Source organism: Neofelis nebulosa, chromosome 1 (assembly GCF_028018385.1).
Source record: "Neofelis nebulosa isolate mNeoNeb1 chromosome 1, mNeoNeb1.pri, whole genome shotgun sequence".
Lineage (NCBI taxonomy): Eukaryota > Metazoa > Chordata > Mammalia > Carnivora > Felidae > Neofelis > Neofelis nebulosa.
Genome location: NC_080782.1, coordinates 150588429 through 150732607, shown reverse-complemented (window position 1 = coordinate 150732607; position 144179 = coordinate 150588429). Strand labels below are relative to the sequence as shown.

General features: G+C 41.5%; 2 protein-coding genes and 1 pseudogene across 5 annotated transcripts; 2 read left to right on the top strand and 1 right to left on the bottom strand.

The window, feature by feature from the left end:
* The first annotated feature begins 15609 nt into the window (after positions 1-15609).
* SCGB3A1 (secretoglobin family 3A member 1) lies at positions 15610-17286 on the top strand. The gene is made up of 3 exons (XM_058691279.1): positions 15610-15743; positions 16397-16686; positions 17138-17286. Exons 1-3 carry the CDS (start codon positions 15689-15691, stop codon positions 17159-17161), a joined length of 369 nt encoding a protein of 122 aa, XP_058547262.1. The 5' UTR covers positions 15610-15688; the 3' UTR covers positions 17162-17286.
* Positions 17287-28086: 10800 nt separating this feature from the next.
* CNOT6 (CCR4-NOT transcription complex subunit 6) lies at positions 28087-105328 on the bottom strand. 4 transcript variants are annotated; one of them, XM_058739796.1, is made up of 12 exons: positions 105166-105322; positions 83069-83182; positions 53013-53199; positions 50764-50849; positions 41815-41904; positions 41651-41719; positions 40124-40281; positions 39178-39332; positions 38431-38585; positions 37272-37502; positions 35016-35218; positions 28087-32122 (listed from the first exon to the last, which is right to left on the bottom strand). In XM_058739796.1, exons 2-12 carry the CDS (start codon positions 83178-83180, stop codon positions 31910-31912), a joined length of 1659 nt encoding a protein of 552 aa, XP_058595779.1. In that variant the 5' UTR covers positions 83181-83182; positions 105166-105322; the 3' UTR covers positions 28087-31909. The 4 variants fall into 4 exon arrangements, with proteins under 4 accessions (XP_058595779.1, XP_058595775.1, XP_058595793.1 ...); XM_058739792.1 differs by having other exon boundaries at positions 41800-41904; positions 105166-105315; XM_058739810.1 differs by lacking the exons at positions 50764-50849; positions 53013-53199 and having other exon boundaries at positions 105166-105328.
* On the top strand, positions 69827-70486 carry LOC131489191 (factor in the germline alpha-like; annotated as a pseudogene).
* Positions 105329-144179: the final 38851 nt, after the last annotated feature.

Below are 144179 nucleotides of genomic sequence, written 5' to 3'. Positions count from 1 at the left end.
TTCCAAAGATTTCCCTTCATGAACCTTATACAACTTTCCTTTGCCTTCAAACTTTGTCCCAAAGCCATTTCTCTCCAAATAACCAGTCTCATTTAGGACAAAATTACTTTCTTCTACCCTCAACAAAAATGTTATTTCCATACCTTATATCTTTCTTACACACCTCTTACTTTCCTACATACAGGGTTGCTTTCCTTATTTCCATCAGTCTTAAATACACTTAGCAGAATTTTAACTCTAAAGCTTAACTTTAACTCTTAGGAAACCCTAGTCTTCAATTGAGGACTTAGTAACCAACTGAGAGGTGTTTACACCAGAATTTTTTTAGATGTTAAATTCACAAACCAATTAAGTACAAAGGATGTTTTCCAATAGGTCCAAATAGCCTTAATTTCTCTGCAATAAGAAGTTAAAAACACAAAGCTATGTTCAGTAATCAAAGCTTTAGCAATTCATTCTATCTGAAAAAGACCTAGATGTCCAGGGGGGTGCAATTTACTCCTTGACCTTGAGGATGGGAGGAAGAGCCAATGGTGGTGAGGCACTGAGGAGGGTATAGGAATCAGTTATGGACACCACAACCAAGTTGGTGCAGAAACAGCAGGGGGAGGGGAAGGCAGAAGAGGCAAGGTGCCAGTAGAAGGCAGAGAAGGAAAACCTAATTCAAAACCTTATCTCAGAGGAGCAGACGCTATGTTTTTTCCACCAAAGTGGAAATATGGAGTCCACATCAGGCCAGAGGAGACCGGAAATTTCCCCAAAACAAATGGAGTTTAAGCAACTGCTTGGGAACATTCCTTAAAGTCCCCATCCTGAGGTAGACTAACCACAGTTGGCTCCAATTATAGCTGTTAACCTGGGAAATGAGGGAGAATCCCTCACATCTATTAGGCAGAGGAACAGTGTCCCCTTCAGTCTGATTCTATTTCAGCCAGACCAGTAAGGTCCCCTTCTTGAGGTTCCTCCTGATATTGGTTGGGTTTCTGGGACTTTCCCTGGTTGTGACATTTATTCTTTTAATGTCCTTTCTCCTTGCAGTAGGCTCACTGACCCACTGTTAAGGAGGTTCTGGACCTCCCCACTTTTGGCAGCTAGACCTTCCCCATACTTTTGCCGTGGCTCTCTTGTGCCTCTGGAGCAAATGGTATAAGCTTCACATAGCCTTTCAAAATAATCCCTGGGGGAATCCCCTTGCTGCTGGGCATATTCATGGGCTTCTCAGCCCCTGCTCTGATCCCCCCGGGGAGGAGAGCCTCTTGGTACTGGTGGATGTGGACCAGCATCTGGAGAGTGTCCGAACCTTGTCGAGGGCACAATCTGGCCACTGGTCCTTGTGGGGGAGGGTTTTCTGGGTCAGGAGGGGAGAAGAGATGGGCCACGGTGGTGGTGGCAGCGGTGGAGGAGGAGGAGAGACAGACGGGGGAGGAGTTTCAAGCTTAGGGGCAGGGGGTAGGGAGCCCGGTGAGTCATAAGGTGGCAGAAAGACAGGATCTTCCCCCTGGGTCTCCTGCAAACACTAGGGGAGTGGTGGGTTGCTTCTTTGAGTTTCCGGATAAGGCCACTAAAACCTTTGTCTGACTCTGCTTGTTATGGATGAATCACACCCAAGGCAGAGGATTTCAGGCAATTTCAAGCCAGGAGGATGTATGGAAATTGATCAGGGTGACCTGGGTCTCCGGAGACAACATGCCAGATGCAGCGGACCATTGAGATATCCAAGGTTCCCTCAGAGGGCCCTCCTACACCAAAAGTGGGCCATTCTAACTCGCATAAGGTCCTTAACGTGCCGGGGGTTATCTTAATCCCATAGTCTCCAAGCAACCCCTTTTTTGCTCTGTCCCAACCCCATAATGTTCCCATGAGGTGGAGTCGCAAAGACAGACAGAGGGATAGGGGGGTGCCCCCTCTAATGAGGAGACCAGTCAGATGCCCATCTGGCCATGTCCCAAAGGAACTTAGGTGACAGCCGTAGCAGTCTCAGCTTTGTGACTTATGATCGGAAACTGTTCTGATGCTGCTGTAGACTGTGTGCCATTCACCATGGACTCTCAGATGGGCCCACTCAGACTCCATGGGCTTTTGTGGACCTTAAGGGTGCTTGCCCATGGAGCCACAGAATCGAACTCTATAGGCAAGCTAGACCAAGTCGCACATCCACATTCACATACACACCAGAGGTTATTACATTCCCTCCCATAGAATTCCTACCTGTGAGACCTTTGAGGTCTCCAGGGAGTGATCAGGTCCCTCTTCCACTCTTGCGAGTGGGCCTGACTAGATTGGGCCCCAGCCTTACCGGTTCTGATGTCGGGTCCAGGTCCTCACCTGCCAATTGTCCTCCATTCTGGCGGGAACAGCAGAGCGGGGCCAGCCTAAGGCGACTGAGCAGGAGACTGCCGAAATTCAGGCAGGGCGCACCTTCTCCCTTGCGATCCCTTGTTCCATCACCACCTAGCCATTCTCCCAAACTGGTGGCAACAACAGGCCAGCACAGTTGGGTTTCCCGGTCAGGGAACCAAATATGTTATGGAACCAAGCTGGAATGCTGGAGGAAAAACCAAGCGACACTTGGAGATCTTGGTGGATCAGAGATTTATTTAACACCAGCAGGCTCAGAGGAGACGTTTCTCCAAAGATCTGAGCCCCAAATGTGAGCGGGAAGGTAATTTATAGTTTTCAGCTTCCATATCTGTGGGGGTTTTCATATGCACAGCAAACAAAGGAAGAAGAACCCGGAGGAGGGGTCTCTAAGCTAGAGACCAAAGCTTGTTTTAGTCCCATTGGCCATCTTATGGCGTAAAACTTTATTCATTTTCCCAACAGGTGGATTTAGCCACTGTTCCCTGGAGAGATGCCTCAACCTAGCTGTCAGCCATCAGGACGCCTACCTGGTTGCCCAGCCCCAAGCACACCCACATGTGCTAGAAACCACCACACGCCCAGTTCCCCACAGGATTGTGCTCATTCTCCTGGGCTCCTCTGCTCCTACCTGGGTTGGATGCTCAGGCTGCACTCAGTGTCCCAAGGTCCCAGCCCTGCCCCACTCCCCACAACAGGTCTCCAGGTGTGAATGAGAACTCAGCCACAAGGGAACAGTTGGGGGTGTCCCATCAGTGTGTTCCACCTTTGGGTCCCTCACCCCACCGCCCCCTCCGTCCCCGCCTCACACTGCTATCAGCCTCGACTCCTCTTCTTTAGGGGGCATCAGGCCAAGGGCACACTGGAGTGTCCCTTGATGATAATGATTCCATTCTGACATGGCCACTGCAGGCCAAGGGACCCACACCCAGGGTGCCACACATCATCATGGGCAACAGGACATGGCAGAGTCCCAGTCCCCACAGAATTCACAGGCCATACTCCCTGCTGTAAGGAGTGACATGTGGGCAGAGCTCTTCACGGGAGGAAGATTGGCAGTGAAGGCTCAGGTCAGAAGAAAGAAGGGTCGAGGGGATGGGAGGAGGAGAGGCCAGCAGGGCCCATCCCAGTGGGCCTGGGAGCCCAAAATTAGGAGGTGGTTTCTTATTTTAAGGCCAGAGGAAAGTTTTGATAAAGGGGTGATGTGCTCTGACTTACCCTTAGCCTCCTTTTTTTTTAAGTGTATTTATTTATTTTGAGGGGGACAGAGTGTGAGCAGAGGCAGGGCAGAGGGAGAGGAAGAGAGAGAGAATCCCAAGCAGGCTCCATGCTGGACACAGGACTCGAACACACGAACCATGAGATCATGACCTGAGCTGAAATCAAGAGTCACATGTTTAACTGGCTGAGCCACCCAGGTGCCCCTATGCTCTTAAAGGAGCAGAGTGGTGCCTTCTGGGAGCAGGGCAAGGGCTTGGTGGGGGAGGCTGGCACCAGGCTTCACCAGAGGCTAGGCTCTGAGAAGGAAGAGAAAATAGCTCTGGGAGACACAGGAGCAGAAGAGGAGCTCAGCTGTGAGCTAGGTCTTTATCCACATTGGATATGCAGGGGTAAAAAAACCATTTTCCTACATGATCTTCTACAAAAGTGGGTTCCCAGATCTGCTGCACCCCCATCACCTGAGACCCAAGGCATTCTCAGTCCTGGAGCCAAAGGGCCGGGACAGGCCTGGAGGACAAGGGCAGGATGGGACATAGACCCTGACCCACACCCCGGGGGTCTTCCTGGCTTCCTCAGGCCTCGCAAAGTGCCAAGGCCCAGAGGGAGAAGGAAAAGTTCAACAGGGCGAGGAGAGCCGGCACTAGAAGCAAGCAGACTTGCAGGTGGGGTGGGCCTTCGGTGAAAAGAACAGGCAGGGGGGGCGCCTGGGTGGCGCAGTCGGTTAAGCGTCCGACTTCAGCCAGGTCACGATCTCGCGGTCCGTGAGTTCGAGCCCCGCGTCAGGCTCTGGGCCGATGGCTCGGAGCCTGGAGCCTGTTTCCGATTCTGTGTCTCCCTCTCTCTCTGCCCCTCCCCCGTTCATGCTCTGTCTCTCTCTGTCCCAAAAATAAATAAAAAATGTTAAAAAAAAAAAAAAAAAAAAAAAAGAACAGGCAGGGGAGGTGGGAAGTCTGTTCTGAGAAGAATTGGGGTCAAAGTGACGTTAATAGGGGAAGATGTGTCTCTTGCACGAAACGGAATTGGGGAGATCTGGAAGTCAGCAGACACCACCTGTGTATCTGCTTTTCCCAAGCTCAGGAGAAACTGACCCAGCAATCAAGTCTGTCCTGTGCTGGGCTAGGCCACAGGGGAGTTCACAGTGGCCCTTATGGAGCCAACATTTGCAGGGAGAGATGGAAACCCCACGATTAGACTCTGGACTGGAGGTAGCAAAGTTTGCCATAAACCAGATGTTGGGGTGGGGGTAATCCTGAAGATGGATGGCTGCAGAGAGAGAACAGAGGGATTTGGAAAGTGGGGCAGGATCTCTGAAGGCCTCAACTGCCCTCTGTGGGTCACGGGCTCCAGTTAGCCAAGTGGCTATGGCTCCAGGGGTGACATCTCTGCACTGCTCTAGACCCTGCCACAAGTCCATCAGAGCTAGTGCAGTGGGGTGGCTGGGCATGGCCCCCTGGAAGGAGGCAGCTCCTTTTCCCAGCTGCCCTTCCCATGGGCACAGCCAGGTATCCTGGTTCCTCCACGGCCTCTGAGGAGTGGGAGTAGCAGAGGGATTGCTATTAAACCTTTGGGTCTTAAGCTTGTTGAATCAGCTTCGAGCCAGCCTTACTTTGGGATGGCAGTGAGTACCTCTCCATGTTGGTGGGGTCCTGGTCCAGAGTTTGGGCTGGGACACCCCTTGGGGTCTGATCCAACTCTCACCCCTCACCTGACAGGTGGCTGCTCCGAGGGGCACCTGCTGTGGGAAGGGGTCCAGGAGACCGTGCAGACCCACCAACTGGCCCAGGACCTCAGACAGATGGCTGATGTTCTCAGGGCTACATTTCTTCTGACTCATGAGTGTGGTACTATCTGCACCCTCACCCCATACCGTTCCATTTAGGGAGCCACCACCAGCAGCCCCTCCGGTGGATGCTTCCCTGATTGCTGAGGCTCACTCTGGCCTGGGCTGAAACAGGAAAATGGGGCCTAGGTATCCAGGGCATGGCTCATCCACAGCTGCTGTGATCAGCATAGCCGCTCAGAGCAGCAGATCCCAGGGAACCTCACGGGGCTGGTGGCTGCAGGCCTGGGGAAGACAGCTACTTAGAAACTGGAATTTCAGTCTTTGCTTAAGCCATGCAGGCCAGCTTCTCTGTCACTTTTGTTCATGCTTCAAGCCCACACAGCAAAAACCCTGTGGCCGGCTGCCGAACCTGCCCACCTTCCCTGCAGCAGGGCTCTGGGAAGAGGCAGAAGGAAGTACTTGAAGAAGCCAGATCAATATTGACCCAAGCAAAGGCCCCATGGAAGCAGGAACACTGCCCAGAGCCTCAGGGCCCCAGGGCCCCAGATGACCAAGCTGTGAAGAAGAGGAAGGAGCCCGAGGTGGGGTGATGGCATAGATTCGTGGTGTGATTCCTGGGTGGGACACTGCAGCCCTTCTCCCCCACAGGTGAGGCCAGCAGCCCTCCTGTTCTGGCCCTGCCCCCAGCCTGCTTCTGGTAAAGCCACTCTGAGGCCCCACTGGGTTGGCTGCCTCTCAGTCCCTCGAAAAGCCCTGGCCGTCCCTGCCTGTCCCCTCATGGTGATGTCTCAAGACAGGAGAGTGGGGGATCATCTGTTGTCTGGTGTGGTGGCCCCGGCCCAGGAGGACTCCCTGCAAGGAAAGAGGGAGGCCATGCCCTCTGGGGGGTCTCTGAGACCAGGCTACAGGTGGGATGGGGGGTGGTCCCAGGATCCAGGAACCTCTCAGGAACTTGCCCATTCTTCCATGGGAAAGGAGCTCATGAGGAATGAGGAAGGACACCAAGGGCAGTGTGTGCACAGGCCACAGAGATGGAAACAGAGGCAGTTCAGGCTTGAGCAGCCTCACAGTCACACCCTGAAGCCCAAACTGTCACACTGCACAGTGCTGGCCTCAGCAGCCCCCAAATGTGAGTGGCCCACAAGGGGACCACGTCACAGTGAGTTGTCATAGAGAAAGCTAAAGGTGGGCTTGGAAACCTGGTGAGCTCTGGTGATGCATGGTAATCAAGACACCAGCCAGAACGGGGGGCTCCAGCCACCCACAAGTGTAGGGGGGGGCAGGGGTGGGCCCCCTGCTCAGAGTGGCCAACCTCCCAACAGGTGGAATTGGTATCATGATCCACTCCAAGTTGCTTAATTTACTTAGCCAGGCTATCAGGCAGGACTCAGAAACCTGTTTCTGGACTTAGAGGCAGACAAGGCCAGCAAAGCAAACATGACCAGATGCTGATCTGGCAAAAAGGGGATGGGAAGAGAATATGGGGGCGCTCAGGGATGGAGGGCACAGCACTCAGTGGCCCCAGCCTGTTGTTTGCTGAAGTCAGAGCCATGGCCTAGGCAGAAGGAGCCGGCTCACTGCCCAATCCCTGGCTCTGGTGTCTGGTGGATTTCTTGGTCCTTCTGTAGCCCTGAACTCAGTAACTGACCCACACCCCCAGGGCTGCCCAAGCTCTTGTCTACCTTCAGCACTTCATTCCAGGAGGAGCAAACCAGCTGATGTTTGTTTTGGCTCAAAGGATGTCCTGCAAACATTGCCCAGGACAGCCTGACCATGTCATCCGCAAGAGGCACACCTCAGTGTCTACTCAGCCTTCTGCCAGCAGGAGGCAGGTGTGTGTGCCAGAGAGGGCTCAGGGAGGCCCAGGTGGATGCTGATGGCCGCCGCCCACCCTGCATACTCTCCTCATGCCAGCTAGGCTGTGACACCCTCTGGACGCCCTCCACTGGCCTGGCAGGGGCAGAAGGCTCCTGGCAGGGGCAGGAGGTGGACATGCACCCCAGCACTACCCAGGTCCTATCTCCTGAGCCTTTGAATGTTATGGAGAAAAAGAGTATTGGCAGATGTTACAAAGTTAGTTAGCTTGAAATGAAGATGAGGAGACTGGATTATCTGGTAAACCCTGAATGCAAGCAATGGTATGTAATCTTAAAGAGGGAGGCAGAGAGGGGCACCTGGGTGGTTCAGGCGGTTAAGTGTCGGATTCTTGGTTTCAGCTTAGGTCATGATCTCGCAGTTTCGTGAGTTTGAGCCCCACATCGGACTCTGCGCTGACAGTGCTGAGCCTGCTTGGGATTCTCTCTCTTCCTCTCTCTCTACCCCTCCCCTGCTCACACTGTCTCTGTCTCTCTCAAAATAAATAAATAAACTTTAAAGAAGAAAGAAAGAAAAAGGAAAGAAAGAAGAAAGAAAGAAAGAAAGAAAGAAAGGAAGAAAGAAAGAAAGAAAGAAAGAGGGAGGCAGAGAGGTTTCACACACACACACACACACACACACACGAGGAAGAGTCTCCATGACCACAGAGACAGAGACTGGAGTGGTGCGACTATAAACCAAGGAATCTGGGCAGCCACCAGAAGCTGGGAGAGGCCCAGAGAGCCTCTGGAGGGAGCCTGGCCCTGACAGCGCGCTCACTTTGGCTCAGTCCAGCCTCCAGACTGGGAGCAAATAAATGTGTGTTGTTTCAGCCACTAAGTATGTGGTGAATTGTTGCAGCAGGATCAGGAGCCAAATGCAAAGGCACCCCCCACGATGCAAGCCACCTAGGCTCTGGACACACCCTCAGCTGCCCCCACCACTGCCTTCTGCCAAAGGTTCCCTAGGGATTGGGGGTAGTCAGGGGGCTCTGAAAGCCTATGTGAGGTGAAGGGTTAGTCTGGCTTCAATAAAGTCCTGGCCTTGACCACTATGATTTAGGGGCCTGAGACCAGTCTCTTGGCCTCAGTGGTGAAATGGGGACACAATGACACACACATTGCTGGGTAGCTATGGGGATGTATTTTTGGAGTTGGAAATCTTTGGAGTTGGAAATCTCCTTGGAAGGAGACCTACCATCACTGTTCAGGCTCATGGGAAACCAGGAACAGGTGTACTCTGACCACTATGCAGGAAGGAGGGGTGGGTACTTTAAAGATAAAGAACTCCAGGAAGGGGATGCAGGGAGACCGCTGGAATGCCACCGAAAAGCCAGGCTGCTGGAAGCCCACAGATTTCATGCCCCCACCTCCTCCGGCCTCTGGTTTCTCTCTGGTCTTTCCCTGTAGTCAACTTTTTCTAGTCCTGTCAGCACAGGGGAAGGTGTCCACAGGTCAAGTCCCAAGGTCCCACACTGATCACCCCCAGCACTTCTGGGTTCTCCAGTGCAGAATTCTGGATGGGGTCCTGGCTTGCAGGGGTCTCAGCCCTGGGCCAGTGCCAATTCCTTCCAGTCACATGAGGCTGTGCTTGGTCAGCCACTTTGGAGAAACAGGTAGCTGCCTCTGTAATGAGGTGTACTTGGAGGCAGATGAGGCCAACAAAGCAAACACAACTAAGTGTCCATTCTAAGCTCTCCTAGCATAAAGAATAGGACCAGGGTGGCCCTCTCCATAATGCCACAAAAAGTGCCCCTCTCAAAAATGACTCAGGAGGGGTGTCCAGGTGGCTCAGTCGGTTAAGCGTCAGACTCTTGCTTTCCACTCAGGTGAGGATCTCATGGTTTGTGGGATCTTGCCCTGTGTCGAGCTCCCTGCTGACAGCATAGAGCCTGCTTGGGATTCTGTCTCTCCCTGTCTCTTTGCCCCTCCCCTGCTCACACTGTCTCTGTCTCTCTCAAAATAAATAAATAAACTTTAAACAAAATGACACAGGAGGGGCGCTTGCGTGGTTCAGTTGGTTAAGTGTCTGACTTTGGCTCAGGTCATGATCTCGTGGTTCATGAGTTTGAGCCCCACATTGGGCTCTGTTCTGACAGCTCAGAGCCTGGAGCCTGCTTCAGATTCTGTGTCTCCCTCTCTGTCTGCCCCTCCTCCACTCATTCTCTGTCTCTCTCCCTCAAAAATAAATAAACATTTTTTTTAATCTTTTAAAAGAATGACACAGGAAAATGTCCCTCATCTGGACTGGGCCTGGTGTGTGGAGGATCATCTACCCCTCTGCACCCCAACCTGGCAGTAACCATGAATTGGACTTGATAAGAACCCTGAAACCTTGATTGTCAGGAGCAGAGCTGGACCCTGAGCTGGGCCCTGGTGCCTGCCCTTACAGCGCAGTGACCATGGACCAGGCCACATGTGCTCAAGCAACACCAGGGCACACGAGCAGCATCACTGCCAGGGGCGGTGCAGAGGGGCAGGTGATCCCCCCAAGCACTCCACCTCAGTCCAGATAAGAATATTTTCCTTCATTATTTTTGGCAGTGACATTATGAAGACAGTCCACAGTTTCTGTGACAATGTGTTGTCTCCAGTTACTTCCACTAATGGCAGATGGTTTCTCCACCATGTACGTACAGGAGGCCCAAAGCCAAGTGCCAGTGATGTACTTAAGACCACAAGAAGGTTTTCATTTTAGTTTCTCTTTGAATAAAAAAATAATATAATAATAATTATATGTATAATGGATCCAGCCTGGATTCATCAATGTAGTCATGAAATATATACATGTATTTTTTTAATTTTTGGAAGAAGACACCCACACACCAAGGCAAAAGTCCTGGGGAACCCACAAAAGGCACACTGCAGGCCTGCTTCCTTTTATAAGTAATTGTCACGGACGTTGTCACAAGGCATTTTTGTTGGCATATCTGTTTATGTCTGTAGGTTAATTTCTAGAATTAGATTTGCACAGAGGGAGATTAACAAGAAAGGGGCTTGACCCCTGAGGCCTCTCAAACCCCACAAGGGATTTCTGTCATCGATAGAACTTTGTAAACACTGGTAATTTTTCCCCCAAAGGGTGAATTGTCTTTTATCAATAAATCGTTGAAAATTTCAAAACAATTTTAGTCATTATTTGTTTGAGAAAATTTGGGGCTTGCTTTCTCTGTGCTTGACTTGACAGTGGTCAGAAAAAATGAGGTTTTGCTCCCATTAGTGAGACACCAGGAGAATGAAGCAGGTAGGAAGACATCAGAGACATTTGCAAATTTAAATCTTATGATTTCCATTAAGCACATGCATTTAATTTACTCTCTCCCAAATTTCTACTAAAAATAGACTAATAATAATTGTTTCAAGTTGTAAACCCACAAAGACAAAAAAAATGGTCATAAAATGACAAACAAGCCAAGAAATTTCTGAATGATAAAAAATGGATGAATGGGATACCCACATGCAAAGAATGCAGATGAATCCCTACCTCACACCATATACAAAATGTAACTCAGGGGCACCTGGGTGGCTTAGTCAGTTAAGCGTCTGACTTCAGCTCAACTCATGATCTCACAGTTCATGGGTTCAAGCCCCACATCGGGCTCTGTGCTGACAGCTCAGAGCCTGGAGCCTGCTTCAGATTCTGTGTCTCTCTTTCTGCCCCTCCCCTGCTCATATTCTGTTTCTCTCACTCTCAAAAATAAACATTAAAAATTTTTTTTAATGTAACTCAAAATTGAATTGACCAATAACCTAAATGTAATAGCAAAAAACACAAAACTCTTAGAAGAAAATATAAAGATAAATCTTCATGACCAAATCTTGGCTTTGGCAATGAATTTTTATATATGACAACAAAAGCACAAGCAAGAAAAGAAAAAAAATAGGTAAATTTGATATCAAATTGAAAACTTCTGTGCACCAAAGAACACTATCAAGAAAGTGAAAAAAAAAAAAACACAAAAAAAGAAAGTGAAAAAACAACTTACAGAATTAGAGAAAATGTTTGCAAACTGTTTATCTGATAAGGGTCCAGTATGCAGAATATATAAAGAACTCTTATAGCTCACAACACAAAGACAAAGAACCCAGTTTAAAAACAGGCAAAGGACTTCAGTAGAACTTCTCCAAGGAAGATATGCAATGTCCATCAGTAATTAGGGAAATGCAAATAAAAACATAATTAAGGTACAATTTCACACACACTAGGATGGTTATAATAGCAAAACAAAGACCAGAAAACAAGCGTTGGTGAGAATGGAAAAATTGGAAACCTCACATAAAACAGTACAGCTCCTATAGAAAACAGTTTTGGAGGTTTCTCAATAGGTTAAACATAGAATAACCATAGGAATCAGGTTTCCATTCCTGGGTATCTACCAGAAGAAGTGAAAACAGGTACTCAAATAAATACTTGCATACACATGCTCACAGCAGCACTATTCACAATAACCAAAAAGTGGAAACAGCTCTCATCAGTGGATAAGTGGGTAAGCAAATTGTGGTATGTCCATACAATAGAATAATTGGCCATAAAAAGGAACGAAGCACCACACAAGCTACAACATGGATGAACCTAAAAATATTATGCTATGTCGTACGTTGTTTGATTACATAGATATGAGATACCCAGAATAAGCAAATTCATAGAGACAGGCCATGGACTGAGGGTTTGGCCAGAGCCAGGGAAGGAGCAGAAATGGGAAAGGGCTACTTAGTGGGTATGGGGTTTCCTTTCGAGGGGATAAAAATGTCTTGGAACTAGATAGAGGTTATGGTGGCACAACATTGTTCACTTTGAAATGGTTAATTTTATGTTGTATGAGTCTCATCTCAATAATAATTTTTTTTAATTTTTAAATATATTTATTCATTTTTGAGAGAGAGAGCGTGAGCAGGGGAGGGGCAGAGAGAGAGAGGGAGACACAGAATCTGAAGCAGGCTCTAGGCCCTGAGCCGTCAGCATAAAGCCCAACATGGGCTCGAACCCACAGACCATGAGATCATAACCTGAGCCAAAGTATACGCTTAACCGACTAAGCCACCCAGGTGCCCCTCAATAATAATTTAAACCTTATTAGACAAACAATAGAACAATCATTTCCAGGGTGAGGGGGTGGTAGGTAGAGGGATTGGCAGTGCCAAGGAAGGGGAAGCCCACGGTCTGTGCAGACACCACCGCACAAAAGGCTCAGAACACGGAGTCTGGGCAATGGATGGAAACGGATAATCCTATGAGCAGAGCAGCTGAAGCCCCATGTCCCTTACCCCCGCATAGAGCCCCCCCCCCCCACACACACAGCTGGTGACTACCCAAGCCCCATCCTGGCTGGAGCCTGAAGTTGACCTTGATCCTCTGGGGAAATTGAAGGAAACAAAGGGACACACACAACCCAGGAGGAGGTGATTCCCTGGATGGAATTCCCAGCATGGGGCAGCCACTGGGACCCCCTCACCCGAATGGAGCAGGAAGACACAGTTCTTGACATGGGTGTGTCTCTGTAAATGTCCCCATCCTGTAGAGGACCCCAGTGAAGACATCCATGGGAAGAATCAGCAAGAGTAGTAGACAAAACTTAGCAAGTAAAAATACAAGGCACTCAGGGCGCCTGGGTGGCACAGTTAAGCGTCCGACTTTGGTTCAGGTCATGATCTCACAGTTCATGGGTTTGACTGCTGTCAGCATAGAGACTACTTTAGATGCTCTGTCCCCATCTCTCTCTGCCCCTCCCCCACTAGTGTGCGTGCTCTCTCTCTCTCAAAAATAAATAAACATTACACAAAAATAAAAGGCACTTGTGTTTGATATCAGAAAAAATATATACAAAAATGTTAAACGTGACTTCATGCAATACTTTCATTGCTACCTCTTATCTCAGATGCAATGAATATTTGTGGGGGCACTTGCCCTGGGCACCAGATGCAAAGATAGAAGCCCAGCTGGGAACACAGTGACTGTGGCTTGGCTCTGGGGAGGAAGGTCACAAAAGTTCAGATCCCTGGTTCCGTAATTCTGGGTCAACTCTTACAGTCGGTCTTCTCTTGTTGGGCCCTGGTCCTCATTTAGTGCATTTAAAAAAGTCAGATAAGGCTCAATGAAGAGCCATCTGTCCCTGGTGAGGCCAATGTTGGGATTGCAGTTCCATTAGATGGATTTTGGCCAAGAACTCAGGGAATTCTGCCTTGCTCTGGCCATCCCTTTGGAACCCCCAAAGGAGCAATGGTGGAGAAGAATAAAACCCCGGAGTCCTTTTGGCCCCAAACCACAGAGGCCTGAAGCTGGGTCAGAGCCCAGAGCCTAGACTGCAGGGCGGAGGGGTCGCTTCCATGGCCCGTACCTAAGAGAGAGAAGAGCCACGGGGCAGAGAGGACCAGCACTGGCTGAAGCACAGCCACCTGGACAAAAGAGGAAGAGCAGTGGACCCACCAAATAAGCAGGACCATCAGCTGTGAGGGGCCGTGGACCAGCTAGCAGGATCTGTGGTCACTGAGGTTGTGGTGCTTGGCTCGGGGTCCCACCCCTGCAGGAAACCTGGTCCATCCTTTTCTTTCTTCTGTAAACCCACCCTGACAGCTAAAGGTGTAGGTGACCAGGAGTGGAGAGCATCGCCACCTCCCGACCCCTGCCATCAATGACAGGGTCACTTTGCGTCCTTTGCTTCATGAGGTCAGGACTGCTGTCGGGGTGTGGTCCCAGAACCGTGAAATGGGTCGGTGATTAAGTCGGCCCTGAGGACCCACTAACTCAGAATCCTGCCCTGTTCTGGTTCTTATTTGGAATTGTGTTCAGTTGTGCTGTCCAAGCTCTGTGGATAAGGGGTGCACTGTGACCACAAGCCACGGAGTCTGGGTGAAGCCAGCCATGCACCACATGCAGGGCTTGACCAACAAGAGGGCAGCCCCATCTGCATTCCCCACAACCAGATGCCACTTAGAAGTCATGGCTGAAGTTCACAAGGAACAGAGCCTGACCTTGCCCTTCTCCCTCTCTCCAATTGCCCCCACCCACCCCCAAGACCCCAGTGGGTCTGGGGTCCTTTCGCTGCCTGCATCTGACAAGTTAGGTGGCCCTGTGACTGCTAAGGCTTCCTTCCAGTCCCAAGCAGGGATGAACCGCATCTCCTGTTTCTTTCTTTCTTCGATTTTTTTAATGTTTATTTATTTTTGAGAGAGAGACAGAGTGTGAGTCGGGGAGGGGCACAGAGAGAGGAAGACACAGAATCCGAAGCAGGCTCCAGGCTCTGAGCTGTCAGCCAAGAACCGACACGGGGCTTGAACCACAACATGTGAGATCATGACCTGAGCCGAAGTCGGATGCTTAACTGACTGAGCCACCCAGGAGCCCCTACCCTTCTGGATCCTACCCCTACCCCTACCCTACCCCTACCTTGTTGGATCCAACTCTCTTGTTGGGTCTTGTCCTTGCCTCAAGAGCAGCAACCCTTTGGAAAAATCCCCTGAAGGTGAATTTTTACAAGTTGGAAATGTATATTCTATTGCAATTAGTTCCACACTGAGAATGATAATGCAAAGTGCCCCCAGACAATCAAGACAAAGTGTAAGAATTGTGTGAAGACCACACGAATGTTCACGCACTGGTCACAGCTACTTAATAAATCCTGTGCTGTCTGCAGGCGGAGGGTGCAGAGTGCCTGCCATGGGAGCTCAGGAGTGGCTGGAGACCCGCCAGGCTGCAAAGGTCAAAACCCTCTTGTAACCAAAGTGGGGGGTGGGGGGGCGGTATTCTATGACACTCCGTGAAAACTCAGATCTCCCCACCAATGAGCCTGTGTCATGGGGCTAAATATGTTCTGCTAATCCTCCATTATCATATTCTGTAGTGACAGATGTGTAAGGACTTTTAAAGAAACTCTTACTATGGAGACTGATGGCAGAGTTGGAAAACTGTCCCGGGTCCTTGTGTTCTCACTGGTAGCTGGCTGTGGCCTCACCAGGAAGGTGGCCAGAAATGATGTTTGACCTGGGTGGGCTTGGAGTTTCCTCTCTGCCTCTCCAGGACCAGAAGAGCTAGGAGGACCCCCACTGCATGCTATTTCCATGGTCTGGAAGCAGGAGGAAGGACTTGCCCCTTCCTCAACAGGGCCCACAGCAGTGCTGGAAGACCAGATGGGGTCAGAACAGAGAGCTCTCTGCAAAGGCAACATCCTGGGTGGGCCTTGTGTGCACAAAGCATAGCCTACATTCCTGCTCTCAATGAAGAGCCCAGCCCTCTGGTCCAGGGGCCCTGCCAACAGGAAGTCCTTGGGCCCTGGGTGTGTAGCAGGGCATGGGTCTCCCAGGGCCCACCAGGCTGAGGAGGAAGTTGGCTGGGGCTCTACTAGCTGAGCAAACAACACATTTCTCAGGAGGATGAGGTGGGTGAGGCCCCAGCCTGGGAGAGGGGTGAGGACAGGGTATATGAATCACAGCGAGGCCTGTCTCTCTTCCCAGGAGCAGCCACTGAGCTCAGTCCACCATGGAGCTCACGGCCACCTTCCTGGTGCTCTGTGTGGCTCTGTTCAGTCATCCTGGTGAGTGCCTGCAGGACTTAGTTCCCAGCTCTTCTCTATGGGGCCTTGGCAGAGGCTCTGGTCGGGTCCCCTGTTGCCCCTGCCTTGGGCACCAGGCCACTCCTCTGCTTACCACCTCCTGGGCTCTTCGTCCCTCTGGGCAGGATGTCCTACTCCTTCCTGGGACTTCAAGGTCCTCTGGGGTCTGCCCTGCCTCAGCCCTCAGACTTCCTTTCCTATTCCCATCATTCCTGTTTTCTTCTCTTCACCCAATACCAGGCTGTCCAAGCCTTGGCCAATGCCAGTGCTGGCCCTGGTCGAGGACTACCCATCTGCTCTCTGCTTCTTCCTTCAAGGCACAGCCCAGGTGTCCCCTCATCTGGGAAGCCTGTCTTGGATCCTACTCAGAGCTTTCTTCACCTCCCTCCACCCTCGAGCCATCTTGTATGTCCCTCTGTCCAGCTGCTTGCTTGCTGGGCCACAGCGATCTGCTTACATGACTGCCTCTCCCAACCAGCAGAGGACTCCTCAGGGCTGGGCCTCCCCCAACTCAGACAGGGTAGCTGTCAGTGGGTGGTTAGGGGAGCATGCACAACCTGGAGGAGAGAGGCCCTTAGCAGGTCTCCATAGAGGCCCAGTCCAGACAGAGGGCTCTTCTCTACTTGTGTTTGCAGCTGCCACTTTCTTCATGGACACAATGGTCAAGCCTGTGGCCTCAGCTCTGACCGACCTCAACCCTGCTGTGGAGGCTGGGGCAGAGGCCCTGGCTGGGGCAGAAGACATGACTGAGACAGCAGCTCTGGCTGGGGCAGGGGTCATGGCCAACCCCCTTCTCAAAGGCTTCAGCCCCCTGAAGTTCATCCTGACCATCCTGGGGATCCCAGTGGAACATCTCATTGAGGGTTCCAGGAAGTGTGTGGCTGAGCTGGGCCCTGAGGCCGTGGGAGCTGTGAAGTCTCTGCTGGTAATGTGGACACCCTGTGCACCCTCCCTGTGAAGGCAGTCCTCCCCAGCCATCCTCCCAGAGTGGAACGATCTGCTCCTCAAAATGGCACAAAGGCATCCCAGTCCCATGTCAGGGAATCCTCGTTGCTGGCCCCCAGAAACAGGATGTCCTTGGTTGGGAACCAAGTTGATCACATACGAATGGCAAGGGGGCTGCTGAGGGCACTTGGGGGTAATCCCCCAGTGGGATTGGACTGATCCCCAGTGTTGTGGGAAGGTGCCCAGAGCCTGAATATTGATGTCTGTCTTGAGGGAAACTTCCCAGAAAACTCCTTTTTGATTGATAAATTATAACTCCAGGAAAAATATAACCCTGTTGGGGACTCTGTCCAGAGTCAATCTGTGCCCTCAAGTGCCCAGTGGCAGTAGGATGGAGGGGAGCACACTCAAACTTGGCTTCTCCTTTCCAGGGGTCCCTGATGTACCTTGGCTGAGCGGAGGCTGGAGTATCTCTGCCTGGGGACAACGATGCTGCCATCTGTAGGCTGGGGACCTGCTGCCCAGCCCTGAACATCCAGCCTTCCTTCCCCTACTCTCTCAATAAACATGGATAAGAGCAGCTTTGAGGCTGATTTCTTCTTGCCTTGATACCAATGCCTGTTCCTCCCCCTGCTGTAAGTGATGGTGCTAAAGGGGCCTGCAGGTGGGATGGTCCCTACGCCTCAGGAGGTACACCATGCCCCAGATTATGTGAGGGTGCGTGCCTGTGTGTGAAAGACACTACTGACATTTGGCAGGTGACTCAGAGCCACCAATTAAAGGTGATGGGGATTGGACAAGTATTAGAGTTAGTTAAAATGGATTTTTCCCCCACCTGTTACACTCCACAATTGTTAATGAAGCATGGGAATTACCTAATCCTTGGAAATCAGTGAGAACCCTCCAAAGCTAGCCATTTGTTGCTAATATTTGAAAGTTTTGTTATCTTCCCTCTGACAGCTTTCTTTCCTGGAATGGAGCAGGACTAAGGGAAGACTATGTCATGTTTGGTTTTTCTCTAGGTTTCTGGTAATTTATTACTGAAATAATTTAGTGACTTTGGGTCCTTCCATTCTACCAGAAGACCCACCATTCCTGGACTGATCCCCAGTGTTGTGGGAAGGTGCCCAGAGCCTGAATATTGATGTCTGTCTTGAGGGAAACTTCCCAGAAAACTCCTTTTTGATTGATAAATTATAACTCCAGGAAAAATATAACTCTGCTTCATGCTTTCTGGGAAGGGTTCTCCCTGGTTTGACTATCAACTCACCGTGGACAATCGAATCCACTTGTACGTATTTTATATGAAAACATGGATCTGGCTTTTTTTCTGTTCCTATTTTGACAAGGACATTCAGGGCTTTAAATGGGGGGGGGGGAGCGGCTGTATTTTGACAAGTTTACACATCAACCTAGAAGAGGGGAGGCAGCCACTGGGATCCAGATTAAATTTAAATCTCTAATCAACACCATTGCCCCCAAGATTCTCAAGGATTCTGAGTCTTTGTGTAAGGCTCTGGTCTGGACAAAAATGAACCGATAATTAGATGAATCATTGTGAATCTCTGGTGAAGAAAGCAGTGGGGACATGACCTGACCTGAAATGACCACAAGCCAATTTCTGGGGACATTACATATGTTCCTCAATTAATGCACTAGATTAAATTATTCAAGGGGATTACTGGAAAAACACCATTCTACTACAGGAGCTTTTTGGAACTGACAGGGGGCTTGGGGGTTCAGGAAAGGACCCCATCCTGAGATGACCCTGCTACCTTCCATCTCTGGAGCCTTCCCAGGCAAACGCTGGAGGGGAAATTACAAAACTCCCTGGAAGAGGGAGTTCATGAATTACACTTGAAACCCCAAGCCTAACAGCAATAGCTAGCTTCCTCCACCCTGCAGATTCCTGGGAAGATACCAACCATAATCCCAGGGAAAGAAGGAATATGGCAGAAGGCTAGATTTCCTTAAATATCCTATTTTGTGGGGCACCTGGGTGGCTCAGTCGGTTAAGTGTCTGACTTTGGCTCAGGTCATGATCTCAATGTTCATGAGTTTGAGCCCCGCATCAGGCTTGGTGCTGACAGCTCAGAGCCTAGAGCCTGCTTTGGATTCTGTGTCTCCCTCTCTCTCTGCCCTTCCCCCGCTGGCATTCTGTGTGTGTCTCTCTCTCTCAAAAATAAATTAACACTAAAAAATTTCAAAAAAAATCTTTTGCCCATTTGACTTGGTAATATTTTACATGATTCTAAAAGACCAAATAAAAAATTTTAAAGCACTCTAAAAGTTGAAATTATAAAAAAAGAGGAACAAACCTAACTTTATTTCTCATGGTGGTATAAGCCCCAAAGAGTACTCCAGGGCACCTGGGTGTCTCAGTCTGTAGAGCATATGACTCTTGATCTCAGGTTCATGAGTTTGAGCCTCACGTTGGGCATATAGATTAGTAAAAAAATAAACTATTCCAAGTAACATGAAAATACAGTAATTTAACTTTACATTCAGGGTGGGGGGGGGGGAGTAACACCCCAAGAATGAGAACGGTAAAAACAATCAAGTTTTTCTTGGTGGTGGTGTTGCTATATTGAGGCTATATCTGCATATTCTGTGATATGACGAATGATTAATTACCTGAGTGTTATTGAAGAAACTTGAGATTTCTGGCAAAGTGGAAAGAAGGTGCTGATATAAGATTATTAAGGTTCAGTAAAAACTTTAGGGCTCAACATTTGAACAGAAAGTACAATTATAATTACCTGGTGTGTTTTATCTTCAGAGGAAAAAAAATCTCTTATCTCTGTCCCCTGAAAATTTCTAGAAACTCACAAATCCAGTAGCAATGAGAATCCTCACACCTGGATTGTGGCCTGTAGACACCATTTCTTACTGAAGGAGCCAGGAGTCTTTGGAGAAATGGCTTGTTCCAGAACCTAGAACATCTTTTCATACCAGAATAGAAGCTACTGAAGACGACCAGGATGGTGCCAAAAAGACACAGGGAACAGTCTGAATAAATCTCTCACTGGCCAAAAATGGGGTAATCTGAACGTCAGTAATGGTAATAAGTGCAATGGATGGCATTAATCAAATATGTTTAAACTGTGTGTTTTTGAAACAGAGAGAAAAAAAGTAGCCTGTTTGGTAACATTTTGAGGACACAAGAAAATCAGTTCATCATTCTGAAAACCAAAAAATATTTCAAAATACAAAGTTAAGAAAAATTTAAAAGACAACTGAGAAATTATGCAAGACACATTAACCAATGAAGGGTAAGCATCCTGTGTACATAAAGAACTGTGAATTAACCAGAAAAGGACAAAGTCCTCAATAGGCATAAAATCATAAGAGGAACCTGAAATAGCAAAAATATGTCTGTTATTAATAAAGGAAAGATAAACAGAAACACAATGACATACCATTATACCCACCAGAGTGCCAAAAACGAAGTCGGAGAAAAACAAGCATTGGTAAAGTTGTGGAACAATGGGAAAAATCTCATAAACTTCTGATTGTAGAGTAAGCAGAAACACTTTGGACAGGAATGAGCATATCTAGTAAAAATCACATGTGTGCCCCCAACACCTAGCAATTCCAACCTTCTAGAGAAGCTAGCACACAGTGGCACCTACCAGAATGTTCAGACCAGAATGTTTTTAAGGGTTGGGGGAAGGAGAAAGAAAACTAGAAACAACGCAAAGATACTTGCAGAGAAGGGTAGAATTTGGAATATTCATACAATGGCAATATCACACTGCAGCTATTACAACTACATGCATTAACATGAGTGAATCTCAAATAATTCAAATCCCATAAAACTCACCCTTTTGAAGTATATATAATTCAAAGGCTTTTTAGACTATTCACAGTATTGTGAAACCATCACTACTATCTAATTTCAGAATATTTTTATCACTCCAAAAAGAAACTCAGTCTTCCTGGAGAATGTCTATTCAAATCCTTTACTCATTTAAAAAAAAAAAAACTTTTTTAATGTTTTTATTTTATTTATGAGAGAGACAGAAAGCACGTGTGATTGGGGGAGGTGCAGAGAGAGAGGGAGACACAGAATCCAAAGCAGGCTCCAGGCTCCGAGCTGTCATTACAGAGCCCGACATGGGGCTTGAACCCACAAACTGTGAGATCATGACCTGAGCTGAAGCCAGATGCTTAACCGACTGAGCCACCCAGGCACCCCTCCTTTACCCATTTTTAAATTGGGTTGTTTTTCCATCGTTGAGTTGTAAGAGTTCTTTATATATTCTGGAGACCAGACTCATCAGATACATGGTTTATAAATATTTTCTCCCATTCTGTGGGCTGTTGTTCCACATTCTTTTCCTTTGATGCACAGAAGTTTTTCATTCTGATGAAGTCTAATTATCTGTTTTCCTCCCTTTGGTTGCTTGCACTTTAAGATGTCTTACCTAAGAAACTATTGCTCAACCCAAGGTCATGAAGATTTATACCATGTTTTTTCCTAAGGGATTTTATAGTTTTAGCTCTTACATTTAGATTTTTTTTTATTCCTTTTACTTTTTGTACATGGTGTGAGAATGAGGTCCAGCTTCATTCTTCTGCTTATGGACACTAATCCTTTCCCTACTTAGGTGTCTTGGCACTTTTGTCACAGATCAATTGACCATAGATGTAAGAGTTTATTTCTGGCCTCTCAATTCAATTCCATTGATCTATATGCTATCCTTAGGCCAATACCACACTTCTTGATTATTGTAGCTTTGTAATACATTTGAACTCAGGAAGTTTGAGTCTTCCAACTTTGTTCTTTTTCAATATTGTTTGGCTATTTGGAGTTCCTTGGATTTCCATGAATTTTAAGATCAGCTTGACAATTTCTGCAACAAACAAAAAGCCAGCTGTAATTTTGATAGGGACTACACTGAATCTGTAGATCAGTTTGGGGAGCATCACCATTTCAATAGTAGTAAGTGTTTCAGTCCATGAACATGAAAAGTCTTAACACTTAATTAGGTCTTCTTTCAATGTTTTATAATTTCCAATGTACCAGTCTTCCACTTCTTTCACTAAATTTCTTCTCAAGCATTTAATTGTTTATTATTATTGTAATGCAATTGCTTTCTTAATTTTATTTTTGGTTTGTTCATTGCTAGTGAATTGAAATACAATGATTTTTGTATATTGATCTTGTTTCCATTAACCTTGCTGAATTCATTTATTAGTTCTAATAGGTTTTTGGTATGTGGATTACCTGGAGTTTTCTATATACAAGAACATATCATCTACAGATATAGTTTTACTTCTTCCTCTCAGATTTTATTATTCTTTTTTTTGCCTAATTTCCCTGGCTAGAGCATCTGGCATAATGTTGAATAGAAGTGGCAAGAGTAAACATCTTGTCTTTTTTCTGATCTTAGGGGGAGAGCCTTCACTCTCTCACCATTAAGTAGGTTGTCCATTTTGAGTTCTTTGTAAAAGCACTTTATCCAGCTGAGGAAGTTCTCTTCCATTCCTCTTTGATATTCTGTTATTGTTTTTAAATTAAAGGTTATAGAATTTTTCTGTGCCTAATGAAATGATCTGTCATATTGCCCTTTATACTACTTGATGAAGTATATTACATTAAGTGTGGCTATTAAGCCAACCTTACATTTTTTAGATGAATCCCATTTGGTCATCAATTTTGCTGATCTTTCCAATCAACTTTTGTGTTTGTTGATCTATTTTCTATTCTCTATTTCATTATTTTCTGTTCCAGTCCTTATTATGACCTTTCTTCTGATTTTTTCCTTTGGCCCATTGGTATTTAGGAGTGTACTTTAAACTTCCACATATTTCCAACTTTCCCAACTTTCTTTCTAGTTTCACTTCATTATGATCAGGGGACATACTTTGTACAATTTCAATTAAGCTTATTGACTTGTTTTATGGCATCACCTATGGTCTACTGGAGAATGTTCCATGTGTGGACTTGAGGAGAATGTGCATTCTGATACAGTTAGGTAGAGTGTTCTATACATGTCTGTTAGGTCTACTTGTTTTATAGTGTTGTTCATGTATGCTATTTCCTTGTTGATCTTCTGCCTAGTTGTTCTTGAAAAGCAACCCTAAACTTACCAAGATACCAACAAATTGTTCCAAATTTTTCTTGTAGTTTTAGTGGCCAACTTACAAAATGTGATTACGATTAAAATTTGTTAGAAAATGTACAAAAATCAGCATTCTTGGCTTGTATCATGATACAACATAAATTTTTTTGTATCCATCTGTGAAGGTCACAAATACTTTCCTTGGAGTTTCAATTTTTGTTCACTCATATGCAGCTTGATACTGGTGAGAAAATGTGTATCATACTGATATGGTTTGCTTTTGATTACTGAATATTTGGCAAGCATTCCTTTTGTTGCAAGATAACCTTAAATTGGTATTAAAAGAACTGTAAGCCATTGTTAAAATTTCTTCATAATTCAACCAATGAGCTACTATTAGTAAAAGAAGACAAGATCATTAAATGGTCTTCTATCTCTCTGAATAGTCTTAACTGGTGATGGTTCTTTGATTTGAAATTATATACACTTATCAGCTATGACACTTTTCAGTCTGTTTCGGAAATTTCAATAAGCATAAGGTGAAACACAATAAAGGAAATCAAGGCTTATAAAAAAAATTCCGATAAACCCAGATTTTTAACCTAACATAGCTAGAGTACCATCTGTAGTGACAGAAACAATTTTTCTTCGTATCTAGAAGAAAATTTTTGGCAGATGTAAAAGATGCAAAAATATCTAGGCTGTAAGTTTGATTTTAGGCCGAGAATTCCCATTTCTTGGTAAATTTGGAAGTCCGTTAAGAAATAGCATACAGTAAGTATTAACTGGTTACTGCCTTTTATATCACAAAACTCCTCTAAAGCTAGTAAGTACTTTCAACTTTTCAAATATTGAACCAATTGATCTTTAATAGTATTAGGAAGATCTTGTATTCTATAGGTAACTGTTGGCATAACTGAACGTATTTCATGTTTGTAAAATATTGTCTTCATTTTATAACAAAATTTCCAAACAAATATATTTTTATACCATATCTCCATTAAAAAATTCTTTTCCTGTGGAAGAATACAAGCCCTTTTATAGCTGGCCAAATCTACAAGCGCATATCCTATTATAGTTAGAAAAAAACGAAAAACACCTTTCTGTGGGACTTTCATTTCAGGTGATTAATTTCATCTATTATTCTTTTTTGACTGTTAACAGAACACTGAATTCAGTAAGTATTTGAAGAAAATGTATCTTAATGTTCACTTTATTACCTCTCTAACAGAGGTTTTTCCTTTTCCTCTGGTGCAGTAAATTCCAATTGTCATTCATTATGAAATTCAGTGACACACTCACTTTCTAGTCTTTATTGGGACTCGCTCACTTCTATCTATATCACTACTGACTTTAAACTTAGTAATTTGACCATAGTTTTTTAAACCAGAAAAATAATTTATATTAAAATGAACAAAGGGATCTCAATTACTAATGATTTACACAGGCACAGTAACTCCTGTTGCCAGCATAAAGAACTCAAACACATCTTAGTGTTACTTTGGTTAGTAAAATAGGGCAGAAATAGTTCTTTGACATCAACTGGTGAAGTGTTTATGTCTAACACAATACAGTGGTTTCATATCTTACACAATGTGTCAGATACAGGGAAATTTGGTCCTATCACAATAGGGTTTCATTTAACAGAAAAACATTTTAGTTCCAGTCACACGAGCCATGTTTCAAGTACTCAAAAGTCACGTGTGGCCAGAAGCTACCAGACTGAACACAGGTCTAATCCTCGGTGTGAGGGGATACTTACTTGGGTTTGGAATTTTTGGATTCCTTCCATTTGTTATGTGTTGCTGTATTAAAGTATCTTAAAAAAATTTTTTTTTAATGTTTATTTTTGAGAGAGAGAGAGAGAGAGAGAGAGAGAGAGAGAGAGAGAATGAGCAGGGGAGGGCAGAGAGAGAAACAGACACAGAATCTGAAGCAGGATCCAGGCTCTGAGCTGTCAGCAGTCAGCCCAACCGACGCAGGACCCGTGAACCCATGAACCCATGAGCCGTGAGATCATGGCCCGAGCTGAAGTAGGACGCTCAATGGACTGAGCCACCCAGGTGGTCCTTAAAGTATCTTTTAATGCCTACTAATTACTTAATTGTTCAGTAGAGAGACACACTGGATCTATTTTGCAGACTAAAATCTGCATGAAAAATAATGTGAAATGTAGTAAAGCGTAGCTTGAGAAACAAAATTGTTTGCCTAAATGTTTCGGTGAGGTCAGTAAAGGAAAAAAAACAGGTTGCTTTTGAGGCAAACATGTCTCTTACATGGAGTCAGGGTTTGTCTAATGAAAGTAAGGGGTGACTGAACAAAACTTGCTTTTCACCCACAAATGAGGAGGGATAAATCACGGTTCTTCCTAATTCTATTTCCTGAACATTTCAAATTCTCCTTTCTTTCTTCTCTTCTCTTACTGCCCCGCAAGCCATCCTCAGCTTACAGACCACAGCAGAAGCCAGTTAACTAGTTTTACTGTTTTTTTAATTTTTTAAATGTTTTTATTTATTTTTGAAGGAGAGAGAGACAGAGGATGAGCAGGGGAGGAGCAGAGAGGGAGGGAGACATAGAATTTGAAGCAGGCTCCAGGCTGTCAGCACAGAGCCCAATGCGGCGCTCGAACTCACGAACTGTGAGATCATGACCTGAGCCGAAGTCGGACGCTTAACCGACTGAGCCACCCAGGTGCCCCTAGTTTTACTGTTTTAATCCACCCTCCATAGCACTACTACAGCAGCCTTTCTAAAACATAAGCCTGGTAATGCTGCTCCTATTTAAAACCCTTCTAGAGGCACCTGGATGGCTCAGTCAGTTAAGTGTCCCAACTTCGGCTCAGGTCATGATCCCAAGGTTTTTGAGTTTGAGTCCTGTGCCTGCTTCAGGTTCTGTGTCTCTCTGCCCCTCCTCTGCTCACGCTCTCTCAAAAATAAACATTAACAAAGGTGTTAAAAATCCTTCTGTGGCTCTTTATCACCACCTACAGAGTTAAGTTCACCACCTATGGCTCAAGGTTCCAAAGGCATCTACTGTGTCCCAGCCACTCACTAGTGCGCTTCCCACTGAAAGACCCACATGTTCTAAATCCATTCTATTCATAACTATGCACCTTTCACAAAGGGTTTTATTGTAGCTATTATTCACCTGGGAAGTAAGTTCTTAGTCCTTCAAAACTAGCTCTAAGGTCCCCTCAAGAAAACTTTATAGGCTCATGTACACAGAGATTTGCTCCCTCCATGCCTGGTGTACCTTTAGCACATGTTACGTTGGATTATAATGACCAAAGAGCAACTTGAAGTCAGAGACCAGGGATGATAAATCTGTATTTCCAATCTTAGCATAATGTCTGACAAGAAGAAATTTCAAATGAGTATTGATGAGTATGGTGACCAAGAAAAGTACATTAAGAACAACTCTGATTCACCAAAATGGACATAGGGCTCCCACTATCAGGCCTGTTCAAAGTTACCACTAACAAGCATCGTATCAACGAGGAGAGAAGGTTCTGCTAACTCACAAAGCTCACAGTGTTAAGCATATACCCCTCACACCTATGTCACTGCCCTGAGAACCAGCCACCTGCATCAGCAGGAGTATTAAAAGGAAAGCTTTGGTCATGCCATCATTCCTTTTCAGTCTTTAACAGACCAGGTTTTCAAGAATTACATAAAATTGCAAAATAGATACTACAAGTGGGTTTGCCATGCAGGGTAGACACGGAACTCACAGGGCTGAAGGACTGGTGGATATGACATTAAGACAGGGCTGTGCTGATGGGCTCCTTGGGGCCTGCAGCTTACTCAAAGTGAGTGCTAGGATGGCCTGAGAACTTTTGAGCCTGCTTGCATCTGCAGAGTCACACTAGTGTAGTGAGCAAAATTTCTTATGACAGGCCCAAAATAATTGAACAGCTTTTGAGTATTAGAGTGATCTGAGGGTTGCAGTTCAAGAAAATTTTTAAAAACTGACATCTCCTTACTTGATTAAAAATGTTAATGTTGCTAAAGAAACCACAGAAAACTGGTTCACAATCCACCTTGTAATCCACTAGTTTTCCCAGTTCCTACAGACTGGTCAGTTAGAGTCATTTGGAGAGCAATCCACTTTGAACATTTTATGTTTTTTATTTGGAAGAAATTAACTTAGAGAAATGTTTCTCAACCTCTCGTAAAATTCTAGTAAAAACTATTTTCTGTATGATTCTTCTAACACATAATGTTTACTAAAGTTGTCTTTACAGTACTTGTGAAAGCTTATTTTTTTATGTTTATTTATATTTTGAGAGATATGGGGGGGGGGCAGAGAGAGAGGGAGAGAGAATTCCCCAAGTAGGTTCCGCACTGTCAGTCTATAGCCCCCACGTGCAGCTGGAACTCACCGAAACCTAGAGAGGGACACTTAACCAACTGAGCCACCCAGGTGCCCGTGAAAGCTTATTCTAAAATCAATTAAAATGTGAATACCTAAATAACACCCCAAATTGGGAATTCTCCGTATATACATGTTACCTAGAACCCACAAAGCTTTATTCTAAATATGTTTCACTTCATGTTCCCTTAGGTACTTGGTTCCTCTAAAGAACATAAACTAGAATTTATAAAGAAACACGGGCATAATACTTCATTTAGTTTTTTACACACTTACTTCTTGACAGTTACGAGGAACAAGACTTTTCTGTTATAGACACAAAATTACATATTAAGGATTAAGTAGAAAATGCCTACTTTAAAAACTGGACAGTCTTGGCAAATGCTCATTGTCATCTGATTTTAAAGGACTTTTTCTAGCATACATAAAAACTCACATGTGTTATCGAAGTAGTTTCCAAAAAGCAAATGGGCTTTTTCTGAAGAGCTGGGAAATCCCATCTTTAAAGCTTATATATACAATAAAATAACACACATGAAAAGCAAAATATCTAATGAATTAGTATAACCCCACCAACACAATGTTTGTTACCGTGTTTAAAAGCATTTATTTAAAATACGTCAAACTCCTTCCAAAAAAGACGGAAGACACATGAGCCTAATTCTTATATTGAACGAGGTATATTGGTAACAACAACAACAAAATTCCTAAATGCAAATGGACCATCAGTTGCCCAAATATCAAACTGAACTTTGGCAAAGATAGGAGTGTTATACAGAAAACACAGTCAGTACATGGTCTCCCATATCACGGCCCATTCACTCACCCTTTCAGAGGATGACTTACAACCCTGTCCCAGACGACTCAGAATTTTAATCATATGGTCTGCTAACACTTATTCTTCTCAAACCTCAGTACTACTACAAATTACACTTTTAAGATATTTGAAACAGATATTGAATTTATTGGTTGGCTATGAGTAGGAAAATACATCAGTAAAGAAAAGAGACCCTGTATATAAATATAATACTAGCTAGTTACAATTTGACCAAGAAGGTTCCACTGAAAAGAACAGTAAAAGCCCTTGTTACCACCAGTCCATAGGTACATATTCAGTTTCCCATGACCCTTATCAAAGAGCTGCCTAGGCAAATGCGACATTCTTCAAGCTTAGTGCAGATAATGTGCTGGGTTCTGTTACATGAACGGTAAACACAAATTAGCCCAGTGCATATTACACAAGATAATGTACTGTGAATAAAGACTAGATCTTCTATTTTAGACGCTACTTCAACATACCGGTTATTAAACTTTATGTAACCAAAAAGAAGAGCCAAGTGAACATCTTAAAATACTGTTTCTGAGTAGGGGAGAGACACTTGCTAAAGGTGTTATTTGAATTATCTGCAGCATTTGTATGGAATACTCTGATAGATTCATTAAAAGAACAAACTACTGTAATTGCTTTGCCTAGGTTGGCTTTTGTCTTACAGATGACATGACCCCAAGACCTTAGAAGTCACTATGGAAACGAATTCCATGAATTGAAATAGTAAAAACTGGAATACTACAACTGGAATTTGTCACTGAAAGCTTGAATCTTAGAAAAGCTTTGAAATTTTAATTTCAACATTTAGAAGTGCATTCCACCCAATTTAATAATGTCCTTAGGTTTCAAAGTGCTAACTCAAAATAAGTTTTCCTGGCAGTCACCAAATCAAGAATGAAAACACATTCCTTGGAGATGTTCCTTGCCTGTCTTCTAGAACTATTGAAGTTTCAATCAACAATTTCTACAACTTTAGTTTAAATTATGCCATAAGTTAATTTTGATGAACATTATTTAAATTCTCAAAGCATAAATAATTACCAGTAATACGGTAAAATGTACTTCAAGAGATTTACAACAAGGAATTGAGTGCCTCCAAATTTCTGATCAGTAAAAACAGAAAACATACCCCAAAATTCTCTGTAAAACATTCATAAAATGGATTTATCCAGCAAGAACACTGAAATTACATTATGGCAACACCACGTTAAATATATGTGTTACAGAATTTTGAAAAAAGTCTATACTGTGAAAACATACTAAGTTTTATTGCATTTTAAGGAGTATGGATTATTGGAAATTACTCAGGACACAGAAAAGATTTAAAACACAAAACCTTGCTTAACAAAAGTTATCAGTCTATTTTGGTGTGACTGTTCAGTCCCGGCGGACCCAAAATATTTCTTTCTCTTTTGAAGGTGACACTTGTAAATCTACACCCTTGGTTCAATTTATCACTAGATGGAGAAGCTGTTCAAACTGGCCCACAGAATGCAGTGTGCCCAGAAGAGGCAAGAACAAATAGTTGAGACACAACAGGCCCTCATATCTTACTATGCTGCCCCCAAATTCGAATATATTATAGACAATAACAAATACAGATGAAAACATTTTGTGTAAAGCTCAAACCTTTAGCATCTAACAAGTGCACTCTAGTTCCAGCATCTACAAAAAGAATACATCCTCTGTTAACAAATACAAATGAGTAAGTGCTTCTCCCCTCCCCTGTCCATAAAGCTCTCTGGACCTGTTCTCACGTAATGCAGATCATAGGAAAAGCAGTTCCCTTGCCTCATCAGTCCAACCAGCTCCAGCTCGCCCTCGCTGGAAATTGTCATGATGCACGTTACCAACACAGTGTTTAGGAAAAATGAGTAAACACACCTTTTATTCACACTTTACAAAAAAATAAAACAAAACAAAACAAAAACCCCATAAAAAGTTATGCATTGGTTCTACATCAGTAATACCAGCTTTCCAATGTACTGATTATAAACTGGATGTGTTTGGTGTCAGCACAACTTAAAACAAAAAGCAAAAAATAAAAAGTCATCACAACAAAATCTTTAAAACCCTCAAAGGAAAAACCAGGTCCCAGACAAAGATTCAAGATCAACACCTTTTGGAAAATTCTTTAAAAAAGAAAAAAAATCATTTATTTAAACAGCATGTAATTTTATTTTCTCTTAAAAACAGAATAAGCACATTTAAGTGCTGAATATTTTTCATAAAATTTTAAGTCATTATCCAAAATGACTCATTCTCTGTATAAAAATTAAGAACATCTCAACGTTTTTTCTTAATGCTCACATGGTGTCCTTTTGCTCCCCTGCCTGCAGTTGAAACAAAAGCAGTTAGACCACGTTCCCTCTGAATTCATTTGAGTTTTGAGAGAATGAATGAATGAGAACAGAATACATACAAGTTACCTTTGCAAAGTTAAAAGCTGGCTTTAATCTCTAATCTACTACTGGCACTATGGGCAAAATACAGGGTACAACAGAACCTTTATCTTGGTTGACCTACTAAAATGACTCAGTCACTTTATAAATGATCTGAAGAATTGTCGTAGGGACCTGTTTTGAAAATACATCTCATTTATACTGTTTCATAAATGGAAAATTATTTTCTTTTTTTTTTTTTTTTAAAGGAATGATTAAAAAAAACACATGGAAAACAAAAAGAATTCACATGATAGTAGTATTCTGGGTGACGAACAGCACTGTGCAATGACAGACACCAAGAAGCAGTGCTTGGGTCTGGTGAGCAAAGACCCAGGGATCCACCCTATGAACATGTTCCAAAATGGGATATTCAATGCTTCACAATGGAAAAAAAGCCACAGCTCATACAAAAGCATTTTCATAAAATTCCCACAAATGTTAAAACAGTATTTAAAAAATATAAAAGAGGATGCACAGATTTTCTCTGCATGCACAGGCAGTGCTTGGTGAGAACAAATTTAGGCAGGCACAGTGGAGATAGGACAGGAAGTGTCTCAAAAAGGAGTTAAGAAGCTGTATCCAAGCAGCTGGAGTTTTTTAACTTAAAAAAGTTAAAGATTAAAAAATATCAGAATGTACATATATCAACCATTACATTCAGTCCATAAATGCCTACAGATCATTCACTGCTCAGCTTATCTGTCCTGGTAGATAGTTTTTGTAAAAAACCCAGGAATTCATGAATAAGTTGCCTCTGGTCTGAGAAAATGTCCAAAGCTTTAAGCAGATTTAGATTTAAAGAGCAATGTTCTCAGTTTAAAAATAAAGTAGTACAAAAGGGCTAACAAAACCCTAACAGTGCAAATCATCAGCAGAGAAAGTCTGTTGCAACTTCTTTTACAAGCTGGCCTTTATAACACATGAAACAGTAAAAAAAACTTAGCCTTAGTTTACAATACAATCATTTCCAAATCTGAATTTTTAGTACAAAATTTCATAAATCAGGTCTTCTGTGGATCATATACAATCATAAAGGCTAAATTCAAAGTCTCTATTTTACAAACAAGTCTGAAAAGGGAGGGAGTAGAGTATGGAAGAATGGTTTCTGGATGTTATTACTGGCCTCAAAAAAGTAGTGCTACAGATTTCTGTGCAAAGAGAATATGCTGTTCAAACATTTTCCTATTTCAAGGCATGAAAATATTACATTGGATAGAAGAAACAGGAAAATTACTTGTAACAAATTAAAGATAGGTGTAAACACACCGATCCCTGTCTAATAGTATATAAAGCATATTGGGCTCAGAATTTGTCTGTTGCTAGCACCTGGCTTTCATACGATATCCTTATCAAATAATCAAGATTGAAAATTCAAATCCTCAAGGAAAAGAAAACAACAAAACAAAACCCTGGTGGCCATACCTCACTCCCCCACATTCAGATTTTATGAGTTTACAAGTGAAATTGAGGTTGTCCTCTGAAGGTACTTGACTACCTCCTGCCAGGGAGGTGAATGCCGTTGACTTGGGGCAGGAAAGGCAGTAAGAGCTCCAGTTGTGCAAAAAGTGAGAAGTGGTCGGAGGGGATGAGTGGATGTGGGCAGCCGCTGATGTTATTCTCAACTAGCCAGTGGTGGTCCAGAGGTCCCAGGATGCCTAAAGTGTTCAGCTGAGGTTTAGAATAGAAGATGTAGTCAATTATACCCTGAAAAATAGAAGGAAAAAAAGATACAGCCTCACATAAGAGAATACTGAAACACTGAGAGCTTTCAAGACATACCCTTACAGTCGTGTTTGGTAAACAAAGAAAGTGGCTGGCGTGTGAGAGGTAGGAAGACATAAACCAAATTGTCCCCCAAATGTCCAATCTAGCAGAATGAAGACAGTTTAGGTAGCAATAATAATCATGCATTCTTCCTCCTTTCTGGACTTTTTAGAATCTTTAATGAGACCTACAAGATCCTTCATGGTATGGCCTCTGCTTCTCTGCCCTAACTTGATTTGTAGTATTTTCCTATGCTCACTACCCTATCACCACACTAGCCTTCTTTTTTCCGGGCAGGGTTGGGGGAGACATTCCTTGAAGATGCCAAGCTCTTTCTTGCCCCAGGGCCTCCACATATACTGTTCCTTCTGCCTGGAACACTTTCTTCTTTCTACATGTCGGTTGGTTCATTTCTTCTCAGCCTTCGCGTGTTGAGTTCACTTTCCAAATACCTTCTTGAATCCTGCCCTCACCCACTTAATACCTGCTACCACCTCCAAGTTTATTCTCTTGCTAAGGCGTACCCCAGGTGTAACTACACACTCATCTGCTTGGTCGAGACTTGCCTCTCCCATCAGACTGTCAACTCCATGAGGGCAGGGCCATCTCTGCCTTTCACATCCTCAGCAGCGCCCAGCACAGCACTTGGCATCTATTTGCCCCTCTCCTCCCTGTAACTTGAGCCTCTCCTCAACATGGTTTCAGCCAAAAATATTTAAGCACATTCAGGTGTCTTCCTATCTCTGTATCAGCAACAGGAACAAGAGACAAAAAATCCCTATCTCTCCCACCTTTTGGTTATCAGCCTCGCCTCCTCTTTACATTTTTTAAAAATGTTTATTCATTTTTGAGAGAGACAGAGCATGAGCGGGTGAGGGGCAGAGAGAGAGAGAGAGAGAGAGAGGAGAGAGAGAGAGAGAGGGAGGGAGGGAGGGAGACACAGAATCCGAAGCAGGCTCCAGGCTCTGAGCTGTCAGCATAGAGCCCGACGTGGGGCTTGAACTCATGAACCGTGAGATCATGACCTGAGTCTAAATTGATGCTTAACTGACTGAGCCACGAAGGTGCCCTCCTCGCCTCATCTTTAAAACAAAAATCTAGGGGTGCCTGGGTGGCTCAGTTGGTTAAGTGTCCAACTTCGGCTCAGGTCATGATCTCACAGTCCGTGAGCTCGAGCCCCGCGTCGGGCTCTGTGCTGACAGCTCAGAGCCTGGAGCCTATTTCAGATTCTGTGTCTCCCTCTCTCTCTGCCCCTCCCCTGTTCATGCTCTGTCTCTCTCTGTCTCAAAAATAAATAAACGTTAAAAAAATTTTTTTTAAATCTAAAAAATTGGTTTTCACTATCAATCACCTCATTCTTCAACTCACCACATTCCAGTCTCTGTGCCTAGCTCTCCAGTGAAGCATCTTTCACCAACATCTTTCTGAAGCACAAAGCACACTCCTCTTTCCCTAGAAAGGCCTTCTTTCCTTGTCAGGTAGGTTCCTACACTGCCCTGGTTTTCTTCCTCTCTCTGATTACTCTTCTGTTGTTCACATGTTCATTTTCCCCAGAGTCTCCTCTAGCCTCTCTTCAACCCAACACACTCATTTGTTCGCAGGGTTAAATCATTATCTATAGTACTGTGGCTCCTCCAAAGTCAAATTAAAAAGATTTCAAGCTCTAAGTCTAAACAGCGCTCCCCCTCTAAAATTAAGAACCAGCTAACGCTAGTATTTTCACTCTAACACATAATCTAATCTGAATGATTATTTTTCCAGGAGGTTAGAAATGGAAAACTAAGATTTAGGAGAGCAGAAATTCAAAAGATGGTTAAAAAGGACAGATGAATGCAAGTCCTAAACAATCACCGATATTATTATTTCTTTTTAATTTTTTTTTTTTTTTAACATTTATTTATTTTTGAGACAGAGAGAGACAGAGCATGAACGGGGGAGGGTCAGAGAGAGAGGGAGACACAGAATCTGAAACAGGCTCCAGGCTCTGAGCGGTCAGCACAGAGCCCAACGCGGGGCTCGAACTCACGGACCGCAAGATCATGACCTGAGCCAAAGTCGGACACTTAACCGACTGAGCCACCCAGGCGCCCCAACAATCACCGATATTAAAAATGAGGAGAAGCTCTAAGGCAAGGCTCCATATTGTAAGCCGTTAACTGTGTATGAAATAAATAGAAGATGTATTTTAAAATGGCTAATATAAAACACATTTTGGCACTTGAGGAGTACAGTTTCACTTAAGTTATAATATGAGAGATGAAATATGCCACTCCAGCTGACACCAAATTAGATACTACACGGTACTTTCCGAACAGCTGAGCATATAAGAAATGTATCTGCCCCAAAACAGTAACAGTTAACTCAGGATTTACTATCATTATTTCATATGATTTCTCACCCTGGAAATGATTCTATCAAGTACCTCTCAAGTAGGAATGGGACACGGATCACATCAAATTCCACAGAAGAGTGATAAGAGAACACTGCTGTGAAGTGATTCAAGATGGCTTGCTTCCAGTCTGAACACACACCCACACTTGTGTTCAGAGAGAAAGCGCATGCATGTGTGCACATGAGTGGTTGCGGGGAGGGAGGTAGTACAGAGGAAAGGGAGACAGAATCCCAAGCAGGCTCCACACTCAGCAAGGAGACCAACGTGGGGCTAGATCCCACGACCTTGGGATCATGACCTGAGTCAAAATCAAGAGTCGGACACTCAAACGACTGAGCCACCCAGGCACCTCTACACATCCACATTTTAAAGACATTATAAAGTTACAAGACTCTCCAAAAAAACTGGAGGTTTGAAAAGTTTCTCAATCTCAAAAGTCACCTTGAAATCGAACGTGTAATTTGTGTAAGGCATCAGGCCGCTCTCGTAGGCACTCTTCAACTTGAAACCATGAGTGATCCTTCCATTGGTTGTCCCGTTTTTCCCATTACAGCTGAAGTTTGTAAGACTCTCATTATATCTCAGTTCCTTAAAATCTTTATGATTTGTTTCTACTCCACCGGTACTCAAGTATTCCACAACACCTATAATGAAGATACAGGTCCTTTGCTCACTGTCAAGTAGAATATGCAGTGTACAAACTATAATGTAACAGTAAATACTTTAAACAGCACGTTCCTCCTTTCTAAAATATTTGGTTGGTTGTTTTACGTCTGCTAGAACCTATCTAAATCCATTTTTACATGGTTTTGATCATAGTATACTGCATATTTTATACTTTGCTGTGGCACATGAACTCGTGTCTTTTCGATCACCATTTTTTTAATGGCTGCTTAATACAACCTGCCCTGGTGTTTCATATTTGTTAAACCAGTTCCTTATTTCTTAAAAAACTTCAGGTTGTTTCTACTTTTTAAAAAGAATACCATAATCAACATCTTAGTATGTAGGTTTCTGCTTATGCTGAATTATTTACTTGGTATAAAATACCAAGATTAGGATTAATGTGCCATTATACATACTGCCCACTACATAAGAGAACGCCACCGGTTAGATGGGCTCTACAAATATTTCTTTTACTTTGCATTCCATTAGTTAACAAGGTTGGACACTTCCCCATGCGTCTGCCACTATTTTTAACACTGAAATGAGACTTACTATGTATTATTTGACTAGAGTCTCTCTTTGCCCCTCAGATACTTTGTAGCTAAACAGAATGCAGAACACACATACAGCAACTACTAGAGAATAGTTCTCACTGCTTTAGCAGCTGTAATGCCCAGATAGCTTGATGAGATGGACTAAAGAATTATGGACCTCAGCTACCTTTACTTGCCCTGAAAATGAATTTTAACATAGTTACAGCTCCCATGTATCATGACGGCAGTGATGTACTAGTGAACTGAACCAACCCAAGTGGACGTATGTGTGTGCATGCATGCTTACACACATACACAAGTGCCAGGGAAAGTATTTTGTGTGAATGAGAGACTATAATCAAGGAGGAGCTGAAATATAAAAAGGAGTAAGTACTTAGTTTGATATTATAAGAACTACGGCTTGTTCACTGTACTATCTAATGGAAAAGTATTCAGAAATAAGCCTTTCTGTATTCTTCTGCTTTGTAATAAAAATCAAGATCCCTGTTTTTTGGTGTTTTGTTTGTTGTTGTTGTTGTTGTTGTTCAAATCACTTGCCCGATCTGTGTAAATAAAGGATCTCAATTTCCACCTAAGGTTTATTATTATTTTTTTTATATTAAAAAAATTTTTTTTTAACATTTATTTATTTTTATTTATTTTTTTTTTTTAATTTTTTTTTCAACGTTTTTTATTTATTTTTGGGACAGAGAGAGACATAGCATGAACGGGGGAGGGGCAGAGAGAGAGGGAGACACAGAACCGGAAACAGGCTCCAGGCTCCGAGCCATCAGCCCAGAGCCTGACGCGGGGCTCGAACTCACGGACCGCGAGATCGTGACCTGGCTGAAGTCGGACGCTTAACCGACTGCGCCACCCAGGCGCCCCGTCATTTATTTATTTTTAAAAGACAGAGAGAGACAAAGCACAAGTGGGGGAGGGGCAGAGAGAGAAAGAGACACAGAATCCGAAGCAAGCTCCAAGCTCTGAGCTGTCAGCACAGAGACCAACACGGGGCTTGAACCCACAAACCGCGAGATCATGGACCTGAGCCAAAGTCAGACACTTAACCAACTGAGCCACCCAGCACCCATAAGGATTATTTTTTCTAATCAAGCCCACCAAAACGGAAATCCTATAAATATCCAATTTAAACTGTTTTGTATTACTACATGCTGGAATCCCAAAGAAATGGTCTTAATAACCTTCTCAGTCTGGATTATATGTCACCTGGGGATACGGAAATCTAATCACACATTCTTTCAAGTTATCAACCACGTGTTTATCGAAGATGATTAATGTCCTTCCTTCTTAGGTTTTCATCTCATTTTTAAAATAGTCTCCCTATTTGCACACAAAATATGTTAAACCTGATTGATTCATAGTTGACGTTACAAACTGAATATTCATTTTGACTAAATTTGGGATTATCAGAAATGATACCTTACAAAAACATTTTAAGTCAAAAAAGCATTCTATATAAAAGAACTTTTCTTACCAGAATCTGGCAAAGAATTAAGATCTGCACATAACACCAGTGGAATAGTTCCAAATTCTCCCAATACACTGGACTGGAGGTTTCGTGAGGCTTTATCAATAATGTTCTTCACTTCTGAGAGGAACATCATAGTTTGAACCAACTTCACATCAGAGTATTCAGGGTCCCAATGCATATGAGCATTAGCCACAAGAATAAGTTGTTTTTCTGTTGCAAGATGGGGCTTTCCAGCTATATTAGATAAAAAGAAAAGAAACAGACAGACAAAACCCGCCCATCAGCCCATATATTCTTACAGGATCTGGAAGCAAGTAGTATCTCAGAGTTTCCAAACAAAAAAGGACCCTAAAATTTACCTAACAATCTCCCGACAACTAAATCAATCAACAGGACCACAAACCTGAGAAGCAGTCATCTATGCCTCTGGGTGAATAGCCTCTGGGTGAATACTCTTGAGTAGAGGGCATTCACTACTTGAACAAAGCCCATTCTATCTCCGCCAAAACAGCTATCTCCTTGAAACTTCTAGCTTCATCAAGATGTCCTAAAGTGAGTCTCACAAAATCAAATCTACAGCCTTTTTTCCTAGATCTATTTAATACAGTCACCAAGCTCCATCTTCATTTTTGACTCTTCAGGTTAAGTATCTCTAGTTCCAACTGTTCCTCAAGTGACAGAACTTCCAGTTCTCAGCACGATGGTCACTCTAAATATACTTTTAATTTGAAATAAGTGGTCCATTTATCCAAAACGCAAGACATTTAAAGTAATGATTACAAGTAGGTCAGGAAGAGAAGTTAGCTTACAGAGTATCCTTGCTGTTAAGAAATTACGGGACTGTATGGAGTTCTTCTCTCTGAGCAGTTATTTTAACTAATATTTACTTCAACATTGTTTTTGTGTGAAAAATAGTGGGGAGCAAAAACACCATTTTCTCCTCTGGTTTTATGCCTTTCAAAATTTGGAATACTTTTCTGGGCACTGCTTTCTCAATCTTAAGCTTTGTGGTAGAGAGAAACGGATAGGATATTTTAGAAAGGACTTAAATTCTCACTGAGTTTCTTCAGGTGTTAGACAAGACTATTAATATGTAACAAATTTTCTGCTTTCTATCAGATTTTGGAGGTCAATTTTTACAGGAAGTGAAAAGGTCACTCACATGACATTTCAATCAATTCCTTTCGAAGTTCTAGCAGTACTGCAACTCCAATGTTATCTTTTGTCATGACTCTGTTCAGCATGGCTTCAGACCCTTCTGAATTTGCCATTGCTAGCTGATTAAATTCAACAGTGTGTTTCTGAACCAAAGTAAATCTAAAACACAAACAAAAACACACACACAAACATAGAATTGGGAATACCAAAGTATTAGCTTTGTGGGAAATGCAGTTTTCCCGAACTTCCTGAACAAATACAATGGCAAGTAAATCACATTATGGAAAATCGTCCACACTTAACACCAAGCTTCCCACATCTGTTTCAAGTTATTCTTAGTCTGTTACTGATATAAATAACATCTTGAAATACTTTTACAATGTAAGATAAGGTAGTCATCTTCTGTGTAAGTTTCATGTTGGAATAGTCCGTCTTGTAATTTTTAAATAAATCTTTTCCAAAATCTGGGTTTAAGAATCCCTCTACCATCCTAGAGGGAATGTTAATTACAAGAAGTTTCAATTAACAATTGGAGTTAAACCCTAGTAAACACCTGAAGAAACAGCAGCACTTTCAACAAGTCTCCAAAACAAGATTATTTCTGATGATTTAAAACAAAACTATTGAAGAGTACTGTTTTACTGAGCAGTAACAACAATGCTTCATTCTCTTATTTGTCAACTAATTTCCACACCCTTGACTCCCTGCAAATACTGAAAAAATTTTCTTTTTTAAATGTAAGAGGACTTACTTTTCCGTCTTGAAGAATATTGCACAGCCATCGACATGTTTTCTTTCTTGTTCTGACATTGTCCTAGCTCTAGATTTAGGACTAAAGAATCCATTATAGCCACGTTCTTTCAGTTCTACCAGAAAAAAACTGTAATACTGTTCTGTTTCAACCTCCTGAAAAATTGTAAATGGCAAAGTTATTTCATAAGACAAAAAAATCAGTCCTACACATTAACTTTATGTGTACAGTTTGAGGGGCTCAAATAATTTCAAAGGACTGCTATGCACAATGAGGAACATAACATCTTTCCAACATATTTTATCTGAAACCCTACTTGTCATTTTATAGATACCTGCTGGTATCCTATTGTTTAGGAGTAAATAATGGAAAGACATACACCTCCATGTGTGTATATTTTCTTATATTTTATAATAGATGGGGAACAAGAATCAACAGAGGTAGAAGGAACATCACAGATCATACTTTCAGACCACAGGGAGAAAGTGACTTGCCCAAGGTCATATGAATTATCAGGAGAGTAGGACTGAGACCCCAAAGTTACTATGCATCAGGTTCAACGCTCTTTCCACCATGTCCTAATTCCTCTATTACTGCTGATGGTAAAGCAAAACCATACCTTGACAATGCCACAGTTTCAATAATATTTGCCACCCAATTAAAAAATAGTGTGCAAGGGCATTTGAGAGGAAAAGATGAATATTTTAACTGTCAAAGCAAATGCCTAAAACCCAAAATAACCTATTTGCTTAATGTGGCAGCACAGCGCAGCTAAATGAAGCAGGTAGTGAATGTTCCAGGATTCACTAAAAACAGAAAAAGCCAATACTTTAAGAAGTGCTAAAGCTGGAACTTTAAATGTGTCAGGATAATGCATTCCCATTTTGCTCCTTGCTTATCAACACTGGGGCATTTGTGCAATTTAAACACTGTTCCGATGACTTACCTGAAGACTTATGATATCAGCATTGCAGTTCAAAATTTCTTGAATAATGGCCTTTTTCCTGTAGTCCCAATTTAGTGCCCAAGATGGACAGTAGCCGTATAACTGCCGGGTCGCATATTTATCACAAAGAACATTATAGCACATGACAGAAAACAAGGCTGTAGGAAAGATAACTTTACTTATTCACACACGTGGCAGAAAAAAAAACATAATTAATATCAATAATTTTCACTTAAATGCTAAGGTTGATTTTATTCATTCAATATATATTCATTGAAAAGCTACTACTATCTTCCAGACATAGCGGATATAAGTTGGATAAGGAAGGAAGGTCAGATAGGTGAACAAATTATAACACAATGTGTTATCTAATGCTACAGAGATACCACAGAAGGCTCAAAGCTAAAAGACTAAGATCTTGAGTCCCTTGGTCTGTAAGACCAGGGCTCCTCATTTCTATACTCCCCCTACCACTTTGCTAACTGCTAATGTACAACGTGGAAAACTGACAATCCTCTTAATAGGCATGGCTTATTTTCTTTTAAAGAGCAACTATTATTAATTCACACAAAAGGAAAAGGTATCATAGACTAAATCTTATTATACACATCATGTAATTCCCAAACTATTTTCATACAATTTAAGTTAAAAGGAAATTAGGGGTCATTAGTTCCATTTCTCTCAAGTAAGTGCTTTAGCTGTCTTACAATTCTGTAGTATCAAATACATTTGGAACATAATAGGGTTTGAAAACTTCCAATATAAAGATTTTGGTATATTTATTATAACAAATGAGTCTGATCAATTCTTTACAGCCCAATTAAAAAATAGTGTGCAAGCTGGGGCGCCTGGGTGGCTGTCTGACTTCAGCTCAGGTCATGATCTCACGGTTCGTGAGTCCGAGCCCCATGTTTGGCTCTGTGCTGACAGCTCAGAGCCTGGAGCCTGCTTTGGATTCTGTGTCTCCCTCTCTCTCTGCCCCTCCCCCCATTCCTCTCTCTCTCTCAAAAAATGAATAAACATTTAAAACAATTTTTAAAAAATGGTGTGCAAAGGCATCTTTTCAGCATAATTTCTTAACAATGGCATCACTAACATTACGGGTGGGTAAATTCTTTGCTGTGGGGGGCTGTGCTGTGCACTGTAGCATGCTCAGCAGCATCTCTGATCTCTAACCATGAGACGTCAGTAGCACTTCCCCTATTTGTGATAATCAAAAAATGTCTCCAGACATTGCTAAATGTCCCCCAGGGGATAAAAATGCCGGAGGTTGAGAAGCATTGCTCTACAGTAGACCTACAGCATATTACAGAGGTCAGGTAAGCAATAATTTAGTCTTTATTATGATCTCCCAAGCCAAATCAATCTCAAGCATACAAATGTAACACAGCCCATAATCTAAAGGATGCCAACAACACTGTTAGGTATTTAATATCAAGTAAAAATCATAATCTAAAGAATGCCAACAACACTGTTAGATATGTAACATCAAGTAAAAATAAGTTAAAAAAATATAAGGCTACCAACCAGTTGGCCTTGTTCTGTCCGGTTCTTGTAACATAATCCAAGATCTTGGAGGTGGCTGTTCTGTTGAAACTAGTTGAATATAAACACAAAATTAAGTAATATTCTTACACATCTTCTTAAAAAAATCATTTAAGCAAATGACCACTTACTTCTTTTTGCAGTACCTGCCAAATTATCAAGCAAATAGTTCAGTAGCCTTCTTGTTCCATCTGGTTCCAGATAGAGGTTCAATATATCCTGGGTAAGTGGATTTCCTGGAAATATTTTTTAAAAAGGTAAAATGAAACCAAGAAAGGTAATAAAATATTGCAAAAGTGAAAAAACATACCAAAATTATCAGACCTATCACAATATATGTAGTTATTAGTAAGATACCAAACTAGAGGAAATATTTTTTCAGTTTCTGACATGAAGAATAAAAATGATTGAAACCACGTTCTGCAGAAGTATCCAGAAAATAATTATTGTGGACTAATGTCAATCTAGAAGATATCTAATAGTGCTCTGTATCTGGCCCTGTGTCATCAACACTTTTATGACAATCAAAAGCAAGTGAAACTGGATGGGGAAGAATGGGAAAGAGGACAAGGGAAAGAGGACAGCCACTATAATGGATCAGAGAATCAAAAGTTAAGATGCAACAAAGCTAACATGAAGATATCCTCATGACAGATGTAGTCTTCATTTAGATTTTTAAAAACTCTACTAAATAAAGCAATAACAAGATGGGACAGATCTGATTTAAGATCAAGTTACTGGAGCGCCAGGGTAGCTCCATCGGTTGAGCATCTGACTCTTGATTTTGGCTCAGGTCATGATCCCATGATCCCAGGGTTGTGGGATTGAGCCCTCTGTCAGAGTCTGTGCTGAGCATGGAGCCTGCCTGAGATTCTTTCATTCTCTTTCTCTCTCCCCCTCTGCCCCTTTCCCCTGCTCATGCTGTCTCTCTAAAATAATAAAAACATTTTTTTTTTAAATTTTAAAAAAGATGTAGTCACTAAGGAAAAGGGAAAACCTCAGGACTGTGAGCCATCTGTAAATTCAATGACGGTTTCATAAGTGCTAAAAATGAAAGCAAATGCAATGATTTACATGTATCTACAAGAGTCTCAAATCCTCTCAGAAGGATTTCTTATGTGCTTATGAAAATTAACAGTATAATGAACTGTTTTGAACAGTGAAGGTCCTGGATACCATAGCTCCACTTTAAGAAAGACTAATAATAAATTTTATAAATTGAAAAGGACAAATGATTTATAAATCATTATAAAGTGATTATGTTAGCCATGCCAAATGAAAGTTCAAAAGATACTGCCCCCCTCACTTTCTCTGCCAGAGCAGTTAGAAAGAGCAAAATAGGTTTAAGTAAGATCCAAAGTTTTATAATATGAGTACTTCCAGTTTCAGGTGAAAATCACTCATCCTACCAAGAAATAGGAAGAATTCAAACTAAATGAATAAAGATAAACAAGACTCAACACCAAGATGACAAAAACATTAGAATAATCTGACCTAAATAGAGCAGGCACGTTTCAATGAGCACTTCTATGAGAAATTACAAACATGCTTGAAATAAATGAAAAAATAGGAAGACTCAACCAAGAAAAAGTTTTGGCAAATTAACAAAACATATTTTTAAAAATGGAAATATTGAAACTGAAAAACTGAATACATGAAATAAAAAGCTCAGTGGATGGGTTAAACAGCAAAATAAAGCATCAAAGGAAATAATCAGTGAACTGGAAGACAGTAAGGAACAACAGAAGGGAAACTGAACAACAGAACAACAGAAAGGAAACTGAAAAAAAAAAAAAATGAAAAGAGCCTCAGGAACCTGTGGGACCACAAGAAAATTCTAAGGTTCATGTCCTCAGAGTTATGGAAACAGACAAGAAGCACAGAGCTGAAACAGCACTCAAATAACAGCTGAAAAACTCCCCAGATTTGGAGAAACACAAACGTGCAGATTCAACAGTCTGATAAAATCCAAATAGGACACATTCAAAAGAACCCACAACAAACCACACAGCAACTAAACTTCTAAAAACTAAAGACAAAGACAATGTTGAAGGCAGCCAGAGTAAAACACCTTCCCTCTAGGTAAGAGTAAGAACTAGGGGAAACACAACTTGAATGAGCAGATTTCTCATCACAAGCCATGGTGGTTAAAGGGAAGTGGCACAATAACTTTAGGTGCTGAAAGAAAAGAACCGACAACCCAGAACCAATCCCCAGTGAAAACAGCCTTTAGGAATGAAGGAGAAATAAAGACATTCTCAGAGGACTGAAAACTAAGAGAATCTGTTGCCAGCAGGCCTACTATAAAAGAATCAGAACAGAAGTTCTCTAAATAGAAAGGAAATGATAAAAGAAGGAACCCTGGAACATAAGAAAAAAGACCATGGTCTTTAAAAAGGGACAAACATAGGCTTTCCTTCACTTAAGGTTTCTAACTCATGTTCAGCCGTTAAAATGTCTTTGTAACACTGACTTGGTTCTAAATATAGGTAGAGAAAATATTAAGACAATGATACTATAAACGGGGCATATGAAAGGTCATAGAGTTAGAGATTCTATTATTTCACTCAAAATGTAAAATGATAGCCCTACAAGACTTGATAAGTTATGTATGTTATTACATGAAACTTGCTTCAAATATAACAATACAAGCAGGCTGGAAAGAAAAGGATGGGAAAATATACGTCATGTAAACCTTAACAAAAGGAAAGCAAGGGTGACGAATATCAGATAAAGTTGATTTCAGAGAAAATAAATTTACTAGAGAAAGTGACATTATGTAATGATAAAGGAGAAGACAGCAATTCTAAACATGCATCCACAAAATGAAAGAACTAAAAAATATTTTAAGCAAAAACTGATAGAACTGAAAGGACAATAGAAAAATCTACAATTATGCTGATACTTCAGCACTCATCTCACAACAACTGACAGAACTAGACAAAAACAAACAACAACAAAAAAGAACTAGACAAAAAAATCCTCTAAATACCATCAATCTAACAGACCCTAGTGTTAATATAGAGGATCCAGTTGAGATTTATAGAAGATTCTACCCAATTCATATTCTTGTCCAGTGTCCAAGGGACACAAAATTTGTGGCTGGACACAGCTAAAGCAGAGCCAAGAGGGACATTTATAGCACCTAATGTATACATTAGAAAAGGAAAAGTCTCAGGGGAGCCTGGGCGGCTTAGTCAGTTGTGCATCCAACTCTTTATTTCGGCGCAGGTCATGATCTCATGGTTCATGAGATTGAGCCCCACATCAGACTCTGCGCTGACCGCCTTAAGTCTGCTTGGATTCTCTCTCTTCTTCTCTCTGCCCCTACCCCACTTGAGTGCTCCCTCTCTCAAAATAAACATTTAAGTCCCATCTGAAGAACCTAGAAAGAGCAAAATAAACTGAAAGCAAAAAGAAGGATTAAAAACACTAAAAAATAGGAATCAATGGATTGAAAACAGAAAAAGAGGAATTTTTAAAAAGCGGTTTCTTTGAAAAGATCAATAAAATTGGCAAACTTCTGCCAAGACTCACAAAGAAAATGAAGACAAAAATTACCAATATAAAAAATATAAACCCTACAGAAATCAAAAGGATAAGGGAATACCATGAACAATTCTAGATACATAAATTTAACAACATATATGAATGCGGCCATTTCCTTGAAATACACAAACTGTACTCACTCACCCAGTACAAAACTTAAATAGCCCTATACCTATTAAAGGAAATGAATTCAAAATTTAAAAACTACCAGAAATCTCCAGGCCCGAAATGTTTCACTGGAAAATTCTACTAAACACTTTAAGAATTAACTCTAATTCTATAGACTCTCTTCCAGAAAACAAAAGATGAGGGAACACTTTCAAATTCATTTCAGAAAGCTAGCATTACCTAGATACCAAAACCAGACAAATTGAGCATAAAACAAATGAAAATTAAAGACAAATACCTTTATGAATATCGAGTCAAAAATCCTTAAGAAAATATTAGCATACAGAAGTAAGCAATATATAAAAAGATTTATAACCATGACCAAGTGGGATTTGTTCCAGGAATGCAAGGCTGGTTCAATATTTAAAAATCAATTACAAGGCTAACAAAGAAATCATATCAACTGATACAAAACAAGCATTTGACAAAATTAAACACCTATTCATGATTAATAACTCTCAGCAAAAGGGCAGAGGGAAACTTCCTCAAATTGATAAAGACGATCTACAAAATACCTACTGCTAACGTTATACATAATAGTGCACACAGAATACTTCCATATATCAGGAAAAAGAGGGATGTCTGTTCTCACAACTCTTATTCAACATGATGTCGGAAGTTCTAGTCAGTACGATAAGTCAAGAAAAGGAAAGAAAAAGCAGACATATTGGGAAGGAAGAAATAAAATTATCCCTATTTCCAGATGACATAATTTTCTACATAGAAAATTCCCAAAAATTTTACCATTAAGTATACCAAAAAAAGCAACTCCTAAGACTCTAATATAAAAATCCATCCAATTCAAAAAGATATATGAACCATGTCTGACTTATTTTACTGAGTATAAAATATCCTGTACATCCATCCATGTTGTCACAAATGGCAAGATCTTGTGCTTTCTCTTTTTATGGCTAAGTAATATTCCACACAGCATTATTCACTATGGCCAAGAAGATATGGAAGCAACCCAATTATCCATCCATAGATGAATGGATAAAGAAGATGTGGTATGTACATACAATGGAATATTATTATACTAAGTGAAATAAGTCAGACAGAGGAAGACAAATACATGATCCCACTTATATGTGGAATCTAAAAAGCAAAACAAATGAACAAACAAACAAAACCAGACTCTTAAGTACAGAAAACAAACTAGTCGTTGTCAGAGGGAAGGGGGTGGGGGTTGGGAGGATGGGTGAAATTAAAAAAAAAAAAAAAATCCACTGTATTATGTCCAGGAACATACACATGGAAAGCAAAATTTAATAATTATAATTTACAACCACTTGAAAACAAACAAACAAAAAGACTTAGAAATAAATCTAACAAAACATTTATGTAGCTTATATACCAAAAACTACACAATACTGATGAAAAAAAAAATCAAAATTCTAAATATAAGGAGACATGGCATATTCACGGATCAGAACACTCAACATATTAAAGGTGTTAATTCTCCCCTAATTTGATATACAGGTTTAACACTATTCTGATCAAAATCCCAGCAATATTTCTTTTAACTATAGATAGGACTATTCTAAATATATATGGAAAGGCAAAGGAACTAAAATAGCTAAAAACATTTTGAAAAAGACTACTGTAGGGGAATCAGTCTATCCTATTTCAAGACTTAATTATCTTATTTCAACTTTCAAGTAACTATTGGCAAAGGGGCAGACACATACATCAATGGAAAAGACGAGAGAATCCAGAAATAGATCCACACAGATATGTCCAACTGATTCGAGAGAAAGGTGTAAAGGAAATTCAATGGCGGGTAGACTTTTCAACAGATGGTGCTAGGGGAACTGGACATTCACAGACAAAGGAATGAAACTTGAACTAATCCTTTACTTCTTTTAGCTCTATTTTAACTCAGATCACAGACTTAAATGTAAAACATAAAGCCATGAAACGTTCAGTACAAAACACAGGATCCATAAAAGGAAAATATGGTAAACAACTTCATCAAAACCAAAACCTTTTGTTACAGAAAAGACCCTGTGTAACATCATGATTTATAATAAGAAATACATATCTGAACCCTAAAGCTCCTAAAATCCTGAAAGTGATTCAAGGATTTCTTCCAAAGTGAAGTTGTAGAGGTGCCTCTTGTGGTGTCAATGAAGTAACTTTCAGCCTCCACAGGAGGATGGGGGCTGGCTGACAGGAACCAACCATGTGACTGGAAGGTTAGAACTTCCAGTCCCAGTCCCCCAGGAGGAGGGGCTGGAAGTCAGCTCAATCATCAAGGCCAATGATTTAATCAGTCATGCCTATGTTATGAAGCCTCCACAGAAACCCAAAAGCATGGGGTTCAAGGAGCCTCTGGGTTGGTGAACAAATAGAGACTCGGGAAGAGTGGTGCTCTCGGAGAGAGGAAGAGGGCACGGAAGCTCTGTGCCCTTTCCCCATACCTTGCCCTACTCATCTTTTCCATCTGGCTGCTCCAGAGTTATATCATTTTATAATAAATTGGGAATCTGTGAGTAAACGGGTTTCCTTATTACTGTGAGCCACTGTCACAAACTGATCAAACCCAAGGAGGGGACTGCGGGAACCTTGATCAGGAGCACAGGTGACAACCTGGCCTTGTGACTGGAATCTGAAGTTAGGGAGGCATGGGCAAGTAGCAGTCCTGTGGGACTGAACCTTTTATCCATGGAATCTGAGGCTATCTTTGGGTAGGTAGTGTCAGAATTTAGTTGAATTACAGGACATCTAGCTGGTATCCTAGAATTGCTTGTTGGTGTGGGGGAAAGCCCCACAGTGCTGGAACTGGGTGTGTTAAGTGGGTGGAAAGACTACACACTGGGGAAAAAATGTCTGCAAATCACATATTTGACAAAGGCCTAGTATCCAGAAAATATAACGGACTCTGAAAATTCAACAGTAAAAAAACAATTCAATTAGGACACGGGCAAAGGCATGAAGAATATTCCACAGATGATGACATACAGATGACAAGTAGGCACATGCAAAAATGTGCAATATCTTTACCTAACGGGAAAATGCAAATTAAAACCACAATGAGATGTCACTGTACATCTATCAGAAAAACTAAAAATAACAATAGTGACAACACCAAAGCTGGGGAAGATTCAGAGTAACTGGATCACTTATTCATTACTGGTGAAAATGTTAAATAGTACAGCCAGTCTGGAAAAGTCTGGCAGATTCCTAAAAAACTAAACAACACTAAAATATGACCAAGCAATTGCACTCCTGGGCATCTATCCTAGAGACATGAGGACTTATGTGCCATAATAATCTGTACACAGAATTGTTCATAGCTGCTTCATCCACAATAGCCAAATACTGGAAACCAGCCAGATGTCCTTCAACAGGTGACTGGTTAAACAGACCATGATTCATCCATACCATGGAACACTGCTCATCAATATAAAGAAGCAAACATGCAACAGCCTGCGAGAATCGTCAAAGAATTAACCTGAGTGGAAAAAACTAATCTCAGGTTACATACAGCATGATTCTACTAACACAATATTCCTGAAATAACAAAGTTTTAGAAATGGAGAACAAATCAGCGGTTGTCAGAAGTTAACAAGTGAGTGGGGCAAGCTCAGAAAAGTAATGGATTTGTCCAAAAAATCGGTGAAACTCTATTTCGAAGAAAGAAACCTAAAACCTAGATGTCAAACATTTTAGAGGATCTTTCTGAAATGAAAGAGCAAGGGATCCTCAAAAACTAAGGTGCCACAAAGACTGCCCTATCACTCCCCAACGCTTCCAAGGCTTTCATACACATTAACACAATGTGGACATGTGTGACCAATGACCCTAATGTCAAATAAAGTTTGTGAATCCTTAGAGAAATGAACACATTTTTGTAAAATAAATACTGTTAAGATTACAAAACCTGAAATTAAGAGGACATAAAACAGTAGCTGCTTCTGGGATGAGAAAGGGACCTAAAGAAGAAACAAAGAGGGTTTTTACATTCTGTAATGTTCTATTTCTTTGTATTAGAAAACAGACACAAAAGTGACACAATATTAATTGTTCATTCTGATGTTGCTACATTTTATATTTTTGTTTTTCAAAGTTAAAACAAGAAAACTTTAAAGGGCCTAATTTAAGGAGCCTCAGCCAAAGGGTGGCTGGGTGGCTTAGTTGGTTGAGCATCTGACTTCGGCTCAGGTCATGATCTCACAGTTCATGAGTTCGAGCCCCATGTTTGGCTCTGTGCTGACAGCTTGGAGCCTGCTTCAGATTCTGTGTGTGTGTGTGTGTGTGTGTGTGTGTGTGTGTGTCTGCCCCTTCCCTGTTCATACGGTCTCTCTCTCTCTCTCTCTCTCTCTCTCAAAAATACACATTAAAAAAAAAAGAAGAATCCTCAGCCAAGCTCAGCCAAGCCCAGCCTACACTTTCCAAAGAAAACCTTATAAAGCTGATGTTTGATGAATATGGTTTTGTATACATTTACAAATGTATTATTTATATTTTCCCATTTGTTTTTGTAAAATTACTGTTACCTTTATGAAATGAAAAGGATTACAGGAATAAAACCTTATTTTCTAAATGTAGTCTTAAGAAACAAAAGTACAATTCTTTAAGACTTCATTATGTGACTATTTTTTTAGGAATTGATTAAAGAATGAGGTGGATACAAGATTAGCAAACAATCATCTAATGTGTTAAAAAAAAAATTCTTATTGACCTATTACTAAAATAGAGCTTTTAATCTTACTGATTTAAAAAACATATTTCCCAATAATTCTTACTGGATCAATTATGCCCTCAAATTCTAATAGATTAATGAAGTCCTTACACATCAAGTTTTAAAAAATGCTAAAAACTGAATATTAACATGTTCCAATGGATGAAAATTTTCTACTCAATTTCTGTACTTTGTGAGTTTGTTTTTTGAGATTTGAATACAAGGGAAAAGAAGCCATTTATTCGTGAGTTTCAGTCCCGTGTTGAGCTTTGTGCTGACAGCTCAGAGCCTGGAGCCTGCTTCAGATTCTGTGTCTCCCTCTCTCTCTTCCCCTCCCCCACTTGCACTCTGTCAAACATAAATAAACATAAAAAAAATTTTTTTAAACAAAGCCATTTATAGTATGATGACATAAAGTATGATCTGAGGAATGTATCATCAGAACGCTGAACTGACTGAAACAAAGGATAGAAGAAAGAAAAGCCGGGCTAGGAGTAAAAAGGAATACAAAGATTAGCAGACAGTCTCCAGGTGGACAAGAGAGAAAACCACTGGGATGTACCTAAAAAACTGATGAAGTTTGGGGAAGAGTGAGCCTGCAAATCCCTGGCGACAAGATCCCCCTCTTACAGCTTCTTTAGACTCAAAGACACAACATACAAACCACAAGAAGCACAAATATGAGAAATCATACCTTTCAGGCCTAAAGTCTGCAACTGAAACAGTTTTCCCAGCTCAAAGGGTAGAACTCGTAACAGGTTGTTATTTAAATGGAGTTCCCTGTGGATGTAAAAATTCCACATCAGAACATATATTGCCTTTTAACCCATGGCTAAAATCAGCACTATAATTTCTAATATTCTTCTCAGAATGAAAAATTTTATATTATATTCCAATGTCTAGTACAGTGCTTCTCAAACAATGATGTAGCAAAAAAACAAAACACAACAAAAAAAACCCAGATTGCCACAGACCAAACATTTTAAAAATAACAGAAAACCGGGGCACCTGGGTTAGTATCCAACTTCAGCTTAGGTCATGATCTCACAGTTCATGAGTTTGAGCCCTGTGTCAGGCTCTCTGCTGACAGCTTAGAGCCTGGAGCCTGCTTTGGATTCTGTGTGTGTCTCTCTCTCTCTGCCCCTCCCCCGCTCACACTGTCTCTCTTAAAAATAAATATTGAAAAAATTTTAAAATATTTTAAAATAATTTTTAAAGTTTTTTTTTTAAATTTCTAATTCAAGAAAAGAGAGGAGAAAAAAAAAAAAAGACCAACAAAGCACAAGTCATATTTTTAAAGTGCATTAGATTCAATAGATACAAAACTGCTCTCACACGTTGTCTATTCCACTGCAGGCTGATGACACAGTTTACAAATGGGCACAGTCCACAGACTGCCCAAGAGCAGCACTGATCCAGCCACATGGAGTCTACTACACAACTTTAAGAAAATGGAAATGATAAAACAGCCTAACAAGTGAATTGTTAAATGAGATTTAAAATGATCATGTAGCACCAACTGAAAATAGCTTATGACAGCTAAAAAATTAAGTTTACCATTAATATTTCTCCAAATTTTAAAGTTTCACATTAGACATAATGGAAGCTTTATTAACAATTAATATTTTTTTATGAACTATCAAAAGAATCTTCAGTAGTGAAAAGAAACAAAGACCCAACACTGAGATACTTACAATTTTCTGCGGTAAGTTTTATTTATCAATTTTTAAAGGTGAAGCGAACTACTTCTAAAAAAAAGAAGAACCAGTATAATCCCTGGTTCTTAGAATTTAAATGAACCTCGGTTACTACTTAGTGAACCAGAGGCTGGTGAGGCCATAAACTAAACAAGTCTAAATAATTTGTTCCCATTTATTTCCACATATATCACATGGGAAAGGAGGTCTTTTAAGGAGATTAAAAATGGTCATGGTATATACTCAGTAATTAAGCCCAAAACAATGTCAAAAAGCTGGAGTGGGAATAACAAAGGTAAAGAAACTCTCACGAGGTCCTTATTCCTTTTTACTATGCAGCAAATGGTAGGAAGCAGCAAAACAGCCAGGGGAATAAAAGAAAAGGCAAGTAATACGATATGGAGCAAGATTTTTCCACTGGGATTAACATAATAACTAGAAATTAGCTTTACTTTCAACTTGGATGGATCCCATCTACCTTACAAAAAAACAGGGATAATAAAAGAAATAGCAATTACCATTTATTAAATACAATATGTGTCCAGCAGGGTGCTAGTAGTTTCTTACTCATTATCTCAGGTATCTCTAATCTCAGCCCTGGCTAGGTAGGCCTTACAGTAACTTTACAGAGGACAAAACACTCAGCAAAGTTAAGGAGATTGCCCCAAATCACACAACTTGTAAATGGCAAAGTCACAGGATTCCAAACTGAACTGTGTGACTCCATATTCTATCTACTCCTCTACTCCGCACTGTAGTCCTCCAAATGCAGTGACTAATTCTAGCTTTTTTTTTGAGTCCAGGCTTTATTACTATCATGCATACAAGCCCTGGGATGGCCAAAAAGGTGTCATTCCTTGGCAGTGGTATCCTGGACCCTGTGTTAAGCATAGTATGGTACCCCAGAATTTAGAGGGGAAAGCACCACAATCGTTTGTCACAGGAGAGTCTGTATGTAGGATTAACATAACTGCCTTTTATTTATTTACCCCCACTTTATCCAAAATTTTTGTTTAGGAATAAAGTATATTACACATAACATAGCAATAAAACAAATTTTAGGCAATGAATCTACCTAATTTATTATTTATTGACATTCAATTTTCCCAGAAAACTTTACAAGGGATACAATTATGTTTGCTCTTGTTCAAATACCATTTAATTGGTAGTGCAGTTTCCTAGCAAAATAAGTATTCTATTTTGTTTGTAGGGGGTTAAAGTCAGAAAAGAAGTCGAATCTGCACACCTGAGTGATACCATGTTTCCGAGTTCTGCCGGTAAACTCCGGATTTTATTAGAGGACAGGTCCAGATACACCAGATTGTGAAGCTTGGCAATGTCTGAAGGAATGCGGGACAGGGAATTGTCACTCAGATGCAAAGCTGTCAAGTGAGTTAGTGACCACAAAGATGAGCTTAAGCTTCTTACTTTTCCTGTAAGAGAAGGAAAAAATGGGGAAAGGATTAATATGGTGTTGTCTACAATTTGGTCCCTGGATCAAATAACATTTAGATGTTTCAATGAATAATAATCTATCTTTCAAAACATTGTGAGGAAGGGTTTAACAGGAGAAAGCTTACCTATTCTAGGACAACGTACTGCTATGATTAGGTTATAAGCTCTACTTAGCAAACTAAAAAAATCTGTGTTTAAAATGCATCATTGTTTTTTAAGAGCACAACAGCTAAGACTTTATCCTTTAAGGTTGCCTCAGCTATGACACGAAAGAAAGATATGAATGATTTATAGTAATGATAAATCTAGTATGTCACCACGATTAATTTGGATACGCAAAAAAAAAATCAAATCCTCTCTCAGAGGCTGTTCCTATCTATACTCTAGAAAACAAGAATTCTGCCTGCAAACAAAAGGTAAACCATATATTCTCAGCTTAACAAAGTTTTAAGACCAATGTACTCAAGTAATAACTGCATCAAGAATCATATAACTAAACAAAAGCTGTACTGAATAATTTACAAGCAAAAATACTTGCCCAGAAACATCAAAGATATGAAGTCATAATCAAACAGTAATAGACCCCGGGTTCAGTAACCAAGAAAGTAATCTCTTTCAATGTAACATTAAATCAGTACTTTGGTACTTCTTGGTAAGATGACAATCATTTCTACAATCCATCTAAGAACTTTCCTCCAATCTCTTTAATGGTCTAAGATCTACTCTGAGACAGAATGAAACAAACAGATGTAATGGAAATACACTAGTCTTTGAGAACTGATTTTCTATTGGCTGAAAAGGCAATCTTAAGATTTCTAATCAAGGTGGAGTAACAGAGACCAAATTTACTATCCTACCTGAACAACTACCACACCAGACAATATATATGAATCAACAAATTTCAGCGATTAGACTTCAACCAGTGCAGAACAGTGATCCCCAAATGATCACAAACAAGGCAGGCCTTACAACTGTCTCAGCTTCCTGGACTGCACAGGTAGGAGATCCCAAGGGCAGCACAGTGATCTCCCCCAAGTTCTGGAGCAGGGAAGCCAAGATGACCAGAATTTACAAAGGCAGAGATAGTACCAGAGAGGAAGAGATAAACAAAGAAGTCTGGAGATGGGAAAAAGTTCCCCCTCAAGTTTTCAGCTAAGTATTGATCAGTATAAACATGTGAGAAATTGCCTGGGCCAGAAGGAAAAACACCCAAAAGAAGTAGAAACAATCCCTACATTTACACAGAACTGAAGCTAGCTAGTGTTGCCAACTACCAGAAGGAAATGTATCATAACTCACAAGGTGCTGGACTTATTAGTGGTATAAAATCAGGGGCACCTGGGTGGCTCAGTTGGTTAGACATCCAACTTTGGCTCAGGTCATGATCTCACGGTCCATGAGTTCGAGCCCCGCATCAGGCTCTGTGCTGACAGCTCAGAGCCCGGAGCCTGCTTCGGATTCTGTGTCTCCCTCTCTCTCTGCCCCTCACCCACTCGTGCTCTGTCTCTCTCTCTCTCTCAAAAATAAATAAAAACATTAAAAAAAAAAAATCAGCCCTAAAGATTGCTCTGGTCTCACCTAAAAAGTTTAAGAGCAAGCCTCAAAAGAACTAAACTGTTTCTGAGTAACCTAACTGTATCCCAAAATAAAGTTCAATACTGGTTATAGGAATACAAAAATATGCATTGCCCAACAGGGCAAAATTCACAATACAGCAACAAAACTACTCAAAATGAAAAGAGAGAAAAATACTAGAAAAAAAACACATGCATGGGCACCTGCATGGCGCAGTTGGTTAAGCATCCGACTCCCGATTTTCGCTCAGGTCATGATCTCACAGTCTGTGAGACCAAGCCTCACCTCAGGCTCTGCACTAGCCTACTTTGGATTCTCTCTCTGTCCCGCCCCCACTCGTGTTCTCCCTCTCTCTCTCTCTCTCTCTCAAAATGAATAAACATTAAAAAAAATCACGTCCATGAACTCTTGGGCAACTTTAAACAACCTAATATATATGTAATTGGAGTCACCAAAATAGGGGAGTTGGGGACAGAAAAAAATATCTTAGGAAATAAACCCAAAAGATAACCAGATATCCACATGTTTTAACTTTGAGGAGTTAAACCTTTACCTTACACCATATACAAAAACTGACTCAAAAACTTTTGGAAGAAAACAGAGGCATTTACCTTCAAGACCTGAGATTATGCAATGGTTTGTTAGATAGGACACTAACAGCATAAGCAACAAAAAATATGTTAAACTGTACTTCACCAAAATTAAAACCTTTTGTGCCTCAAAGATCACCATCAACAAAGTGAAAAGTGTGTTCACACAGGAGAAACTATCTGAAAGTCATAAATTTAATAAGATATTTGTATCTAGAATATATAAAGAACTGATACAACTCAGTAAGAAAAGACAAATAATTCAATTTATAAGTGGGCAAAGAACAGGCACTTCTCCAAAGATACACAAGTGGCCAACAAGCACTTGGAAAGATGCTCATTATCACCAGCCATCAGAGAAAGGCAAATCAAAAACAACAATGATACGCTACTTCATACCCACTAAGATGACTATAATAAAAAAGACAGAGTATTGGCAAGGAGTAGAGAAACTAGAACCTTCACATACTGCTGGTGGAAATGTAAACTAACGAAGCCACTTTGGAAAATAGTATGGCAGTTCCTCAAAAAGGTTATACAAGTAACCACATGAGCCAGCAATTAATTCCGATGAATATGCCCAAAAGAAAGAAAAACACGTGTCCATACAAAAACTTAAATGCCCACTGCAGAATTATCAAGAGTCAAGAAACAGAAACAATCCAAATGTCTGTCAACAGATAAATAAAATGTGGTATATTCAAACATATGAAATATTAATACATATTAAAGCACGATTGAACCTTAAAAATAATTCGCTGAATGGAAAAAGCTAGTGACCACACATTACATAATTCCATTTATTTGAAATGTCCAGGAGAGTAACAAATCCATTCAGACAGAAAAAAGATTAACACTTTCAAGGTCTGGCTAGCTGAGGTGAAATGAAAGCTAATATGTATCGCGTTTCTTTTGGAGGCAATGAAAATGTTGTCAAAACTAACTGTGGTAATGAGTGCACAACTCTGTGAATATACAAAACCACTGAATGTGCATTTAAGTGGATGAATTATGTGAATTATATCTTGGGCTATCACCAAAAAGAAAAAAAAGAAGACAATGAAGAGATGCAAAAAATTTTCTACTTTTCATGAAAACTATAAACCTAGACACAAAAAGCTCAATTAACCCCCAAGTATATGAAAACTCCACGAAGAATAAAAAAGAAAACTACAGGAAGGCACATCTTAATCAAATGGCTTAAAACAAATGATAAACAGAAAATCTTAAAAGCTGCCAAAGGAAAAATAATTACACAGAGAAACAAAGATAAAATGTCTGCAGACTTTTACTTGTGAACAGTACGAGAGAGAAGACAAGCAGAGCAAAATCTTTAATATACTGAAAGAAAATAAATACTATGAACCTAGCAACCCAATAAAAATACCTTTCAAAAAAGAAGACAAGTTAGAAGATGAAAAGAGCTACAGAGATGGATGGTAGAGACGGCTGCACAACATTATGAGTGTTGTTTTTTTTAATTAAGTGTATTTTAAGAGAGAACGAGCACAAGCAGGGTAGGGGCAGAAAGAGAGGGGGGAGACAGGGAGGGGGGTGGAGAGAGAGAGAGAATATCCCAAAAAGGCTCCACACTGTCAGCGTAGAACCTGATGCAGGGCTTGCACTCATGAGCCTTGAGATCATGACCTGAGCTGAAACCAAGGAGGACGCTTAACTGAGTCACCCAGGTACTCCTGAACATATTTGACAAAAACCTTCCCACAAAGAAAATTCTTGAACCAGAAAGGCTCATTGGTGAATACAACCAAATATTTAAGGAATAACTATAACAATTCTACACAAACTGATCCAAAAACGTGAAAGCAAGAAGATCCTTTCGAACTCATTCTATGTGGCCAACATCATTCTGATACCAAAACCAGATAAAACTAGTACCAAAAAAACTACAAATCAAATCCTTCATGAACAAAAATGCAAATTTTAACAAAATTTTAACAAATCAAATTCAACAATAGATTAAAAAGATGATGACCAAGTAAGACTTGCACTAGCAAATTCAAGATTTGTTAAACATTCAAAATAATTTTTCAAAAAACTTTTTCTTAGAAAAGAAAATCATACACACAAATGTAAAAAAGCATATGACAAATCAACATTTAAAAATCAGCATTTAATCAAATCAAATCCTGATTTAAAAAAAAAGCTTGCTTGTAAGCTAAGAACAGAACTTCCTAAATCTTGAAGAAGGGTATGTATAAGAAGGTTAGTGGTAAGGGAATGAACACTTTCCTCCTGAGATCAGAAACAAAGCAAGATATGTCCACTATCACCACTCCCAATCAAAATTATGCTGGAAGTTTTAGCCTATGCAATAAGAAAAAAAGTCGAAAGAAGTAGTCATGGTTATCTGCAAATGGCACAATCATCATGTAAAATCCTAAGAATCTACAAAAATACCACCAATAAATGAGTTTAGCAAGGTTGTAGGATAAAGTATCAATATACAAAATATCTACTGTATTTTTATATACAGCAATGCATAATCAGAAACATATTTACAATAACATTTACATTAGTACCAAATTACAAAGTAGAGGCAAATATGACAAAAATATGTGTAGGACCAATATATTAAAAACTACAAAACACCCTGAAAGAAAGTAAAGAAGTCCTAAAGAAGCAGAGATATATACAGTGTTCACAGATCAGAAGATTTAATGTTGTTAAGATATTAGATCTCCCCCAAATTGGTTTAGAGTCAACACAATCACCATCAAAATACCAGCATGTCTGAAACTGGCAAATGGATTCTAAATTTTGCATGGAAATTTAAAGGCCTTATAAAATTCAAAACAACTTTGAAAAAGAAGCTGGAAGACTAAAACTACCTGATTTTAGAAATTATATAAAGAACTCTCAAAACTCAGTAATAACAATCCAATTTTCAAAACAGGAAAAACACCTAAATAGACACTTCACCAAAGAAGACATACAACTGGTAAATAATCATATGAAAAAATGCTCAACATCAGCATCATTAGGGAAATGAAAATTAAAACCACAATGAGATACCACTACAAACCCAGAAGAGTGGCTAAAATTAAAAAGACCTGACAAGTGTTGGTGAGGATATGGATCAAAGATATGTAGTAAGAATGTAAAATGAGACAACCTCTTTGCAAAATAGTTTGAGGTTTTTATTTTAATTTTTTTTTTAACGTTTATTTATTTTTGAGACAGAGAGAGATTGAGCATGAACAGGGGAGGGGCGGAGAGAGAGGGAGACACAGAATCGGAAGCAGGCTCCAGGCTCCGAGCCATCAGCCTGGAGCCCGACGCGGGGCTCGAACTCACGGACCGTGAGATCGTGACCTGAGTTGAAGTCGGATGCTTAACTGACTGAGCCACCCAGGCACCCCCTAGTTTGAGGTTTTTAAAAAGTTAAACCTTACCTACCTTATGATCAATTTCATTCTTTGGTATTTGCCCAAGAAAAATGAAAGTTATATCCTCTATAAAGAAGTGTACATAAAGCTTTATTTGTAGAAATTATCAAATATTTTCATCAACAAAGAAATGGATAAATAAATGCTGGCATATACAAATAATAGGATACTACTCAGTAATAAAAAGTATGAACTATTAAAAATCAACTGCATGGATGAATATCAAAATAAGTAGCAAAACTAAACAACAACAACAAAAAGTACATACTGTATTACTTCTTTTAAATAAAAATTCTACAAAACGTAAACCAATCCTATGGTTAAAGAAAACAGAACAGCGATTACCTGGGATTGGGGGAAGGGACAGAAATGAAGGAGGTAGAGAAAGGAATGACAAATTCAGGGGAATGACAGATATGTCTCTTGAATGTGGTGATGGTTTCAAGGATGTATAGATGTCCAAATATATCACATTATTCACTTTGCATACATACTGATTATTACATGTCAACTTAAATCAATACAGCTATGCAATAAAATCTATCTTGGTCTAAGAAAGTATTTTTCCTTACTGTGTAATAATTACAGTAGAAACTACATCATTTCCTATTTGTAAAACAAATTTATTTACTTTTCAGTTCATAAAACTAAAGCACACAGCTAATATTCAATATAAATAAATAAAGCACTTAAAATATCACAAACTACTTATTGGGTACATGTCTTAACATATGTTTCAGCCTCAAGATAACACTTAACAAAAAAAGGTAGAAGGGCTTGAGAAATACATTTTTATACTTCAACTTAATAGGAAGGATACAAAATTAATTCTCAAGAAAGTAGGCAGAAAGAAAACCAAGAAGAAAGGATGAGGGGCTGGGTGGCTCAGTTGGTTAAGCATCCAACTCTTCATTTTGGCTCAGGTCATGATCTCATGGTTTGTGGGTTCAGACTCTGCACTGGACTCTGCACTGACAGTGCAGGGCCTGCTTGGGATTCTCTCTCTATTCCTGTCTCTCTGCCCCCACTCCTGTCTGTCTCTCAAAAATAAACATTAAAAAAAAATTTTAATCAAGTATAAGGAGTCATGTATTAAATAAATCAATCATACAAGATTTAAGGGAGAGGGAAAGGAGGAATCAGATCTCTACCATACACAGATAAGTAACACAAATAAATTTCTAAATGCCAAAAAACCAGAAAAGTAATGGAAGAGATTATTTCTAAACATAAACCCAAGATTCCAAAAACTGTCAGGTTTGAGTACATTAAAATTTAAAACCTCTCTAATGTGGAGATGCCAACAAGTACAGCAGCCAAAGAGATAATATTCAGGGACACCCAGGTGGCTCAGTCAGGTAAGCATCCAACTCTTGATTTCGGCTCAGGTCATGATCTCGCGGTTGTGAGACTGAGCCCCACATAAGGCTCCGTGCACAGATCTGCAAAGGGCTCCACGCTGGACATGGAGCCTGCTTCAGATTCTATCCCTCTCCCTCAGCCATTCCCTGCATGAGTGCCCGCTCTCTCTCTTAAAAAAACAAAAACAAAAACAAAAAAAACAAAAACAAAAACAAAGAGAGAGATAACATTCATTTATTCGGTCAACTTTCAGTGACTAGTATGCTGGTGTGGGGACAGAACAGTAAATATAAAGTCCTCAAGAAAAAAGGGTTAGTTATAAAAAAATGTTTATTTCAACAATAAAACATATGCAAATTTAAACAAAGAATTCACTTCTACTTATGCAAATAACAAAATAAGATTAGTATCCAATATTCACAAGGCTAAGAGGGTTGAGACACCTTCATTAATTATGGGGAAAAACACAACTATATTTTGAAACCAATCCTGAAATAGCTACTAAAAATTTTAAGTGTGAATATCCTTTGCCCCATCACAATTCCTCAATTAGATTAAAACTCTACTGGTAGAACTATGTAACCTAAGAAATTAAGGTTCCTAATTTTTGAGAATAAAAGAGAGTCACCTTTTGAAATTCTGAGGATATTTACTTCTCCATAAAATTGTACATTCCTCTGCATCCAAAAATGTGCATTCAATTTTAAGCAGCTTTGTGGCTTGAGAAATGCTGAGATTATCCTGACCTAAATTAAGAGCTGTGTTTTGAGAAGTAATTTCATTCTAACATATCCAGAATCCTTTATTTGTTAAATACTAAGAGACAGGGGGAATCTAACTAGTGTTCCCTCAAATCAGAAGGGCGATTAGCAAACTCTAGGGACCAGGTATAATTAACATCCCTATGAAGAAATCAAAATTGCTACCTCTACATTTGCAGATTTAGAGAAAGCAAGGAAGAAAACATCTTGACTTGAATCTTTAAAACTGACATTTTAGAAGAAAAGGGAATTATACTTATCTCCATTATTCCCAGATTCTGTATCTATGAATTCCCCTATCCCCTCCAGTTTACTTGTAACTCCAAATGCAATTCTTGTATTTCTGTCACACTCATTCATAAACATGCACAGAGAAGCAAAAAACTGTAGTCACCCAGAACAGTTCCCAGATGAGGTCCAACAAGGTAACACTCTGGCTTCTTGCTCCACTTTTCACAATGTGAACAAGTGTCTTCTTCATAATTTAGTGCTATATTTGTTTTTGCATATTTGTTTTTTGCATATTTGTGCTTTTTGTGGGTGAATTTGAGGTTTTAAATGGCCCCAAAGCATGGGGCTGAAATGCCAGCTGCAAGGTTGTGAGGTGTCTAGTGTTTGAGCTAAGTTTCCCTCAGGCATTCGTTAGTGTCCAAGAGTTCAAGGTTAATGAGTTGACAATATACATTAAATAAGGTGTCTTTAAACATAAACACACATAAAACAAGCTTATGTATTGACTAGTTGATGAAAAGTGTTGTAACTAGAGGTTCACAGGAACCTAACCATGTATCTCCTCTCGGAGCAATGCTTCAGTACTTGCTAATTCCAAGCTCAAGGTGACCATATAGAGCATAACTACTGTGAATAACAAGAATCCACTGTAACTGGAAATGGTGGCCATTTGAAATTTTCCCCACTCGCAACTCCTGGTGAAGTTAAAGACCAGGATTTCGGGGTCACGGTAAGGTAAACTTCACAAAAGGAAGAGGACTGTGCTGTGAGAATGGCAAATTGGATTAAGAAGAAGAAGAGAGACCTGATTAAATTACATGAAGGGCACTAAGGAGAACATTTGGCAGATTAAATCCATTGATAGTGCTTAATTTAAAAATAGCAAAGTTGATGGGGAAGGAAACGGCCTTAACAGGGCATGTGAGTTAACAAATGGCAGTTTCAATCCGTGAAGGAAAACAGAAAACACATCTGCAAAGGTACCCTCATCAAACTTTGGTGGGAAAGAATTCAGGTCTTAAATGCAAGGAAAGAATGTCGCTTGTTCAAATTAAAGAGATCTAGTTTAAGTAAAAGAAGATTAGACCTGGAGGTAAAAAGCCTAGAACCCGAGAATGCAAAGACTGAGACGAGTATTAGGAAAAAGGCAAAAGAACAAAGAAAGGTGAGAATATCAGGCTTAAAACAGAATGACAGTGGAGGTGGTGTGATGCAGATGAAGAAAGGGCTGAACTCAGGTAAGGGGACTCACAATAGTCTGTGCTCTACCACTAAGGAGCTCCACCATCTGGTTAACTGACCTTAATAAAAGGAAATGTTTGTTGCAAACCTCAGTCAGTAACATCTGAACCGGTTACACCTTTTGCACTTTTCTAACTTCATTTTTTAAAGATTTTATTTTTAAGTAATCTCCACACCCAACATGGGGCTTGAACTCACAACTTCAAGATCAAGAGTCAAATGACTGAGCCAGCTAGGTGCCCTGTTAATAAATTTATTTTTATTATTATTTAAAAAAAAATTTTTAACATTTATTTATTTCTGAGACAGAGAGAGACAGAGCATGAGTGGGGGAGGGGCAGAGAGAGAGGGAGATACAGAATCAGAAGCAAGCTCCAGGTTCTGAGCTGTCAGCACAGAGCCCGATGCAGGGCTTGAACTCACAAACCGTGAGATCATGACCTGAGCCGAAGTCGGTCGCTCAACCGAGCCACCCAGGCGCCCCTAATAAATTTATTTTTAAATGAACATGCTTATTATATAATTCAACACTGTTTAAAAATACCAAATCCCATCACCTGGTGTAACTACCATTATATCACATTCATGTTAATATAAAAAAAAAAAACAAACAAACAGGAAACAAAATTAAACTATACATGATTCCTTAATGTGATTTAAAAAAAAAAAAAAAGAAAAAAATAAAAAATGATAGAACCATAAAACTTTTGTTTGCTATAAAAGATTTTCTAAAACTGATCTAAGATTAACAGAGATTCTAAAAACATTAAAGGTTACAAATCTTAGTTTTAACTGCATGTTTTGCTTTTGAACTTGATTGCCTACAATGAAAGTGAAATAGACCATCATTGTACATTTCCCCCATCCACTCATTACATACTTTTTCTATCAAAAGCTTGTATCATCTCCAAGGAAGATAAGTAAATGGTCAATAAATACATGCAAAGATGCTCGATTTCATGAACCATCAAGGAAACCCTAATCAAAGCCACAATACTTCTTTCATGCCCACTAAGATGGCTAAATCAAAAAGACATATGTAACAATTGTTGCCAAGGAGTGGAGAAATTGTAACCCTTGTACAAGGCGGTTTAGAATGTAGAATGATGCAGAAACTTTCAGAACAGTCTGGCAGTTACTCAAAAAGTTAAACATTACCATATGATCTAGTAATTCCACTCCTAAGTACCTACCTGACAGAAATGAAAATGCCCACAAAGAAACTTGTACACAAATGTTCACAGCAGTATTATTCTTAGAGCCAAAAAGTAGAAACAATCTGTGATGCTTTGATTTACAACAAAAAATATACATTTGATCTTCATCTCTGTTTCCAGAATGGAGCTCCTAAAATCCTTGGAATTTCTGAAGTGATTAAAACAGTAAAGGTGTCTTTTATTACAGGTGCTCCTTTCAAGGACACCAGAGTTTAACCTTAAATGAGGTGACTTTTTAATGCCCCCATAAATGGGGACTTGTTGCCAGGGACACCAAGCAGGATTAGAGAATTGAAATTTTCAGTCCCCACCAGCCCCCATCCCCAACCACCAGGGAGAAGAGAGGGGGGAGAAGTTGTATCAATCACCAGATTTAATCGACCGTGCCTAATGAAGCCTCTGAGGGAATCTGTTAACTATGGAGTTCTGAGCTTTCAAGAGTAGGGAACACAGGGAGGTATGGGGAAGGTGAGGGGTCTGGAAAGAGCATGGAAGTTTCTCACCTGTTCCCTACACCTTGCTCTATGGGATCTCTTCCATTGGCTGTTCCTGAGTTTTTATAATAAGCCAGTAATCTAGTAAGTAAACTCTTCTCCTGGTTCTGTGAGCTGATAATAGCAAATTAATTAAACCCAAGGAGAGGATGATCCTGGGAACCTCCGGATTTGTAGCTCCTCAACTGAAAGCACAAGATAACCTGGACTTGTGACTAGTGTCTGAAGTTGAGGGGAGCAGTTCCATGGGACTGAACCCTTAACTTGTGGTACCCAACACTAGTGTCAGAATTGAGTTCTGTGACACCCAGCTGAGGTGGTGTCACAGAATTGCTTTAAGTGTAGAAAACCGGCACATCCAGTGTTGAAGTAAAGTAGTATTGTAGTAGAGTACTGAGAGTAGACAAGACACACAGGAGTGTGTTTTTACACAGATAAATAAATACAATGATATCCACACATGGAACATTATTCAGCCACTAAAAGGAATGAAGTACTAATACATGCTACAACACAGATGAATCTTGAAAACATTATCCTAAGTATTAAGAAGGCAGTCACAAAGACCACAAGAAAATGTTTGGAACAGGCAAATCTATAGATGTAGAAAATAAACTACTGGCTACCTAGGGCTAGGGGACCGGAAGGAAATGGGAAGTGACTGCTAATGAGTATAGGGTTTCTTTTGGGGTGCTAAAAATGTTTTAAAAGTGAATGTGATAATGGTTGCACATCTGTGAATAAACGAAAACCCACTGACTGTGCACTTTAATGAATTATAGATATGTGAATTATATCTCAATAAAACAGTTACATAAAACAGTTTATAGCATAACAGAGAACAAAGCACAAAATAACATATGCAAAACAATTTGCATGTATACAATAATTAGATGGAAAAGTAACAGAAGATTCTATTCATAAGAAGAACCAGAAGGTAAAATACCTATGAATAAATCTACCAAGAAGTATATAGGACTTCTACAAAAAAAACAAATGGAAAGACATCCTATAGGGAAGCCTGGGTGGCTAAGTTGATTAAGCATCCGACTTCAGGTCATATTACAGTTTGTGAGTTTGAGACCCACATTAGGCACTGCACTGATAGCTCAGAGCCTGGAGCCTGCTTCAGATTCTGTGTCTCCCTCTCTTTCTGCCCCTCCCTGCTTGTGCTCTCTTTCTCTCTCAAAAATAAATAAGCAAACATTAAAAAAAAAAAAAAAGTATCCTACAAATCACCCTAATTTATAAAACAACATGATCATGATAAAAATGCCAGGACCAGATAAGTTGATTCTGAATTTCATTATTGAAAAAAGTTGCGAACTATCATCTGTCAAAATTATAAACACATATACCCTTTTGACCTACATATACATTAGAAAGGATGCAAAACAATCTACAAGGTTATTCACTGTAGCAGTGGTTTGTCATAGACTGACCATCAATATAGTACTACTTAAATAAGTTACAGGGGTGCCTTGAGCCCTTCATCGGGCTACACACATGGAGCCTACTTGAGATTCTTTCTTTCTCTCTCTGGAAAATGGGAAGGGAGAGGGAGAGGGAAGGAGGGAGAGGGAAGGAGGGAGAGGGAAGGAGGGAGAAGGGAGAGGGAAGGAGGGAGAAGGGAGAGGGAAGGAGGGAGAGGGAAGGAGGGAAGGAGGGGGAGGGAAAAAGGGAGAGGGAAGGAGGGAGAGGGAAGGAGGGAAGGAGGGAGAGGGAAGGAAGGAGAGGGAAGGAGGGAAGGAGGGAGAGGGAAGGAGGGAAGGAGGGAGAGGGAAGGAGGGAAGGAGGGAAAGGGAAGGAGGGAGAGGGAAGGAGGGAGAGGGAAGGAGGGAGAGGGAAGGAGGGAGAGGGAAGGAAGGAGAGGGAAGGAGGGAAGGAGGGAGAGGGAAGGAGGGAAGGAGGGAGAGGGAAGGAGGGAAGGAGGGAGAGGGAAGGAGGGAGAAGGGAGAGGGAAGGAGGGAGAGGGAAGGAGGGAGAGGGGAGGAGGGAGAAGGGAGAGGGAAGGAGGGAGAGGGAAGGAGGGAGAAGGAAGGAGGGAAGGAGGGGGAGGGAAAAAGGGAGAGGGAAGGAGGGAAGGAGGGAGAGGGAAGGAGGGAGAGGGAAGGAGGGAAGGAGGGAGAGGGAAGGAGGGAAGGAGGGAGAGGGAAGGAGGGAAGGAGGGAGAGGGAAGGAGGGAAGGAGGGAGAGGGAAGGAGGGAAGGAGGGAGAGGGAAGGAGGGAGAGGGAAGGAGGGAAGGAGGGAGAGGGAAGGAGGGAAGGAGGGAGAGGGAAGGAGGGAAGGAGGGGGAGGGAAGGAGGGAAGGAGGGAAGGAGGGAAAGGGAAGGAGGGAAGGAGGGAGAGGGAAGGAGGGAAGGAGGGAGAGGGAAGGAAGGAGAGGGAAGGAGGGAAGGAGGGAGAGGGAAGGAGGGAAGGAGGGAGAGGGAAGGAGGGAAGGAGGGAGAGGGAAGGAGGGAAGGAGGGAAGGAGAGAGAGAGAGAGGGAAGGAGGGAAAGAGGGGGAGGGAAAGAGGGGGAGGGAAGGAGGGAGGAAAAATTACAGTGATAAGAGAACTATTATTTAGAATCTCTCCACAGTACAATGTTACATGGGAAAAAAAGCAAAGTGCAGAAATTTGTACATAATATACTATCTTTTGAATTAAAAATAAGGTGTAGGGGCACCTGGGTGGCTCGGTTGGTTAAGTATCCGACTTCAGTTCAGGTCATGATCTTACAGTTTGTAGGTTCGAGCTCTGCGTTGGGCTCTGTGCTGACAGCTCAGAGCCTGAAGCCTGCTTCAGATTCTGTGTCTCCCTCTTTCTATGCCCCTCCCCTGCTCATGTTCTGTCTCTCTCTCAGAGATATTTAATGAATACACATTAAAAAAAAATTTTTTTAATATGATGTGGAATAAGAAACTATATTTGTATTTACATATGTATGGAAGGACTCCAGAGGTGTATAAAAGAAACTAATAACCCTGTATATGAATGCATACGTGTGTGCATGCTGGGAGGTATAACGGGAAAAGAGGGATGAAAGGGAGACTTCCACTGTATACTTTATATTCTCCATGTCCCCTTTTCCTGTGATGTCCTTAACTCCACTTTCCCCTGGCTAGTATCATTAACTCAATAGTCAGCTATTCTAGGATGTTTTCCCTGATCCTGCCAAGCTGGCTAAGACCGTCTTAAAGAAAAGATAATAGGTCAAGCTTTCTGTCCTGTATTTATCATGGTTTTATAATTATCTTCTTGTGGGAGTCTTCTATAGCCTGTAAGATTCCTGAAACCTTATGTTTCATCACCTTCCACATCAGAAGTCTCAGAGTAAATGAATAACATGTAAGTGATTTCCAGTAAGTTAGTGATGGCCTCAAAACTAGTATTGTACATGTCCTGCCTCCACTTGAGTTTCCCTCCTCTCTTGTTTACCTGTCCCCAGTCTAGACTTCCCTAGAGTAGACATCAGGGTCACCGAGAGGGTGGACAGCTGCACAAGCTGTTAACATTCTGAAAGCTACTTGACTCTGGAGTTACACTTACCACAATTACCGAAAAGAGCTAAATGTAATACTATCTTTAAAAAATTCCGAAGAGGGGCGCCTGGGTGGCGCAGTCGGTTAAGCGTCCGACTTCAGCCAGGTCACGATCTCACGGTCCGTGAGTTTGAGCCCCGCGTCGGGCTCTGGGCTGATGGCTCGGAGCCTGGAGCCTGTTTCCGATTCTGTGTCTCCCTCTCTCTCTGCCCCTCCCCCGTACATGCTCTGTCTCTCTCTGTCCCAAAAATAAATTAAAAAACGTTGAAAAAAAAAAAAATTAAAAAAAAAAAAAATTCAGAAGAACTTGGGACGCCTAGGTGGCTTTGTCAATAAAGCGTCCAACTTCAGCTCAGGTCATGATCTAACAGTTCATGAGTTCGAGCCCCATGCCGAGCTCTCTCTGCTGTCAGTGCAGAGCCTGCTTTGGATCCTCTGTTCCCTCTCTCTCTGCCCCCCACCCTCACTCATGCATGCTTTCTCTCTCTCTCTCTCTCTCAAATATAAACATTAAAAAAAAAAATCATACTGGCACAAAAACAGGCACTCAGACCAATGGAACAGAATACAGAACCCAAAAATAGACTCACAAACATATGGCCAACTAATCTTTGACAAAGCAGGAAAGAATATCCAATGGAATAGACAGTCTCTTCAGTAAATGGTGGTGGGAAAGCTGGCCAGTGACATGGAGAAAAATGAACCTGGACCACTTTCTTCCCCATACACAAAAATAAACTCAAAATGGATGAAAGACCTCAATGTGAGACAGGAAGCCATCAAAATCCTCGAGGAAAAAGCAGGCAAAAATCTCTTTGATCTTTGCTGCAGCAATTTCTTACTTAACACGTCTGTGGAGGCAAGGGAAACAGAAGCAAAAATGAACTACTGGGACATCAAAATAAAAGGCTTCTGCACAGCAAAGGAAATAATCAGCAAAATGAAAAGGCAACCGACAGAATGGGAGAAGATATTTGCAAATGACATATCAGATAAAGGGTTAGTATCCAAAATCTATAAAGAACTTATCGCACTCAACACCCAAAAAACAAATAATCCAGTGAAGAAATTGGCAAAAGACATGAACAGACACTTCTCCAAAGAAGACATCCAGATGGCCAACTGACACATGAAAATGTTCAACATCACTCATCATTAGGGAAATACAAATCAAAACCACAATGAGATCCCACCTCACCCTTGTCAGAATGGCTCACATTAACAACTCAGGCAACAAGAGATGTTGGCGAGGATGTGGAGAAAGAGGATCTCTTTTGTACTGCTGGTGGGAATGCAAACTGGTGCAGCCACTCTGGAAAACAATATGAAGGTTCCTCAAAAAATTAAAAATAGAACTACCCTACAATCCAGCAATTGCACTACTAGGTATTTATCCAAGGGATACAGGTGTGCTGTTTCAAAGGGACATATGCACCCCAATGTTTCTAGCAGCACTATCAACAATAGCCAAAGTATGGAAAGAGCCCAAATGTTCATCGATGGATGAATGGATAAAGAAGATGCGTGTGTGTGTGTGTGTGTGTGTGTGTGTGTATGTATGTATGTATACACACACACACACACACACACACACACACACACACACACACACAATGGAGTATTACTCGGCAATCAAAAAGAATGAAACCTTGCCATTTGCAACTACGTGGATGGAACTAGAGGGTACTATGCTAAGTGAAATTAGTCAGAGAAAGACAAATATCATAGGACTTCACTCATATGAGGAATTTAAGATACAAAACAGATGAACACAAGGGAAGGGAAGCAAAAGTAATATAAAAACAGGGAGGGGGAGAAAACATAAAAGACTCTTAAATATGGAGAACAGACAGTTACTAGAGGGGTTGTGGGAGGGGGGATGTGGGCTAAATGGGTATGGGGCATTAAGGAATCTGCTCCGGAAATCACTGTTGCACTATACGCTAACTTGGATGTTAATTTTAAAAAATTTTAAAAAAGAAAATCAGAAGAACCTGATCCAGAATTTGAGCAACATGGTCTACCACTCTCCATGGAAAAACATGAAGAAAGCTTACTCAAACTAGACTCAAACTCAACTGAAGCCTTCAAAATGTCAGAAAATGTCACAAACTAGAAAAGGCTAATGTGTGACCCTACAGCTAAAGGCACCTGATTTATAGATCATTTAAAAACTATCAAGGAGGACCCCCCACCCTCCATGGCCCCTGCACCCACTCTCCTGGGTGCTCAGCAGGCAAAGGTGCTGGAGGACATGCTGTGGGAGCAGTCTGAGCCGCTGCCCTAGCTGGCCACCATCTGCCAGTTCAAGTGGTTACCTCCAACTGGTGCTGGAGCAGGAGCACGTGGCCAACACCAAAGAGTATGAGCGGATAAAAAAATCTGAACTTTGGTTTTGCCAAACTGAAGGCACTTGTGCTATTTCTTCCCCAGAGTAGGAAGCATAGCAAAGCTGATATCCTTAAAGGTGCAACTGAATACATGTAAGTTCCCAGTGATATTTTCAAAAGAGCCAAAGATTCAGAAGAAAATCCAGATCACCAGAACTATAGCAACAATACTTCTGAACCACATATATCCTTGGCTAGAAATCTATCGAGAAACAACACCCAATATGCCAGCTGTATTGTGGGCTTGAAGAATGAGGAGGAAAGGCCTGGGGCAGATGGTAGCAGTGGTGAATCAGCATACACTTAGTCGCCAGAGCATGATGTCTAGTACTGGAGAGATCTCCCCAACCAGGAGTTTGGACAGATTCTTAGAAGTGGAAGTCCTGAGTCACAGGCTTCCCCAAGTATGCAAAGTGAAAAGGCCAGACCAGGCCTACCTCCTAGAGACACATGCAGTCTTGAAAGTTTAAAAAAAAAAAAAAAGACTCCCAAGGAGTCCAGACCTAAGTTCCTATATCCTGGAAGGTTCCTTAGTGTGACTCTGGTCAGTATCTCTCTCCCTACCTGCACTGCCGCCTCAAGGGCCTGGAACAAGTACCTGTTCTGGGCTACAGATGTATCTCAAAAGCAGGCAGTCACAGTGCTGCCACAACACAATGGAAGAACAAGAGGAACATGAAAGTTGTTTGTTATCTGCAGATTCTTTACGTAGAATTTAAAAATGTGTATATATCTGAATTTCAGCTTCCTGTAACAACAAAATAATTTGCTGTTGACCAACCACCCTACTGAAGGAAAGAAAAACTAGATGAAAACTGGGTACAAAACACAAAAATGAATTTGAAAGCACCAGAGAACTACCAAGGCAGCAAAGAGATGAGAGACAAAGAGCTCAGAAGAGAAGTACCAGGTAGGACAGGTCCCACATTACCTTTGGCAAAATATGCAGAATCACAAGCAGCTAAGGCAAGTAGATGAGGCAAAAGCAGAGAGGCTGAGGTGCTAAGCAAAGCTTTAATCCCTCTTCCACCGCTGGGGAAACAACACAGGAATTCGGGAACCATCACAGAAGACCCTGCTAAATCATCAAGATTCTAGTTAGGATCTATAAATGGGGGGGGGGGGGGGGAGGGTGCGCCTGGATGGCTCAGTTGGTTAAGCTCAGGTCATGATCTCACAGTTTGTGAGTTCAAGCCCCGCATAGGGCTCCCATGCTGACAGCGCAGAGCCTGCTTGGGACTCTCTCTCTCCTGCTATCTCTTTCTGCCCCTCCCCTGCTCATGCTCATACTTTCTCTCAAAAATAAATAAATAAACTTAAAAAAAAAAAAAAAAAAGAAGATCTATAAATGTAGTAAGTATGACCTGCAATAAGCCAACCCAATGAACACCACACAAAAGGAGATAAATCCTTGATTAGATTACGGTCAGTCGCTCCTACCGTGACTACCTGCCCAAGGACAAAAGTAAATCCACCCATAAGGAAAAAGAACACCATCCAGACTATCAAATTATTCTACCATTTCATACAATTTCCAGAACTCAATGAAAATCACCAAAATGGGGTGACTGGGTGGCTCAAGTAAGTGTCTGACTCTTCATTTTGGCTCAGGTCATGATCTCACAGCTATGAGATCAAGCTCTGCAGCAGGATTCACGTGGAGCCTCCTTAAGATTCTCTCTCTGCCCCTCCCCCGCTCATGTGCATAGGCACACTCTCTCCCTCTTTCTGAAAGAAAGAGAGAGAGAGAGAGAGAGAGAGAGAGAGAGAGAGAGAGAGAGAAAGAAGAAAGAAAATTATCAAAGTATTGAAAACCAAAAGAAAAAGAAAAACAACAAAACAGAACTCCCAGGAGATTTGGATATTGGAGTTATCAGACACAATCTTAAAAAAAAACTATGATGGGGGCACCGGGGGGCTTGGCTGGTTGAGCAATCAACTTCAGCTCAGGTCATAACCTTGCAGTTCATGGGTCTGAGCCCTACATCAGACTCCCTGCTGTCAGCACAGAGCCCACTTTGGAGCCTCTGTCCTCCTCTGCCCCTCTCCCACTTGCACTGTCTCAAAAATAAACAAACATTGAAAAAAAAAAAAAACCTATGATGGACTTGCATTTTAGGCAAGAAAGAGTGACACATACTAGATTTACCCTCCTACGTAAAACAACTAAAAACCAAACAAATATATGAAAAATTGAGTTTCAGACATTAGACATCAAGTAGCACGGGACAATAATCATTGACAGATGGGACATAGACAAGGTGAGCCTTTGTGACAGTTGTGCCTGGATGGCTTCCTTAGAGTGGTGTGGGGAGATGGAACCGAAGTGGAGTCTGGTGGTCTATGTGAATTGAGATGAAGCTGTCAGTCCAGGGACATCAAGGTGGCTACAGTTCACAGGGCAAAGTGCCAGAGAGAGCTACACAGATAGAAAGCTCTAAAGATCTGAAGATCCTCCTGAGTCTTCAGCTGAGTAATGATCGGCAAATGCATATGAACAGAATCTGAGACCAGAGATGGGGGAGGACAAACAGAAAAGGGCAGAGGAAACAAACCTTAGATAGATCACACAGGACCAGGAATAGTTTGTGTTCCCATCAGATGGAAAATTTCGTAATTCAGAGAATTTAGAAAGGTAGTACTTAAAGCAGACCTTGAGAAAAATCAAACTGTTTCCAAATAATTCAACTGCATCCCAGAACAAAGCTCAGGAGTATTTATAGGAGTACAAAACCATCAAGCACCCAAAAAAGTAAAATTCACAATGCAATGTGACTAATAGAAAACTACCAGACATGCAAAAGGAGAGAAACAAAAAGAGCAATGGGTAGAGGGAAAGTGAAAAAGAATCATAACCAATCCAATCTATTGGATTGGTATCCAATATTGGTATCCAATAACCAATCCAATCTATCTAAAAAGATAGAATTAGCAAATAAGGACATTAAAAGTTATTTTAACTGTATTACATACCCTCAAAAAGGTAGAGGCAAAATGTTAAGTAAAGGCATGGAAGATTAAAAAAAAAACAACACACTTTTAACTTCTAGTTATGAAAAATACACTATTACTGGATGAGATTAACAGCAAATTAGATATTGTAAAGATTAATGAAATTAAAGACAGCAATAAAAACTGTCTAAAAGAAAAAAAGGAACAAATTAATAAACAGGATTAGTGAGCTATAAGGCAACTTCAAGATACAAGTACAGTAAAACCTTGGATTCTGAGTAACTTTTTCTCTTAGTGTTCCACAAGTAAACATTTCTTTTTAAAAAATTTTTTTTAATGTTTATTCATTTTTTGAGAGAGAAGAGAGACAGAGCATGAGTGGGAGAGGGGCAGAGAGAAAGAGGGAGACACAGAATCCAAAGCAGGCTCCAGGATCTGAGCTATCAGCACAGAGCCTGACATGGCGCCCAAACTCATGAACCACAAGTTCATGACCTAGCCAAAGTCAGATGCTTAACTGACTGAGCCACCCAGGTGCACCGATGAGTAAACATTTCTAGCACATTTTAACTTGAAAAACGAGCCATGTCTTGCAATAAGAGTAGTATATGACACTGAACGTCACATGATCACAACTGAGCCAATGATTCTTCTTTCTCTCTCTCATTGCAGGATTGTGGGTGATCCTCTCCCATGGCTGTGGTGCTTGCAGAAATCAGTGATTTCTTTTAGAATGCTGGAAGGGCACTAGTGTATTTTTTGTCACTTCAAAGCACCCATGGACAGTCCTTTTCCACAAAAGAGTAAGCTTAGGAATTCTTTGCTTCATTCTAGGTCAGGCTGCCTGCAGGGACCCTTTCCTCTGTCTTACTGCCAGTTACATTAACTACAGTATATAACAAGAGTTTATTAATACTATACTGTAGTAAACATCCATGAGAGCACATACAATGGCTCCCATGCAGAAAAAGGTTGAAAAGAAAGGCTGTAAGAAGGAGATGATTACAGTGGAAGTTAAGAAGAAAATCATGGAGGGACGCCTTGGGTGGCTCAGCCAGTTGAGCGACCAACTTCAGCTCAGGTCATGATCTCACGGTTTGTGAGTTTGAGCCCCACATCAGGTTCTGTGCTGAAAGCTCAGAACCTGGAGCCTGCTTCTGATTCTGTGTCTCCCTCTCTCTCTGCCCCTCCCCCACTCATGCTCTGTCTCTGTCTCAGAAATAAACATTTAAAACAAAAAAAAGAAAATCATCCAGAAGCATGAATGAGGTATGAGGGTGGCCGAAATTGAAAGATTTTGTAAGAAGTCTACATGTGCATCTCATCTGTAGAGAAGGAGGAGAAAAGGCGGAGGAATCCCTCACTTCAAATGAGATTAGGGAGATGTGTAAAATGTGGGAAACAGTCCAAAATTTTGTAAAAAAGCACCACCTGAATAAGGCTGTGGCAGTGCAAGTGATGAATCTGTTTCACGATAATACAATATTCCATTTCTGAGAAATCCTCAATGACAAAAGCCAAGTGTCATTGGATAGGTTCCTTGTTAAAGCTGCACCAAAAGAAAAAGATTCCATTGAGCCAATAAATAACAGTGATTCCGTTAGGGATACTGGAAGTCGTCCTACACAATAACCCTCCTCTCTCATCTACCTCACATCAGTCATGAAGGTTTTCAAAGGTAAGTGCAGGTTAATTTGTTTATTTTTCTTTATAATTTTGTATTTTCTTTATTATTTTGTATTTTATTACAGTATTGTAGTCATTTTTATATGCATATTTTTGGTTGTGGAACAAATCATCTGAGTTTCCATTATTTCTTATGTGGAAATTTGCTTTGATAGACAAGTGCTTTCTTTGGATTACATGAATGTTTCTGGAACGAATTATACTCACAAACCAAGGTTTTACTGTAATTATATTCCAAAAAAGGTGGGGAGTGGAGGGGAGAATATAAAAAATTACTTAAAGAGTAGCCTAAACTCTTTCAAATTTTCTGAAAACTATTAACCTACAGATCCAAGAGGTTCAACAAAACCTAAGCACAAGAAAAAAAAAGACACCAAAGTACATCATAATCACATTGCTTAAAACCAGTAATAAAGAAAAAATCTTAAAGCAGCCACAGAAAAGGGACATACATAAAAGAGGCAAGGGTAAGAACAACAGCAGACTGCTCATCAAAAACAATGCAAGCACAAAGATGGAACAGGATCTTTAAAGTACTTCAAGATGAAAACTGTTAACCCAGAATTCTATACCCAGAAAAATTATCTTACAAAAAAGAAGGCAAAATAAAAAGACTTTTCAAACATGAAACCTGAACAAACCAGCAAGCATACCTCCACCACAGGAAATACTAAGGGGAAGTCCTTCAATCAGACAGAAAATGAGAACAGAAAAAACTTGCCTATACACAAAGAATCAACAACACTGGAAATAGTAAGTACATGGATAAATAAAAACTTTTCCTAATACTTCAGTGTTTAAAGCAAAAATAACAATATATTGTGAGATTTATAACACATATAAGGAAAATATATGACAGCAACAGCACAAACACCAGGAGAAAAGAAACAAGCAGACTGTTAAAACTCTCATACTAAATATGAAGTAACAGAATATAACTTGATATACTTTATATTATTAACCCTAAAGAATTAGACATTATTAAACAAAGAATTATAGCTTACTAGTCAACAAGGAGATAAAATGCAATTTTACAAAAAATACTGAGTTAATTCAACATGAAAAAGGCAACAAAAAAAGATTATGAGAGAAACCAGCTAGTATCCACTGGAAGCACCTATCTGAGAACATCATCACAACTGGGAGGAGTTTAGTGCAACTCAATTATGAGAGCAAAGTTTTCACAATAAGTCAAAAAAGCAGTCTGGACCCCAGGAATTCCAAAAACTGGCCAGCCAAGGCCCCCACTGGGGGGGGGGGGGGCAGGGGGGACACGGACACTCTCTAAAAATGAGAGCAGGGAACAGAATCAGAAAGTTTCACTCTGCAAAAACCAGAAGAGGAAGCTCTAAAGTTAGAAAAACAATCCTGAATTACACCTTCTAAAAGTTCAGAAAAATGAAGTTTAAATAAAAATGAACAGAAAAGTTATATGGTCAAATCTCATAGAAGCTATTAAGTTTTTTTAAAAGTTACCAGAATAACTAAACTCCCTATGGACAAGGAAAGCATACCACAAACATGCTCAAAAAACTACTTATAATTTCAAACGGAGCTAAAAATTTGACATTAAGAAATGATAAAAAAAACATAAATAAGAATTAGAAAAACTCAGTAAAGGAAAACTAAACTACCAAGAACTTAATGATGAATAACCACAAAAAGAGTATGCTTTTACAAAAAGAGGAAATTTTTAAAAATCACAAATAAATGAAGAACTAAGGGTTCAGAATCAATTGTTTTGTTATACATCAGCAATGAACGATTGGAATTTGACATTAAAAACAGCAATACCATTAGCACCCCAAAAATGAAATACAGTAAAATCTTGATTTGTGAGCATAATTTGTTCCAGAAACATGCTTATAATCCAAAGCATTCGTAGATCAGTGAATTTCAAGAACCCTTGGCTCAGCTGTGATCATGTGAGATTCGGCATCACGAAGGACTCATATTGCAAGCCACTGCTCATTTATCAAGTTAAAATTTATTAGAAATGTTTGTTCATCTTGCAGAACACTCACAGAACAAGTTACTCACAAAAGTTTTACTGTACTTATGTACAGATCTAATAAAATATACACATGACCTGTATGAGGAAAACTAAAACTGTGATGAAAGAAATCAAAGAATTAAATAAATGGTAGATATTCCATGTTCAGCAATAGGAAGATTAAATATTATCAAGATGTCAGCTCTTCTCAACTTGACCTATAGATTCAATGCAATCTCAACTGAAAGTACAGCAAGTTATTTTGTAGATGTTGACAAACTAATTTTAAAGCCTTATATGCAGAGGCAAAAGATCACAAAATAATCAACACAAAATTGAAGGAGAAGAAGCTGGAGGATTGATGCTAGCTGCCTTCAAGACTTACTCTAAAGCTACAATCATCAAGACAGTGTGGTACTGGCAAAAGAATAGACAGATCAACAGAACCCCAATACATTCATACAGTCAACTGATCTTTGACAAAAGAACAAAGGCAATACAATGGAGAAAAGTTTTTCCAACAGATGCGCAGGAGTAACTGGATATCCACAAGCAAAAAAAAAAAAAAGTAGATACCTCACACTCTTTATAAAAATGAATTCAAAATGGATCACAGACTTAAATGTAAAACACGAAACCATAAAAATCCTAGAAGATAGCACAGAAGAAAATCTATTGTGATTTGGGTTTGCAATAACTTTTTAGCTATAACACCAAAAGCACAATCCATGAAAGAAATAATAAGCTGGACTTCATTAGAATTAATAACTTCTGTTCTGTGAAAGCCACTGTCAAGAGAATGAAAAAACAGGTCATAGACCGGGAGAAGGCATTTGCAAAGACCTATTTGGTAAAGGACTGTCAATCAAATACACAAAGAACTCTTAAAACTCAACAATAAGGAAACAACCCAATTTAAAACTGGGCAAAAGAGGGCACCTAGGTGGCTCAGTTAAGTTAAACATCCAACTTTGCCTCAGGTCATGATCTCATGGTTCATTAATTCAAGCCCCACATTGGGCTCTGTTCTGAGAGTGGAGACCCCACTTCGGATCCTCTGTCTCCCTCTCTCTCTGCCTCTCTCCGACTAGTGCTCACTCTCTCTCTCAAAAATAAACATTAAAAGATTTTTTTAGCATATAAGCATAAGAAAAGTTATGCTCTTAATCATATGTCATCAGGTAAATGAAAATTAAAAATAGTAACAATGAGATACCACCACACATACCATTTAGAATGGTCAACATACAGAACACTGACAACATCAAATGCTGGAAAGGATGTGGAGCAATAGGAAGTCTCATTCATTGCTAGTGGGAATGCAAAATGATATAGACATTTTGGAAGAGTTTAGCAGTTTCTTACAAAACTAAACATATTCTTACCATATGATCCAGCAATTGTACTCCCTGGCATTTACCCAAAGGAGTTGAAAACTTACATCCACACAAAAACCTGCACATGGATGTTTATAGCAGCTTTATTCGTAACTGCCAAAACTTGGAACAACAAAGATGTCCTTCCGTAGATGAACAGATAAATAAACTGTAGTAAACCCAGACAATGGAATATTACTTAGCACTAAAAAGAAATGAACTATCAAGCCATGAAAAGACATGGAGGAACTTAAATGCATATTATTAAGTGAAAGAAGCCAATCTTTAAGGCTACATACATACTACATGATTCCAACTATGTGACATTCTGGAAAAGGCAAAACTATGGAGGCAGTAAAAAGATCACAGGTTGCCAGGGTTCAAGGAGAGGGAAAGGAGGATGAATTGGCAATGCACCAAAGTCTTTTAGAGCAGTAAAAATATTCTCTATGACTCATAATGGTGGATACACTCCATTATATATTTGTCTAGACCCGTAAAATGTACAACACCAAGGGTGAACCCTAATGTAAAGTATGGACTTTTTGGTGATCACATGTCACTGCAAGTTCATCAACTGTAATAAATGCATAATTCTGGTAGAGGATGTTGATAGTCAGGAGGTGGAGGGAGTCGTGCACTATACTTTGTCAAATGTGCTGTAGAACCTAAAACAGCTCTAAAAATTAAAGTCATTAAAAAAACAAAAATCTAGATCAGTGGCTGCCAGGGGCTGGAAGTCAGGAGGTCTGCTTAAAAAAGGTGCATGGGGAAGTTTTCTGGGGGTGATAAAGCTCATATTGTAACTGTGGTCGTGGTTATACAACTGTGTATTTATTTTAAAAGCTGTACAACAGTAAAGTGAATTTTACGGTATTTTTATTTTACTGTAAATTATACCTTAATTTTTTTAAGTTTTAAAAATGATTCAAGAGACCAATATGCAAATTCAGAGAATAAATCTCTGAAAAAACACAAAGGAATTGGAATAAAAAAATATTATCCAAACTATACTGAAATGGTTTTCTTTAAAAATAATGTATAGTTTGAAATTTTTTTTCTTTATATACTGTACTTGAGAATATCAAGATAGAACAACCAACACCAAGATATATTCCAGTAAAATTACAGGTAAAAAAAAAAAAAAATCCTTTGGGTATCTAGGCAAAAAGAGCAACTAACTAATAAAAGAAAGAAAATTATACTGGCATCAAGGCCATAGCAAAACTGAAGTAACATACATAAAATATTTAAAGAAAAAATGTGAGCCACCAATTTTATATTCAGCCAAACTGACTTTCAAATATAAAGGACACAAACTGTTATCAACATGCAAGAAATACAGAAAATACTGCTCCCATGAGCCCTTTCTAAAAGGAAACATCTAGAGAACAAGCTTCCAGAAAACCGAAATGATTAGGAATAAACAAACTGGTGGGAGGCACTGAATATATACTTACCTACAAAACAAAGTCTAAATGGGGAATTATGCAGGTTAAATGGGAAGGCTGATAGTATATAATGACTACATACTCTATCTAACAGTATAGACAGAAAACAACTACTTAATGGGAGTGAGGAGGGAAACGGGAATAATATTCCAAGCAGTTTTACCCGCTTTTGGTACTCATATTAGTAGTAGTATTTTTAGTACTGTTATTCTGAGACTGCAATGTAATATGGGATAACCAAATAAGTAATTACGGGATATTCAAATTCCATCATCCCATGTCCCTGAGAACTAGGACACCCAGTATTAAAGGAGATACACATGTAATTACAGAAAAGGTTAACTAAAATCCCTGTTATTCTGATTCTGAATCAAAAGTCTCAATATATTTTTATATTTTAACTGTAAATATACAAATATATTTTTAAAAAATTTTATATGTATATATCATATAAGTATATATCTTTCAATCATAAACGTGTACGACTATACATATATGATGAAAAGCTATGATGCATATAGTCTTATTTCACAGCTCTGTCCAGTGAAAAGACCTAGAAACAGTGACCAACCCAATAGCAACAAGCATCTGTAGCAACAGATATTTTGGTCTTGAAATATCATTTCTAACTTAAACAAAAGATTTCTTGGAAAAAATTATAAATTCCAGGTTTGAGGCAGTAAATACACAAGATGAGTCAAGAAAATCTTATTATATCAGATAGCAAGGAAACTACCAAAGACAGGGTTGTATCAAAAACTCATAAATCCTTTAAGAAGCTCTCCCACTGGCCAACAACAGGGCAATTTAAGCATCAAAATAAAAGTAATAATCACAATCCACAACATATGTTTGAAACTAAAATGTTTAGATATAGTAGTTAATAATGACACTTTAAAAAAACCTAATTAGGGGCGCCTGGGTGGCTCAGTCAGTTAAGCGTCCGACTTCGGCTCAGGTCACGATCTCGCGATCCGTGAGTTCGAGCCCCGCGTCAGGCTCTGGGTTGATGGCTAAGAGCCTGGAGCCTGTTTCCGATTCTGTGTCTCCCTCTCTCTCTGCCCCTCCCCCGTTCATGCTCTGTCTCTCTCTGTCTCAAAAATAAATAAACGTTAAAAAAAAAAAAATTTTTTAAACCTAATTAGTCACCATCAAAGAATGATAGTTTATACTGAAAACTGGTAAATAAAAGGAAACAAGCTTTCTTTTCTAATTAATCAGTAAGTGTGGGAAAGCATGTCTTTGTAGATGTAGCTCACTTAATGAAAAAAGATGACAGAATTAGAGTATCACTATTTTGCTTAGATATACATAATTTACTATTAAAACTATAAGGAAACAAAGGAAGTGATTAAAAGAAAGTAATGGTTACTTTTGAGAGCACAGAGGTGGTTATAATTGGCTGTGGCAAAGGAAGGGGCTCTGGGGTAGGTGAAAAAGTTCTAATTCTTGACCTGGATAGTGGTTACAAGGCTACTGACCTTATAATAATTCATTAACAGATTTGTCTGTGTGGTTTTCTTTATCTGTGTTTCATTTTACAATAAAAAAGGTTTTCTTTAAGAAGTAAATGATGAATAGCTGTTTGGCTTATCTGGTTAATACCAAATGGCAAAAGGAACTCACCACCCATCCTGCTGGAACCAGAGGAGCATATGAGATAACTGTGGGTCCAGGATTCACTGACCTCAGGTCCCTAGAACTCTGCATCTAAGAATCTTAAGGAACTGGTGCTAAAGCATATACATGAACTGTCTTTGCATGAACTGAATTCAGGCCTTGACAATTTCTACATGTAGGAGCTTATGTATTCAAGACTGCTAAGACAAAAAGTGACCTTTCTGATAGCGGCTTTATTACAAGGTCCTGTTCCACAGACCAATTTCAACCAACAGTTTATCCTCCGTGTTACTTGGTAAAGATACAACTATTTGTTAAGAAAGTTATTTCACAGGAATCCTTTCTTCCTTCCTATCTTGTATACAGATTTCTTACCAAAGCTCAGAGTAAGCAGAAAACAATGATTCAAAATTGTCAAGTAGTTCTCAACATAAGGTAAAGGGGGGGAAGAGTGAGGTAGTAGGAGGAAAGAGCAGAGGAGAATCCTCTTAACCTCAGAGATATAATCTCACTGACCAAAGTGAGTACTTTTTAGCTTATCCTGGTATTGTAAGAAAATGGAAACTTCCCTACATCCAAAGGACTTATAATTCAAAAACCACTAACACAGGCTGAAAAAAAGAGAAAAATACAGTTAAATACCTATCATGAGGAAATTAAAAGGGAAAAGCAAGAAAGGGTGACTGCCTGAGCTTTAAAGGTAATTGGTAAATCAGACAGCATGTTTCCCTTTGGGCTTACCTGATCCAGAAAGCCATATCTGACAGAAGACGGAGAAATTTTACTCTCTACCACACCTACTCTATGAAACTGAACACCCCTTACTTACCACCAGCACTCTAAAGAGAGAGGGAAACCAAGAGAGACTCGCGTGGGTACCCAGGGAGAGTGTTTAGGTTTACTGAATAGGTTCATAGAGATTTTGAGCTGACAAGGAAAGAATACTACTATCATTACTTTCTTTTTGCTTCCTGTAAATATTTTCCTGCCTAGTCTTGGCAATTATATTTTGTCTATTAGTTACTTATATTGGTGCACTCCGTTCTTCTCACTCCCTAATATACCATAAGCTTCAGAATGCAGGGACTGTGTTTTTTTCCATCCTATGTATCTTCCATATACCTAGTACAACACCTGGCAAGATGTTATACACATAGCATGTGTTCAGTATGTTTGCTGCATTAAATTAAAAAAAAAAAAAATTAAGGACAGTCAGGAAAAAGAGGAGAAACCTTGCAAAACTCAAGACAGAATGGAAGAAAAGTATGAGGAGGCATATTAGGCCAATATTAACACAAAACCTCTTTAGCACTGGTTGCCTTAAGAATAAGGCACCTGGTATTAACCAGGTGTATCCCTTCACCACCTTTGAAGTATTAAAAAAGAGGCTGCAGGCCCCCCCGCAGGGATGATGGGGATATCTCTGCGGCTCTGGTTCTAGGGGCTCTCCTATTTCTTTGACCAGGTCTAAACTGCATTAAGGTAGAAGGGAACTTTGAGATCTGCTTTGAATTCTTTAAAGATTTTGTGTTTCTGAATAAGGCTATCCTTAGAGACTCAGACTGAAAAGCAAATGAAGAAAATAAGGAGAAACAAATCTATCACATAACCTATTCTAGACCAGGCATTTCCCATCCTACTGGAAATCTGTAATTTGATAATACAAAAGCTCAATCCTACTTTATCAGAGAATTAAGTATCAGAACAAACCTTTATGCACAGGCAGTTCACATGTGTCATTTTTATTTCATCCTTGTCATTCCCATTTTTATAAAAGGACACTGACACTGAAATAAGCAATGAATGGGTTTTGAACTTTGACCAAAACCATATTCTTTCCACTGAACCTTCCCACTTCTAAGATAATTAGCACTGGTAAAATACAGCACTGCCTCTTTAGTGCACTGGCATTAGAAAGCTTAATTTCTACCATCTTGATTTCCACACCATTAAATTTATGCGTGCATGTCTTACCACTTATTTCAAGCTCTGCCCAATGTGATTTCTTTCCATTTGCTGCTTCTTCAGAGGACATAATTGTGTACATCCTCCTAGGGTCAGGAGGCTCGTATTTTTCTTTGGGCATGCCTGTTGAATTGAAAAAAGCAATCAGTATTCTGAAGAACCAAATAACTGGAAATAACCAACATCTTTTTAAAAGTAAGTACCCATATTATCATCTGTAATACCACTTCCCACTAAAAAGAAGCTTCTCGGAGAAATGGAGAATTGCAGGTCCAGGATCAGAAAAATATAAAACAAGGCTGGGTGCTAACAAAGATGCTGTGACAGCAGACAGCTTGGAGAAGCTTCCATTGGCCACAAGTAAGACAACATGAACATCAAAAGAGTAACTATTAAAAAAAAAAAATTAAAAAAAAAAAATTCAGTCACCTAAAAAGTGGCAGAAGGGAAAGAATTAAGCATTTATCCTGCATTTCTGGCCAAAACTAAATAAGGGAATAATCTTAATAGAATTCCATCTAATAAATGCAGAAAGTTAAATAGTTAGAAAAATCACTATTTCACAATCCAAAATGAAAAAAAAAAAAAAAAAGGACTGAGGCAATGACCACCAATGATTAATGAAAGCATTAGGTGAAAAAAGAATACAATGGAAAAATTACAAATGGATATTCAGGGTATGAAATGTCAACACAATGGTCCATCTCATCATTAGGATGACTAAACTCATGTGCCAACACGACATATTTTGCCCCCTCATCTAAACATAGTAAAAATAAAAAAATTGAACGTGAATCAAATCAAGCACTCCTACTCCTGGTACCAGTTGACACAAAATGAAGGGGATAGAGGAATATGTTAAAAATAATACATTCAGGGTGCCTGGGTGGCTCAGGTCATGATCTGGTGGTTCATGAGTTCGAGCCCCACATTGGGCTCTGCACTGACAGCTCAGAGCCTGGAGTCTGCTTCAGATTCTGGGTCTCCCTCTCTCTCTTCCCCTTCCCCACTTGTGCGCATGCACTCTCTCAAAAATAACTAAACATTAAAAAAAATAACACAAGACATAACAACGTGAACATACTGAACACTTCTGAACTGTATACTTAAAAATGATGAAGGCAGCAAATTGTTATATTTAACCACAATTAAAATTTTTTAAAAAATTGTAAACAACTCCACAAAAATACAGCCAACCAGATACAGAATATAGAAAGTTCTACATGAGAAAGATCCAATTTCTTCAAAAATAAAGGACATGAAAAACAGGAGACCAAATTGGCATGGATTATACAACTTACAGGGCACAGCAATGAAATGCAATACCCACACCTTGTTTGGGTCCAATTTGAACAAACCAAGCATAAAAATTTTTGAGAATTTGAAAAACTAAATGTAAGTTGATACTGAAAGATTACTCTTCATTTCACTTGTGGTTATTCCCTTAATCCTTATCTGTTATCTATACATTCTGACATATTTACATGAAACGAAGTCTCACACCCTTGCATATCCCCCAAACTCCTTGCCTGAGTCTTACTTCACCTTATTTGTTTGGATGAGTCCAAAGTCACTTAAGCCAACTCTCCACCTACTATGGATACATACCCAGCTAAATATAGCCAGAGAAAAACCTACTACACCATGTGAACTTAAAGGGAATCACTCAGCAATCACTTACCTCAAATGGACTATTTACGCCGCCAAGAAATTATACTTTAAATTCTCCTAGTCCCTTCTACATGACTTTCTCTTCAAACTTCTAACATTTACCCTCCATCCTCCCTTTCTTACTTCCATTTTCTCATTGAAACAGAAAACAACCAAAAGAGGCCTTTCTATGAACTCCCACCCCCACCCATCTACACTCTCATTTAGTAGGACAAATTGCCTCTCTGAACACTCAATCTCATCCCCATCATCTTGCCTGTTCAAGGACATTACTTGGCAATTCTCTCTTACATCACTTTCCCCCTCTATACTAGATCTTTATCTTCAGTATACATATATATGGTATTATCTCCTTTATTTAAAAGTCCTGACCCCATTTCCCCCTCCAGTTACACTTTTTTTCTCATTCTGTTCACACACACACACACACACACACACACACACACACACACACACAAATAAATTATCCTTGGAAGTTACATATGCTGTCTCCTCCTCCCTTTTTCCCAGTTAAAATCATTCAAATCAGTATGTGCTTTTAACATTCCACCAAAAACTGCCAGGAAAAAAACCAGTGGCCCAACATTGTTGTAATCAATGCTCGTTTCTTAGACCTACTTTTGCTTGTCCTACGATCAGTATTTGATGTAGATGATCACTCCCTCTTAGACAGACTCACTCAGTTGGCTTCCAGGATATCTTTTCTCTTGGTTTTCCTCTTATCTTACTAAATTTAGTCTTTTGCTAGTTCTTCCTACAGTCAGAATTAACTCCATTTTACCAGCAGAAACCTGAAGCCCAAAAACGTTTAAGAAATTTAACCAGCATTATAAGGCTGGGAAGCAGCAGAGTCAGGCTTTGATTGCATCTGATTAAAAAGTTAAAGCTACTCTCTAAGTGAAATAAGACAATCACAAAAAGACAAACATTATTTCATTTACATGAGGTACTAAAGTAGTCAAACTCACAGAGACAGAAAGTAGAATGGCAGCTGCCAGGGGCTGGGGAAGGGAAGTTACTGAATGGGTGCAGAGTTTCAGTTTACGAGAATTACGGAGATGGATGGGGGGGGGGGGTAACTGTTGTACAACATTATGAATGTATTTAATACTACTGAATGCTACATTTAAAAATGGTTTTAAGATGATAAATTTTATGTACGTTTGCCACAATAAAAAAAGACTGGAAAAAAGTCAAAGCAACTCTATGCTGCCTTCCTAACTGATGGGAAGTAGAGCTATTTTTGAAACAGAAATGAGCTTTGGGCAGTCAAAACATAGAAGTAAATAATCCTTAAAAAGCTGCTTTAAAAAATATAAATGATGAGACTAATCCTCTGCACAAGAAACAGCACATCTATTTTTTGTTTTCTTAAATATTATTGATGAAACTGTTGTCTTACATGTTAACTTCTGGAAAAGAGAAATACAAGGTCTGAAGTTTTTAGACTGTTACAAAATACCTAACAGAGAGCTATACAGTCAGAAAACTGTTCCTATTCTAGAAGACAATCTGGCAAAGCAAGTGCCTTTTCTGAATGATATGAATATCCTGGTAATAACCTAGAAAATATAAAACGTTGTGTAAGGCTACCAAAGCTTGATGGTAACAGTGCTTAAGATCACCCAAATGCCATGATTTTGACCAGACTCTACTTAGAAAACAACCATCTGGGGGCACCTGGGTGGCTCAGTTGATTGAGCATCCAACTTCAGCTCAGGTCATGATCTCGAGGTTCATGAGTTCAAGCCCCACACTGGGCTCTGTGTGACAGCTCAGAGCCTGAATGGAGCCGGCTTCAGATTCTGTGTCTCCCTCTCTCTGTGTCTGTGTCTGTGTGTGTGTCTCTCTCTGCCCCTCCCATGCTCATGCTCTCTCTCTCTCTCAAAAATAAATAAGACATTAAAAAAAATTTAGAAACCAACCATCTGATCTTCATTGGCTTTTCCAAATAGAATTTAACAATGGTAAGAAATTGGTTCTCTCCAGCTGAGTTCAGTATCTTGGTCCTATTATTAATCATTTGACTCCTTAGTGAAAGTTCAGAAGTCTGATTTGCCAACTACATGTGAGCTTAGTTTGAGTCAAGGTCCAGAGTTTGATTCCACTTCGGAGAATGGACAGAAGTGCCACTGAACTAATAAGAAATCTGAAAACTAGGTCCTGCACCTGAGGTCATTCCATTAGAGGGTCATAATTTCTGCATAGGTAGCCAACCACTCCCTTTCTTGATTTTTCATAATGTGGGATGGGTTGTCTTAAAATTTAAGAGACAGCTCATTAAATGTGAAAGCAGTGAGGAGATCATCTTTATTTCCAAATCCCTGAGACTGAGGATTCGGAAGTGGGGGTGGGGGGAGGTGTATGACAGCAGAGAAGTTGGCCAACCACTATACTGTACACCTGAAACTAATTTAACACTGTGTCAACTATAGTCAAATTTAAAAAAAAGTAGCAAATTGGACAAACTCCAGAAGCAGCAAGACAAGCACATCTGCCCACTGAACACCTCCCATTTTTTTTTTTTTTTTACTCTGGCAAAGCATAGCATTGGTAGGGAAAAGGATATAAGAATGCACACAATTTAGCATCTTTCCCAAGACTTTGAAATCAACAAGCAGATCTCTCCTCTAAATAATCTGCAGTGGCATACCTTATTTTTATCTAAAAAGACTAAAAGGTTTCCAAAACAGACTTTAAAACTGTCAAGGATTACAAAAGAATTAGAAACAGCTAGGCCAGGGTAAGCAGCTATGCAGCACCTGACTAGTCAATCCCCTATCCCTCCAACCCAACACCAGACATCACTACTGACCCTGGCAGCATAAAACCCACCCCCACACTGGATCTGAGAAACAGTTTTTCATTATCTTAGAATAATTATTTGCCTTAAAGAAACACAGGACATTAATTTACCAACATAGAAAGACAGGCTTTCATAATTAAACATTTTAAGAAATGGCCTCAAAATACAGAACTGTAATCACAGTGGGAAAGTTAGCGTTGCAAAGCAGAGTTACAAACCATAACACAACTAATAAGGTTATCTTGGAGTGTTTAAACTAAGAGTGGCCTGGGGCGCCTGGGTGGCGCAGTCGGTTAAGCGTCCGACTTCAGCCAGGTCACGATCTCGCGGTCCGTGAGTTCGAGCCCCGCGTCAGGCTCTGGGCTGATGGCTCAGAGCCTGGAGCCTGTTTCCGATTCTGTGTCTCCCTCTCTCTCTGCCCCTCCCCCGTTCATGCTCTGTCTCTCTCTGTCCCAAAAATAAATAAAAAACGTTGAAAAAAAAAAATTAAAAATAAATAAATAAATAAATAAATAAACTAAGAGTGGCCTAACTGCATACCATAAACTTAGAAAAACAGCTATCTAAATGAGGAAAAAAAATTAGGAACCTACAGATTCTCTACCTAACATTTCCAGAAATGGTCTGTGTGTGTGTGTATGGATATGGTGCAGTGAGGGGCCTGGGGCAGGAATCACAGGGAGGGGTTACGAGGGATTTATCAGAATCTAAAATAAAAGAAGAACACCTAAATAGGAAACAGACTAGAATGAAGATACAAAGGTCCTTGCAAAAAGTTATACCCCACCCCTATAGCCCTAAAAAGATTCATAGTTCCCTAATCAAATGCCTTATATTAAATCTATTTTAACCATCCTCTGGCTAGGAGTGGAAAGAAACAGCTGCTAGAAACAGGAACATAAAGAAAGGGGTAGGAACCTCTGGTCCTTTTCCTGTTAGGAACCAAACTTCTACCAATCAAAACCAGGGACAATCAGGTATCTGAATGTTCCCATGGAAGGAAAACGTAATTATAAAAACCACCAACTGGGGGCTGAAATCCACTAATCATAACTACCCGCAGCCAATAGGTGTGCCACAGCCTGCCTCTCCCTCATCTGTACTTAACCTTCACAATCAGTCTGAGTGGAAGCCAACAGAAGTGCTTAAGTACCCACCCACACCATATCTGTATAAAATGCAAGTCAACAGAGCGGTCAATGTCAAACACAAGTTAAGCATAATACACACAGCACAATGATTATACAAAATCATACAAAAGAAAAAAGAAATACTACAGAAATCGAAAAATATTCCACAAAAAAATTGTTTCTTGTGCTTAAAAAACTACATAAACAAAAACTACAAATAAAGAAGTCAACTGTGCAACAACAAAAAGTGAGATAAAAAGAGTGTAGATCTAAGAGTGTAGAGGAAAAAATATTTGAATATTAGAATCTCTAGAACAAAATCAAGGCAAAAAAGGAAAGTCACAGACTACATAAACATAATTCCTACTAAAACAAGAGGCAAAGACAGGTGAAAATTAAATACACTTTTTTATGGAAAAACAAAAGAGATGATTAACATAATATCTAAGAGAGTAATTGAGTAATGCCATAACTCAATAAACCTACGCTTTGGTATTTACCAAAGAGAAAAAAACTGCATTTCCAAAAAAATACATTTATATAAACTTGCATAATAGTTTTATTCATAAGCGCCAAAACCTGAAAACTGAAATGTCCTCGACAATGAAAGGATAATCAAAGGATAAATACTACTCAGCAATAAAAAAGGAATAAACTATTGATACATAACACACATATACAGATGAATCTCAAACATTACAAACTGAATGAAAAAGACCCAAAAGAGATTCCATTTACATGAATGTGCAGTGGTTAACAATGGCTGCCCTAATGGGAAATGATGAAAATACCCAATATCTTAAATGAGGTGTGGTTTATATTGGTATATATTATGTACCAAAATTCAAACTGTACATTTAAGGCCTATACATTTTACTTTATATAAATTTTACCTTAACTAAAAAACCTTCTGTACTCAAAGACTTGGTCAGGTGTGAAGACAAACAAAAGGACATTTTCAAGCAATTACTAACAAAACATACAACCCATGTACTTTTCTAAATTACTCATTATAGCATTATGACAAAAAGTGCACACAACTTAAGTGGCCATTAACAAGAATGTACAATTAAATGAGTCACTCTACAGCCACACTAGGGGAAATCATGCAGCTGTAGGAAGAATGATGGTAAGTATTGGCATTACACTGAATTATTTACTTTGTATTTTAGGATTAAGCAAAGAATGACTTATGTCAGTGATGTTAAGAACCAAGATTTTCAGGGTAAGAAAGCATTTATAAATCAAGTGAAAACACCAACACCAAAACTGACTTGAGAATATCAATATAAACCAATGATTTTAAATTTGTTTCTAACAATGCACTGGAGTGCTTCAGAAGCTATGCTATGTCTGGAATAACAGCACCTCTAATCCTCAGTTTTGATCTCTAATACCAAGAAAGCAAAGTTCTTTGTAAAATGGACAATTACAAGTCTGGGGCAGGAAATGTATAAAATGTATAAAGCCTGAGACATCCTTTAGTGCCAAAAACCTAAGTCAACAGGACACAGGAGCCAGTTAGAAGGGGTCCTCACTGGCCAAAACTGTGGACAACTTGAGCAAAAAGAATCATAAGTATAAAGGAATGAAATACACTGAATCAACAAAGATGTGTAGATAATGTAAGTACCTGTGCTACAGAAAACAGCTGGCAGTGCTGTAAAAGGTGGATTAGCAGCAGAGGAAACTACTGCAGTAATCAAGGCAAGAAAAAAGCAAGGGGGAGGAGGAGGAAAGGGAGTGCCAAAGGTGCAAGTTAGACAGACACCATTGGAGGCAGCTTTCAAACTAAGAAAATTGGTCACCAAAGAGAAAGATTTAGGTGTTTAACTTTTCAGCAAGTACCGCATTTGAGTTAACCAAACAGTTCCAGTTGAAGAACAGCCCCACTTTACAAAAGAATGACAGCTAACAAATGAACGAATAATTAAAAAAAAAAAAAAAAAAAGAAGCAATATCATTTTATAACTCCTTTTTTAGGCAAGGATTCTAAATTGTGTTAAAACCATTAGATGAATCACTGGCACTGGTGTAATGCTAAGGTAACACCATCATCCAAATTGTTTTTGGATCACAAGGTAGAAAATGTTCAAGGGAGGAATAAAAGGTTACCTTCTTCAATCTTCACGACACTAATGGGGGGGGGGGGGAGAACCAGACACTGACTGAGTCTCTTGATATGACAGAACCCCAAGTGCACATCAACAATGTTCACCTTGATGAAGAACTAGAGGAACTGGCCAGATAACACCAAAGAAGCAATCAGACAAAGTGAGAATGCAGGAGCTTCTGCAGGATAACTGGTCTGCTTCAACAAGCTGGTGCCAGAACTATTTTAGATTTGAAGAGAATTAAGGGATACATAATCAGAGGTAATAAATGGTCCCTATATAAGACCCACAAATCAGCAATAAAGGACATTTTGTGGGCATCTGGGGAAACATTTAATACCTAGTTCATATTTAAAATATGAATGAATAAGGGATGCCTGGGTGGCTCAGTTGGTTGAGCTCTTGATTTCAGCTCAGGTCATGATCTTGCAGTTTGTGAGATGGAGCCCCGTGTCTGGCTCTGTGCTGACAGATTCTTGGGATTGATTCTCTCTCTCTCCCTCTCTCTCTCTCTCTCTCTCTCTCTCTCTGCCCCTCCTCTGCTCATGCTCTCTCTCGCTAAATAAATAAACATGAAAAAAATTTAGTATTAATGAATAATTATGAAATCATGTTATTTTGGCCATGTACAAAAATGTTAAGAGGCACTCTGAAGTTGAAGAATTTATTTTAATTATATTGGCCAGATCTTTTTCAAGGAAAATGAAGTTGAATTACAGCCATCCTCAACTGACAAAAAATGCTAAATTTAACATCTCTTTTTTCCTTTTTACATTTTCATATCCATTCTTTGTGTATTCTTTCTCAAACATGAAGGAGAAAAGGACTGGGGCAGAGGAAAGGGAGGCAGGGAAGCAGAAAGAAACTCATGCGCAGAAAGACCCTTTTCATTGACTTATCAGGCCCCTGTCAGAGCTACAAGTTAGGGTGTACAGTTGACACCTGAACAACACAGCTGAAAACCCATGTGTAACTTCTGACTCCCCAAAATCTTTACTAATAGCCCACTGCCGACCTCAAGCCTTACTGATAACATGAACGTCTGATTAATACATATTTTGTATGTTATATATTATACACTGTATTCTTACAATAAAGCTAGAGAAAAGAAAATCATATGGCAGAGAAAGTAGTTACAGAAATGTACTATAAAAAATCGACACATAAATGGACCTGTGTTCAAACCCGTGTTAAGAGACAACCATATTTGAAAAACTAGTGACACTAACCTTGGTGCCAATTTATTTCTTCTAATCCAATTTTTCACTAAATCAGACTGATTTTTAACTCTTTATAATTTCTAAACCTGTCTTCTCCATTTTCACTGCTACTGAAGCTAATTTACACGCTCCTTATTTCTCACCTTCAAGTACTAACAATCTCCTCTATCCACATCTACCTTCCAGATAGATGCCTGCTCATGTTGCTCCCCTGCTTAAAAACCAAAGATGGCCCTTTCCACCGATTTACCTACCTAAATTCCAAATTTCAAATTCCTTTATTATCTAGACTTAGCCAACTATTTTCTCATTCCTCTTCATCCACTTACACTCATGCCACCCTATAAAGTCCTAAATTGATTACAGCAAACCTACTTCTAAGGGGTAGTATTTTAGTATGTGCTAACCCCTTCACCAAAGACAACCTTCACGCTAGACTTCTACTCGCCCTTCAAGCAAACCCAAGTCACATGTTGGAGCCTCTGCAAACCCTTCCCAATAAAAGCACATGTTCACTACTCCCTCCTCTGCGCACCAAACACTTTCTCCACCATCTGTCACACCGAACACCCAAACAGTTTGCATCTCCCGGAGTCTGGTGGAAGCACTACTAGAACATTCCACTAATGAACTGGTCTAAACATTCTTTCATTCATGACCCAGAATCAGGTATTCACAGAAGAAAAATCCCAAAGCAACTCAGTACATCTGAACCATGCTTCCTTAGGGAGCTTTCTTTACAGAATCACTCATTCACCAAATGCTTATTAATCACCTTCTCTGTGTCAAGTACTCTGTCAGGTGCCAGAAATAAACAATAAATAAATACATGGTCATGGCACTTTATCTGCTTGGGGAGCAACAATTTCACAATCATATAATCACACTACAACCCTTTCTTATTTTTACAGTCATCACTCTAATTTAGGACTTTGCCTTTTTTCAACTATTATAATAAACTCTCATAATTGGTATTTATGCCTTATAGATTACAACTAACCTACATAACACTCAAATTATTAATTATTATTAACCTACATAACACTCTCAACTTCTAAAGCTGAGTCCTAATTACACTGCAGAATTCAGGAAAAAGAACCATTCTTTGTAAAAAACTGGGAAGTCTTCTGGAATGATTTCTGGTCCTATATCAGCTTTAAAACTGGGATTCTACGGCATCCTCTCTCCCATCACTGCCCCCCACCTAAACTTTCTACTCCTTAGAAAACAAATTCAAACTTCTTAGTTTAGAATTCAAAATATTCCCTTTCCAGATTTTATCCAATACTTTTTTTTTTTTTGGATGCAACTGGCAGATAACTGCCATCCTTCAAATATGCTCCACTATCTTCTATTACCATTACAAAAACACCAAGCCACTGTAAGAATGCCACCAAAAAAAAAAAAAAAAAAAAGGAAAAAGAAAGAAAAGGAAAAGGAAAAGGAAATGAAAAAGAAAAAAATTACTCCCTCTTTGAATACAATCCAATTTATTCACAGGTACATTAAAAATCTGCATAACAATAAATACTAATTTAACCTGTTTTCTGTTCCTACCAAGACATGTAATAAGACATGTAAAATGTCACATAAACACAATAATTCGATGCTTTTTTAAAATATGAAAACACTCTGGAACTTTAAATCGATAGTAATTATGGCAGGCCTAGCACACCCTGTACCTTACCTTCTGTTTCTTCCAGGTGTATTAGTTGAATTCTACACATGAGAAACATGTGACTCTCTGTAACTGAAATCAGCTACTTTCCGCGGACTACGTTCTTAAGTCTTTTTTTAGAACTTCAAGTCAGTTAAGGCACAGCTCCATCTCACTTTAAACCCCAATCATCCTGACTCTCAATGTCATCACATTTGTCTTCTTTTTCTATCCAGATTTCCACCACGATTGATGGGCCAATTAAAAGTTTACACAGATGATAAGCCTCATTCAGGAGCTGTCCTTAGTGGCAAAACTATCACCCTATCACTAGTGCCCTGTGGCAAGCCAAGCATAAAAAAACCTTTGCAAGAAGACTACTCTTATCTAAAAAGCAAAACTTAAATCCAAACTGTGAGATCTGTTGAGTTCAAGGCTACTGCTATAAACAGCCAAAGATACTGCAGGTATCTTACATTTCATGATTATCTCTCAAAACAGGTTTCTGAATTGCACAGGAGAGATAATAGAAAAAAACAAGGCACCAAAAAGATCTTACTAAAAAGTGAAATTGTCATCTTGGTCTTCCAACCTGCCCTTCCTCTATGATCCCCACACTAGCTTTCCAAGCCAGAAATAGGAGTATTATCCTTAACTCTTTCCTATCCAATCCCAGCCTTCATATCCAATTCCCTAGTTCTAGTCCACTTGACCTCCTAAATCTTCGTCTCACCCAATCTGTCTCAACCTCCCAGGCTCTTCCCTGAGATACGAGCTAATGCAACAGTCTCAGACCCACGTTCTTCTGCTGCACCCCAACTTGAATGCAGCCTTAGACACTATCCAAAGTGACCTCCTAAAAACACAAGTACTTAACTCATGGTCCTAAAACCACATCTCCTTCATCTTTGTACCCACGGACTGACAGTGCACCTGACACAAAGGAGGCTCAAATATGAGTTGAATTAAACAGAGGAACCCCAGGCTCATCTACAAAACAGGCCCCTGTGTGCCTCTCCAGTCATATCCAATTCCCACTTACCTTTCACAAACCTCTGTGCTTTACCATATGCTATCGCTCCTGCCTGAAATGCCATCTCTCCCTCTCCTCCAGATACCTTAAGGAACTCTGGTCATCTTCAAATGCCAAATCAGATATCCGACTTCAAACAGGTCCTTCCTTCCCTATCCCTTCCAAACACGGAGCTTATCATTCCCTGCTTTGAGCTTTTCCGAACCTTGAAGATTTTTTCTATAAGAGTATCTTTAACCACACCTGACTTTTTCTTTTATGTCTCACTCACCTACTCTAATATAGCTCCTTGCACTTCTATTTTTAATATTTTTTCTCTTCAGAGCCTGGCAAATAGTAAGTGCTTGGTGAATAATTGTAAGAATTCAAGGAGAGAAGCTGTGATAATTTAAAAAAAAAAAAAGAGAGAGCAAACATTTGTAAGAGACAAGTGTGCTAACAGAAGCAGGGCCCATTTTACCAGCAATAAGAAAAACTAACATCTATACTTCTAACCTTGAAAGCAAAATCTAGAAAAACCAGACAGAAAGGACCAAAAACCGAGAGTACTCTAGGACAAGAATCAAGGGGACAAACTTAAAGATTAAATTGTATAAACATAATCTTAGTGACATGCCCTAGCAGATTAAGAGCAAACCTCAAACAGATGGGGGTAACGGCAAAACTGTGTTGCACTGCCCATCTGCCACACTCTGCACTTGGCAGTAACAGCCAATGTTATCTGAGCACTCACCTCGTGACAGGCCTATCAGGCCCTTCACATACATGGTCTCATTTAACCCTTCAGGACTCCTGTAAGTAAATACTACTATTCTCCTTACAAACAGAAGGGAAGGTCCAGAGAATGAGTAACTTACCCGAGGTCACAGAGATACCAGTGGCACAACTATGATTTTAACCCAAGTCTGATCCACAAGTCTGTGCTCTATCTAACCACTATGCACTCATTTACTTTTATTACTCTCAATTCAATTCTCAAAGCAGCCCATGAGTTAGATAATATCGCATTGTATTTTAGATGAAGACACAAGGGTTTAAATCATTTGCCAAGGTCATACATGCTTGTTAAGTAGTAGAGCTGGGGCGGGGTTGAACCTAGGACAATCTAGCTCTTCACACTACTCTAGAATTCTGTCACTGATAAAGCCAAGATCTCATGTTCATTCCTCAAATATTGTGTGGTTGAGACCATCAGCCCTCCAGTTTCCTTCACAGATGTATCATCTTTCCAAGCTACTCCCCACCTGCCTTCTCTACTCCCAACCTCTGCCTAATACTCTAAGACAGCAGATCTCAAACACTATCATCTCAGAATGCTTACATACTTTTAAAAACTCACAAATACCCCCAAAGAGCTTTCATTTATGTAGGTTATACCTATCAACATTTGTCATCCTAGAAATTAGAACTAAGAAAATCTTAAATATGTATTAACTTGTTAAATATACAACCATCCCATGTTAAAACATTTTTATGAAAGGGAACTATTTTTGAAAACAAAGTAAAATTTTGTGAGAAGAATGACACTGTCTTGCATTTTTGCAAGTCTGTTTAATGTCTGACATACTAGAAGACAGCTGGATTTGCATATCTGCTCCGAAGTCAATCTGATCAGATCCCACACATCATTTTTTTTAGCTTCTGGAAAACTCCACTGTACACTCATTAAGAGATTAAGAACGAAAAAGACAAATAACATCTTAGTAATATTTTTAAGAACTTAAGGTTTCTGTAGCCACCTCCCCCTCCTAAAATCTCACACACAATTTCCTTAAATCCTTTTTCAAGTAGTACAAAAATAAGTTCCAGTCCAAATTGGTTTAAAATTTCCAATCAGTAAAAGACCTTGGTGAAAATGGAGCGATTTTTAAATTATGGTAAAATATTCCTCCAAAACATAGAGCTGAACAGCAGATGTAGCAGTCAAAACCAAGCTCTAACAGGAAAAGATCGGCATACCCATCTGCATCCGCAGTGCCCAGCCCGTAACAGACAGCCTGCAACAGCCTGTTACCAGACTCCTGTCACAACGCAATTCTAACTGTGTGCATGGGCCCAATCACACACGAGTGAGTATAAAATATAGTCAGAGAAGCAGAGAGAGAAGTTTCCTGTGCAACAACCATAGGAAACTACCAATTTGAAAGGTCAAAAATGGTTCAGGGGGCACAGCTCAGTTGGTTGAGCATCCGAATTCAGCTCAGGTCATGATCTTGTGGTTTGTGAGTTGTTTATGAGTTTGAGCCCCAGAACAGGCTTGTTGCTGTTGGCGCAGAGCCCACATCAGATCCTCTGTTCCTCCCCTCTCTGCCCCTATCCCACTTGCGCTCTCTTACTTAAAAAAATAAGTAAATATATTTTTAAAAATGGTTGAGATACTAGCAATTTCAGTCAATCCAATAAATTAACTCAAAACACAACTATGAAAATACAGCAAATACAGGTTAGGTTAGATTTTTATTCTATATTTGAAGTTAAAGTACAACATACTAAGACAAGTAAGATTTGCCATCTAATCAGCAAAAGCTAAGTAAGTGCCCACTAATAAGCAGGGTAAGTAAGTCAAAACCTCACCAAGATCAAAACGGCAAGGTAAGGGGGGCCACCAATCCTAAATCTGCTCCTTAGCATGAGATAAGCTGTAAACAACCATCTCATTTACAGCTTCAGCACCAAATGATGGATGCCAACAGAAATCTCTTCATTTCCTTCTTATCTTTTGTCAGATTTTCCATAATTTGCTGCTCTCTCTCTTACAACTCATGATAGTCTAGCTACCACCAACTAGTGGTGATTTTGGCCTTTGAGGCATTCAACATTTATTCTAATTCATATATCCAATCACTTAGGAGGTTTTAATATCCTGGCCATGTTTTAACCCACTAGTCCTTTTTTCCCCTACAAGAAAATTATTCATGAAATGCTGACCTTACAAATCATCAATAATAACACTACAATATTGCTCTGAAGCTACCTAGTGATGTTTCAGAAGATTTGGAGAGAAATCTTAAGCAACTCTGTTGAAATGGAGTTCCATTATGCACTGCTTTGACCACATAAGTGACTGCCTTTTCCTAAAACAATGAAATGCTTTAAAACTGGATTTTTGGCCAGCATGAATAGTATTCTTATGTGGACTCTCATGAAGTTTTTGATCCATAACCTAAGAGGATCACAAATATTAAGAATCTGCCAGGTAGTTCCATTCTATCAACAAGATCAGCCACCAATGTAAATGGTTATAAATTTGGGGCAGCAATTGGGTCTCCCTATATCATCAAATGTATATCAAAGGTCCATTCTAAGCCACAGCACCATGAGAGTGTGTTAGGACGGAAGTGGGGGATGTACAGTGAAATTAATACAAACTAGAGGGGCGCCTGGGTGGCTCAGCCAGTTGAGCATCTGACTCTTGATCTCAACTCAGGTTGAGACCAATGTCATGGTCTTGAGACACAGCCCCACATCAGGCCTGCTTAAGATATTCTCTCTCTTGGGGGCACCTGGGTGGCTCAGTCAGTTAGGCGTCCAACTTTGACTCAGGTCATGATCTCGCAGTCCGTGAGTTCGAGCCCCGCATCAGGCTGTGTGCTGACAGCTCAGAGCCCGGAGCCTGCCTCAGATTCTGTGTCTCCATCTCTCTCTGACCCTCCCCCGTTCATGCTCTGTCTCTCTCTGTCTCAAAAATAAATGTTAAAAAGAAAATTAAAAAAAAAGATATTCTCTCTTTCTCTCCCTCTGCCCCTCCCCTGTTCACTTGCACTCTCAAAAAAAAACAAAAACAAAAACACACAAACTAGAGTCAAACAGACCGATATCAAGAAAGATATGTTTACATTCAACTTTAAGGCTAAAGCTTCCTCATTTATAAAATGATATCTACCTCACAATTTTGGTATGAGGATCAAATAAAATAACACATGTAAAGCACAATGCGTACCACATCATTAGCATTCAACAAAGCTCCTTCTTTCTTTGACTGCAAATCCCTAAGTCTGAATATCTCTAGTCTCCCTAAAATTAGAAACCAAATGATAATTCTTTAGATGTCCCAAATAACGTACAGTTTTCATTTTCAACAATTTTAGATGAAAATATACAAAAGAAGCTTTCAGTCCACAAAACATGGCAGTTAGCTTCATCAGATACTGCTTTATGATGCTGTGGTGTTTGCATACAACCATACACAATCTTACGGAAGAAAAAAAAATTGCCCCCCAAAAAGCTGAATGCAAGAAATATTTTTGACTTAACTTGAATAAATCTTCGTTTCTATTTGGTCTTAATTAGCAAGGACTCCTCTAATATCCTTTTTCATCTATCTCGCCACACCACCCCCACTCAAAATCTGCCTAGTTAAAAAAAATCTATATGGGACAGCTAGATGTATCCAGAGAATCACCTGTAATACTCCTTTTAGATACAAAGATCACTGTCTAATTTTTGTTTTGTTAGATCTCCATATGCTTACTTTGTAAGGTATATATGTGTAGCAAATAATTTTGAAAGAAAATGACTATGCCTTCTTTGCTACTATTCTTCATTTAAAAGTACATCAAACATTTAACTCAACTGCAGACTGCTGAGCACAGGACAAATACAAATCTAGCAAGGGAATATGAAGAGTAAATTTTAGGCTTTCAGTAACTGAAGACTGAAAGTTCTAATATTATGATTTCACATCAGGTCCACCTCCAATGAGGAAATTTTTCCTTTGTTTTTTAAATCACATAAAAGTCCACAAAGAAAAAGCTTTATGTGATCCAATAAAAAGTTCATCATTTCAGCTAATATATCAGGGAAAAGTCTGAAATATAAATATATATAGAAATTTCCTAAGTTTTGGGCTTATGGAAAACATAAGGTAGGCAACAAATATAGGTGTTTACCTTCAGTCAACCCTGTCCTCTTCTTTATATTACCCCCTTTCCTTCTTTCCCACTCTAAACTTTTCCAAACAGCAGTCTATAACATTTTTCCATCTTAACCTCCCATTTGTCCCCAGCCTAACCTACAGTCTGACTTCCACCTCCCTGGTCCCAGAAAAATTTGCTCTGCTTATATTCACCTAACCGCCAAATCCTATTAAACTATTCTCAGAGCTGATCCTACCCTAAACCTGGCCGTCACTCGTCACTGAAAACTCCCTCTTGCTCGGCACTCCTACCTTTCTTGGCATCTGTAATTGTACTCTCTTATTCTCCTACCTCTTTAACCATTTTATTGCCGTTGTGTCCAAAATGTAATTTTTGGCTGTTCCTAAGGGTTCCCTTGGTCACCTCTTCTTCCTGTCCTATATTATCCTGTGTTTCATTAAGTAAGTTTCACACTTAAGTGTATGCATATTTTTATTCTCTTCAGCAGGAGCCATAATTCTCAACTGATTCTCAAATGGGGACTCTACCTCCCTAAAAAAAGGTAAAAAGCATTTGTTCATACACTCTTCCTGAGTGATCTCCAAACTTCCAATACTAACTATATACTAACCAAAAATTCCCAACCATTCTCTGGTCCAGATACCTATTAAGACATAGTGCACCTAAATACCCAATGGGCATATGAAAGTCAGATGCAAAAGCAACCTATTCCACTTCCCTTTTCCAAATCTGCTCTTCTTCCTCTACTTCCCCCAAGTTAAATCATACCAAGTTACCCAAGCTAAAAACCTTCTGAGTGGTACTTGATTCCCTATTTTTATAACTCATTGCTTGTCTGTCCCTAATTCTGGTATCTTTCAAATTTATCCTATTCTTGTCCAGCTCCTATGCTGATATCCTTAGCCTCTCACAAGGACTTAAATGAACTCTGACCCCTTTCATCCACTGACCGTATTTTTACTCTCCTGAAAAAAGTGTGTCACACACAATTGCCCCACTACTATCCACTCAACCTCTCAGTGGATCCTCAGGATATACAGACAGAAGTCCCAACACTTTAAGAAAGAGCCTTAGACTATTCACAAACGGTTTCTGGCCCCTCCTCCTATCCCTCCCATCCTTGCGTCCTATGTTTCACAGCCAAAGTCGTATGTAACTTGACTTTGCAAATATCATTCCTTCTCCATGAAAAGTCCTACTCAGCCTGGCAAGTGCCTATTCACCCTTAAAAACTCAGCTCAAAGACCTCGGAGATGACTCTATCAAGTTTCCCAAGCAGAATTAGTTGTTCCTTTCTTAGCACTTGCTTTGTATACTCCTTATTACTGTATAACCTGTGAGAGTTTTATTGGTCCATTTGTCTTTACACCCCACTATAAACCCCACTTGGGACAAAAGACCATAAGCCCCATAAGGATAGCAAGTCTATACATGGTGCCTAACATATGGGTGTTTGGGTATTTTTTGAACCGCGTTTCAGTACTATTTTAAAATGCTGTATTCAAGTATAATTAATTCTGCTTTATTGCTTGTTCTGAAATGTGAGTTTGTTCCAGTGTGATTGATATATTAGGGAATTTAAGCGTAACGCAAAATTCTCATTTGCATGCCATTTCTCATCTGCATCTACCGCAGTAAACGAAGGTAGAAAACTGCACCCAGCCAAACTGAGCTGAGCAGAAATACACAAAACACACACATCTTAAACACCCACCCTCCAGACAGTTCTCCATGTGTGTGATACAAGACACACCCACCCACCCACCCACATCTGGTGTTACTAAACATTCCATTTGATTTCAGATAACCTGCCTGCTACCACTTCAAAGTAACAAACAGCAAACATTTTGATGCCCATTTCCACAAGCAAATGAGGTCTTTCTCAATGTAAAGTGCCACATTTACTGGAATATTTAGATACTCCTTAGCCATTTCACATGTGTAAAACTTTGCTACCATTCTCATCAGGTTCCTTTTTCAAAATAAGTCACTAAGTTTTTGAGTGTTGGACTCCAATCTCATTTTCCCCCACAAGGCCTGTAGTTTTTACTGCACAATCTTGCATACCATGGTAGCTTTTGGGAACCTGTATGTTGCTACACAGCAGAATAGACTACATAAATTAACAGCTAGCTGTATCATGAGCTCAGAGACTTTAATTTCAATGCTCCAATTGCAGTAAATTACTGGAGAGAAAACTCTGCCCTCCTCCAAGTTTCACATACATATGGCCTATGTCCCAATAGACTATTAGGAGAGTTGCAATCTTTAAAAGTTGGTGCCTCCCACTTCTGGTGAGCAGAGAGTTGTTTTTTCCAGCTTAAGCTCTACAGTCTGCCTAAGCAGAACTCAAAAAACAAGTTCTCAGTGCCTGAATTTTCAAGTGTACCATTTTATGGGTTTCATTGTTTTGACTGCTTTTAACTTCTTCCAAAACATCCTGACATTTTGATTTTAAATTACCCAGCATTGTAAAGCAATTGGGCAAACCCTCAAGTCCACTATAAAAGGAACTAAAGAACACAACAGACACTATATCCAAGTTAAAAAGATTCAGAATCATTAACTCCACAGTACCTAAAATGTGACTTTTTTTATATATAGGGCCTCCACTCAATCCTCCACACTGATGCCAAAGTGGTCTATAAATCACCTTGCTCCCATACTAAAAATATTTTGGTTCCTTCCTTTGCTACAGGATAAAGATATAAACCTCATTTTTAGTTGAGCAAGCATGGTCCTTCAAAATCTAGGCTGGACACACCTTTGCAGGCCACTCTTCCTGTTCCATTAACACCTCACCATTGGGTCTTAGCCCAACTTTTGGCACCTGAGTGCACCCACCATTCCCTTCTGTTTGAAATGACCCCTCTCCCCAGTTTGACAAACACCTATTCTGCTGTTATTTTCTGTAAACTGGCCCCACACCTTCTGCGAATTTATTCTTTCTTCTATTCTCTCATAGCACTTCATGCGCCTATGATAACTAGAGACTACATGACAAAAACTAGGTAGTGTTCATTTTTGAACTCTCAGGGTCCAATACCGTGTCCAGCACGTTTTATTCCTTGACATCCAACTGAAGTTATCCAGAAAATATAAACTGATGACGGAGAGGTAAGGCCAGAGAAGGGTAAGGTTAAGGCAGCCTACACATGGGTCCTCATTCTGGATACAAACAACCTACTCCTTTTCATTACTTGTTCAAAAACCAAAATATGGTGCATTCCATTGTACTTTAACACGCCAGGCTCTGTGTACAGGAAGTTTACAGTTTAATTTATCAAGTATATCTTAATTTCACATGGTGTTTCCTTAATCACACTTGTTGTAAACTGGCTACCTTTGGAAAGTGAGTAGCAGGCAAGGTGAAAGCAAAAAAAAAAAATAAGCCAAAAGTGGAAGCTGAGGATTTGAAAACTAAAATCGGAACCTTTTTCTACATAGCACTGAATTCCATTCACAACAAAAAAACGCAAATAAGTGCTGCAGGCCCACAAATCTAAGTCTTTTCTGCATTAAAATATATATCCTTACTGAACCTATTTGGACTTTTCCAAAATGATAAGCATTTTAAAAGCATAGCTTCCCAATGAGCAAGCATATAGGAAAGTTAGTGGTCCCTCACCCCTCATGGACCAAAGGCTACGGCTGTGAGTAATGTTGACCATTTATTCCAGTATGCCTTACATATATTATCCCTTTCCAGTGCACTACGATATGAAAAAGGTTTATGCTTCAGGGCACCTGCGTGGTTCAGTTGGTTAAGCATTCAACTCTTGGTTTCAGCTCAGGTCATGATCTCACGGTTAGTGAGTTCAAGCCCCATATCAGGTCCTGCACTGGCAGTGCCTAAGCATGGACCAAAATTCGTATTTATAAACCAGTACAGTAGGCAAATTCCTACAATGCCTTTATTTGCAGTCAGGACCAAGTTCTATAACCAACTTCATTCCTAGTCAAGAGAAAATAGTCTGAAATTTTCCAATAATTGTAGTTTTGATCTACCAAGATTTAAGAAACCTGAATACACCTACAACCAAAACAGGCATTCAAAAGGGCTTCTTCATCTACATCCCACTGATCAAGACACTTCTGAAACTATGCAAAAATCAACTTTCAGAGAGTGAATCTTCCTGAAAATGTCTGTCTTCTAGCCCCTGTTTTCACTACTTCATTAAGTATCTTGTTCACCTGAGAACTGAACAGACACATCTATCCCAAATAACTTCTACCCATTAAAACACCTTCTGCCCTCCCCACCAATTACATCACTCTTTGATGTGCTTTCACACTCACACAAAACCTGGTCCTTTCCCTTTAAAAGTACCTTGGGCAAATCACTTTAACCTTTTTAGGTCTCAGTTTCCACATGTAGCTTTACAAATATTTTGTTTAAAGCAAGGTGACTGGGCCAGATCACTGGTCTAAAAATATTAAGCAATTTTAACTCTAAAAATCATCCCATTCTGAAGACTGTCATGACCGCTCTGACAGCAATTACAAAAGTCTTCAAAACCTCTTGATCAATGACCATATCAACTCTTAGAGCCAACAACGCTGTTTTGAAATAGTAAACCCTAGTGATTGTGAAAAAAAAAAAAGTGCTAATAGATGCCATTTTGTTTGCCACTTGTTCATATTCCCTCTTTTCCTCTCCAAAATTAAATTTCCAGACACAAGAATGCAAGAAATTCCGCGCTAACACTAACAATACAATCCACCTAGAAAATGGTAAGTGCAGGAACTCAAATTCAAGCAGATTATTTAAACAACGTCAGTTTAACACAGTAATTCCAAGAAGATCAAGCAAGATGACTATTCACAATGTTGTCATCTGCAGTAACAGTTAAAGAAAAGGTTACAGGTGTTAGCAGACTCTCTGGAGAAGATGAGAAAGGAAAAAGAGTCAAAAAGTTTACAAAGACAATAACGACTGGTGTTTAAATATAAAAAGGAGGATGAGGTTCGGGGTTACTGGAGAAAACGGCTTCAAGTAATTAATTAGGGCTATCTCCGAGCTCTGAGCAATACTATAAATCTTCAAATCTGGTGCTAAGTGCCTCTTCAACCAGGTCATTGTCACACCTACCCCCTCCCCCCAAATCTGCGTTAAACTGAATTTTAAATACTTTTGGGGTAGAGGGTCAACAGTTGGGTTTCCCGCGTTGCGGTAACTGCGAAGTTCCACACTCCACGGCGCACAATCCCACACAGCCACTCCGCCAAAGTTGCCACCCATCCTGGCCAAGAGTCCCCAACACCCACCCGCCTCCTCGGGATGACCAGAGTCGGGGTCCCAGGGCCCGGGCGCCGCTCCCCCGCGCCCTGAGCCCCCCAGTCCCCGCCGTCAATCAACGCCCCCCGCCCCCGGGCTTGGCGCGGGGGCGCGGCCTGGGACCCAGCCCGATCGGAGAAAGGCTTTCCCCCCTAAACAGCCGCCAGCTCAGCCAAGCTACGGGCTCGCTACCCACAAAACTCAAGTTGCCCGCGCTAAGACCCCGCGCGCTTCGGTCTCGGGGGCACGACCGAGCGGGGGTAGTGCGCGGCCAGTGCGGGCAGCAGAGCCCGGCCGGGCCTTGGGTCCGTCTCCCTCACCTCTCGGGGTGCGCCGCCTTCCTCCGCCGCTGCCGCCGCCTCCTCCCTGTGAGTGCAGCGGGGTCTGACCTGTGGAACCACCATACCAGTCCCGCCCGCTGCTGCAGCGCCGCCGCCGCCGCTCCTCCGCCGCCTCAGCCGCCGCTCTTTGTTCCCCCTCCGAGCGCCACCGCGTCAGCCGCCCGCCTCAGGCGCCCCGGCGGGCCGCCACTATGCCCTCCCGCCCTCTCGGCCCCCGGCCTCGCCCTCCTCGCTGCGCCCACTGCCGCCTTCGCCGCCGCGCCGCCGACGCCGCCGCCACCGACGCCGCCGCCTCCTCCTTCGCGCCCCCCTCGTTTTCATTGAAAGCAAACAAGCATCATGGCGGCGGCCGCCGTCCCCCAGCCAGCGAGCACCCCGACCGCCGCCGCCGCTCCAACATCCCGGCCGCCCATTGGCCGCCGCCGCCGGGCGCGACCATTCGGTGTTCGACGGGGTGGGTCGCTCCCCTCTCCTAGTTTCCCAAGCCCCGCCTTCTCACCCCCCGCGCTGGACAGCGGTGCGCCTGTCCGGCGCGCTCCTAGGCCAGCCCTCCCGCTCCTCTTCCCGCTCTGTTCCGCTCCTTTCCTGCTCGGTCCCTACTCTCTCCTCTCCTTAACGGTCCTTCGTTTTTCCATCTACCCTCCCCACGCCCCCTTTTTTTGTGTGTGTCTCAGGCTGTTCACTTTTGTCTCCTCTCTTCCCTCGTTTTCCTCGATCTCTTTCCCCTTCGTTCTCCTGTCAATCACGTGAAGACAGGGACCAGCTCTCAGACTTTTGACTTTAGCCAGTGCCTTGATCTGATTAAAGACGAGACATTAAATCGTGAACAGTCTCACGATTCCTCTTGCCTCACATATGCAGAAAAAAATTAATGGCCCGTTTCGGCCCATTAATGGTCGTTCAGCCCAGCAAGTTAAGGGACAGTTCTGGTGGTGGGATCCCAGCCGGAGTAACTGTCCGAGGCTGCCTTCAAAAATCAAGATATTCTGTTCAGGTGATGATTGAAGATGAACAGGAAAAGGACTGGGCTAATTGATGATGCTTGCATCAGTGCACGTCGGTTAACTGGCGGTTGGAGCCCCTGTGTTGGAGCCAGGATGTAGAGATGAAACACCCCACCCTGCCCTGAGTAAGCTCAAAGTCTAGGGAAAAGAGAGACACCCAACAAACAAATCCATTAGAGAGGCATGCTCAGGGGCGTGATGTGAGAGACCTACATGGCAAACTAAGATGGGCCACTGGCTCCTTCTTGAAAAATCAACCCCCAAGAAATGTGTGAAATTGATTCCAGGAATTAACAATAGCAACAAAGTGAGACATCCCCACACTGAAGGCTGTCTTGGGCTACAGGACATGGGAAATGGGTGGCAGCTTGCTGCTGGGGCAGAGGAGAACTGGAAGAGCCAGGAAAAGATGGAAGGGCAAAAGCCGTTTGAGTTCCATACTTGCCTCTCCAGCACCGCCGTGGGATTGTCCTTACTTGTCTTCTTCCAAGAATTCAAGTGACACCCCCATCTTCAAGTGCCAGAGGACACTGGACAGGCAAGGCAGGGCAACAGCAAAACCCAGCAGGGGTAAGGGATTGATAAAACAAGTGCAGACCTACACTTGCCCATCCCTCCACATCTCCCAGCCCAAGACCACAGAGTACTGGAATTGTGCAGCCTGGCTGAGGAGCTGACATCTATCTGGGTCTCTGCACCCGCCTTGAGTACTGTGCCCTGGCAACCTGTGCTCTAGCCTGGGCAGTGAGGTGCCATTTTTGTAATTGATCTTTCCAGAGGGAGCTACTTTTTACAATTGGCACAGTGGGGATGGAGGAGGGGAGTTCATAACAAAAACCTTAGTGCATGAAACAACTAATTTATGAAATCTCATGATTCCGGTGCCTGGCTAGACAGCTCTACTGGTCTCACTGGGGGTCTCTCATACCTGCACCTGGGATGGTGGCTAGGGATTGGCTGTCTGCCCCCTTAGAGCACTCCCCCCCCCACCCCCAGTGAGACCTCTTATCTCTGTGTAATGTCTCATCCTCCTGCTTTTCTGTGGCCTCTCCCTCCAGCAGGTTATCCTGGATGTCCTACTTGGCAACCCAGGGCTCCACAAGGGAGGAAGGGGAAGCTGGCAGGCCTTCTAAGGAATATCACTCTCTCTATTCTATTGGTTAAAGCAGTCACATGCCCAGTCCAGATTCAAGAAGGGAAGACATAAGCAAGGCAGGAGCTGCATGTACATACAGGGAAGATGGGCTTATTTGATGCCATCTTGGGGGACTACCACAGAGAGAGTACCAATGGTGGTCCCTTGCCTGAGAATTTCCTGGGTTTTTTTTTTAAGTTTATTTATTTATTTTGAGAGGGGAGGGGCAGAGAGAGGGAGAGAAAGAATCCCAAGCAGGCACCACACTGTCAGAGCAGAGCCCGATGTGGGGCTTGAACCCACCAACCATGAGATCATGACCTGAGCCAAAACCAAGAGTTGGATGCTTAACCCACTGAGCCACCTAGGTGCCCACATCCTGTTCTTTCTGAAGAGAAACCCACCAAATGCCTCACCTTTCCAGTTCCAGATCAAAGAGACCCATGTATTAGGCAGGACCTCCTGCTGCAAGTTGTAAAACCCCAACCCAAGTAGAAAGACTTCTGCATAAAGACTTTCTTTATGCAGAAAGAGGTCATTTATGGATTCAGGTGTCATGTAACTGAAAAGTTCGGGCATCATAAGATGTCACCAAGAATTGATCTCACTCCCCCACCCTCCACTCTGCACCTCCACACCAGGGTCCTCACACAGGCTTTGTGACCAGGTAGGGAAGATGGCCACTAGCATCTGTTTCTACCAGATTCTACCAGTTTCTCCACTTGGATAGAGTACCTCTTTCCTAATCATTCCAGCAAAAAGCCCAGGACAGGCTCTCACTGACCTAGCCTAAGCCCCATCTCTAACCCTGGTCAGCCCCATGTGAACTAGATGTATTGAGAGTGAGGAAGGGATTCCTCAGGAAGAGTTGGGGACAGCCAGAGAATGGGAGCAGATTCTATCTCATCCCTCTGGGAAGGCCTTCTTGGTAGAGCTAGTCATTCTCCTCAGACCCCCGCTCCATCTTTGCCTCTATAAGGGCACTTAACAGATGATGCTGTTATCTCCCCTGCCAGGCTCTGAGCTGCTCATGTGAGTCTAACTCATGTTGCCTCCATGCCACCAACTGGGGTTGCTTTTGAGTCTTTCCAACCTGCAGGCTTTCCCACTTTCTTCCTCTATTAGGAGAACCTTGCCCCTCAGGTCCAGGCATGTAACCGATGCAGGACCAATCTGGGATTGATTTGTGGACACAGGAACAGAATTCTGGCTCCATTGGGATGCTAAGCTAGGACAGTATGAATTGGTGTCAGTCAGTGCATCTTCCCCACCACATGGAGAGATGACACAGTGATGAACAGAGATTGTCTTGGTGACATAGAATCTTGGTGCTGGGCGCCAAGATCCCAGTTTCAGTAGTTTCTCCTTTTAGCCTGTGACCTATCTCAGGTACATGTCCAATCAATGCATTTTCTGCTCAAAGAGTTGGGCTTCTGTCACTTGCAAACAAAATACTTATAATGTGATGCTCACTAAATGTATTGGATAATGGGTGGGTGGATGAATAAGGAAGACAAACAACTGAGTGCTGGCCATGATCACCAATGTTGGTGTGGTGTCTATTTCTCACACATGCCTGGAGCATTGGAATTCAAACTCAGGGTCAATTTTGGATGTGGACCATAACTTGATGGGTCCAGCAGCTGGAGTTGTCAGGGTCCCCAGAAATGAGCAGTGTTGATCAGACTGACTCCAATAACTAAAATCCACAGGAGACTTCCAAATGAAGCAGGTTCATTTGCACGATAAGCCCCAACCACTGTGTGACCAGAGTGCTTGCAGTGGAAAATCCATGCACCTTCAGCCTGTAAACACAAAGTCATATGAGAGGTTGCTGCATGAGCCTGAAATATGGACCCTGGCCACTCAGCTTCGATAGTCTGATGGCTTCTCTCAGGGTGGAGACTTGCTAGCTAGGGACCAGAACTGATGACCAAGATCCCTCATCCCCACTCAGTGCCAAAAACATGGATACACCCTGCTCATCTTCTCTGGGCTCGAAGCCTCCAGACCACAGTTTTCCTCACATAGGACATAATACAATAGATGAAGTTTCAGATCCCAGTCATATCTCCCTATAATGTCCTTTGTCCATTGTTTTAGCCTGAGATTGATTGAAAAATCTAACTTAAACAGCTTTAAGATAAGAAAGGAATTAGCTGGCCCAAATAGCTTTAAAGGGTGAGGAAATAATACACCAGCTTCAGGTGTGGCTTGATCTGGGAGCTAATTCTGTTCTCAGCTCTGCTCACCTCCATGTTGATTTCATCATCAGAGGCCATGGGTGCCAGCTCCTACCAAGTTCAAAGCCAGTGGGGAGAGCTTTCCTCAACAGATGAACAGACATCCTGGGCCTGACTCTCATTTCCATCCCTGAACCAAATGCCACATTCAGGGCAATGTCCTACCCTGGTCAAGAAGAAGCCACACACCCACTCTTGGACCTGGATTGTCTTCAACCTCACTCAAAACTGATGATTTTTTTGCTGGAGGAAAGAGGACTAGATGTAGAAAGTCAGAAAGAAGCAGAGGTCCAAGGTCTCTCTATCAAGCCTTGAGCTGCGCACACTCATACACCCTGTCAGCTGCTTCTCCAGGAATCCATCTAGTCCTGATTTCACTCCCAGTGCACAGAGTTAGAAGGTTCCTTGATGCCTCAGAACGTGGGAGGCAGAGGGGGTTCTCCCATTTCAGAACTCAGATGCTCTCCCTGAAGGCTCACCTTAGAGATATAATGGGAACAGGGAAAAGCTGCAAATCCATTTCTGGTTTTAAGTGCATGTGATTTTTTTTTTTTTTCTAAGATCAACCCACCCTTTTCCTTGTAAAAGTAATTTGTGGTCATAGTTTAAAAAATGGTTGAAATCAAACAGCAGAAAGGCATGAAGAAGAAAGTGGATATCTCCTCTCTGTCTAATCCCAGCCACACTCCCTAAAAATGTGAATTGATTATGATGCTTTGGCCTTAAATAACAAAGTAAACAAACAAGCATACACAAACACATTCAAATACGCTTACTGGATGAAGTACTTACTCCCAAGACTGAAAATCCAAATGTAGGGCAGCCATTAGGGGTGTTTGATTTAAAGCCTAAGGGGAGATTAATCACCGATACTACCTCGGCTGAAAAATATTTTGTTACTTTGCTACTTATTATGGGATACATGGGGTGATTAGCAGGAGTCTGAATGCAGGTCCCTCCAGAGATAGTTGGGGCCATGGGGATTCATCCAGAGGGGCTGAGGTGACAGAGTCTCAAGGGTCTTTATGTATAATTTGATTTGTGGGTCACTTTCTGAATTTATTAGGATTTATTCGGTTTCTAGGATAGAGACCTGACTCATAATTTAGGCAGAAATAGTAACTTACTGCCTCTGGGTAATGCTGGCTGCTTTAATAAACAGATACAAAATATCTTGCTCATGTAACAACCCTTACAGCAGATGACTTTCTTCCATGCAGTGTCAGGGACGTGGGCCCCTTCCTCTTATGCCTCTGTCATCCCCTAGGACAAGAGTTCTCATGGGGGAGGGGGGTGTAGGGAGGGGAGGTAAAGATGTGGGGCAAGTACTCCCAAGGGATCTGTGCATAGAACTCAAGGTGGGATGCTATGAACCCAGATGGGAAGATTTTCACATTTGCTGCCATTTTGAATCTAGGTAACAATCCCAGTATTATGAGTAGTACCTGTGACTATCCCCAGTGGAAACCCCAGCCTGACAGTTCATTATTCTGTCATAGTCATTGGCGAGATCTCCCCCACTCCCAATTAATCTTTTTTTCCTTTTTGATTAGGGTGAAATTCACATAACTTAAAATTAACCATTTTAAAGTGTACAATTCAAAGGGTGCCTGGTTGGCTCAGTCGGTTAAGTGTCTGACTTCGGCTCAGGTCATGATCTCATGGTTCATGAGTTCGGGCCCCTCATTGGGCTCTGTGCTGACAGCTCAGAGCCTGGAGCCTGCTTTGGATTCTGTGTCTCCCTCTCTATGCCCCTCTTCTGCTCATGCTCTGTCTCTCTCTGTCTCTCATAAGTAAATAAATGTTAAAAAAAAAATTTTAAATAAATAAAAAAATAAAGTGTACAATTCAATGGTATTTAGTATATTCACAATGTTGAGCAATCCCCTCTCCCTCAATCGAAAACATTTTCATCATCCTAACAGAAAATGTTGGGGATATCTTGAAATATCATTTTCACTCATTCATACTTTGAGAATGTGGTAGCTATGAGACCCACAAGTAGATCTTGCTATTTGATACTCTATTTAAATGCATAAATATGTCATAACACTTAGAATATTTTGATAACTGTATTTCAATATAACTGATTTCCTTTGTAATGCTATGTATTGTATTTTATGCTTTTTATTTGTTTGGGGGGTGGGCAGAGGGAAAGGGAGAGAGAGAATCTTAAGCAGGCTTCACACCCAGCATAGAGTCTGACGTGGGGCTCCATCTGACAACCATGAGATCATGACCTGAGCTGAAATCAAGAGTCAGATGCTTAACTGACTAAGCCACCCAGGCACTTCTATTTTATGCTTTTTAGAAAACATTATTCTGCACAGGGGTCTATAGACTTTTTTTTTTTTAATGTTTATTTACTTTTTGGGTGGGGGAGGGGCAGAGAGAGAGGAAAACACAGAATCTGAAGCAGGTTCCAGTCTCCAAGCTGTCAGCCTGATGCAGACCTTGAGCTCATAGACTGAACCCATGAACCATGAGGTCATGGCCTGAGCCAAAGTTGGACACTTAACTAATTGAGCCACCCAGGTGCACCAGGGGTCTGTACAGTTTATCAGATTACCAAGAAGGTTCGTGATGTAAAAAATGCCAAGAAGTGAAATAAGTCAGAGAAAGACAAATAACATATGATTTCACTCATATGTGGAATTTAGGAAACAAAACAGATGAACATATAATGGGGGGGGGGGAGAGGAAAGCAGGAAACAAACCACAAGAGACTCTTAACAATAGAGAACAAACTGAAGGTTGAGTGAAGGATGTGGGTGGGCGATGGGCTACATGGGTGATGGGTACTAAGATGGCACTTGTGATGAGCACTGGGTGTTGTATGTAAGTGATGAATCACTGAATTCTATTCCTGAAACCAATATTGCACTGTATGTTTACTGACTAAAATTTAAATTAAAAAAGAAAAAAAATGCCAAGAACCCCAGCCCTAGGCTTTGGTTCACCTGGTCAACAGGGAAGAGGTGGAGAGAAAGCTTGTGCTTGTGTGTTTCTTCACTAGCTCAGCTTGAAGTCACCCACAGAACTTCCCACACTCCACTGCTGAGAGCTAGTCTCATTATCACCACCAAATGCAAAAAAAGACGGGAAAGATTTCACAAGTTTAGAAAGAACTTACTTCATTCTTGTGCTTCACAGCAACCAGTCTATACAATGGAAGGAACAGCATGAATTTGTTTAAGCAGACAACCATCTCAGTCACGGTCACCCCTCTGTATATGAGATATCCACATGCACACTTCTTCCAACAAAGGGTACCTCCTCTTCCTGTCCCCAAGGAAGGCCCCATCTATCACTGCCTCCTTCCCTTAGCCTTTCTTCTGTCCTGCTTCCTGGAACTTGGAAGCTGCTGTCTTTGACCATGAGAAAGAGGCCCACAGTGTCAGAGTAAGAATAGAAGCTGGAAGAAGCCTAGTTTCTGAGCATTTTGTGGAGGAGCGACACCATCCCAGCTCTAGGCTGAATTCTTCCAGAATCAAGGTATGTATTTGGCAGGAGATAAGATTGATGCCCTGTCATGCAGAAACCAACAGCTTGCTGGTGTGGGGCAACACCAGCAAGTTTGCCCTTCCAAACTAAGTTGATTATTTAAAAAATGGCCTCAATTTCATTAGGTTGTGAAATTTGGTAATGAGCAGACCACAGAAGCAAATAAGGAAATGACTCAAGTCTCAAGATTTTAAAACCATGTCCAGGCAAGATCTTTGGTTATGAGTATTTTTATATGGAATGAATAAAATGAGAAGAGACTGGAAACCTAGTAGGTTTTGGAGGGAAATGTATTGCCAAAGGAACCACCAATATGGCCCATAACTCCATAATTATTTAACCCTGAAAGCAGCACCCAATTTCTCAAGCCTGCACCAGCTGGGAGTAGGTGCTCTACTTTCCAAATCTAATGTGATCACAAAAGAAAATATACCTTCCAGTAGGTGGGGACAAAGCTGTAGAGGGCAGCAGACAAAGGACTACCAGTTGGGCTGGCCAATAACTTACTCTACTCTGGAGAAGGGAGACGGCAGTGTTCCTAGAAAACCAGATGGACAAGAACCAGTGACTGCCGTATATCTACCATCATCTTGCTTTCCTTTTTTTAAAGCTTTTTAAAGAGGCCTAAGAGGTATGTTGTACTGGGACCATAGGATAACTCTTCTTTTGGAATAAAGATTAAATTTTCCAACCTCCTTTCACTTGCCAGCATCCTTACAGCTGAGTAATATGAATAAATATAGAGAAACCCTCTGCTTTACTCTCTTGAGAGAACAAAAACCAAATAACAAAAAAACAGGGTGGGGGAGGGGCAGACATCTGGCTGAGCAGAGCAGGGGAGGGGACCTGGGTCTAATTTCTTCTGAGTGCTTTCTCCTGTTCTTGGTTTTAGCCTCCTTTACAATTAAAAAACAAAAACAAAAACAAAGCAAAACCAAAAAACCATAATTTTCAGTTGAAGATATAGCTGATGCCAATTTCTGAGACTTGAGGATTTTTGAAGTTTTTCATTGTTTATTTTCCTTCATAGGAGTTCCTTTCCTCCTTAAAATTTTTTTTTCATTTTGAGATAATTATAGATATACATGAAATTGCAAGGAAATGCACAGAGAGGTCCATGCAACTTTCACCCAACCTCCCCTGATATTAACAGTGCAATATCAAACCCAGAAGGTTGACATCAGGCACAAACCGTTGAGTTTATTCAGATTTCATCAGTTTACATGCACTTACATGTGCATGTATGTGTGTAGCTGTGCAATTTTGTCACACGTGTAGCTTCATGGAACCACCACAATCAAGATGCTTAACTGTACCATCACCTCAAGACTCTCTTGTGCTGCCCTTTTTCAGCCACATCCTCCTCTCCCCAACCCATCCCTAGCCCGAGTCACCCACTAACCTCATCTCTCTAATTATGTTTTTTCACAAATGTTGTATAGATGGAATTATGCAGTTTGTATCCCTTTGAGATGGCTTAGCATAGCTTCCTTGCCATTCATTTGAGTTGTTGCATGTGTCAATAGTTCCGTCATTTTTATCACTGAGTAGTATTCCATGGTATGGACATACCACTCTTTAACCATTCATCAGTTGAAAGACATTAAGATCACATCTAGTTTGGGGCTATTATGCATACGGTTACTAGAACATTCACGTACAAGTTTCTGTGTGAAAATTAGTTTTCACTATTCTGTGATAAAGGCTCAAGAGTGTAATTGCTGGTTCATATGATAACTACATTTTTTGTTTTAAAAGGAACTGGTGGGGGAGCACCTGGGTGGCTCAGTCAGGTAAACGAATGACTCTTGATTTTGGCTCAGGTCATAATCTCATGATTTGTGAGATGGAACCCTAAGCTCCGAAACTGGAGTCCAACTCAGGGTCCTACTCGGGGCCCGATCTCACCAACCTTGAAATCATGACTCAAGCCAAAATCAAGAGCCGGACACTTAACCAACTGAGCTACCCAGGTGCCCCAAGATAGAATTTTTAAAAATTATATTATACTGTATTATTTTACATTCTCACCAGTAACATATGAGTGATCCAGTTTCTCCCCATCTTCACTAGCATTTGTGTTATCACTATTTTTTATTTTGATCATTCTGATAGGTATGTGTCATTGTGATTTTATTTGGCCTTTTACTAATAGTTAATGATGTTGAACATCTTTCCATTTGCTATCTGCTTATTTGCCATCTACATGTCTTCTTTGATAAAACGCCTCTGTGTGTCTTTTGCCCACTTTCTAATTGGACTGTTTGTCTTTTTAATGTCAGGTTTTGAGAGTTCATTATATATTCTAAGTACAAGTACCTTGTCAGATATGTGATTTGCAAATATTTTCTTCTAGTCTGTAATTTGTGTTTTCATACTCTTTTTTAAAAAAATGTTCTATTTATTTTTGAGAGAAAGAGCATGAACGTGAGAGGAGCAGAAAGAGAGGGGGACAGAGGATCCAAAGCGGGTTCTGCACTGACAGCAGCAAGCCTGACGTAGGGCTCAGACTCAGGAACCATGAGATCATGACCTGACCCGAAGTCAGACACTCAAACTACTGAGCCACCCAGGTGCCCCAGTGTGTTTTCATACTCTCAACAGGGTCTACTGCTGAGCAAAAGCTTTAATATTTGATGAGGTCCAATTAATCAATTATTCCTTTCATGGATCACACTCTTGGTGTCAAATTTAACAACTCTTTGCCACTATATTTTGCCAAAATACAGAATCCAGAATATCTTCTCTCATTTTTTTTTTCTGAAAGATTTATAGCTTTACATCTTACATTTAAGTCCATGATCCATTTTGAGTTAAAATTTGTATAAAATGGATTTCTTTGTTCAAGGGTTTTATTTGTTTGTTTTAGTTATGGATGCCCAACTGCTCCACCACTATTTACTGAAGAGGCTGCCCTCTCTTGTTGAATTGCTTTTGTTCCTTTGTCAAAAATTAATTGAGACCTACTTTTGAGGTCTACTTTTTTTTATTCTCTATCTGTTGCATTGATCTATGTGACTATCCCTTTGCTGATATCACAGTGCTTTGATTACTGTAGCTGATAGGAAAGTCTTAACATCTGGAAGAATGATTATTCTCACTTTAATTTTATTTCTCACTCATTTAATTTAATTCTCACTCATTTAATTTTATTTTTCTTTTTAAAAATTGTTTTGGCTATGGGGCACCTCGGTGGCTCAGTTGGTTAAGACTCTTACTTTGGCTCAGGTCATGGTCTTGTGGTTCATGAGTTCGAGCCCCTGCATCAGGCTCTGTGCTGACAGCTCAGAGCCTGGGGCCTGCTTCAGATTCTGTGTCTCCCTCTCTCTCTGCCCCTCTCCTGCTCATACACTGTCTCTCTCTCTCAAAAATAAATAAACCTTGGGGCGCCTGGGTGGCTCGGTCGGTTAAGTGTCTGACTTCGGCTCAGGTCATGATCTCACGGTCTGTGAGTTCCAGCCCCGCGTCGGGCTCTGTGCTGACAGCTCAGAGCCTGGAGCCTATTTCAGAATCTCTGTCTCCCTCTCTCTCTGCCCCTCCCCTGTTCACGCGCTGTCTCTCTCTGTCTCAAAAATAAATAAACGTTAAAAAAAAATTAAAAAAAAATAAATAAACCTTAAAAAAATTTTTAAATAAAAAAATAAAAATAAAAATTCTTTTGGCCATTGTAGAGCCCTTTTCATATAAATTGTAAGTATTTGTTTTAATGTTTATTTGTTATGAGAGAGAGAGAGTGAGTGCGGGGAAGGGGCAGAGAGAAAAGCAGAGAATGACAAGCAGGGGCTCATTGCTGATATGGGGATCAATATCACCCCCTGAGATTGTGACCTAAGCTGCTACCAAGAGTCACTTAATCAACTGAACCACCCAAGTGCCCCTAAATAATAAATATTTTTAATAAGCATTTCTATATCTATAAAGTAAACCTTGCTGAAATTTTGAGACGAATTTGGGAAAATTGGCATCTTTACTATGTTTCTGAACATGGTATGTCTTTCTAATTATTTAGGTCTTCACTGATTTCTTTCATCATCATTTTGTAAATTTCATCCTACAGATAATATTTTGTGCATGTTTTGTTAAATCTATACCTAAGTATTTCGTTGCCTTGAAGCAATCTTAAATGGTATTTTTAATTTTGATCTCTACTTATTTATTGTCAGTATATAGAAGTATGATTGAGTTTTGCATGGCAATTTTGTATTCTACCATCCCTGAACTCACAAATTAGTTCCAGGTGATTTTTTGTATATTCTTTGGAATTTTCTATGTAGACAATCATGTTACTGCAGGTAGAGGCATTTTTATTTCTTCCTTTCCAATCTGTGTGCTTTTTGTTTTGTTTTTTCTTGCTTTGTCACAGTGGTTAGAACTTCTAGTACTATGCTGAATGAGACTGGTAAGAGCAGACATCCTTGCCTTATTCTCCATCCTAGAGGGAAAGTAGTCAATAATAGGCTTTGTAGATGCTCTTAATGGAGTTAAGGAAATCCTTCTTTATTCGGTGTACTAAGACTTTTTATCATGAATGGTTTGGTGGTTGAGTTCAAGAAAATGCTTTTCCAGTGTAAATTGATACAATCTTTCCTTCACGATTTTCAAATATTGAAGCAACCTCACATACCTGAAATAAGTCCCACGTGGTTGTGATGTATTAGCCTTTTCACGTGTTCTTGGATTTAATTCACTAAAATGTTCTTGAGGCTGATTGCATCTACACTCATGTGGGATATTGGTCTGTAGTTTTCTTTTTTGTGTTATGTTTGTCTGGTTTTTGTATCAGAGTAATACCAGCTCAGAAAATGAGTTCATGCGTGTCTGTCCCTCCTCTCCTATTTTCTGAAATAGACTGTGTAAAATTGGTGTTAATTGTTTAAATGTTCAGTAAAATACTCCAGTGAAACTATCTTGGCCTGGAGATACTATTTTTCCATTCTTTTATTTTGTATCTATCTATGTCATTATGTTTGAGGTGAATTTCTTATACCCAATATATAGTTGGGTTATCATTTTTTAAGTGACCCTTCCAAATCTTTTAATTGGTATGTTTCAACGATTTACATTTAAAGCAATTATTGATACATTAGGGCTAAGTCTGCCATTTTATTTTTCTGTCTGTTCTCGGTCTTTCTCCTTCTTCCTCTGTTTTTTCCCCTTGCTTTGTGTTTCAATGCCCTGAACATTTTTTTTTTTAGAATTTCACTTTGATTTATTGATAAAGCTTTTAAGTGTATCACTGCATAATTTTTTTAGTCATTTGCTCCAAGTATTATCATATATGTCCACATATGTAAGCTAATCATAGCCTGATGGTATCAACATTTTACCATTTTGTGTAAAGTATAGAACAATTACCTCCACTTAGGTTCCTTTATCTTTCCAATTTATAAAATATAATTTCCTTTTCTTTTTCTTAATTTTATGTATTTTGGGGGCACCTGGGTGGCTCAGTCAGTTAAGCATCCGACTCTTGGTTTCAGCTCAGGTCACGATCTCATGGTTCATGGGACAGAGAGAGACAGGCAGAGCAAGTGGGGAAGAGGGAGAGAGAGAGAGAGAGAGAGAGAGAGAGAGAGAGAGAGAGAGAGAGAGAATCCCAAGCAGGCTCCATGCTGTCAACACAGAGCCCAACGTGGGGCTCAAACTCATGAACCATGAGATTATGACCTGAGCTGAAACCAAGAGTCAGATACTTAACCAACTGTGTCACTCAAGCATCCCTAAAATATAATTTTCTTAAGTATTTTCTCTACATACATTGAGCACTACAGCAGATTGTGCTATCACTGTTGCTTCAGTCATAAACTATGGTTAAGGAAACTGATGAGGTGAAGGATAATCTATTTTGTTTACCAATTCCATTGTTTTTCACTCCTTTCTGAGGGCTCTGGTTTCCTCTGTCATTTTTTTTTTTCATTTCTGGGGAGTGTCCCTTAGCCATTCTTTTTTCTTTTTTCATATTTTATTTATTTATTATTTTTGAGAGAGAGAGCATGCGCATGAAACGTGTGCAGGGAAAGGGTGGGGGGGGGGAGCAGGGAGAGAGGATCTGAAGCATCTCTGTGCTGACAGCAGAGAGCCCTACGCAGGTCTCAAACTCAGGAACCATGAGATCATGACCTGAGCCAAAGTCAGATGCTTAACCAACTGAGCCACCCAGGCACCCCTAAAGATTTTATTTTTTTAAGTAATCTCTACACCCAACGTGGGGCTTGAACTCACAACACTTAGATCAATAATCACACGCTCTGAATACTGAGCCAGCCAGGCACCATAGCCATTCTTTAAGGGTAGGTCTGCTAGCAAATTCTTAGTTGTTATCTCATCAGGGAATGTCTTTATACACCCTAAATTTCTGAGGGACAATTTTTACTAGATTTAGCCTTCAGAGTTGATATTTTCTTTCAGCACTTGAAAAATGAGCCACTTCCTTCTGGCCCCCCATAATTTCAGATGAGAAATCCACTGTCAATTGAATCACCGTTCCTTTGTGGGGTAGTGCATTGTTTCTCTTCAGCTGTTTTTAAGATTTTTCTTCTCTGTTTTTGGTTTTCAAAAGTTTAATTACGATGTGTCTTGGTGTGGAGTTCTTTGGGTTTTCATATTTGGGGTTCTCTTCAGTTCTTGAATCTGTAGGTTTATGTCTTTCTTCAAATTTGGGAAAATTTCAGCCATTATTTCTACGAACACCTTTTCAGTTCCACACTCTTCTTATCTTCTGGGAGCTTTACGACATGAATCCTTTATCATACTCACAGGTCCTTGAGGCTATGCTCATTATTTCTTCAGTCTATTTTTTTCTCTGTTGCTCAGATTGAGTAAGCTCTGTTAGTGTTCAAGTTCACTGCTTTTATCTTCTTTCATTTCCACTCTTCTACTAAGTATATCCAGTGAGTTTTCATTTGGGGTATAGTATCTTTTAGTTCCATAATTTTCATTTGATTCTTCTTCTTCTTCTTCTTCTTCTTCTTCTTCTTCTTCTTCTTCTTCTTCTTCTTTTATTTGATAACCTCTTTTTCTTTGCTGAGACTTTCAAGTTTTTATTTGTTTCAGGAGGACTTGTAGTTGATTGTTGAATCGTTTTTTATGCTGGCTACTTTAAAATCTTTGTCAGGTATTCCCAGAAACTGATTTATTTCAGTGTTGGCCTTGGTCTATTGTCTTCTCTCAATTGGATTGTGATTTTCCTTCTTCTGGGAATGACAAATGATTTTCTATAGTGCCTTTCATATTTTGGTTAGTGTGTGAGAGGACTCTTAATCCCCCTTGAATCTTCGATGTCAGCAGGAAGTCACGAAGTTTAGTATGTAAGTTGTGTCTACTTATGTCTTTAGTTCTGGTGGCAGCTTTAGTTTTCTGAACCCTTACCATGTTCTCGTTGGCTTTGTCCTTCTGGTGCTTCTGGGCCCCTGCTCAGTGCCAGCTACCCTTTTAGGGTCAGGAGGAACTTCCTGGGTTTGACTGCTGTTCCTGGGTGACTTGTTTGCAGGGGATGGGGGTGAACCGAAGCCACTGGACCTGGGTCTCCTAATGCCACTGGGTAGAGGGCAGGGAGACATAGCTGCTTTGCTGTCCCATTTCAGGGGACTCGCAAATCCCTGCTTGTGGAGTGGGGTCCAGAACACCCCAAGGCTTTACCACTGCCATTGCCGTTGCAGGTATAGAGCACGGTCCCAGTGCCCTGGTTGTGGAGTGAGACTGGGCTGGCTGGGGACTTTGTAGCTCTGCTCCTGCCCATGGATCCACTGGCCGGGGTTGTGGTGCCAGGGCTAGATTCTGAGGTTTTTGTTTTTGTTTTTGATGTTTATTTATCTTTGGGACAGAGAGAGACAAAGCATGAGTGGGGGAGGGGTAGAGACAGAGGGAGACACAGAATCCAAAGCAGGCTCTAGGCTCTGAGCTGTCCGCACAGCTGTCTTTCTTACAATGTTTTATCTTCTACATACATATGGTCTTACTTATCTTTTTCGTCATTCCTAAATTTACCTATTTCTGTTTCTAGCTCTTTTTTAAGTTTGTTTACTTATTTTGAGAGACAGAGAGTGCATGCAAGGATAGAGAGAGGGAGGAGGAGCAGAGAGAGAGAGGGAAAGAGAGAGAGGATCTCAAGCAGGCTCCACACTGTCAGCACAGAGCCCAATGTGGGGCTCAAACCCACAAACAGCAAGATCATGACCTGAGCCAAAACCAAGGGTCCTATGCTTACTCGACTGAGCCACCCAGGGGTCCCTTGTTTCTAGCTTTTTCCCCCTCTTGAAGGCATACTTGTCAGAGTTTTGTCTATTTTATTGGTATTTAGAAAATATTTATCAGGGCTACTTTTGTTTCTTATTTCATTAATTTCTTTAAGTTCACTAATTTCCTCCTCCTACTCTGTTGGTATTTATTATTCATTTTCTTTCTAGAAATGACTGCTTATTTCATATTTTTCTTTTCTTTTTTTTTTTTATTTGATAAAGTTTCCTAAGACTCTGCTTTTTTTTTCTGTAAATTTTCCTTTGGCTACATGCAATGGCTTTTAATATATGATATTATCATTGATATCACTTTATAAATTAATATTTTATTCTATGTTTCTTCCTTAAAAATAGTTACTTATGAAATTTAAAAAATTCTAGATGGCTCTGGAATTCTGGTAGGTGTGGGAGGATGAGATGAAACAGGAAGAAGCTCTCCTTTTGTAGTTAATTTCTCAGTTAGGGGCACCTGGGTGGTTCAGTAGGTTGAGCATCCAGAATCAGCTCAGGTCATGATCTCATGGCTCGTGGGTTCAAGCCCCGCATCAGGCTCTGTGCTGACAGCTCAGATCCTGGAGCCTGCTTCGAATTCTGTGCTTGCTTCGGATTCTCTCTCTGCCACTTTCTGGCTCACACTCGGTCTCTTTCTCTCAAAAATAAATAAATGTTAAAAAAATTTAATTTCTCAATTATTTCTTCATGGTAAGAAAATGCTCTGTATAATTTCTACATTTAAAAATTTACTGAGGTGTTCTTTATGGCTGAATAAAACAAGTTTGGTAAATGTTCCACAAGTATTTGAAGGCCGTGAACATTTCTGTGAGAGATTCTATGCTTATATATGGAAGATAAAAAGAATTTTCTGCTGTTTTTTAATGTTTTATTTATTTTTGAGAGAGAGAGAGAGAGAGAGAGAGCACAAGTTGGGGAGGGGCAGAGAGAGATGGAGACACAGAATCCAAAGCAGGCTGCAGCCTGTCAACACAGAGCCTGACCCAGGGCTCGAACTCACGACCTGTGAGATCATGACCTGAACCGAAGTCGGATGCTTAACAGACTGAGCCACCCAGACACCACTCTCAAATACAATTTTACTTTTAATTTTTACTTTAAAAAATTGTTTGTTTTTGAGAGAGAGAAAGTGGATGCTTGAGCAGGGGAGGGAGCAGAAAGAGGGAGGGAGACAGGATCCAAAGTAGGCTCTGAGCTGTCAGCACAGAGCTCAGTTTGGGGCTCGAACTCACGAACTGTGAGATCAGGACCTGAACCGAAGTAGGACACTAAACTGACTGATCCACCCAGGTGCCCCCTAGAAAAAGAATTTTCATTGCAACTCTTAAGAAAATAATTAATATTTACTGACTGCTTATTTTGTGCCATGCACTATTTCAGGGTTTTTCAACTTTGACACTACTAACACTTTGAGCTGGGTGATTTCTTTGGGTGGAAAGCTATCCTGTGCAGTGTAGGATATGTTTAGCAGATCCCTATGCTCTGCCCACCAGTTGCGAGTAATAGCTGTGGTCTCCTTCCCCAAGGAAGACCAAAAATGTCTCCAGACATTGTCAAATGTCCCCTGGGTACAAAATTGCAAAATTACCCTTGATTGAGACCCACTGCTGGTTTACATTTATGAATGCATTTAATCCTCATTACAAACCTATGTGGTAAGTTCTACAGTTCCTCTCTTTACAGAGAAGTATCAGGGTGCCTTGGGTGGCTCAGTCAGTTTAGCGTCCAACTTCAGCTCAGGTCATGATCTCGCGGTTCATGAGTTTGAGCCCTGTGTTGGGCTCTGTGCTGACAGCCTGGGACCTGCTTCGGATTCTGTGTCTCCCTCTTTCTCTGCCCCAACCCTGCTCATGCTCTCTCTCTCTCTCTCTCAAAAATAAATGAATATTAAAATTTTTTTTACATAGAAGTATCTGTAAACTGAGAAAGTGCCTGTAAACAGAAGCCTAGAGAGGTTCAAAGTAACTCTCCAAAATTACAGAGCAATTAAGCATCATTTGTAACTGAAAAACCAAAACAAGGCAAAACAGAATCAACCTAAATGTCATTCAATAAATTGTGGAATAGGCATACAAAGTCACTTTGAAAAAATTAACTACTTGGTTTATTTACATATGATGAATAAATCTCAAAAATAACACTAGGAGGAAAAAGCGAGTCACAGAAATCTTTCAGGGGGAAAATAGAATATACATTATTGTCTGTAACCTCTCTGAGGATTCTTCTCATTTTTTTTCTTTAAGTATTCAGAGAGAGACAGAGAGAGAGAACCAGCAGGGGAGGGGCACAGTGGGAGACAGAGGATACAAAGCAGCCTCCTCCCCACCCCCCCCCCCCCCCCCCCCGCCCAGGTGGGGCTCAAACTTACAAGCTGTGAGATCATGACCTCAGCCAACATCAGACACTTAACCGACTGAGCCACCCAGGTGTCCCCTCTCTGGGGATTCTAATTAACGTTTTCCTTTCTGACCCCTTGCCCACTCCCAGAATCATCCTTGCGTCTCTGGGAGTCCATGTAGGCCTCTGTTTCTCCATCTCTCCCTTTCGGGAAGCTGGCTTTCCTCACATGTCCAGTAGCTCTCGTTCTTCCGTTCACATACAGGGGAAGAAACAACCAGGATATTGGGGGCAGAGTTTGCTGGCTGACAGCCATCACTACGGGGTTGACTCTGTCCCCGGAGCACAGGGTTGCAGAAAGCATCTGCACCTGGCCTAGGCACCCGAACCCCCTCTCGGCTGGACGGCCTTGGGGTCCCCAGAGAATGCTGCTGCAGCTCAATTCACCTACTCCCTATTCTTCTGCAGAAATCTTTAGCTGTTGACAACCCCCCGCCCCTTTTCTTTGTATTGGGGGCTCATAGGGCCTTTATTCCTTTACTCTCATGTTAACAGTGTCTTGGGAAAACAGTAGATACCCAGCCAATGCACTCTGCTGGGTCAGTTACCACTCAAGTGCCTGCCTTCCAGCTTTTGAAATGGTATTACTGCTCTTCTCCGCATGCTTGTACATTTGTGTATGTGTGTGTGTGTGTATGTGTATGCCTGTGTGTGTGTGCGTGTGTACCAGTTGTTAAAATGCTGACTTGACCCCCCCCCCCCAACTCTGGTTGGTGCCTTGAGCCTCCAAGTGTTCCCCACAGACCTCACCTCTTCCCTGAGACCCCCCAGGCACCCCTAATGATCCAGAAACTGATGGGGTAAGGCCTGGTTTAGCAGGGAGGGGTCTCCAGAGCCCACTCTAGCTCCAGGGCCAGCCTCTACCCTGGGTGGCCATGGTTGTCTTGCCTTTGACATTCTGTGTGTGTCACAGAAGGGAGAGTAACCACGTGCACACGGCTGATTCCTCACCTCTGGTTTGAAAATGCTCCCTGGGTGATTTTGCCTACCAGGCAGATTTATAAGCCATTGGCACGGATGACAGCACTGGGGTTCAGACAGACCTGGAATCTAACCCTGATTCCTCTACCCTCCAGGTGTGTGATTTGGGAGCCATCACCTCCACTCTCTGAGTCTCTGTTTCTCCATCAGTGACATGGGGATTTGGATCCCTCGCACAAAGGGTTGTTGGAGATATCAGAAGAGATATTGTGTGTAGCAAGCCGATGATCCTAGGGCTAAGGAGGGAACACATTGGGAGCCTTCCTTTAGGAATGCCATGTAACTCACCCGAAGGCCACCAGGTGGGGCCATTGGCATCAGTGACCCAGAGCGGCAGCATTAAAACTTGGGTGGGCCTCTGCAGCTCCTGAGCCAGTTTTGTTTGTTGTTTTTAATTTTAAAATAATGGCTTCCCCAGGCCGGCAGAATCTGAATCTCTGAGGTGGAAGCTAGGATTTTAGTCCACACTGTGAAACTCTAAGACCACTGATTTAGAGCACTGGGTAAGGGGGACCAGGCCTCCCTCCCTTCCTCCCCCTGGAGTGGGGCCTCACCCTTGGCTCTCCCTTGCTTTGGCCCAGGACCTTTGGACATGCTCTCTGGGACTGATGGGATGACCCTTTTAGGGTCCATTTCCCAGCTTGGATCTTGGCAGTCCATCCAGAATCTGCTCTATGGGCATCCCCTGGCCCCACGCACAGGATCCATGGTGAGGAGAGCCTTAGACCCTGCAGCCTGCCCTTGGCCAGTGGGTGGAGGCCTGGACCCACCCTCCCCCTGTTGTCGACTTTGGCCAAGACGACTGGATAAGTCATACTGATCATGGAACATTTGGTTTCTCCGGGGAACGCCCATCAACAACAGGAACCAAAGGAACATTGGTTGAGGAGGTGGCTGTAACAATCTAGGTTAGAGATGATGGGACCTGGTAGGAGGAGAACACTGGGGACAGATTCAGGAAGTATGCAGGATACAAAGGGGGAAGTAAGAGGGGAGAGAAAAGCCTAGAAAAGCTTCACTCTTCCAACTGCATTCTTCCCCAGCACCTGGGGGCTTGTCAGAAATGCAAAATCTCAGGCTTCCCAAGCCTGCTGAGTCAAAACCACATTTTAACAAGACCTCCAGATGATTTGTATGTACCTTAAAGTCCAAAGGTACTAGCCCTGGTCCAGAGTGCTGACTAGGTTTCTGGCTGTTTTGACAACACCCCTGATAGAGGACACAGGAGGAACAGGAGCGGGGCAGGTGGTGGGAAAGACTGTGTTTCATTTGGGCCCCTGGGATTTGGGGTTTCCTAAGGACATCCAGGTGCACTATCTGCGAGGAGCTGGGCATGTGCCTGAGCCTGGGGGTGGGAGGTGCAGGTGTAGGAGCCAGGAGCACCCCTGTGATGACTCAAGTCCCAAGTACAGATGAAATCCCTCAGGAAGGGTGGGTGGCAGTGAGGGTGTCTGGGTGGCCCAGCCAATATGTGATGGAGTGGACTTGAACTCAGCCCTTCTGACTCTGATGAGAGCCAGGACTTGCCTGTGGTTCAGACCAGCATCCTTGGTGCCACAGGGACTCTCGGGCTCCTGCCATCTGTCCAGGGCCCCTCCTCTGAGTAGCCAAGCCCTTGTGACAACTTATCTACTTGCCATCTCCACCCATACCTTGACTGGCATCTCACACCTGTTTTGCCCCATCTATTCCACAGAACTTGGGGCTTTCTTCCCCCTGCTCCCTGAGGCTGCTGTCTCAGCTTTCCCTCAGTGGATGCAGGCTGTACCTGGGCATTCCCCATCCTCACCCCCCAAGACCTGTGAATTCTGCTCCCCAAATCCATCCACATTTTATTCCCAGCATTCCTTGCCCTGGTCAAAGAACATATGTTAAACTAGATAACTTCCATGACCCCAAAGTGGTATCCTGGGCTGCCATGGTGATCTCTCCAATCCACTCTGCCCATAACAGCCAGAGCAAGTTTCTCAAAAGCAAATCAGTTAGCACACACCTCTGCTAGGAACCTACTAGTGGCATCCTGAGGCTCCAAGAACAAAGCCAAACCTGCCACCAGGCTCTCAGTTTATGAGATGCAGGGCCCAGTAACCTGTCACACTCTGTCTGGGCACTCCCCACTGTGTCCTCTGACAGACTCACGCCTTCCTTCACATCCCAGGTCTACTGGGGGAGGACTGCAGATCACAACAGGCTCCTTCCCTGAGTCCCCAGCTCAGAGATGCCTTGCCTCTTAGCTCTGTATTTAATGCATAGAGCCTTTCCTTCATCCCAGATCTCAAAGTCACCACGGTGTGTCTGCTCCTTCCCCCTGATTATTGTCTGTCTTCCCCCACAACTATCAGTTCCACATAGTGAGGGCAGTGGGTGCCTACCATGAACTTGTGTTACTGCTGGTATTGAGTTCCAGGAAGTCCAGAGAAATTCAGGAGACACTTCCTAGATGGCCTTCCCGAGATAAAGCTGGAAGAGGGGCAAAGCTCTGGGTTTGGGTAAGCTGTAGTTTGTAAGTAGAGACTCGTAGGCAGAGTCAACTGTGAGATGAAATTGGAATGTACTTATGGAGAGGGGAGAGACTGACAGGTCCAAATGGGAGTCATAGAGAATGCCTGGAGGCGGGTCTGGGACATGAACACTAAGCAAGGGTGATGGGGCCGGGCCCAGAAATCCCCAGAGGCCTCTGAGCAGGATCTAGGCGGTACTCCTAAACCACCTGCTCTGGCCCTGAGGCCTTGCCCCCTGACCAACACTTCCCTCCGGTCCAGTCCACAGCCAGACTCTGCCCTTCCTGACATGCTGCGCCCCTATCTGAGCCCACATCGGCTTCTCTTCCCTGACTGCTGTCAGACTTTGTCAGACCTCCCATTTTCCAGATCAGTAATTACACTTACCCCCAAGGTTTGCCCTTTCCCATCTGGGGCCCATCTGGCCCTTCCTCCACCCACCCTAGGCTACTCCCAGCTAGCTCCCGCCTGCCAGGGATCCTCCAGTTTTCTTGTCTGTAAACCGGGGTGAGGGCGTCTCCTCTCCGGCAATCAGTGCAAAATGCTTCCTCCACCTTCCCCACTTCAAATCTTCTAGGCCAGTAGGGAGAAGACCTTCTGGGGCTGACCTGTGACCAGAAAATGGTTTCCACTGGCCCTGAAATTTCACCAGAGACACACCTTTCTTCTTGCACAACAGCTGGTGGGGTGTGGCCGCCTTCATCACCCTTTCCCCTTAGCTGTGTCCATTCTTATCTTGAGTGTGGGGCCCCAGGACACTTCTCTTACTCGTCTCAGGCCACCTCCAATCTCCAGGAAAGGCAGAATGTGCCAGTTGGCTGTGGGCACCGCCCAGAACTTCCCAGCTGTGGCTGGTGCTGAAGGAGCAAGATAGGAGGGACAACCCACTCCACCCTGGAAAGCCCTGGGGAATTCCAAGATCATCGTTGGCTCCAGCCCACGCGGTGCGCCCTGCCTTCCCTACGCCACCCTGGCCTTGCCCACAAGCACCCTCAGCTGCTCCCCACTGTCTCACCCCCAGGCCCAGTTCTGTCCTCTGGAAAGCGTCCCTGATGACCCCAACCCCCAGGGCTCTCTCCTCCTGAGGATGGTGCTCCACTGAAAGCAGCACCTGCAATGGATAACATGGGGCCTTACACAGAATTTCTTTCAGTGATTCGGTGCTTTGTGGGGTGTGGGGTCTCGCCTTTGCACCTTACCAAGTACTCAGTGCTTGGCGGCTGCCATGAGCCCCTTCCCCACCCACTACACCTCTCCAGGGTCTCCTGCTCTCAGGAACGGATCAGGGACACTCGTGAGCAGCCACGTTGGCCTACGCGGGGCTGAGGGAATCATTTGGGAACTCTCGACCCTCCAGTCTTGCTCCCCTGGGAGTGGATTAAGCCTGAAATATAGAAGTTTGAAGCCTGAGAGAGAGGTTGATCAGCCGCAAAGCCAAGGGGCAAGAGGCAGGACAGAGAGGCTCCAAAGCGCCCTCTGCCGGCGGCCTCTCATGGACCGGCGTATATCGCACTGAAAATGAACCGGTGGGAGTTTGGTTTGCAGGGACCAATCGGGCCTGGAGCTGCAGATCTAGGGATCACACCCTGGCCCAGGCACCTTCTCCAAACTCCATGTCACTTTAGGGGAACCGCCTGGGAGACCCGTTGGCCAACTTATATTTCAACAGTGCATTTAGCCCGCAAAGCATCCTTTCATAGCTGTCCTAACCCTAGTGCAGGCGAGTAAACAGGAATTAGGGCCCCTCGTTTTGAGATCAGAGAGATTGAGACCGAATTCTCCAGTCTCGAGTAACAGGCATGTCTCCCTGTCCTGCTGCCCCCCATTGCCTCTTTCAGCTGGGGAAGGTGAGGAAGGTCCTGTGGCAGGACTTGGTTGGCTCAGTCTGATCCCTACAAAGGAACAAAGACATTGGGCTGCGGCTGAGGCAGGTGCTGGAGAGGCCCTGTAACCCAAATGGCCCACCCGGTGGCCAGGTGCAGCTCCATAAACAGATCTGGGCAATCTGTTGGCAGTGGGAATGCGGTGGGGGGGTGGGGGGGGTGGGCAGTGCCAAAGGAGGTTGTAGCCAACGTGGGCATCTTTTGGTGAAGAATTTGCTCTCTCTGCCCACCCAGCATCCACTCCCTCTTATGGTATGTTTCCCTTAGGGATCTCCCCTGTCCTACTCTCGGGACATGTGGTTCTATTGAGATCGCCTTTTCCAGCACCCGCGGGCACAGGGCCCAGGCCCAAAGGCTGACTCAGAGAATTCCATTCCCTGCCAAAGTTATTGCTTCTGAGGTGGGCAGAAATTCAACCCCAGATGAAAAGTCCCACCACTCAGGGACTTTTGTAGGGACTTTTTCCTGTGGATTTGTTAAGGAGGGCACATGAAGCACTGGGGACTGCTTGAGTGTGAAGCCAGGGCAGAGCTGGGAGAGGGTGGGATGGGGAGCAGAGGCACAAGCCTGGGGATAGGGTATCAACCACTAACCAGGCAATGTCTTTTATCTTGGGTCAAGTCTGTGCCCCTGCCCAGAAGAGTCCAGCAAGGCTCAGAGCCCAGTGGGCTGAAGCCAGAGCTTAGATGTCCTATAGTTATGGGAATTCACAAGGGAAGTTCTAGGTGGAGGCCAAGTGGACAGAAAGGCGGCCTCGAAGTGCGTGTGTGTGAGCACATGCACAAGGGGGAGGGGGAGGGAGATTCAGGACTTGAGCCAAGAAATGAAGGAATTTTCTGATGGAACCAGAAGTCCTAAGCAGGATGCTGGAGAAGTCTAGGGAGTCTTCACAGAGTTAGGTACCAGGGTCTCCCTCTCCTGCCAATGCGCAGGTCTGCCACTAGGAGTGGGCAGGAGAGGGGCCTGCAGGAGGGAGGCAGCAAGGTGCAGAATGAGACTGGGAACATGGCCTGATGCTTTCCTGAATAAATCAGCTTTCTCAGGGTCTATAGGACTGCTCATTCAGCGAAGACTCTGACTCACCCCATCCCTGGAAGGTAGTGGATGCAGGAGTCGGATCAGACCTAACCCTGCATTTCAGGTCTAGAATGGGAAGAGGAGGTGAGTCTGGCCCTCATGTCAGGTGCCCAGCACTCCTGTGTCCCCAGGCAGCAAGGCCTGCTTAGCCCAGGCCCCTGCAGGGGCCAGCAGTCCCACAATGAGCACCAATTTCTACCATTCTGCTGCAGAAGGGACAGTCTCTAATCTCAAGGAGGCCCAGTCTAAAGGCAGATGTGCGGGCCCTGATATGTGAAATGGTCAGATGGGCCCGGAGACAGGGGAGCAGCAGAGGGACCCTGGGCTCCAGAGCTGGGGGTCGTGGCCCACTCAGGATCAGGGGAGGAGCTGAGCACAAGCTGTGACTCCCACGCCCTCTCCAGCTGGCAATCCTTCAGGCCAGACCAGGTTGCCCGGGGCCTCACCCACCTGGCCCAGGGACATGAGGAACTGGGCTGCAGATGGCCTTGGTAACCAGCTGTGCCAACATGCTGACGTCTGATCTGGGGCGGGTCTAGGAGGCCCCTGGCTTGTTAGATAACCAAAAACAACAGCCTGAGGGGGAGCAGAGGTCTTCAGGGGCTGCTGGCTTTGGGTTCAACCCCCAGAGGACTCCTCCCTAGGCCCCTCCTGGTCCTCTCCACCAGCCAGCAGAACAGCCAGGACACCAGGTCACAGCTTCCTGGAAGAGATGCCCCATCGCTGCTGTGACAAATTATCACAAACTGGTGACTTAAAACAATGCCAGTTTAGTCTCTCATGGTTTTGGTGGCCAGAAGTCTGAAATCAGTTTCACTGGGCTGAAGTCAAGGAGTCAGCAGGCCTGGGTCCCTCTGGGTGTGCCAAGGGAGAATCTGTTCCTAGCCTGTCCCAGCTTCTGGTGGCTACAGGCATCCCTTAGCTTGTGACTGCATCACTCTGATCTCTGGTCAGTGGTCACATCACCTTTTCCTCTTCTATGTCTAATCTCCATCTGCCCTTCCTCTTTATGAGGTCACTTGTGGTTGCATTTAGGGCCTGCCCAGATGATCCAAGACAATGTCTCCATTTTAAGACCTTTAATTGAATCACAGCTGCCAAGACTCTTTCCACATAAGGAAATGTTAATAGGTTCTAGGGATGAGGATATGGGTATCTTTGGGGGCTATTACTCAGCCTACCACCCTCCCCTCTGTGTGGAGACCCCTGGTCCTGGAGCTGGAGGGTTGCTCAGCACAATGGGCATTAAAGAATGGGTTCCTGAGGGGCACCTGGGTGGCTCAGGTTGTTAAATGTCCAACTTCGGCTCAGGTCATGGTCTTGAGGTTCATGGGTTTGAGCCCCACATGGGGCTCTGTGTTGACAGCTCAGAGCCTGGAGCCTGCTTTGGATTCTGTGTCTCCCTCTCTCTCTGCCCTTCCCCTGCTTGCCCTCTGTCTCTTTCTCTCAAAAATAAATAAACGTTAAAAAATTGTTTTTAATTAAAGAAAATAGAATGGGCTTCTGGGAGGAGGTAGCTCCCAGGGACACACCCACCCTCCAGTTGGGGGTGACCAAAGCCTCCACCCCACAGGCTGCCTGAGAGACCCTGCAGCATGGCAAACCAGGCAGCAGCAATTCCAGGCTGAGTAGTTTCCTGGTGTGTGGCTGAAAGTACTTGATGCAGAGCCTTGAAGAACATGACCCTCACTCTCCCAGTGCCATGGGGTGGTTGTTAGGGATGCAGACTCCCAGGCCCAGGAATCCAGATCTTTCACAAGCTCTCAGGGGCTGAGGTGCTAGTGAAGTCAGAGGACTACCTCTACTGATGAGCGTAGGGCTCCCCTGAGGACTATTGTCTTGGGGGCTGCCTGTGTTTGGAGATTTCTCCCTCACCTCTGCCAACCAGGAACACGGGGGGTCCTGTGAGCTTTGGGGGACAGGGTGAGTCTAACAGACCCTCCCCAGTGTCAGGTGAGCATCAATGTCCACATTTTTACAGAAGTGTCCCCAAGCACAGAGCCCTCAGACCTCATCAGAGACAAGCCAATTGAGGTGGAAAGATCTCCACTATACCCCCAGAGACAGGGTCTGACCACTGTCAGGGTGGCTTCTCCCATCCTGGGCAGCCCTGTTGCTGGGAAGTGGTCTTCTGAAAAGAGAACACATTGGCCACGTTTTGGCCTGGGTGCCACCCCAAAGGATACTCAACTGTCTCTTCAGTTTGGTTGCTTACAAAGCCCAGATGCTCCCCATGGCCCCATGAATATCAGTGAAGTGTCCACCCCATGCCACATGTGTGGGACACACCTCTGCAAACAAAGGGGGCAGATCTGTGGCCCCCTGGAGCTAGACTCTTGGGGGTGGGTGTTTAGGACTGAGCTCCTCTGCGTCTTCATCGGAGCAACAGGGATGAAAGCCCACCTCACGACAAGGACCAAGCAGGGCAGAGGACCTGGAGGGCTATCCCTCATTAACTTCCATTTCTACTTGCCCTCCCTTTTCCAGGCTGGAGTCTGCTCCCAAGTGCTCAGGGGTTTGTCAGCAGCACCCTTGAGTCCTAACACAATATCACCCTCCTCACCGTGACCTCATCCACAACTGGTCACAAGTCAGCTTCCTGTACATGAGAGAGGAATGTCTCAGATGGGACAGGTGTCCAGGAGTTTATGTGGCTTTACCTCTGACTCCTGCAAGGTGCCAACCAAGTGGGTATCCATTGTTTCCATGGGCACCATCATCACACTTCCCTTTATTGCTCACTCTCTTCCCCATTCCCCATGCTAGCTTCTGTCCTGGGCAAGGGAGACAGTAAGTGGAAGGAGACTTCCCAATAGGACACAGGCCATGAAGCCGGAGGAGACTCTACCAGCTCAGGGATGTGGTGTTTCTGGACCTCAGCCACAAGAGACACCACTCAGGGCACCTCCATTCTTCCACAACACCGTGTTTGTGCTATTCCTCTTTCTTTTAAGGAAATTCTGCTATACGCACTGCTTCGTTCTGGCACATGATCTGCAGATCTGCTGACCAGCTGCCACACACCAGCCACTGTTCTTGGCACTAGATATATAGCAGTGAAGGACCCAGACAAAGACACTGCTCCAGGGAGCTTATATTCTAGGGTGGGAAAGGAGAGACAGGACAAAAACAAGCACATGGGGACAGACACAGGAGCCAGGTGGTGGAGAAACAAAAGGCCAAGACCGTGAGCAGCAGTTGCAGGAGAGAAGACAGGAAAAGTTTCCATTGAGAAGGGGACATTTGAGCAGATACGGAGGGAAAGCAAGAGAGGGAGCCATTCTATCTGGAGAAGAGCCTTCCAGGCAGAAGGAGGCCAAGAGCAAGGCCTAGAAGTGGGTCCATTCTTAGCTATGCCTTTGGGTCACCCGCAAGCCCCGTACCACCACCATCAGCCACAGAATTAGGCCCTTGATACCTGCTGGTTCAGTCACGGTACCCATCCCTGTGTACATGCTGGGGGTGGGAGAGGGGGACAGGACTTTCCACCTAAGCCAGGTCAATGGGAGCTCCTTTCATGTGGAGCAGAGAGACATGGCTTTCCCTCCAGTCCTAGAACAGAGGCTGCCATGTCTCCACCCAGGGGAGAAGCTGTCTGCATGAACAAAGCCAACACATGCTCAGAAACTGATGGAGGAAAGGGGGAAAGGGGATGGCCGATTCCCCTCATGATTCCAATTTTCCTAAAGACCCCTTTCCTCTGCCCTTCCTAATTTGATCTGGCTTCTGTGTTGTTATATACATATGATATATATGTTGTTATATACATATGATATATATGATATATATATCATATATGATATATATGAGACATATATATATGATATATGATATATATGAGCTGTGACACACAGAGCCCGATGCGAGGCTAGAACCCATGAATCATGAAATCATGACCTGAGTTAAAGTCAGATGCTTAACCAACTGAGCCACCCAGACGCCCCTATATTTTTTATTTTCTGTTTATTACAAGGCTTTGGCATCTTTAAAAAAACAAAACAACAACAAAAAACCTTTCTGGCCAGAGAGACTATTCCTCCTGGGGCAGGCCAATTCTCCGAAATGGCAAAGGGCCCAACCCAGAGAGCATGCCTTTGATATGCAAACTACAAACCAACTGTTCCAGAGCCAGAGCTTCTCTACCTGGTCCCTAAAGCCCAGGAGACAGTGTTCCTCTGCCTTAATCATCCCAGGCCTGGTGACCCACTACTGGGGACCACCCCTGTAGCTTAAAGCCAAACCAGCCCATCCTAAACTGTCCACCTTGCTCTGCCTTGTCTTTCCCGAGGAAACCCCAAGAAAGACTCTGGCCCAGATTTCCCACCTCATTCTTGTCTTCTGCCTCCTGAGCATGATGGTCTCTTTCCCATGTGGTTCTGCACAGTGTACCCTGCCTCCTGTCTCTAGAACCAGTGAGAATAATCAACTTTATTTTCCTGAGCCTCTTTTGGGACTCCTCTGGGGTCACCCCTGACTGACCATCGTGTAAAAAAAACAAACAAACCATGAAACATCTTTCTCTTCCGTCCTTCCCTGACTTTCTCACATGTGAAACTCTTCTTTATTCTTTTAGATCCAGTTTCCGTGTCACCTTCTCTAAGAAACCCACCTCAACAGCCTCTCCTTCCCCAGCAGTCCTGTCACCCACAGCTCAGTAGTCGAATGGCAGGTATTTGGGGCAGAGATGCTCAATACTTGGTGTCACCCAGAGCCCAGTGCAACATTCAGGAGGTGCCAAGCAAGTCCAAATCAGCGGAGATGTCTCTTGGAATGGAGCTGGTCCAGCCTTTTAGAGAAGAATCTGGCAAAATGTGGCAAGAACTTCAAAACTAGTACACCATTGCCCTAATACTTCTAGGAATCTGCTCTTTGGAAATAATCTTTAAAAATAAAAATAAATCAACATATGGGACAGGGGGAGAGAAGAAAAGGAAGCAAATCACAAGAGACTCTTAATGATAGCAAACTCAGGGAGGTGAGTGGGGGATGGGCGAGATGGGCGATGGGTATTAAGGAGGGCACTTGTGATGAGCACTGGGTGTTGTATGTAACTGATGAGTCACTGAATTCTACTCCTCAAACCAATATTGCACTGTATACTAACTAAATAAAATTTAAAAAATTTTTTAACATTTGTTCATTTTTGAGAGTGAGAGAGACAGAGCATGAGCGGGGGAGGGGCAGAGAGAGAGAGGGAGGGACAGAATCTGAAGCAGGCTCCAGGCTCTGAGCTGTCAACACAGAGCCCCACGTGGGGCTCAAACCCATGGTCATGGCTCAAGACCATGACCTCAGCTGAAGTCCGACGCTTAACCAACTGAGCCACCCAGGCGCCCCCAACTAAATAAAATTTAAATAAAAATAAAGAGGGGCACCTGGCTGGCTCAGTCAGTAGAGCATGTGACATGCTTGATCTCAGAGTTGTGAGTTCAAGCCCACGTTGGGTGTGGAACCTACTTAATTATAAACAAACAAATAAATAAATTTCTGCCTAGAATGGCTTATCACACTGTTATTTGTTTTAAATTTATTATTGGTCATTGAAGTTATGCATGCATGCAAAGTAAAGACATAAGAAATTGTGCAAAAATTATACCAAGAACAGCAGCCCCTTCATGTCCTGGTCAGGTTTTCTAGTTGGTTCTTTGGGCATTAACTTTCATACGTCTAAATAGCATGCTTATATTGCTACTTCTGGATTGTTTCATTTTAAGCTTTATTTATTGCATTTCTACAATGTAAGATGAAAATTTCACTCACGTCCCTTCCTTCTCGCACCCATCTCGACTTTAAATCCCTCATCTCCCAATATGTGCAGTTTTATTGTCATTTTAGCTAGATTGCTATTCAGGCACTGTATCATTATGTTTATGTAAATGCTATTCACAGCTGAACATGTGGTGCCATAATTACTTCTCCTTTCCTAGAACAGCCTTTTGTTTGCACTAGAGGTAATGACTGCCATCTATTTCTCTATGTACTCATCACGAATTTCATCCCTAAACTTTTTTTCTACTTAGGCAAATCTCCTTTTGACTGTATAAAATCATGTTAGATGTCTTTGCACCTTGAACCTCTTGAGGAACTCTTTCCCGGCACCTCCTGGTCCTCTTCAGTCTGGACAGGGGCTGGAACCTCCTGTCTTAGATCCTATGTTGTTCTTTTTCCTTGTGCTATCAGCACATTCTCTAACAGCTTCTAGAAACCAAAAGCATGGGAGGTAATGCTTTTGAGGACCTGCATGTCTGAAAATGTCCTTAATTTACTCTTCACACTTGATCTTAGCCAAAAGGCCGAGAAGCGATCTTAATTTACTCTTATACATAACTGACAGCTTTGTTGGATATAGATATCTAACCAGGGGTATATTTTCTCCCATTATTGTGATGGTGTGTGCTGCTTTCCCAGAGTAGTTATCGAGACATCTGAAGCCATTCTAAGTGATTGTTGTTTTTTTTTAAATGAAATCTGTTTTTTTTTGTTTTTCTTCTTGTCTAGGATCTTATAAAATATGTACTTTTTATTCAGTATGCTAGAATTCTATTGTGATGTATTTTGGTTTGGTGTATTTTCATAAATTGTGCAGAGAACTTGTTGAGGAAGGTGTGCTCTTTTTTGGGAGACTTGTGTCAATAATTTCTTGAATTATTCCTTTGGTCTCTCTGTTTCCTGTTTCTTCTTTCTGAAATTCCTGTTATCCAAACATTAGACTTCTTGGGCTGGATTATGTATCTAAAATTTTTTCCTTGTATTTTCCATCTGTCTTCTGAACTTTATATTTCTGGGATCACATTTTTTAATCCTGTTTTTTTTTAATTTATTTTTTTAAATTTATATCCAAGTTAGTTAGCATATAATGCAACAATGATTTCCGGAGTAGATTCCTTAATGCCCCATACCCATTTAGCCCATCCCCCCTCCCACAACCTTCCAGTAACCCTCTGTTTGTTCTCCATATTTAAGAGTCTCTTATGTTTTGACCCCTTCCCTGTTTTTATATTATTTTTTGCTTCCCTTCCCTTATGTTCATCTGTTTAGTATCTTAAAGTACTCATATGCATGAAGTCATATGATATTTCTCTTTCTCTGTCTGACTAATTTTGCTTGCATAATACCCGCTAGTTCCATCCACATAGTTGGAAATGGCAAGATTTCATTCTTTTTGATGCCGAGTAATACTCCATTGTATATATATACCACATCTTCTTTATCCATCCATCCATTGATGGACATTTGGGCTCTTTCCATACATTGGCTATTGTGGATAGTGCTGCTAGAAACATTGGGGTGTATGTGCCCATTTGAAACAGCATACCTGTATCCCTTGGATAAATACCTAGTAGTGCAATTGCTGGGTCAGAGGGTAGTTCTATTTTTAGTTTTTTGAGGAACCTCCATACTGTTTTCCAGAGTGGCTGCACCAGCTTGCATTCCTACCAACAGTGCAAAAGAAATCCTGTCTCTCTGCATCCTCACCAACATCTGTTGTTGCCTGAGTTGTTATGTGAGCCATTCTGACAGGTGTGAGGTGGTATCTCATTGTGGTTTTGATTTGTGTTTCCCTGATGATGAGTGATGTTGAGCATTTTTTCATGTGTCAGTTGGCCATCTGGATGTCTTCCTTGGAGAAGTGTCTATTCATGTCTTTTGCCCATTTCTTCACTGGGTTATTTGTTTTTTGGGTGTTGAGTTTGATAAGTTCTTTATAGATTTTGGATACTAACCCTTTATCTGATATGTCGTTTGTAAATATCTTCTCCCATTCTGGTTGCCTTTTAGTTTTGCTGATTGTTTCCTTTGCTGAGCAAAAGCTTTTTATTTTGATGAGGTCCCAATAGTTCATTTTTGCTTTGGTTTCCCTTGCCTCTGGAAATGTATTGAGTAAGAAGTTGCTGCAGCCTAGGTCAAAGAGGTTTTTGCCTGCTTTCTCCTTGAGGATTTTGATGGCTTCCTGTTTTACATTTAGGTCTTTCATCCATTTTATTTTTGTGTATGGCATAAGAAAGTGGCCCAGGTTCATTCTTCTGCATGTCGCTGTCCGGTTTTCTCAGCACCACTTGCTGAAAAGACTGTCTTTATTCCATTGGATATTCTTTCCTACTTTGTCAAAGATTAGTTGGCCATCCATTTGTGGGTCCATTTCTGGGTTCTCTATTCTGTTCCATTGATCTGAGTGTCTGTTCTTGTGCCAGTACCATACTGTCTTGATGATTACAGCTTTGTAACACAGCTTGAAGTCCAAGTGGGATCATATTTTTAAGTTTTTCTTTCCATGCATGGTTTCTGCCTCCTTCAAGTTATTTGTTTGTTTGCTTATTAGTGTTGGTATCCTGACTTGATATAGGAAAATTTACTCACATGTATGGTAATCCTTGACTATCCACTCACATCTAAAATGGGGGAAAGTAGAATGGAGGATTTTCAGTTTCAGCCACAACAAACAAGTATTACATTTATCTTCCTCTCCTAGACAACTATCACACTGTGGAAGAAATATGAAACGACCTTCAAAAAAAGGGAAGCATGGGAAGTCCCACACCCATCCCAGCTTTCCTCCTGATAGCACCACAGATTGTTGCTGAAATAGGGGCATTGGTTTTATTAGGTGGATGAAATGAGGATTTGAGTTTAGAGCTGCTACAGTAGCTGGAATCTGTGAGGTAGAATAACAGAGAGGAGGAACCTGGGAAGAGAAGACACATAGAAATCTGTATGGTGGTCCCTTTGAGTCCTCAGCCAAACACTGAGCTGGCATCCTGAGGGTAAGTCTTTGTGAGGCCACTCTGAGAACAATGATTAGGAAACTGAGATGAATTGAGATTCCTAAGATCATACAGTATTGGAAAGAATTGCAATTTCAAACAGCCAAAAGAAAAAGAACTTGCTGAATGTCAGGCAATCAGATGGAAAACCACAAAGGTAAATAAAACACAATGCTCTTTAAAGGAAAACTACATAATCTAGTCCCACAATAATGTAGCATAACAATGTCCAACATACTATCAAAATTTACTAAGCATAAGAAGCCCATAAAAAGATGGGGAAAAGTCAATAGAAACCAACTCAAAGGTGACAAAGATTCTGGAATTAGTAGACTGAGTTTCAAATCAGCTATCACAAGAAATTCAAGGAAAAGATGGGGGTCCAGCACAGAAATGAAAACATGAAAAAAGGGAAAAATTAAAATTCTAGAACTAAAAAAATGCAATGCTTGAAATTAAAAATTCACAGAATGGGCTTAATAGTAAAATGAACAGTACAGAAAAAAGGATTAGTAAATATGAAGGTAGGTCAATAAAAACTACCCCAACTAAAGTACACAGAGAAAAACAAAAAGAATAGAGCTCTGGTGACCTGGGGGGAGGGGGTAATATCAAGCACTCTTAAGATATATGTAATTAGAGTTTTCAAAGAGTGATATTTGGGCAGAAAAAGTATTTGAAGGAATAATGGCCAAATTTTTTTCTAATTTTTCCCAGTTTTATTGATCTATAATATACATATAACATTATATTAGCTTCAGGTGTACTATCTGATGGTCACCACAGAAGTTTAGTTAATATCCATCACCCTACATAGTTACAACTTTTTCCTCATTATGAGAACTTTTAAGATTTACTCTCTTAGTAACTTTCAAATACACAATACAGTATTGTTAATGTTAGTCACCAGGCTGTACATCACATCCCCAGGACTTATTTGTCTTATAACTGGAAGTTCATATCTTTTGACCATTTTCACCCATTTTGCCTACCCTCTACCCTCCAGTTCTGGCAACTACCAATCTGTTCTTGGTGTCTGTAAGTTTGGGCTTTTTAATATTCCAAATGTAAATGGTATCATACATTTAATCTTTCATGTTTTTTAAAAACCAGTTTTTTAAAAAAACTCACATTTTTTCCTTCTGTATATTCAACGACCATATATTTAAAACACATAGTTGGATCTTGCATTATTCAGTTTGACCAGCCCTGCCTGTCATTGAAGTGTTTACTTCATTTACATTCTGCTAATCATTGATATAATGAGTTTATTGTCAAGCATCTTTCTGTTTGCTTTCCATTTGTCCCATGTAGTCTTTGTTTCTTTTTTCTTCCTTTCCTACCTTCCTAGAGGCCAATTTAAAGTTCCATTTTATCTCTTCTATTGGATTTTTAGCTGTGTGTCTTTCTTTTAAACTTTTTGTTGCTTTCTGAGGATTACAATATTCAACTTCAATTTTTTACAAGCCACCTTGATTTATTATTATACTTCTTATATATAATTTAAGAAACTTAAAATAGTATAGTCCCTTTTACTCTCTTATATACTTTATAATATTGTTATTATGTTAATATATGTTGTAAACCCCACATTTCATGGCAGAAGGCAAGAAACCTGGGCTCACATCCTGCCCTGCCACTTCCTGGCTCTGAGTCCTTAGGCCAGTCAAGACCACATCTCAACCTTGATGGCATCAATCAATGCCTAAAATGTTGATGGGGCATTTACTTTGCAGAGACCAATGTTGGAGTCACTAAGAGAGGAGCACCCACATGTCCTGTGCCTCCAAATGGGGATGTGCTAGGAAGCCCCCAGTTTCTTTCAAAAAACTGAGCCTTAGGGGCACCTGGGTGGCTCAGACAGTTGAACGTCTGACTTCAGCTCAGGTCATGATCTCGTGGTTCGTGCGTTTGAGCCCTGCGTCGGGCTCTGTGCTGACAGCTCAGAGCCTGGAGCCCATTTCAGATTAAAAAATAGATAAACACGGGGCGCCTGGGTGGCGCAGTCGGTTGGGCGTCCGACTTCAGCCAGGTCACGATCTCGCGGTCCGTGAGTTCGAGCCCCGCGTCAGGCTCTGGGCTGATGGCTCGGAGCCTGGAGCCTGTTTCCGATTCTGTGTCTCCCTCTCTCTCTGCCCCTCCCCCGTTCATGCTCTGTCTCTCTCTGTCCCAAAAATAAATAAAAAACGTTTAAAAAAAAAAAAAAAAAAAAATAGATAAACAAAAAAAATAGATAAACATTGGAGAAAAATTTAAAAAAAAACACCTGAGCCTGAGTCTAGGGAACACTTTATTTTTTTAATATGAAATTTATTGTCAAATTGGTTTCCATACAACACCCAGTGCTCATCTCAACAGGTGCCCTGCTCAATACCCATCACCCCCCCCCCCCTCCCACCCCCCATCAACCCTCAGTTTGTTCTCAGTTTTTAGGAGTCTCTTATGGTTTGGCTCCCTCTTTCTCTAACTTTTTTTTCTCCTTCCCCTCCCCCATGGTCTTCTGTTAAGTTTCTCAGGATCCACAAAAGAGTGAAAACATATGGTACCTAGCTTTCTCTGTATGACTTATTTCACTTATCATAACACTATCCAGTTCCATCCATGTTGCTACAAAAGGCCATATTTCATTCTTTCTCATTGCCAAGTAGTATTCCATTCTGTCTATAAACCACAATTTCTTTATCCATTCGTCAGTTGATGGACATTTAGGCTCTTTCCATAATTTGGCTATTGTTGAAAGTGCTGCTATAAACATTGGGGTACAAGTGCCCCTATGCATCAACACTCCTGTATCCCTTGGGTAAATTCCTAGCAGTGCTATTGCTGGGTCATAGGATAGATCTATTTTTAATTTTTTGAGGAAACTCCACACTGTTTTCCAGAGCAGCTGCACCAGTTTGCATTCCCGCCAACAGTGCAAATGGGTTTAGGGAACACTTTAAAACTGACTTCCAGGTTAGAGGAGGAAAAGAAGATAGAGGGTCCGGTTAAAGGACCCTGTAGGGCAGCCTGGGCAAACTGGGGAGGAGGGCAACTTGACAGCATGACTGACCTGGTTCGTGCAGCGAGTCAGTGGCAAGAAAAGCAAGGTGGGTGGCATTCTAGATTAAAAGAGAACTAAGAAACATAACATCCACATATCATCCATTCATTGTATGGAGCCTATTTGAACAAGATAAGTGAGAAGAGACTTTATTTTATTTTTAAAGATTTTATTTTTATAATTAAAAAGTTTTTTTTTCAATTTTTTAGAGACAGACAGAGTGAGAGAAAATCTCAAGCAGGCTCCACACTCCACACAGAGCCCCACATGGGGCTCAATCCCATGACCCTGGGATCAAGACCAGAGCTGAAATCAAGTCAGACCTTCAACCAACGGAGCCACCCAGGAGCTTTGAGACTTTATTTTTGAGGCAATGGGGGAAATGTGACTGTGGACTATACATTTGATAACACCAAAGACTTCTTGATCATTAGTGTCATAATGAGAAATGTAGGGACAAAATAGGATTTGCTTTTTAAGTAAAGCTCTGATGATGGCCAACCAAAAATTGAGTTATTTTGTGAAAGATGTCTGATTACCAGTGACCTCCCCGTTTGTCTATAGTCTAAGAATCTTATGACAGGCAAACTGTATTTCTAAAAATGGAAGACTAAAGCTATTTGCAAAAGTTTTGAAAAGTTAAGGATAAGAACCAATGCCAATAACACTGTAGCGAAACCAGTATATTCATTTATTGATAGTGAGAGTATACAAACATCAGAAGATAATTTGGCAATAAGCAGCAAAAACCCTAAAAATGTTTGTTCATCTTCTCCTGCCCAATCATCTCACTGCTGGGAATTTGCTCTGATGAAATAATCCACAAGAGGGGGGAAACTCTCACAGCAAGGGCCTGGCTCTTTGACTTACATATTTTGGCTTGTTAGCTTGGAAGGCAAAGCGTGAGAGCTGTCGCAACTTAGAGACCCAGGCAGTGCATTGTGGACAGCACTGTGATTATAGGCACTGTGATTACAGGGAGTCATGTGTGCCTGGGCCCAGGCCCACAGCAGGCCTGGGGAAGTGAGCTCTGAGTTCAGCCACATCTGGCGTAGGCACAGCTAGGCTGGCCAGGAAGTGGGGGGAAGGGGTGTTTCCAAGCTGGTACCATGCTGTCTTGGCCACAAATACAACTTCCTTGGGAATGGACTGTGAGCCCAGAGTGGACTGTGTTCATTCACCCAGTGAGAATCGAGTACTCCAGCTTTCGGTCCTGGAAAGACCTTGCCCTCGCCAAATTTCTCCCAGGAGTCCCTCTCTCCAGTCTTGAGATTCTGTGTTCATACACAGACAGGCTTCTCCCACTAGGGTGGGATTGTCAAGCTCTTTCCTGAAATCTTGGGTGGAGAAGGGGTGAGGTCATGAAGGCAGAGTATCTAGGGAGAGGGGTGAGCCTGTGAAGGGGAGAGGGAACAGGGTGAAGAAAACTCATTGGTTCTAGGTCCTTGGCACACATTATCATGCTGCGTCAAAACCTTGTTGGAATAAGGCACAGTATAAAATCTCTTATCACTGTTTCTCCCCCATAGTCCACAGTAGATATTATTGTCCCCATTTCACAGATGAGGAAACTGAGGCTCTGAGGGTTTGGTAATTTCACTAAGGCTTTAGGTGTAAAGTGGAGATGCCAGTCTGGATGCTAAGAAGGTTGTCTCTCTCTACGGTGCCCCCTGTGACTTCTTAGGAAACCAAGGCTGACATTTAGAGTCTTACACAGGGGAGCTTACTGTCAGTCTCCTTGATTCTGACCCCAGGATCTGATTTCAACCCCCTCCCCCGAGGAGCTGAGCCCTCAAGTCCCACCTAAGTATGGCCTTAAGGCTGACCAGCTTTCTGCCAATCCCATGGGACCCAGAGAGGAGAGTCAGAGGTAGGACATGCCCAGGGTCTCTCTCCAGGAAGTTGAGGAACCAGGACTTGAGCCCAGACCATTGGAATGGCTGCACTGTATGGTAGATATGCATTTTACCATTTTTTCTTATTATGGTAAAATACACATGATGGAATTTACTATTTGAATTTGAATCATTTTAATGCATACAATTCAGTGACAGCAAGTACCTTTATATTGCTGTTCAACCATTACCACTATCTAGTTCCAGAACACTCTTACCAACTCAAATGAAAACCCCAGACTCATTAACAGTCACTCCCTATTCCTCCCTTCCCCCAACCTCTGGCAACCACTAATCTGCTCTCTTTCTACAGATCTGC

Excerpts from the sequence above, each read along its gene's own strand:
- CNOT6 (XM_058739792.1), bottom strand. The coding sequence starts at position 83,180 with ATGCCCAAAGAAAAATACGAGCCTCCTGACCCTAGGAGGATGTACACA. Across the intron at positions 35,219-37,271 it reads TAATTCTTTGCCAGATTCTG|GTGTTGTGGAATACTTGAGT; the intron begins GTAAGAAAAGTT and ends TCTTCATTATAG. Across the intron at positions 32,123-35,015 it reads ATTACACGTTCGATTTCAAG|GGTATAATTGACTACATCTT; the intron begins GTGACTTTTGAG and ends TCTATTTTTCAG.
- SCGB3A1 (XM_058691279.1), top strand. The coding sequence starts at position 15,689 with ATGGAGCTCACGGCCACCTTCCTGGTGCTCTGTGTGGCTCTGTTCAGT. Across the intron at positions 15,744-16,396 it reads GGCTCTGTTCAGTCATCCTG|CTGCCACTTTCTTCATGGAC; the intron begins GTGAGTGCCTGC and ends TTGTGTTTGCAG. Across the intron at positions 16,687-17,137 it reads GAGCTGTGAAGTCTCTGCTG|GGGTCCCTGATGTACCTTGG; the intron begins GTAATGTGGACA and ends TCTCCTTTCCAG.